Source organism: Zea mays, chromosome 2 (genome assembly GCF_902167145.1).
Source record: "Zea mays cultivar B73 chromosome 2, Zm-B73-REFERENCE-NAM-5.0, whole genome shotgun sequence".
Lineage (NCBI taxonomy): Eukaryota > Viridiplantae > Streptophyta > Magnoliopsida > Poales > Poaceae > Zea > Zea mays.
In genome coordinates, this window is record NC_050097.1 from 217989511 (window position 1) to 218131015 (window position 141505).

Genomic DNA, 141505 nt, shown 5'->3' on the forward strand with positions numbered 1-141505 from the left:
GCTTTGAAGACAGTAAGTATCCTAACCATGTCTATAAGCTCTCTAAGGCGCTTTATGGGCTCAAGCAAGCCCCAAGAGCATGGTATGAATGCCTTAGAGATTTCCTTATTGCTAATGGCTTCAAAGTTGGAAAGGCCGATCCTACACTCTTTACTAAAACTCTTGAAAATGACTTGTTTGTATGCCAAATTTATGTTGATGATATTATATTTGGGTCTACTAACGAGTCTACATGTGAAGAGTTTAGTAGGATCATGTCACAGAAATTCGAGATGTCTATGATGGGGGAGTTGAAGTATTTCTTAGGATTCCAAGTGAAGCAACTCCAAGAGGGCACCTTCATCAGCCAAACAAAGTACACTCAAGACATTCTAACAAAGTTTGGGATGAAGGATGCCAAACCCATCAAGACACCCATGGGAACCAATGGGCATCTCGACCTCGACACGGGAGGTAAGTCCGTGGATCAAAAGGTATACCGGTCGATGATAGGTTCTTTACTCTATTTATGTGCATCTCGACCAGATATTATGCTTTCTGTATGCATGTGTGCAAGATTCCAAGCCGACCCTAAGGAAGCTCACCTTACGGCCGTAAAACGAATCTTGAGATATTTAGCTTATACTCCTAAGTTTGGGCTTTGGTATCCTAAGGGATCCACTTTTGATTTAATTGGTTATTCCGATGCCGATTGGGCGGGGTGCAAAATCAATAGAAAGAGCACATCGGGGACTTGCCAGTTCTTGGGAAGATCCTTGGTGTCTTGGGCTTCAAAGAAGCAAAATTCGGTTGCTCTTTCCACCGCCGAAGCCGAGTACATTGCCGCAGGTCATTGTTGCGCGCAATTGCTTTGGATGAGGCAAACCCTGCGGGACTACGGTTACAAATTAACCAAAGTCCCTTTGCTATGTGATAATGAGAGTGCAATCAAAATGGCCGACAATCCCGTCGAGCATAGCCGCACTAAACACATAGCCATTCGGTATCATTTTCTTAGGGATCACCAACAAAAGGGAGATATCGAGATTTCTTACATTAACACTAAAGATCAATTAGCCGATATCTTTACCAAGCCTCTTGATGAACAATCTTTTAACAAACTTAGGCATGAGCTCAATATTCTTGATTCGCGCAATTTCTTTTGTTAGATTGCACACATAGCTCATTTATATATCTTTGATCGTATCCCCTTCCTATGCTATGACTAATGTGTTTTCAAGTCTATTTCAAACCAAGTCATAGGTATATTGAAAGGGAATTGGAGTCTTCGGCGAAGACAAAAAGGCTTCCACTCCGTAACTCAACCTTCGCCGTCGCTACATACCACTCTCCATCCTTGGGGGAGAAAGCAAAAGGACTTCGTCTTTGGTATAATCTTAACTCATTTGTTTATGACCAAAGGGGAAGAAACTACTTCTAGGGCTCTAATGGTTCCGTTTTTGGCGATTCATGCCAAAAAGGGGGAGAAATGAGCCCAAAGCAAAAGGACCGCACCACCACAATATTTTCAATTGGTATCCTATTATGTTAAAAAGGGGGAGAAAGTAGTATTTCAAAATGATATATCAAAACCCTCTTGAACACTAAGAGGAGGATCTCATTTAGGGGGAGTTTTTGTTTAGTCAAAGGAAAAGCATTTGAAACAGGGGGAGAAAATTTCAAATCTTGAAAATGCTTTGCAAAAATCTTATTCATTTACCTTTGACTATTTGCAAAAGAACTTTGAAAATGATTTACAAAAGAGTTTGCAAAAACAAAACATGTGGTGCAAACGTGGTCCAAAATGTTATATAAGAAAGAAACAATCCATGCATATCTTGTAAGTATTCATATTGGCTCAAATTCTAAGCAACCTTTACACTTACATTATGCAAACTAGTTCAATTATGCACTTCCATATTTGCTTTGGTTTGTGTTGGCATCAATCACCAAAAAGGGGGAGATTGAAAGGGAATTAGGCTTACACCAAGTACCTAATTAATTTTGGTGGTTGAATTGCCCAACACAAACAATTGGACTAACTAGTTTGCCCAAGTGTATAGATTATACAGGTGTAAAAGGTTCACACTCAGCCAATAAAAAGACCAAGTTTTTGGATTCAACAAAGGAGCAAAGTGGCAACCGAAGGCTCTCTGGTCTGGGAGCACCGGACTGTCCGGTGTACACCGGACAGTGTCCGGTGCACCAGATGACTCCAGCTCAAACTCGCCACCTTCGGGAATTTCCAGAGGCACTCGCGCTATAAATCACCGGATTGTCCGGTGTACACCGGACAGTGTCCGGTGCGCCAAGGAGGAGCGGGCTCAGGAACTCGCCAGCTTCGGGAAACTCCAACGGCTAGTCCGCTATAATTCACCGGACTGTCCGGTGTGCACCGGACTGTCCGGTGCGTCTCCAGAGCAACGGCTAGTCGGCGCCAACGGCTACCTGTGGCGCATTAAATGCGCGCGCAGCGCGCGCAGAAGTCAGGCGCGCCCATACTGGCACACCGGACAGCAAACAGTACATGTCCGGTGTGCACCGGACACCCAGGCGGGCCCACAAGTCAGAAGCTCCAACGGTCAGAATCCAACGACAGTGATGACGTGGCAGGGGGCACCGGACTGTCCGGTGTGCACCGGACTGTCCGGTGCGCCATCGAACAGACAGGCTCCCAACGACCACATTTGGTGGTTGGGGCTATAAATACCCCAACCACCCCACCATTCATTGCATCCAAGTCTTCCACTTCTTAACCACTTACAAGAGCTAGGCATTCAATTCTAGACACACCAAAGAGATCAAATCCTCTCCAATTCCACACAAGGCTTTAGTGATTAGCGAGAGAGATTTGCCGTGTTCTTTTGAGCTCTTGCGCTTGGATTGCCTCTTTTCTTTCTTACTTGTTCTTGAGATCATAACTCCATTGTAATCAAGGCAAGAGGCACCAATTGTGTGGTGGCCCTTGCGGGGAAGTTTTGGTTCCCAGCTTTGATTTGAGAAGAGAAGCTCACTCGATCCGTGGATCGTTTGAGAGAGGGAAGGGTTGAAAGAGACCCGGCCTTTGTGGCCTCCTCAACGGGGAGTAGGTTTGCAAGAACCGAACCTCGGTAAAACAAATCTCCGTGTCTCACTTGCTTATTCGCTTGGGATTTGTTTTCCGCCCTCTCTCGCGGACTCGTTTCTTTATTACTAACGCTAACCCCGGGTTGTAGTTGTGTTTATATTTGTAAATTTCAGTTTCGCCCTATTCACCCCCCCTCTAGGCGACTTTCAGATACGATTTGCTCAAGCGATACCGCTACCAGCTATGAGTTTAGTTAGACCAAAAGTACTCCCCTTTCTGCACTATGGGAAGGATCACGAGCCATTTTGTTCGTAGGGGAAGAACGAGTCCTACTTGTGTGCTAACAAGGTCGACCTCGAGAGCCTAGACATCCAACTGGACAACAGGCGCTGATCCTGCTCGCTCACCCTCGGCCCGCTGCCGACCGCCCCCAAGGTGCCACTGGTGTCTCCGCCAAACGCGCCTTCCCAGGCCCCGCGTAGCGCCCCGTCGCTGCCTAGGCTACCAACGACAAGCAGACCTTCACCGCCGCACCGCTGGCCGCCAAGTAAGACCCCGCTTTGATATTCGCCGCAGGCACGCCTTACAGTTTCTGTCCAGAGTTGGACTTGTACGTCACTGTGGGCTGAGCTGACTAATGCGGTGATGTTGATTTGTGCAGAGCACAGGTGGTGGGATGGCCACCCGTGCAGAACTACCGAAAGAACACCCTCGCCGCGAGCTCCTCCAGGAGAAAGGCACCGGCGGAGGACGCCGCGTCCACAGCTCAGACCATGTACGTGAAGGTCAGCATGGACGACGTGCCCTACCTCAAGATGGTGGACATCAAGATGTACTCTAGCTACGAGGACCTCTCCATGGCGCTTGAGAAGATGTTCAGCTGCTTCATCACTGGTGAGTACTGTTCGGTTCTATGCTTCTGTCTAATGCATTTCCCTCTTGTAAGTACTGCGTCGTCCAATGCCATTTCTGCAAGGGTATTGATGGGATCCGTTGCTATAAGTCCTTTGTGACGTACTGGATTTACTCCAAAAAGCGTAAGAGCAGGTTCAGTCCAATGAAAGTTGTTTTCTTGAACCAAAAATTCACAAGATTTGCATGAAGATAGCATTCATACAGCGATGTGTTGTGCATATATGATCTTAGACAAGCACCAAGCACAATACAGGCATAGTCATTTTGTGCACAGGAGAAAGTTTTGCTTTATCACGCCACAATCTAAGTCCAATGGTCCTTGGCTCCACCGCTCAATTTTCATCAAAGTTTTTTAGCTTTATGAACGGACGGATAATTGGGAGCTTGGGACACATGTGCCAAGTGCCCTAGACGAGGCACATAGTGCAAAGGGGCTTCCTATAAGACCTATATATATTTACCAAGTGGTTGTTTAGCTAGAATAGTAAACTTCAGTAATCTTTTTTTATTTGCTAGAACACTAGATATAATAAATTTATGTTTTATCCACATCTTTTATTTGGAAACCTTACCAATATTTTTTTTGCAAAATATATGCAGAATGTAAAGTTAAAAATATTTCCTATGCTTACTGCAAATCATGTCAGTAATCCAGACTTGGTGTTTAAAAGATTTTTATGAATAAAGATTGTTATCCCTTGGTGACTACTATTTCTTAGTAAAATCTATCTACCAAAGTATGTCTACTACTGTATCTTCACAGATCGCTTTAGTTTAGTACTACAACATTCACTGTACCCAAATACCTTCTGTGATTTGGCCCAAGAAAGTCTGTTCTCCTTTGCGTCCAAAATATGTAAGTTTGCTAATTTCATAAACTCCTTTTATCCTTGATGCAGATTTGTTCTTAACACTTGGTGGGAATAAAAAGGAACAGAGAGATAGTGGTGAGAGAACAACAACTCTACAATTCTTGAGATCATACAATGAACATTTTATTGTCTTATGAAGCTATGGTATAATTCGTTTTTGTTTGTTGTTGCACAGATGGATGGGTAGGAGAGGCGAGGGCCACCTCACCGTAGATGGAGCCCACGGGGCACACAAGGAGTGGCGCGCCTTCTCTGGCTCCTTGCTCCGCTCCAATGGCGTCGATGTCCATGTGCCACGTCATGGAACGGATGCGACACAATTGGCTAGGTACCATTTTCTTTCCAAGCGTAGTATCTCTTTTGTTATTGTCAAATCATTTTAGTTCACTTGGTTCTTTTTGTTTAGAATATCTTGGAACAAAGTGCAACACTTATGTTTATCTGCTAAACTTGAACTTAAAACAGGCGAAACATATCAGAAAACTGATATAGATTTCTTGGAATCGGAAGCAAGCGCTTTCAGGGATGATGGTTCAACAGCTTCAACTGCAATTTTGGTGGGTGACCGTCTGTATGTTGCAAATGTTGGTGATTCTTGTGCTGTTATTCCAAAAGCTGGCAAAGGTATTGCATACTGGAAGTAGGTATCTTAAGTAGCGTATTTGTGTTTCATTTTCATGTCACATTTGTTAGTTGATGTATGGTCCATGGTCTGTTGAATCTAAATCACAAAGCAAAACTCTTAGCATCGCTCTATTTCTCATACCAATATATAATCCATAAACCTTTGTTGTAGTTAATACAGGACCATCCATGACAGTTTGGTTTGTAGGGTTTCTCATTGATTATGTGTAATTTTGATTCTGTGCCACCCTGTGACAAATGTCTGACAGTTCATCTGTTTGTTTTTTTATAGCTATGGCACTTTCAGAAGATCACAAACCTAACAGGATTGATGAGCAGAAGAGAATTGAAAATGCTTGTGGTATTGTCATTTGGGCTGGTAAGCATGTGCTCTTCGTTCTTTTATACATTGGGCTAATTTGCTTGCATTAGCTGAAGTTGACAAGGCAGATTGCAAAAAGCTTCTGCTATTCATCTGTAGCCATGTGTTCCTGGGAGCTTGAACATGTTAGGTTTCCATACACCCATTCGAGTATGAAAAACTTGGTATTGCAGTGGAGCAGCCTTGTTTTTTTCAAGTCATCATTTTTTTCTTTGAATGATAAGCATAAAAGTCGAAGTGTAGGCAATCTAAAGGTATAACTACCTCATTAAAGAAGCCAAAAAATTCACATTATATACTTACAATGAATCAAAAATATCTCCATGCCTCATCAACGAAAAAGAAAATTTAAAGAGTTCTTTGGTTGGATATAATTGTTTCTTATTGAGTTGCATGCAATGCCAATTAACTAAAAGTTTATGGTACAGACAAAATATGCACAATGCACTCATACTTCAACGCCCCCTCACTTGTAGGTTCCCTTAAGCTTGATGTCAGATAGAACTGTGCTATAACTTTTATTAAATTATTGCATCCAGGATATAGTATAAACTATTAAATAGTATATTTTGGCGCTGCTGCAAGTAACATAAGTTTAGAGTGGTTCAGGACAAATTATCGTGTTGGACGTGGACAAGAGGCGGCTTGCAAAATTTTGTTTTCGGAGGCTATATCTATCATAGCAAACAGAAGTATTGACAACAAAAGATGTAGATAGAGCAGTAGAGGGAGAGAGCGTCCATGATTCCGATCACCCATATCTGATATATCTCCAAACCAATATAACTAAACGAGCATCATCGATCATCAGCATCATCTGTTCCAAACTAGGAGAGATAAAGCGATAGCCCGAGTGGCAATAGAAAACCCTTATATTAAAGAGATAATCGATGATGCTGCGGACAGACCTATTGAACTCATATGTGCTCAGTAGTAGCCCTTGCTCTATCATCTGGCGGCATAGCTTATATGTCTCATCTGTCATCCCCTCATCTTCACAACCTTTGTTCATCAACCCATATGCCACATTGGACAGTGTCACTGGCAACCACATCAAACAATTCTAATGTTTTCCCAACTTCTCCACTCAAATAGTACACGTGCATCAACATTCTCGCGAGAGCCACATCCATCTTCCCTGTAGCCAGCATCATCTGATCCTTCAGCTGCAATACCTCATCCATCCTTCCCACCTTCACAAGTACACCCACCATAGAATTGTATGTTAACTCCCACAGCTCGACCCATGCCTCCCTCATCTTTCCCAGTACCTGAAGTGCCCGATCTGCATCATGTAGCCTACCCAAACCTGTGATTGTGGTGGCATAAACGTATTCGTCGGGCTTGACCCAGGCACCGGCCATTTCATCGAACACCCTGACAACGTCTCTTTATAGTACGACGTAAAACTGTAGTTGTTATTGTAATTGGGGTACAAAATGGATGAGGTATATAGCATAAATGTCATGTAAACTTAGTGGGGGAGAGTGATAATGGTAAAGAAATTCTGTAAATATCAGTGAGTGTTCGTCCGATGGATTGGTTGGGGATGGCACTCCGCTCTTGTCAGTTCTGCGGCTTACCTCAGAACATAGCACGTCAGTGCAAGAGGTAATTGAATTGATTCAAGATTAACTGAGTCCTTCAGTGTCTGTTCTTTTTTATTAGCTGATCTGGCTTCCTGATAGAATGCAATTACAGATCAATAAGTAACATTTTTTATTAGTTAATTACAGATCTTTTATTGTGAAGAACTTTCCTATCTAAGATTCATAATTTAATTACCAGCAATTAGTTAATTTATGAGAAAAAAATTGCGATACTAATCATATTTGTTTCTACAGTACACAAGATTCAGTTTTCATTTTATGTTCTAATTTTGTAAGCTGCAGATTCCTCTAGGTCGGATGGAAGGGCGTATCACACATAATCTGGCCACCTGATAGAATGCGTGGAGTCGACAGGATGGTGCTAGAAGGAAGGATCCTTTCTCAGCTCATCAAACAGCATTAACGACAAGTATCGCTCCCCAAGGATTGAAGAACAGTCTGCAGCAATGGACCACCGATCAGTACTCTGAAACTGCCTTCATGTGAAAGGAATGTTCAACGTAGTAGTAGTATTAGAGTATAGCTCACTAGGGAATAATGCATCTTATGAACAAGTAGTGTTGGAGGAACAAGTATCTGGCCACACGACAAAGTGAGCTATTGTCACACGATGATACATTTGATCCATCTTTGGCCACATACCATTGCTGTCCTTTTTCTAACGAGACAATTTAATGTTGTACGCTATTGATGTTCATCATTTGATTGTTGCTCTGAATTCGACATTTTGATGTTTCGGGGTCTGGTAGTTTAATAGAATTTTTAATGAATTTGGAGGCTACTGTGTATTGCTAATATATTTGTTCAATATCCTTTTTCTCATAACAATATAACACACATTTTATATATAAGTTATCGTGATATTATATATTCCCGTTGCAACGCACGGGCACTTACCTAGTGATTTAATATGTGCATAAAAGGCAACTCGTGAAAGCGCGCACATGTGCAAGCAGGCCGCACCCGTGCCGTCGGAAGCGAGCGAGCGGTCGGCGGACGCAATGGCCCTGTTTGGCACAGCTGGTGCTTGTTGAAAAAGCAGCTTATCTGAGAAGCTGGTGAAAAGCAGTTTCTGCTTATTGACTGCTTTTAGTGTATTCTGAGAAGCAGCTGAACTGATAAGCTGCTGCAGAAGCTGACTGTTTGGCAAAACCTCTGCTTAAATTTGTGAAGAAGCTGAAAATAAGCTGTGCCAAACAGAGCCAATGTCCAAAAAGAAAACCGTTTTTTTTTCCTCCCCACTTCCACTCCACCCCCACACCACACGAAGCACGTGCGCATGTTTCTCTCGAAGCATTTATGGCGGGCCCCACCCACACCCCCGACCATTAAATTAATTTTTTTATCCTCCCATCATCCTCCGCCTCCGCCAGCGAAAACGAGGATAAATAAACAATTTCGAGCGATCGGTTTTTTTAGTCGCGGGATTTGGGTGGAAGTGGAAACCGCGCCGCGGGGGTCTTTTAAGCGCGTGGGGGCGCGGCGTGCTCACACGAGGCCCGCGCTCACGAGCCAGAGAAGAAGGGAGAGGAGAGGCTAACCACCGCGGCAGCTGCGACCTGCGACCGCGAGGAGTGGCGCACGACGACCAGCGCGGAGGAGGTGGAGCCGGCGGCGGGGAGATTTGCTCGCCCGGCTGGGGTTGCGGTGGGAGGAGGGTAGGAGGCAGAGACAACCAGCGATGGCGGCGTCCGCGAGGCCCGGGGAGAGGGCGACCAGCTTCGCCGTCGCGTGCAGCCTCCTCAGCCGCTTCGTCCGCCAGAACGGCGCCGCGCCCGCCCAGCTAGGCCTCGGGATCAAAGGTGAGCAGCGGAATCAGGCGGCGGCGCCGGCCAGGCCTGCCCTGTTGTCTGTTGAGATCGGGATCCTTCTGGGTGCGCGGGGGTGGGGGTCGGTCCAGTTTCAATTCCTGTGGGGGACGTGTTCGCCTGGTGCGAGATCTGGGCGGGCCCTTTGTTATATCCGGTTTGGAAACGACGTTTTTGGCCTCCGAATTCGCACTCCCTTATCCGTCTCTCTCCCTCTTTTTTTTCCTTCTCAGGCGAGGTCGAGCAGCAAAGGACGCCGGCGACAATTAACTTGCTCCCCGGAGCGGACGGCGAGGAGACCGAGAGGAGGAAGGAGACCATGGAGCTTTTCCCGCAGAGCGCCGGGTTCGGTGTCAAGGATGCCGCTGCTGCCCCTAGGTGCGTACTGCTGATTCACATCATGTAAATCTCATTTCGGTTTTGGTTCGTGCAACACTTGTTCAGTAGTACTGTAGTAGCGCAGCTCGAACCTAGCTGTCTTAGGTCTCATGGACAGAAGGCCAAGCGATTTGAGTTTGGAAACATAGTGATGTGAGTTTAATGAGTGTTCATAGGTGGACCGTGTTATAGGGTGGTCTAAAATCTACTTGAGCCGGATGGTAAACAACAGAGTATGTGTAAAGCATACTTGTAGTTCAGTCTGTTGATATTCGGTCAAAGCTGTATCTTTGTAGTTCAGTCTGTGCTGATATTCCCTGGTCAAAGCTATATCTTTGTAGTCTTGAGAAGTTATTGCCTTCATCGAAACACTGTCTTATGCAAGGAGCAACAAAACGTTTCCTTTTATCAGGCAAAGCAAGTAACGTGCTCGAAGTTTTTAGATTGCACCTAGGGCTCGTTTGAGAGTCATAAAACCGGATGGGCTAGATTCTCCTTATTTAATAAGAAGTAAGAAGGGGAATCTAGCCCCTCAAACCCCTCCGGTTTTCTTGCTCCCAAACTAGTTCCTAATGTTTACCATTAACTACCTTGCTGGTAACAACATGAAAATGGGTTAACCTAAGATATATGTCAGAGATGAGGTCTTCTAACCAGAAAAAGAAAACAGAGTAGACAGTTGATTTGTTGAGCTTAAGTAGTGTTCTACATGCACTGTTCTGTTCTTAGTGTTCTTCTCTGTAATATTTGTCAGAGAGCAAGAAAATAAAGAGAAGCCTAAACAGCTCACAATCTTCTATGGCGGGAAGGTGCTGGTGTTTGACGATTTCCCTGCCGACAAGGCAAAGGACCTGATGCAGCTGGCCAGCAAGGGCGGCCCTGTGGTACAGAACGTTGTTTTGCCTCAACCCTCTGCACCTGCTGCTGCTGTCACCGACAAGGCCGTGCCGGTCCCCGTCATCAGCTTGCCTGCTGCTCAGGCTGATGCTAAGAAGCCTACTCGCACAAATGCCTCTGGTAAATACTCCTCTCTCTGTGTTTCTATCCTTGGTTGAAGTTTTAAAATGTGATTGGTGAACTTTGCCACACCGATTATTAATCAAGACATGTCTTCTCTTTTGTAGATATGCCAATTATGAGGAAGGCTTCTCTTCACCGCTTCCTTGAGAAGAGAAAGGACCGGTAAGTTGTGGTTGTTATTTTCAGTGTGGCGATTTGTTTTTTTTCTCTCTCTCTCTCTCAGTGTTCTGTTTGGAACTAATTTGTGCCCTTTTGATGTTCTTCAGTCTCAATGCAAATGCACCATACCAAACTTCTCCTTCAGACGCTGCACCAGTCAAGAAGGAGCCCGAGAGCCAGGCATGGCTCGGATTAGGACCGAATGCCGTCAAGTCCAACCTGAACCTGAGCTAGCACACAACGACACAGCCAAATAAGACGGCACAGCAAACCTCACCAAAGCCTTTGCAGGACGATCTGAAAATATGCTTTGCCACTAGAGTACCGAAACCATAAATATCCTCTCGTTATCGTGTTTTAGTGTTCTGTTTAGGCCGTGGTCCTACGCCCTCTTGTCACATAGTTCTGGATGTAAAGATAAGTAGCCAGCCATGACCGAGAGAAGGTTTTTTTTGGGGGGTGTTAACACACGGCCACTCTGAATTGGCCATGCTAAGGAAAATGATAGTAGTGCAAAGAGAAGTATATGTCTTTTTCTTTTTCTGAAAGCCCAGATCGTTTGGCTCTAGCCTTGATGTATGCAGAACAAGTGATTGTAATGGATTCTGAGTATCCTCATCGTCTTATTGTTGCTTCACCAACCCAAGTTTGTTTGGGTTCTTGCCATTCCTGCTGCAGCAAATATCTCTGATAGTTTATGGTAGCAACTCGAGCAATATAAGAGAGAGAGAGAGAGAGAGAGAGAGAGAGAGAGAGAGAGAGAGAGAGAGAGAGAGAGAGAGAGAGAGCATTACCCGCACAATGGATATTTGAGTCTGTAAAAAAAGTTAACTTGAAATGGCTTACGAGGTAGTTTTAGCCTAATAATCATGCAGATAGATACAGCCATAGCAGGAAGCAGCACACGAATCAGAGAGGCGGTAGGTTGAGTGGCGTTGTCCGGTTGAAGTGAAGGTAGCTGAGGAGGAAGATGCACACACGGACACGGGCATGACACTTGTCGCTCATGCTCGGATTCTTTTCTTTGATAAAAAAAGGGCAGGAGCACATGTGAGAAATAGGGAGGATGGAGTCTTTCTTCTTCCTGACACCTAACGCAACGCGTCAAATATATAATACTACTCCAATAGACCAATACTCTACTCTATGGATTCTTTTTTTTTCTCTCCAGCCTTTGATTGTTTCTCGTGGAAAGTTTCTGCGCCTTTGATCATTGGTTCCTTGACTGAATTTCGTCCAAAAAAAAGGGTTCCGCGAGTGCGCCGAGGTCTACATAGAAATGAATCTAAAACCACTGCATATAAATAACAAGTGCAGTAGCCATATGATTTGCTTCTGCTGGTGTACTAAACAACTGCTGCTGCTGCTGCTCACAATCCAACCCCCACAACACAATGCATGCACGCAAAACCATAATATTAATACAAGTGCAGTAGACATATTATTTCTTTGCGTGAGGCGCATGAACAACCAAAACTAAACCATGCATGCAATGCAATGTCGTCCAAAAAAGGGGATAGCCATGTGCGGATTTGCTGCCCTTAGAGCAAAACCTGTCTATTTCTCTGTGGAAAAGAGAAGGAAAACTGCGTACCGCCCGCTGGTCGTCACTCCAGGCAACAGTGGTAGTATATCATGTCATGTCCTTCAATTGTAGTGTCTGGTGTCCGAATTTTTTGTTTTTTAGCTCATTTTGTGACACAAATTTACGTTTGGACCCCCAGAAATTTTATTTGCACGTTTGGACCCGATGCTCAGCGCCATAGGCTGTGGCGCCGAGGTAACACAGCTCGGCGCCGAGCTGTGACGTGGCAGCAACGGCTACTTGCGCCTAGGGCTGACCTGGCACCGACGTGGGGCGACGCGGCCTCGTAGCTCGGCGCCACAGATCTTGGCGCCGAGCTACGAATGCCTATAAAAACGCCCGCGCGGCTGGCCGAGAGCAGCGCATTTCCTCTCATTTCCAAACTTCGTCAAAATTTGCTGGATTCAAAGATTTGAGTTGGTTCACTTCGTAGACCAAGATATGATGCCCAACTTGATTCGTTTTGTATATTGGGTTGTTAGTTTCATAGTTGCTCATAGTTTCATATTTTAATAGTTTGTATAAACCTATTATATTATCATTTCGATTATTAGTTTGTGTAAACTTATTATAAAGCATATTAGGTACAAGTGATAATTATAATCGTTTATTAGATGAAAGACATGTACCGAGAGACGTTGTGGCAGAAGAGAGGTCGTCCTCGGGAGTTATATCCGGACGTATCTAGTAAGGATGCTCCTGTTCCTCCTGAACTCCCCGTGCCTAACTGTGACTGTGGCAGACTGGCTTGGGTACATCAATCACAACATCCAGACACGGTTGTTCGCTGTTACTACCTTTGTGGCGGTTTAGACGTACGTAGCTTATGACTTGTCACTTAATTTTGTTCACATTCATTATTTTGTAGATGTGTAATAGTGCTTCTTTCCATTATTTTAGGGACATCAGAGGTGTTTCTTTTTCCAATGGATCGACGGTCCTGATAAATTTGACCCTCGATATCTTCTTTTCGTTAATTGGTTGAGTGGAAGGACTAGTCATGAGCGTTTTAAGCGTTGGGTACCTCCTCCCCCGAATCCTCCACCAATGACGGATGCGGAGAAGGAGGTAGCAACAGAAAGACGGATGGACTCACCGCCTCGATGCGATTGTAGAGACCGTGCTGTCATCGACGAAGACTATGAGAAGCAGTTCTGTTGTCCGAACATTGATTATGTGAGCCCATTGATACGCAAAATGTATGAACTAGTTATTATTTACAATAAATTAATAATTTTTTCTCCTGCAGCCATACGGGTGGCGTAAGTGTCGTTTCAGAGAGTGGTTGTATGGTCCTTTGTCCCATTGGCCAGAGCCAGAGGTAAAGGAAAAGAGATACAATCAGTGGGCGGAAGAAGATGTGAAATTTGATCCAGTACTCTGCAAATGTGGTATTGAAGCTAAGTATGGATTAGTTCCTTCCGAGCTTAGTGTTGGATATTTTTGTGGGCATATGGTCGATTACGATGAGGTTGGTATTTTTTTTGCACCGGCTGTAATGTTATAGCGGTACTTACTATTTTTTGTAGGAGACGAGGAAATGCAGTTGGGAGAGTTACGACGACAAAGGAGAGGTGATGCACACAATAGAGTCCAAGAGAATAATGGGACAGAAGATGCGTTGTGGATCTCGGCTCGTCGATTCGTACATTAACGATCGCATACGCGACATGCGTAGGGAAGCAAAATCTGCCTTTTATGATAGCCCGAAGCGTGCAGAGTATAGGAGGTTGAAGGCGGCAGATGAGAAGAGAGCACATGATGCAAGGGAATGGGAAGCGGCTCAAGCCGAGAAACAGATGTTGGATAATCTTGCTGATCGCCTCAAGGAAAGTAAGTGAAATAAATGATATTATAATTATGTTAGTACAATTATTTATCTTGACTTTGCTAACTTATTTTTCTTATTATATTTGCAGAGATTGGAAGCGGCGTAAACTATTTGGCCGATGAGGCGCATGCGAGATATGTTCAGGATAAAATGGCAACGGTTGAGCTGATGGAGGAGGAGGAGGACGACACATCTAGATTGATTGAGCTTATCGCTCTCGCAGAGGCAGGATTACATGAAGAAGAGGAGGACGACACATCAAGGTTGAGTGAGCTCATCGCACTAGCTGAGCCAGGATTACGTGCTTAAGAGGAAGAGGATGAGTTTATGTCTCAGGCCACCGAAGAGGTAGAGGCGGCTTATTACAAGAAGAAGTCTGATGAGGCTGAGGCTGAGGATGAGCTATTCTCCCAAGCTGCAGATGAAGCAGAAGCCAATTATTACAAGAGAACTGGTGATAAGTGTGATGCAGGACAATGCAGCAAGTGGAATGAGGTTATCGTTGAGGATTGCACGACGGATGACTCCGAAGATGAGTTACTCATAGATTGTGATTCAGATTGAAGAATTGTAGCCTGTTATGTAGTATTTTCGTATCAAAAATAATTTAGAACTCTAAAGATGTGTTACTTATTGCTTGTTATGTTTTTTACAATTCACAAAAAAAATTTGCAAGAGTTCCCCTTGTTTTATTAACAATCACAGTTCAAATAATCACATATTATAAGACATGTAAGCATTTCAACATATAATACATCACAAAATAACATCGAATATAAAAACATCCACAGAACATAGTTCTTCATACAATGTCCACAAACAAAGTCCAAAATACAATGTCCACAACACATAGTCCAAAACACATAACATAGTTCATATTACAACGTCTCCAGCATGAGTCCAAATCACACAATTTTCAGCATAAGACCAACATCACAAAAGTATTCATTTCCTCCTAGTCTTACCCTTGCCCTTGGCCCCAAGAGCGTCGGTGCCTGGAGTGTACGGGTCTCGTGGACGCCTTCTACGTGGTGTCAGCTGTGGTGGCTGAGTTGTAGGAGCATCCTGCAACTGAGATGGTCCAATCTCCTCCTGACCTGCGGCGCCAGCGCTAGTGTCGTCGTCGTCGTCGTCCTCGTCGTCGTGGGCCACGTCCTCAAACGTCTCCCGCGTCGATCGCGAGGAGCTCAGTCCTGCTGTAGATGGTCCAACTGCACAAATGGGAGGCTGAACGTCCTGCTGCATACGAGGCACAAGCAGTTGCACGTCAACGCCCGCTAGAGACCGGCATCCACACCGAGCCGCTGCACGACGAAGACGACATGATACCCTCTGTAATCGAAATATTAGTTACAGACATATGTTACAACATACAAATAAACAATTTTTCTTTTAAACATTGATACTCACTGATAGTAACGATAGCGTAGTACTATCTGAAGTTCTCTGTTAGATACGCTCAAGTTCAACAACAGATACGAGCATAGAGTTTCCCTATCACAAGTTAAAACATTAGGATGCTCAAAACTAGACATAAAGCATTGAATTGAAATCTCTAATTTTAGTAAAGAAATAGTTACCACTCTATCAAGGATTGGAGCAGCCTCAATTTGAGACCCGTGCCGAGCAGCTATGTCGAAAGTTGTGTCTTCGTCGTCTAACGATTCTTGCTCGGCGTAGTTTGCAGCTGTCCACTGTCCCTTCAGCTTGCACCTAGTCACACCAGCATACCAAATCAAATACCTCCGGAAGTTGTAGTTTGTGTGCGCCTGGTCGTTCTCATAGTTAAGATCCCCCTGTTGTTCCCATTCATCAATGTAATCACGGTGGTGGGTCTCGAAGTCCATGACCTTCTTCTGTCTCTGTCTGTCGAACCTGTAAAAGTTAGAAACATATATTAGCGACTAACTGATATTTCAATTATTAGTTAGAATAACAAGTGCATGTAGTCACTCACTTATGAAGTTCTATTGAAGTCGAGAATGGCTCCACCGGAAACTCCTGTCGCAATCCGAACTGTCGAGCAACTCTGTGGGGCAAGTGGTACTCAACAGCATAAAAACAGATGAGGGGACACCTCATTAGGTAGAGGTTCTCGTCTATTGAGCACATGCTGCTCAACTGTATGCTGGCGAAATATGGATCAAGATACGGTTGCCAGGTCACATGCAAAAGTTTTAGAAAGCACATGTAAGCACGCCGGTGTCGTGCGATAAAAGTAGAAAGCACAAGTAAAAAGATAAAAGTAGACAACTCACCATCGAAGGAGTAAGTGCGTCGAACTCGTTTGAGTACTCCACGTAAGCACGCTGGTGTCGTGCGAATGGCTCCTCGACCTGGTCCCAACGGTAAGCAGCCGTGGGCTTAAGCCGATGTCCGGCTACCACGAACCACTCACGAGGAGGAAACTCTCTGGGTCGCCCGACGGGTATGTGTGCCCACATCCATAGCTGTAGTAGGTAAACACATCCACCTAAGCTAGCGGTCCTCGACGAACGACGACAAGCCTCGCAAAGTTGCCTGTACAGGAAGGCCAACACTACAGAAGCCCAGCTGTAACCTCCTGTCGTATCCTAGTCAGTCAGGCAGGGCAGAAACATCCATGACGCGCTGTCGCCTGTCGCGTCTGGAAAAAGAACTGAACCAAAGAGATGGAGAATCCAAGCTCGACAATGGAATCCAACCGTCTGCTCGTTTGCACCAGGTGGACACTGCCCAAAGGTCTGCCTAAGCCAGGTCAGTGGGACTCCGGTGTTGTGGCTACCTCGTAGGTCATCCGGAAGCAGTCTCCCAAGAAAGGCCTCCACCCTCTGCCTCCAACCGCCTGGTGATGCCTGACCGGTCACTGGACGACCAATAATGATGAGACCAAGAATCTTCTGGCAATCTTCAAGCGTCACGGTCATCTCACCGCAGGGAAGGTGGAAAGTGTGAGTCTCTGGCCGCCACCTATTGGAAGACAAACGAATACAAAATCATTAGTATGCAAAGTAGATTTGATAATTGTAAATATTAAACAACTAGAGAAGTCTTTACATGTCGACCAGAGCCATCAACGCCGCTGGGTTGAAAGTGGGCAGCCCACGGCGAACCTGGTACGATACGACGTCCAAGCCAGCCCTCTGTAGGAGAGGAGTGTACCTCTCATCGTACCTCATCTCCTCCAGAAACCGGTCGTGGGTCCGGACCCGCAGAACGGGCAACACCTAGCAATCAAAAGAATTTCATTAGTCAAATATACGTCGCATATATTAATTCGAAAATTTAATATATGTGCAAAATATTACCTCTCCCTCTGCGGTGAGACGGCCCCTGTGGTGCTCGTCGTAGTGAGGGTCCAGCAAGTGGAACTGCGCCATCCTGCAAATTAAGATATCAACATATTAGAATATAAGTCGTGTACAAAGTGTAACAAAAACATCGACATATTAGAATAAAATTTGTGTACAATAAAATATATCACACCTGACTAAGTGTCCAAATGCATGTACGTGAGTTGTGGCCAAGTCTACCGCATTTTCCGCATTCATTCTGCTCTGGGTCCACGAGAAAGGGGGACGCTCGACCTCTCCTACTGCGACCGGAAACATGATCCATAACTGAAAGGGAAATGTGCCCTTGGGCCATTTCTAAGTATTTTGGTGATTGAGTGCCAACACAAAGTGCTTTTATGCTAATCTATGCAAAGTGGTGGATAAAGTGCAAATCTTGTCAAAAGGTATGTTTCTAGACTTAGTACATTGTTTTTATGGACTAATGTATTGGTTCTAAGTGTTGGAAACAGGAAAGATTGAATTGGAAATGAGATGGCTTTGTTCAGCCGAAGTCAGCTCGGTCTGGATGCACCGGACAGTGTCCGGTGCGCCAGGCTGGCTCTGGCGAACAGGCTACTCTCGGGACTTCGACGGCGGTGTACGACTATAATTCACCGGACTGTCCGGTGGTGCACCGGACTGTCCGGTGAGCCGTTCACAGGCGAACTCGTCGCTCTCGGGAAACCATCAACGGCGTACGGCTAGAATTCACCGGTCTGTCCGGTGGTGCACCGGACTAACCGGTGAGCCAACAGTCAGCCGGGGCAACGGTCGGCCGAGGATTCCGCGCATGACGCGTGGCTGAGCCAACGGTCACATTGGTGCACGGGACTGTCCGGTGTGCACCGGACTGTCCAGTGTGCACCGGACAATGTCCGGTGCGCCAACGGCTCTCAATCAGCAACGGTCGGCTTCGCCAAATAAGGAAGGAGATCTGCACCGGACAGTGTCCGGTGGTGCACCAGACTGTCCGCTGCGCCAGTCGACAGAAGGCAAGATCTGCCTTCCAGGAATGTTCTCAACGGCTCCTAGCTGCCTTGGGGCTATAAAAAGGACCCCTAGGCGCATGGAGGAACATACCAAGCATTCCTACAACATTCCTAAGCACCAAGACCTCGATTTCGCGCATTCGTTTCTTTGTGATAGCATATAGAGCTCTAGTGGAGTTGTGAACTCATTGGTTTGTGTTGCGAGCTCTTGTTGCGACTTGTGTGCGTGTTGACACTCTGATTCTTGTGTCTTGTGTGCGTTGCTAATCCCTCCCTTGCTCCGTGCTTCTTTGTGAACTTCAAGTGTAAGGGCGAGAGGCTCCAAGTTGTGGAGATTCCTCGCAAACGGGATTAAGAAAAGCAAGCAAAACACCGTGGTATTCAAGTGGGTCTTTGGACCGCTTGAGAGGGGTTGATTGCAACCCTCATCCGTTGGGACGCCACAACGTGGAGTAGGCAAGCGTTGGTCTTGGCCGAACCACGGGATAACCATCGTGCCATCTCTGTGATTGATCTCTTGTGGTTATTGTGTTTTGACTCCTCTCTAGCCACTTGGTGATTATTGTGCTAACACTTAACCAAGTTTTTGTGGCTTAAGTTTCAAGTTTCCCAGGATCACTTATTCACCCCCCCCTCTAGGTGCTCTCAATTGGTATCAGAGCCATTCTCTTCGCAAAGGGACTAATCGCCCGAAGAGATGGATCCTAAGGGGAAGGGAATCGTGATCAACGACAAATAGAGCTGGGCGTTCGGGTTTACCCGATATTTCGGGTCGGGCTTTTTGGGTTTTTTATATTTCGGGTATCTAACATCTATACCCGAACCCATACCCGTAATTTCGGGTACCCATAATTTCGGGTACCCGTAATTTCGGGTATGGGTTCGGGTAGTATCAAACTACCCAAAACAGTGAGTAACGTTAGAGTTTCAGGTTCTTGATGTTCTGCACGCCAGCATCAGTAATCAGCCCACCGCAGACCTCCAGGGACTGAATATTCTTGAAAACTAAAAAAACATAGTGATATTCCTTATTTACAAACACTGATATAAACAACTGCAATGCTCCTGCAAGATGATCACAAACAGTTGAGACACATTCCATCAAGGTAGTATGCACCAAGAGAAGTTGATGCATTTTTTAGTGCTAATATAAAATTAGCACAAAACGATGCCTAATAACACCGGAAAACCCTGTTACGATACAATTTACACATGAAACAAACCACCACCACCCGAAGTGAAAATATGCTAATCAGAGAAATGAGACCATCTTAGTTCATGACAACGGACTACAACAGCAGCACAGCTGCACAGGGAAGCAAGCCAGTCGTGCCTTGCTGGATGCTGGTGCTGGACTGCTGGCTGTCTCCTACGATCCTGCCTGGCTTGGTCATTGCTCTGTGCCTTGCTGCTTGCTGGTGCCGGGGTGCCTGGACTTTCGTGCTGTGCCGCCGGCTGCCTCCTGCCTGGCTAGAGCGAGGAAGAGAGCCGCACGCCCGCACAGCAGCCGTCGCTCCGCTGGACAAGAACAACCGGACTCTCGGACAGGGAGACTGGGACTAGGGTCTGGGAGAGAGCCGCAGGCCGCAGTCGCCGCTCAGCCGCTGTAGCTGGGCAGGGAGTCAGGGACAGGCCACCGAGTCGCCGACAGGGAGAGAGGGTTGCTACGTCGTCCTGGGCTTCAGGCATTCCGTTGGCCGAAGACGATGTTGGGTGTGGATAAGGTTTCGTAGGACGATGCTATAGGTAATTCGGGTAGATTGGGTACTTCGGGTACCGCGGGTTAATACCCGATTAGGCCCAAACTTAATTCGGGTATTTAATTTCGTTACCCGTTGAATCTGTTTGGGTAACGGGCTTCGGGCTAAACGGGTACGAGTTCGGGTATTTTGGGTTTAGGGCTTTGGGCTCGGGTTTTATGCCTAGATCTAACGACAAAGAGAAGGAGTCCTTCGTCAACGAGCCTAAGGATGATAAGCCTACCGACTCGGGCTCGGGCCATAGACGCAAAGATGGAAGGAAGAAGAAGTCGAGACGCATCAAGGAGATCGTCTACTGCAACAACAGTGATGAGTCCACTTCTTCTCATAAGGACAACGACGACAATGACTACGACAAACGAAAGACGGTTAACTCAAACTTTTCTTTTGATTATTCGCGTATTCCTCAAAGTTCAAATTCACATTTGCTCTCCATTCCTCTCGGCAAGCTTCCACACTTTGATGGGGAGGACTACAGATTTTGGAGCCACAAAATGCGTAGTCACCTATTCTCTCTCCATCCAAGCATATGGGAGATTGTTGAGAATGGAATGAAGTTTGATAGCTCGGATAGTCCTATATTTATTAATGAACATATTCATAGAAATGCACAAGCCACTACTGTGTTGTTAGCATCCTTGTGTAGAGACGAGTACCATAAAGTGAGCGGCTTGGACAATGCCAAGCAGATCTGGGACACCCTCAAGATTTCTCATGAGGGGAACGACGTCACCTTGCTCACCAAGATGGAGTTGGTGGAGGGAGAGCTTGGACGATTCACGATGATAAGGGGCGAGGAGCCAACCCAAACATACAACCGGCTCAAGACCCTTATCAACAAAATAAGGAGCTACGGAAGCACGCGATGGACGGACCACGACGTCGTCTGATTGATGCTAAGGTCCTTTACCATTCTTGATCCTCATTTGGTGAATAATATTCGTGAGAATCCCAGGTACACCAAAATGTCGCCCGAAGAAGTCCTTGGAAAATTCGTAAGCGGGCGAATGATGATCAAGGAGGCGAGGTACGTGGACGACGCACTGAATGGTCCAATCAATGAGCCTCAACCCGTTGCTCTCAAGGCAACGAGAAGCAAGGAGGCGTTACCTAGCAAGGTGGTGCAAGTTTAGGCAGCAGGGCTCAATGATGAAGAGATGGCCCTCATCATCAAGCGTTTCAAGACGGTGCTTAAGGGTCGCAAGGGACAGCCAAGCAAGACCAAAGCCAAGGGGAAGCGCTCATGCTTCAAATGCGGTAAGATTGGTCATTTTATTGCTAACTGTCCCGATAATGAAAGTGACCAGGAACACGGGAGCAAGAGGGAAAAGAAGAAAAATTACAAGAAGGCCAAGGGCGAGGCACATCTAGGAAAGGAGTGGGATTCAGATTGCTCCTCCTCCGACTCCGACAATGAAGGACTCGCCGCCATCGTCTTCAACAAGTCATCCCTCTTCCCCAACGAACATCACACATGCCTCATGGCAAAGGAGAAGAAGGTTTATGCATCTGGGGGTTCAAGCTGGATTATCGACAGCAGATGCACAAACCACATGACGGGGGAAAAGAGGATGTTCTCTTCCTACGTCAAGAACAAGGATCCCCAAGATTCAATAATATTCGGTGATGGGAACCAAGGCAAGGTAAAAGGTTTAGGTAAAATTGTTATTTCATCTGAGCACTCTATTTCTGATGTGTTTTTAGTTGAGTCGCTTGGATATAATTTGCTATCTGTTAGTCAATTATGCAAAATGGGATATAATTGTCTTTTCACAAGTGTAGATGTGTCTGTCTTTAGAAGATGTAATAGTTCACTAGCTTTTAAGGGTGTACTAGACGGCAAACTTTATTTGGTTGATTTTGCAAAAGAAGAGGCTGGTCTAGATGCATGCTTAATTGCTAAGACTTGCATGGGCTGGCTGTGGCATCGCCGCTTAGCACATGTGGGGATGAAGAACCTACACAAGCTTCTAAAGGGAGAACACGTGATAGGTCTAACTAATGTACATTTCGAAAAAGATAGACCTTGTGCAGCTTGTCAAGCAGGGAAACAGGTGGGAGGCTCTCATCACACCAAAAATGTGATGACCACATCAAGACCCTTGGAGATGCTTCATATGGACCTCTTCGGACCCATCGCCTATCTAAGTATAGGAGGAAGTAAGTATGGTCTTGTTATAGTTGATGATTTTTCCTGCTTCACTTGGGTATTCTTTTTGCAGGATAAATCTGAAACCCAAGGTACCCTCAAGCGCTTCCTCAGGAGAGCTCAAAATGAGTTTGAGCTCAAGGTGAAGAAGATAAGGAGCGACAACGGGTCCGAATTCAAGAATCTTCAAGTGGAGGAGTTCCTTGAGGAGGAGGGGATCAAGCACGAGTTCTCCGCTCCCTACACACCTCAGCAAAATGGTGTGGTAGAGAGGAAGAACAGGATGCTCATCGATATGGTGAGGATTATGCTTGGAGAGTTCAAGACCCCCGAGCGCTTTTGGTCGGAAGCCGTGAACACGGCTTGCCACGCCATCAACCGGGTCTACCTTCACCGCCTCCTCAAGAAGACTTCATATGAGCTGCTAACTGGTAACAAACCCAATGTGTCTTATTTTTGTGTGTTTGGGAGCAAGTGTTATATTCTTGTGAAGAAAGGTAGAACTTCTAAATTTGCTCCCAAAGCTGTAGAAGGGTTGTTATTAGGTTATGACTCAAATACAAAGGCGTATAGGGTCTTCAACAAATCATCGGGTTTGGTTGAAGTCTCTAGCGACGTTGTATTTGATGAGACTAATGGCTCTCCAAGAGAGCAAGTTGTTGATCTTGATGATGTAGATGAAGAAGACGTTCCAACGGCCGCAATGCGCGCCATGGCAATTGGAGATGTGAGGCCACTGGAACAAAAGGAGCAAGATCAACCATCTTCCTCAACTATGGTGTATCCCCCAATCCAAGATGACGAACAGGTACCTCAAGTGGAGGCGCATAATCAAGGGGGAGCACAGGATGTTCAAGTTGAGGAGGAAGAAGCACCTCAGGCACCTCCAACCCAAGTTCGAGCGACGATTCAAAGGGATCATCCCGCCGACCAAATATTCGGTGATATTAGCAAGGGAGTAACTACTCGTTCAAGATTAGTTACTTTTTGTGAGCATTACTCCTTTGTCTCTTCTATTGAGCCTTTTAGGGTAGAAGAGGCCTTGCTAGATCCGGACTGGGTGTTGGCCATGCAGGAGGAACTCAACAAGTTCAAGCGCAATGAAGTTTGGACACTGGTGCCTCGTCCCAAGCAAAATGTTGTGGGAACCAAGTGGGTGTTCCGTAACAAACAGGACGAGCACGGGGTGGTGACGAGGAACAAGGCTCGACTTGTGGCAAAAGGTTATGCCCAAGTCGCAGGTTTGGACTTTGAGGAGACGTTCGCTCCTGTGGCTAGGCTAGAATCAATTCGTATTTTGCTAGCATATGCCGCTCACCATTCTTTCAGGTTGTACCAAATGGATGTGAAGAGCGCTTTCCTCAACGGGCCGATCAAAGAGGAGGTGTACGTGGAGCAACCCCTGGCTTCGAGGATGAACGGTACCCCGACCACGTGTGTAAGCTCTCTAAGGCGCTCTATGGACTTAAGCAAGCCCCAAGAGCATGGTATGAATGCCTTAGAGATTTTTTAATTGCTAATGCTTTCAAGGTTGGGAAAGCCGATCGAACTCTTTTCACTAAGACTTGCGATGGTGATCTTTTTGTGTGCCAAATTTATGTCGATGACATAATATTTGGTTCTACTAACCAAAAGTCTTGTGAAGAGTTTAGCAGGGTTATGACGCAGAAATTCGAGATGTCGATGATGGGCGAGTTGAACTACTTCCTTGGGTTCCAAGTGAAGCAACTCAAGGACGGCACTTTCATCTCCCAAACGAAGTACACGCAAGACTTGCTAAAGCGGTTTGGGATGAAGGACGCCAAGCCCGCAAAGACGCCGATGGGAACTGACGGACACACCGACCTCAACAAAGGAGGTAAGTCCGTTGATCAAAAAGCATACCGGTCCATGATAGGTTCTTTGCTTTATTTATGTGCTAGTAGACCGGATATTATGCTTAGCGTATGCATGTGTGCTAGATTTCAATCCGATCCTAAGGAGTGTCACTTAGTGGCTGTGAAGCGAATTCTTCGATATTTAGTCGCTACGCCTTGCTTCGGGATCTGGTATCCAAAGGGGTCTAACTTTGACTTGATTTGATACTCAGATTCCGACTATGCTGGATGTAAGGTCGATAGGAAGAGTACATCGGGGACGTGCCAATTCTTAGGAAGGTCCCTGGTGTCGTGGAACTCTAAGAAACAAACTTCCGTTGCCCTATCCACCGCTGAGGCCGAGTACGTTGCCGCAGGACAGTGTTGTGCGCAACTACTTTGGATGAGGCAAACCCTCCGGGACTTTGGCTACAATCTGAGCAAAGTCCCACTCCTATGTGACAATGAGACTGCTATCCGAATAGCGGAAAATCCTGTTGAGCACAGCCGCACAAAGCACATTGACATCTGGCATCACTTTTTGAGAGACCACCAACAAAAGGGAGATATCGAAGTGTTTCATGTGAGCACCGAGAACCAGCTAGCCGATATCTTCACTAAGCCTTTAGATGAAAAGACCTTTTGCAGGCTGCGTAGTGAGCTAAATGTCCTGGATTTGCGGAACTTGGATTGATTTATAGCATACATGTGTTTACGCCTTTGATCATGTTCCTTCTGCATTTGTTGCTTATGTATGGTGCTCAAGTTGTACAAACACTCCCTGGACCTCACAAGTCCTTTTTGCAAGTGATGCACATATTTAGGGGGAGCTGTGCTACAACTTGACCCTTTGAGACTAACCGTGTGCTTGAGTTTGCTTGTTTTAGTCTTAAAGGAGATTTGAAAGGGAAAAGGTGGACTTGGACCATGAAAGACTTCCACTGCACTCCGATGAGAGGGTAATTTATTCCAAGTTCATCTACTCTTATTGCCTTTGTATTCTTATTTGAAGATTTTGGTGAGGCAATGGGGTTTAAGGGCCAAGATTGATCCCGTTTTGGTGCTTGATGCCAAAGGGGGAGAAATAAAGGCCAAAGCAATAGATGGATCAGCTACCACTTGAGAAATTTTTGAAAATAGTAGATTAGAGCTTTTGGGTTGTCAAAACTCTTTTATTGTCTCTTTTGTCAAAAGTTGGCCTCTTGTGGGAAGAAGTGTTGATTATGGGAAAAAGGGGGAGTTTCTGAGATTCTTGATCAATTTCTTTGCATTACCTCTCTTTATGTCTCTACAAGTGGATTTGACTTAGAGATAGGAATTTGAGGTTGATTTGCAAAAACAAACCAAGTGGTGGCAAAAAGTGATCCATATATGTCAAAATTGAATCAAAACAATTTTGAGTGTTCATTTGCATTGTTATTGCACTTGTTCTAGTTGCTTTATGTTGTGTTGGCATAAATCACCAAAAAGGGGGAGATTGAAAGGGAAATGTGCCCTTGGGCCATTTCTAAGTATTTTGGTGATTGAGTGCCAACACAAAGTGCTTTTATGCTAATCTATGCAAAGTGGTGGACAAAGTGCAAATCTTGTCAAAAGGTATGTTTCTAGACTTAGTACATTGTTTTTATGGACTAATGTATTGGTTCTAAGTGTTGGAAACAGGAAAGATTGAATTGGAAATGAGATGGCTTTGTTCAGCCGAAGTCAGCTCGGTTTGGGTGCACCGGACTGTCCGGTGGAGCACCGGACAGTGTCCGGTGCGCCAGGCTGGCTCTGGCGAACAGGCTACTCTCGGGACTTCGACGGCGGTGTACGGCTATAATTCACCGGACTGTCCGGTGGTGCACCGGACTGTCCGGTGAGCCGTTCACAGGCGAACTCATCGCTCTCGGGAAACCATCAACGGCGTACGACTAAAATTCACCGGTCTGTCCGGTGGTGCACCGGACTGACCGGTGAGCCAACAGTCAGCCGGGGCAACGGTCGGTCGAGGATTCCGCGCATGACGCGTGGCCGAGCCAACGGTCACATTGGTGCACCGGACTGTCCGGTGCGCCAACGGCTCTCAATCAGCAACGGTCGGCTTCGCCAAATAAGGAAGGAGATCTGCACCGGACAGTGTCCGGTGGTGCACCGGACTGTCCGGTGCGCCAGTCGACAGAAGGCAAGATCTGCCTTCCAGGAATGTTCTCAACGGCTCCTAGTTGCCTTGGGGCTATAAAAGGGACCCCTAGGCGCATGGAGGAACATACCAAGCATTGCTACAACATTCCTAAGCACCAAGACCTCGATTTCGCGCATTCGTTTCTTTGTGATAGCATATAGAGCTCTAGTGGAGTTGTGAACTCATTGGTTTGTGTTGCGAGCTCTTGTTGCGACTTGTGTGCGTGTTGACACTCTGATTCTTGTGTCTTGTGTGCGTTGCTAATCCCTCCCTTGCTCTGTGCTTCTTTGTGAACTTCAAGTGTAAGGACGAGAGGCTCCAAGTTGTGGAGATTCCTCGCAAACGGGATTAAGAAAAGCAAGCAAAACACCGTGGTATTCAAGTGGGTCTTTGGACCGCTTGAGAGGGGTTGATTGCAACCCTCGTCCGTTGGGACGCCACAACGTGGAGTAGGCAAGCGTTGGTCTTGGCCGAACCACGGGATAACCACCGTGCCATCTCTGTGATTGATCTCTTGTGGTTATTGTGTTTTGACTCCTCTCTAGCCACTTGGCGATTATTGTGCTAACACTTCACCAAGTTTTTGTGGCTTAAGTTTCAAGTTTCCTAGGATCACCTATTCCCCCCCCCTCTAGGTGCTCTCAATAACCATGTTGCACCGGCTCCTTTTCCTACTACCACGTTTGTCTCATCGATGCGCTGGATCAGCAACGTATACCGGACCGGTGTACGTTGGCCATTGTGACTCATCAAGAAATGGCTCAAAACGAGGGCTCCAGGTACGTACTAAGCTCTCTAGTCTCTACACTGAACCCAGAAGGTATTCTGCTCTCAAATGCAAAGTTACGATGACGTGCGGCCGCAACATAATGAGAACATGGAAAATGGTATTGTCTAGGTTTACCACAACCGCACGAGAATGCATCAAGTAACACGACATGTGTCCTCGAAGGTCGCACCTCACCGTCGGAAGTTATGCCGCCTAGTGTTGTTACCTCGTATTTACCCAACTCCTCATCAAAGCATTGTACCTCATGTCTATGGGCACGTTCCTTTGCATTATTAAGGTGTGATGTTGGTTTAGGTGCCCATCTCTGCCCTCGCGTCTGCATTGACTTGGCCTGCGCGTGTCTATCATTAAACCAAGCCACAAGCCTATAAAAAGTGAATGTTACTATAGCATTGACTGGCATACCACGTATACCCTTGAGCACATTGTTAAATGACTCGGCCATGTTGCTAGTCTGAAACTCGAACCGCCAGCCACCTTCGTCGTAGGCCCTTGTCCATTTCTGCGGTTCCCTCAGCAATCCAGCAATCCAGTTCTTACCTTCAGCATTTGTTGCATCTTTTAGTTCCTTCAACTTATCCTCGAAAAACGAAACCTCCAACTGTCGACATACCTCCTCAAAAAGGGGGAAGTTAGCCTTGCTATGATCCTTTCGAAGAAGATTTTCTGCTAGATGTCGAGTGCACCATCTGTGGTGCATGGGTGCGTAGCCAGGAATCTGCTCTTGCACTGCATTAAGAATACCTTGGTGTCTGTCAGTCTGTCAGATATGACACCAACCTCGTGTCCAGGGCCTACGACATGGATGCGTACAAGCCGCAAGAACCAAGACCAACTATCTCTGTTCCCCCTCTCCACCAAAGCAAATGCCAAAGGAACCAGTGCGTTGTCTGCGTCACATGATATGGCAACCAACAATGTGCTTTTCGCAATATCCTTTTCGCAATCAGGGTAGATGTCAACTGACGATGCTTAGAGCTCAGCTCTGTCTGGGCACAAGTGTGTGGACCTACAATTTTGGTGATCTTAAACTTTCCGGTGTCCTTCTGCCTTCGGGCACATACCCACCAATTACATTCCGACACCTCGCATACAACAGCGTAACGACGCTGTTCATATGAATGTCTCACCTTGAACGGCCTCTTGCGGTTCACAGTATATTCCTGTAGCCATCGTCTCCGTGTAGGCAGGTCCTTGAAAAGTAAGCCTACCTTAATCTCAATGCTGTCGGCGTTATCCGGAGCCTCTAGCAGTTCATCATCACGTCCTTCAGCATATGCACGGGTGGAATGACTTAGACTGCTAAATTCATGTACTGCAGGGTCACGCTCCGGACACAAACGTCGTATGAGTTCAATTTCTTGCTCGGTCATTTCTTGAACCGGACGGTCATCATCAGAATCTAAGGCCCGTGCAGCCTCATAAGGCTTCTCCTCATCCTCAATCTGAACATCAACACTATTGGATGCCCTGCATATGTTGTCCATATTATATGACACAGACACATCAAGATAAGCACCATTATCGATATGTGGAGATCCTGCATCGGGTCGAAGCAAGAAAAACCACATTAAAAAGTCTAATCAAACGAAATAACGATGGATACGAACAACGTGTCAAAGACACTTACTAGGATGATCGTGAACTGGATCTTGGGTCAATGGGATCTCTTGGGGGGGTACCACCGGATTAGAAGCCCCACAAACGGCAGGAAGAGGACGAGAAATCCCATACTCGTGCGGCCCCGATTGAGCATCGGGCACAACAACCACTTCTTCATGAAGCTCTACCAAAGAAGCTTCAATACGAGATGCATTTGGCATTTGTGGAGACAACCCGACTGGACCATCGCAATGACTAACAGGTAACTTTTGAACAACCACATCCAAACATGGTGGAACCATCGTCTTCACAATTCTTAAATATATCACCCAATCATCTTCTGAGGTAATGGAGATCAACCGTCGGACAACTGTTCCATATGTAATATGGGACAACAAACCCTGAATTGATATTCTAGGGTCGTTTATGTCGCAACTAATCTCCTCACAAGCTCGAGCGAAAATCTTGTCAAAAGATGGTCTCTCATCGAACAACATGGTCACGATCTTCATACCATCAAAAGTAACATTCCCATAAGCATCTATCTCCACCCTTCCTCCATGGTATAGTGTTACTAGGCTATCCATCTATTGCAAAAATGGATTACTAACTCAATAATGGCTATATACTTAAGCCTAAAAACTTACTAAGTAATAAATATATATTAACTATTAACTATATAATAAATATTAAATGAACACATCAAACGAAATTATACAAGTCGGAAACAATGTATACCTGAGATCGCGTACGAGTCCAGCTAACGGTAGAGAAGATCAAGTCGGAAGAACACCTACGTACAAAAAAACTATTGTCAATAAAAAATTTGGCAGCACCTCCCCTATAAAGTGATGTTTCTATAACCTGCAAATAAATGACAACACGATGGTTGCCAACACAGAAAACTTCACGATATCTACAAGTATGCTAAACAATATGCTACAAATATATCTATATACTCACTAACTTTCCTTCATCCAATATACTAACAATTTACTAACTATATAATCACTCACTAACAATTTCCTTCATCCAATATACTAACAATTTATTAACTATATAATCACTCACAAAATGCTAAGTTAAACAATATATTTTACAATGTGCTAATTAACTAAAAAAATTAAAATTTTACCTATGGAGCTCGGTGCCGCCGCTGCGGCGAGGGACGACGGTGGAGGGAGCGTGCGGCGAGGAAGTGTGCGGCGAGGGACGGCGCTGCGGCGTCCGGCGTGCGGCCGGGGACGGGCCGCCGGTGCAGGGGGGCGGGGCGCCGCCCGGGGCGCGCGCGGTGGCAAGAGCGCGGTGGCAAGCGGCGGCGGAGGAGAGCACGCGGTGGCAAGAGCGCGCGGTTGAGAAGAAGAGACCGGGGCGCGCGCTGAAGGAGACGGCGCGTAATTTTTACTCCGGAGCTCGGCGCCAAGATATGTGGCGCCGAGCTCCGGTCCACGTCGGCGCCGCGTCAGCTGCCACGTCATCCCTGGGCGCAGGTATCCGATCATGCCACGTCACAGCTCGGCGCCATAGGCTGTGGCGCCGAGCTGTGTTACCTCGGCGCCACAGCCTATGGCGCCGAGCATCGGGTCCAAACGTGCAAATAAAATTTCTGGGGGTCCAAACGTAAATTTGTGTCACAAAAGGGGCTAAAAAACAAAAAATTCGGGTCTGATGTAGTTCTCGGCCCATCTTACAACATGGAATGGGCCTGCTACAATTCGGATAGTTGACGAGTCCAAAACAAACATGTCATCCTAACAGATCCAAAGTTTTTTTGGGTTTGGGCATGTGATTGTGGCTGGGCTCTAATAAGAGCTGACCACCAATCAGGAACAAAAGATGGTTGGGTGGGCTTGTGGTCCACGCCTGATGCCTATTCGTGCTTCCCCAGGCAGGGTGATGCCTTGTGGCCCATATATGCCTGATTCTCTCTGATGATGAGAGACAGAGAGAGAGAGGAGGAGACACTGACAAGTGCGTCAGCAGCTCCGCAACACAAGCAGAGCAGGGAGGGAGGACCAGACCAACCAAAAGATCACAGGCACCTTTATTATTAATCAAATCAATCGTACGACACGCACCCATCTCTGACGCGAATCACTTGGCATCAACTCTACTAGAAGGCGCCGTTGCAAACGTCCCGGTTGTTGCTCGGTCCTCGTCGCGGGCGATTGTTGAAAACAAACGCCGGGTGTCGTCACTGGGCGGGGCCGGGACGATCATACGTATGCCTCCACCACTGTCATCTCTGACAGAGAATAAGCATGACTGAGTGACAGTTAATCAATCAATTCCTAGCTCAATTTTTTTGTAAAAAAATAAAAAGAAAGAAAGAAAAACATGGCTATTATATATTTATATATATATATATATATATGACTAGGTGAGTGCCCGTGCGTTGCAACGGAACCGTATAATAACACGAAAACTTATGTACATATGTGTTATAGGTAAACGCCCGTGCGTTGCTACGGAGTGAACATATTATGATAATATATTAAAATTCAAAAATACTAATTACCATTTTGTGTTCTTGTTAGCATCTTTTAAAAGTTAAGAATTTTTATAAACATTAAAAGCCTTACACATCGAACAAATCTATCATGTGGAGTAAAATGCAATGCACCTTGGTGAAGGATTATAAATTTCAAAGCCACTCATCTGCCAGTTTCACAGTTAGACAGTGTAGATTGTTCGAGAAAGATTATGCTGCTAACTTGCCAAACTCAGCAATCTAAACAATTAAGGTGATGAACACATGGGTGGGCGTCATTGGGGTGGCGACGAGCACAAGCCACATGCAAATCGTGGTCGGACGCCAATCGACCCTCGCCGTCACGCTCCTCCACAATCATGATTGTTTGTACCTTTACAGAGCACGAGCGACCCCTTACGTTCTTAGTAATGTCTATATAATATAAAATATTCGACAAAATATTAGTGAACAATGATTACATAAAAACGAACGCCACATATATTATCAACCTCAATATTTCACAAATTCTTTGACAACAACCAATATAAAACTAAATCAGGTATTTGGCTTAATCGAACAGCTGTATGAACAGAGTCCTAACTAACTGCGCTAACAAATGCGCCACGGAATTCTGCTCGCGGTTCACCTGACGTTTCTCCATTTCTTTGATGGCATCAGCTACTTAACTTCCTTGACATGCATGAAAGGTAATCTCAGATCTATCCTCTTCTGAAGTCGTCAGATCATTCACCACCCATGAGCAACCTGATCCAAGGACCACCAGCAAATGCACCCATTGTGACACAAGGCAAAGTCTTATCCATGATCAGTTTCAGCTTCTGCAGGACTTGACCGTGACAGTGGTGTATCCTTGACCGTTTGGAGGCCTCTGGTGCCTGGGTGGTGCCTGGGCCAGGTTTGGCTTTAAAATATGGAAGTATCATTCAGTTCTTAGTAACACTTACCGTGACAGTGGTGTATCTTAGAGACAGATTGAACGTAAGCTGTGCAAGGAACCAAAAGGGGCTGATTAGCATGCTCACTTGGGCCACACGAGCACGTGTCCAGCGCCCTTTTGCATCCAATCCTTTGCTGCAACCTACAACAGTTAGCTCTGCCTGGGCAGGGAAGCTTGTATATGGAACTGAAGTGTATCCAGACAACCTTGTTTGTGATTGATCCGAGGCAACATTGATCTCATGGCCCCCCACTTTGGAGAAGATTCACACTCTCCATGTCAGAAGTCTGCTGCAGGCTTTCAGCATCCTTGAATTTCAGCTTTGTCCACAATTCATGCAATTCTTCGTGGCTTTGTGCACAAATATATAGTAATCCTGATTTTTTTGTGTTATTTAGATTTCTGCTTATGTCATAATGGTAGATCCAGTTGCCGACGTGGCTTCAGGCTTTGACTTTAGTGTAATATAAACAAAGAAAATCGTTAACAGAAATGCCAAACAAATGTCGCGGGGGAATAGTAACAAGAAGCTCATGGTCGAAGAGCAGCCCGTGTCGCAAAGAACCCGCCGATCACTGTCTGCCACTCTTACGAGACGCGAGGCCACTGAAACGAGACCAGGCATCAGATACCACATGACATTTCATTTCACATCAAACAAGAAGTAAAAAAGCAATTCATAAAACACCTGTAGAAAAAAACAAATACGAGCAAGACAGCAATCTCTCAGCCGAAAGATGGTGATTTTTGTTGTGCGATAATCACCGGTAACCTTAGCACAATTATACGACTTCAACATCGATTGCTCCAGCAAACAAAGCAAAGCAAGCCAAGAAAGATCCACCAGATCCAGATCCATCCAAAAACATAACGGAGAAAACATAGATTGAGATTGGGGAGATCAGATGGTAGTGCATGTAATTTGGCAATCATCATCTGGTGATGCAGAGAATGGTGTATGGATTGAGATTCCTCACTTCGCCCCCAAACAGGAAGGAATTCAAGAAATGAGTACAAAGAAACCAAACAAGATAATAAACAGATTCACTTCACCAGTGCCAGTGATCGAGACAAGAACGGTGCTTACGGGGTACAACTGCGTGGCAGACAATCGAAGGACGACTACTTTATATAGACGGCAGTGGCCGCCGCCTAGGATTACGCTGCTGACTGCCATGGGTGGATGTTTTCTAGCTAGCAGAGGGGGAGGAGGGTGGGGCTGCTTGTCATGGAGGAGGTCTGGATCTTGAAGCGCGGCGAGGAACCGCCCGCTCCAGCTCCCTCGCCAGCCCCGACGCTGGTGATAGCAGCGCCCCCCGTGGCGCAAGCCGCGGCGGTTGACCAGCGCGCCATCTGCTCCACTGGTAGAGAGAGGGTAGAGAGAGCGTTGATGGCGGAGGCGGGCGCGTTGATCTGCAAGCCACATCTGGCCATGTGCTCAACAAGCTTGAAATGAAGAAGCCAAGGGGAGGACCCCTCAACAAACATAAGCAGGATCTCAGGAACAAGATAAAACATTTGCTTTTAGATAATGGGTGAAAATTGACGTAAGGCAGAGGAAAAACAAAGATTATGAAGACTCAGTCTATGTTTCTCCTAACGAGATTGGCTATTGGTGCAGTTTTCCAAGAATAGTTTCAAAATATGGGTCACTCATCTAAACTTAATAATACTAAACCAGGTGCTTCATTAGCTCTATATTGAAGGATGATCTAGCATTGCTAAAAAAAGAATTATAGTGAAGAAGACTAATAAGAAAATTTGTGGCTCTATTCCCAGCCAGTTATTGTTTTTATCCTAATCCAACCTACAAGTGCAAACACGTCCAACAGCCAATACACTGAATGGGCAAGGATGTGTGGTAAAGATAATAATGTGTTGCTCGTACCTTCCTCTGGGTGGGGTTCTGCTGCGGTGGGTTTCACAGCTTCTCCATGCCAATGTTGATCTCCATCTCCACTGCATCTCCACTGGCTTGGACATGTCCCAGCAGTATCTGCCTCCTCCTGGACTCTCCCCGGTGCTCGTTCGTCCTCCAAAATGGCTGCAATTACAGAAAATGGTCTTAGAACATTCTTGATTCAGATATCGCATCCATTCAACTACATAAAATGGTCTAAGAACAACTGCAATTACAGAACTGCTTAGGAATTCAGAATTACCTGAGATCGAAATAAATAGAGCATTCTTGATTCAGTTATTGCTTCCATGCAACTACAGAAAATGATCTTAGAACAAATGCAATTACAGAACTGCTTAGTCTCTACTGCTGCTCACAATTACCTGAGACCGATATAAATAGAACATCCTTGATTTAGTTATCGCTTCCATTCAACTACAAAAATGGTCTTAGAACAGCTGCAATTACAAAATTGCTTAGGAATTCAGAATTCTATACCATTATGAAAATATTGTGTGATCGACTGCTCCGCACATTCAAGTTGGTCTCTCCAAAATGCATGTTCGCTGAAAAAAAACAAATTAAACAAGTAAAACGTAGGGACAGAAATGTGCCTTCTACAAGCTCGCGAAGCTCAAACAGGACACATACACCGCCACGGACGCGTGCGGTGTGGCGGTGCTACGGGAGGACAGTCGAAGCCTAAGCTCCTCATCATTGCTTGGGATCCACTTTAGTAGTGTGTCTATCAAGTCTGATGGAAGTTCATTTCCTACAAATTAGCAAGGGCAGTGGATGAAATAAAATACAGAGATGGGGAACAGTATACCTCTGAGAAACTAAAATGCTTGCATACTAAAAGATAGATGTTCGATATTTGGAAATGTGTTAACACCTTAGTTCAGAAAAAAAACAGATTAGTCTCTAATCTTTATATGTAGGTTATGATGTCAAAATAATAGTCATGTAGCAGCGTCATTATATCCAATGTTACAAGAGAAGCTGTAAACAGTGAATGTAACAAATTAGATACAAATAAGGTAAGAATCGTGCTTCATCAAATCAGCAAATGATATGTTTTGAGAATTTGATCAATTCATACTTGCCAGTGGCCATAAGCAATCTTTTTCAGTGTTAAAGTTGCTATTGCAAGATAGGCGAAAAATCAAGTAACAAAAATACTACATGAAAATTAAGGAGCTCAAAAGTTCTAGCACAATTTATACTTTACCAGAACTCTTTGAATGAAGTTGAATACCAGTTCAGTACAAGAAGAGACCGTGTACAGTGAGTTCTCTGCTTGTTCTGTAACTAATAGATTGATTGATTTTTATCAGAATCAAATTGGTAGGTACGACCATTAAGAGATATGGATATCTGACAGCATATAGAGAACATATGTGTAACTAACGATTGCGACAGCAACGGTGCAACACTACATTTCAAAAGTGCATCTTCTGCCTAGCGTTGCTAAGTGCTATCATGTTTCACAAAAGATCCAGATGCAATATCAGTTGGACCTCTCCCATGGTAGGAAAACATACTTTATGCTTTCAAACATCAGAGCAAAGTTGTGCGACAGCAGGACTAACTGTACTTCAGTAAAACACAATATGTTGCTTCCTGGCAGATTACTCATTTTCCAATTACGTCAGTGCAATAATCTAAGACACAAGCACTGAGCAGAACCATCAGATATGTCAAGGTTTACATCAAGGTGCAAGAAGATTAGCTCAAAGAGAATATAGGATGAAGGGTTCACTGGATCAACAATACTATCATGCTTTAATTTACTTACTGAACTGCAGTCAATACTCAATGCTACATTTTAGCGAGAACTCATGCTCGCCTATCAGGTGAATCTCTGTCATTCTGACATATTATATCCAAAATAAGTCCTAAACTTCATATAAATTATCTATCATTGCAATAAAAAGCTAAAGTATGTGCATGAATTGTCCTCCTCTGTTTGTACTTAAAACACTAAATAACCCCTTAATCCACCCACAACATTTAAATATTAAACAGTCCAAATTAACCTCTAAATTTACATAGGTTAGAAAAGTATACAAAATAATTGATGGATAAAGTTTATCGTAACTAAACAAAGGTAAGAAAGTATCTGTAGATTTATACATCGGGTATAAACTTAGAATATGGAAAAAAACAAAGATAGAGGGCTAAATACATATTTTACTTGTGGAGGTACAGGTAAATAAATTTCTGGACAAATTGGGACAGCTATCTCTCAGACTTGCCCAATTGATGTATGAGAAATACATCTAGTTTACCTTCTGGATACTTGAGGAGTGATGTCCCATTACAAAACTGATAAATGCACTATTTCATTGTCAAGATGATTCACTTTATAAAAAGAAAATACCATAGACAAATGCATCAAGTATGTGCAAATGTGTTATTAGGTATAAACTTAGAATATGGAAAAAAACAAAGACAGAGGGCTAAATAAATATTTTACTTGTGGAGGTACAGTTTCCCGGCGGTCCGTATCTGCTTCACGGCACCGCGCCTGCGGCCCCGTTGAGCCGGTTGGTGAAGGTGACGCGGTACACGCGGCCGGACAGCTGCAAAATTCACCACAATGCAGGTCTTAGATCAGTTTTCTTGCTGTCGTTACATAAAAGCAAGTTGGCATAACTTGGACAACTACTTTGAAACGTACAATTTTTCTTCTCAGTACTTGAATTTGTGAATGTGTTTACTTTACCTTACTAACTTTTATCCAAACGTAAAGTTGAGCACATCACAGAAATGGAAATGGATCACAGTAAAAAGGAATATTGCCAGGATACAGCAAAAACAGCAGGTAAAGTAGGTGTCACTGGGAGAGTGAAGTCCTAAACAGTAAGGCTTAACTTCAAGTCTCCAAATCCATTATTCTCTTGATAGTCCTGGAGTGCTGGATTATCCAACACCCTCCTTAGTACAGTAGAAGCTGATGTTAGTCTTTGTACCTAAATGTAATAGCACAATTAGAAAAAAGAAAATAACATGGTTAATCCTTAAGAATATATTATCAGAGCATAATACCATTTCCTCTGGTGATGAGTAGTCTCTGGGTCCAGTGAGGTCAAGACAACTTCTTAATTCTCTGTATGGCCTACACTTTTCAGATTTTGGTATAGATCCAGCAATTCCGATGCACAAACAAACAGTAGAAAAAGAGGGACGGCGGCTCGGCAAAAGAATTTGAATGGGCTCATCAGATCTAGATCATCATACCATAAAACAAATGGAGCAAATAAAACTTGCCATAAATTGGCAAGGGATTATGTAAAGAATGCGAGAACATTCAGATTATTCGGACTCCACAAATTCGCCATCTACACAGAGGAGAGAGGACACAGGAAGGGGATACCTTGACCAACCGAGAAGGAAGTAGAGACGCTTCCCCCCATAATTAATCGATCAGCAATTTCCAAAGCTAAAACCGGCGCTGCGCTGGGAGTAGAGGGGGAGGACGGAGGGGTCAACGTTGGGGCGATGCGGAGGCCACAAATGGAAAGGCATAGGTGGTAGAGGGGGGCCATGCTCGTTGCCGTCGCTGTCGTGGCCGAGGGAATGGCTTGGGGAGGGGCATCGGATTTGAGGTGCTCAGGATGGGGAGGCCGCACGGTTGCTGTTCCCTCGCATCACGCTGTAGGGATCTGAGGCGGAGGCGAATGCGGAGCTGGGAGCGAGGTGTATTGTGTTTATAACACCAACTGGCTGCTTCATTGTCTCTTCACCAGCATGGCAGCATAGGTTCAATGAAATGAGCAATGAACTGACTCACAAGTTCACATGCTAACATCCAAAGAAATTAGCATGTCCCATGTAACACCGCAAGCATTATGTGATTGTAAGTAAACAACTTGAATGAACATGCCACATATAACGAGAAATTCAAGCAACGAACGGAGGTTATAAGGACCCATAATTAACCAGAGATTTTCTACTGCACATGCTGGTCCTAGTTAAGTGAACTCAGCTGAACTGAGACCATGAGATAGCAGTATCGATAACCAAGCGCATTGAGAAACGAACGACAACTACAAATCCTAAAGCGGGTAAATCAGCGCGATACAGATTTTCAGAATGGCTTACCTGGGGCTCAAGCTCCTGATCCATCCTCTTGCTCTCACCAGTCTGTTCCGCCCACGAGCTCGCCGCCTGCGCCGCCCTCGATCCCTCATCTGAACCAGACAGTACAATGTACAAGCCAGCAACACCAATAAAAAAACATAAACAATCACCACCATTCAACTTCAAGAATGAGCGAAGGACAATACGAAACGGCAGATTGAACCAAAAAAAAATGGTTGGGCACCTTCTTGCTGGAACACAGCGGAGAGCGCGTTCCTCGACGGTGGCCTGATCCTCCTGCCCGTACCATCCTGACGAACGGACACACACACACAAGCCGACATCGTTAACCAACCGCGGCTCACATTCCGCGCCAGTGACACACAAATCCAGGACCTCATCCACGGAGACGAAGGCGCGGTAGCTTCCGCGATCACGGCGCAAGCAGACCAACCTGTTGGATCTGAGGTCGCCGATGACAGGGACTATGGAGGCGGGGGGCATGGGCGTGGCCTGCGGGGATGGCGAGCGGCGCGCCGACGCCGAGATTGGCAGGGGGATGGGGGGCGAGGGCTCGCTGGCGCCGATACCCGGGTAGCCGACCCACACGACACACGGCGTGCGGCTCGCTGGCGCCGACGAGAGGAGGGAGGGGGAAGCGAGCGGTCGGTGCTTGTCGCAACGGCGGGGATGTTGGCGGCGGCGCTACTAAACTCTAGACCCTAGAGATGAAATAAACGCGTACCCGAGAGATAGGGAGAGTGATGCCTGGTTCCCGTCGATGCCATGGCAAGCGCCGCCCTTGCTTGCGTCATAGCGGGGTGGAGGCCGACGCGGAGGCAACAAAGAGGAGGGAGGCGAGCGCGACGGCGGGGACGTGCGGAGCGCGCGGGCGAGGATGGAAGGAGGGGTGGGGAGGAGGATGAAAGGCGAGCGCGACGGCGGGGACGTGTGGAGCGCGCGGGCGAGGATGGAAGGAGGGGTGGGAAGGAGGATGGAAGGGGCAGGCAAGGCAATAGGCGGGGATTGCGGGAGGATGGCGGCCTCGGCAATGGGCGGTGCAGATATCGCGTAATGGTTCGATCCGATGGCGAGCGTTGATGGCGGAGATCCTCGGCAGAACCGTGCACCAAAAGCTTCTGTGAACGTCTACATTAGCTTCTTATGTAGTAGTAGAGATATCTATTAATCCATCGACCGATCACTCAAATCTAAAAAGAACTCCAGGAAGGGAAAGGAAATGGAGACCAGACAAATGGGCCCTCACGCTTTGCATTGCAGTGCAGGAGGAGTACAAAGCAAGGCACTGATCACCACCAACTTCCCTATTTATTAAAAAAAACCGTGTAAAATAAAATTCTAAAATTGTGCACACTCTGGCCACCCTCCATCTTGTCCGAGTGTCGGCTGGTTAGTCTGTCAGCTTAGGACATGGTGGGAATTACAGTTGCAAAAGAGGATGCGATGCAAATCACACGTCTGAAACTGCAAACACACGAGGTTTAAGGCGCCTAGATGTAAACATGCGTGCATTTTTCTAGGGCACAGGAAGTCAAATACCAGATGCACAAGGGCTTGTATGTATCTGATAATGTGACAGTGACAGGAGTGGGGATTGAAGAACTTGAGAAGCTGCCACCCAGAAAGGCCACACGGGCTTGGCAGGGGAAGCAGACCGCCTAGCTGCTGCACCCCCTTAATTTTTGTATTATTAGCGGTGATGCGTGTTTTCAAAGTTCATACTTACTGTATTAGGAGTATGTTGCTTGTCCTGTTGACCTTTTACTGTGGGCTGCTGGGCTGTGATGTTCTCAATTCCCAACAGGTACTGCGTATCTATGGGCCTGTTTGGTTCAGCTTTTTTCTAACCAGCTTTTCTGAAAATCTGGCTGTAGGGAGAATCTGGCTGTGGAGAGAATCTAAGTATCATTACGATTACATATGGAGGAAGATAAAGTTGTTCATAGGGCTCAGGATCTAGAAAGTGACAGATTCCTACTATTACAACGACTGAACCGATTATGTGTTTATGTTGATTTTGGATGGTTTTTTGCCCCAACGAATTTTATATAAGCTGGCTGAAAAGTTGAACGTTTGGCAGTTCGCAGCAGCTTTTGGTGGCCAGAAGCTGCCAGAAGCCGAAACAAACAGACCCTATATTTGTTTGTTGTTTTTTTTTCTAATTGATTTGGCTGCTTGGAATCATCTGACAGAAAGATGTGCCACTGCCACCCCCATTTTAAAATGGGTGAGAGATGTTCTAGACAAACCCAACCTCGCGGAGAACACCAAAATCACTCCTATTTTAATCATGGAACAAATAAGGTTAAAATATGTGTCTTCCAATAGGTTATCTAATTTCGGACTTTGGCCTGTGTGCAGGAGGACACATGTTCAGTCTGTGCCACTTTGTTTGAAGGGGCTTTTGTTATCACGGATGGATTTTAGGAGCAAAACCTGATTCGTTTTAGGAACAAATAAATGCACATTATTATAGCCGTGTTTAGCAAGCTCGGGTACACTAGATAGCGATATCAGCTGATACATAATCATATAAAACTTTGGAGAAAATTAAAGCTATAATTTATATTAGATTTAATATAGGCATGGATCATGTTTATAGTTCGCTACTTCGAGCAACGCGTAATGTCGACTCGTGTAAATAGAGCCACAAGTGTCTTGAACATGAGTCTTCTCGGTATAATTCTCTATTAAAATTTGTTAAATTCAATATAAATTTGGTTATGTATAGTTCTCTATCTAAATTTGTCAGAATCAGTATAGTTTTGGTTATGGTCAGTATTGTTTACGCGAATATACTAGCTACTGCTATGAGTAGAGATGGCAATGGATACCCGCGACCCGATACCCGATGGGTATTTACTCCATTAGTGTATGTATGTGGGCTAAATATTCTACCCGTGGGTACGTTATTGGGCAAAAATCTTCACCCAATGGGTAAACGGGTATTAGAACGTTCCGCCTTCACCCATACCCGTTAACCCATGGGTACAAAATACCCAATATAAACTTAGCCCAGGCATGAACTTTGACTTAGTCATCCATCTTTTTTACTATTTAACAATCTTTTAGGCTATAATGTCATACAAGGCTTAACGACAATTTAATGACCATATAATGGAACATGTAATGTGCTATGTAGTACTATCCTAGTGTTACTACTTTATCCAATTATCTTTGGTGTGTTGAATGGATGGTTAAATGATGCTAGGAATTTTGTAGTGGTATTTAGATGGATATACTTGACATATGTATCATATAATATTTTGATAGATGTTTAGCTTTTGTGGGTACGGGTGACCCGATGGGTGACCCATACCCACATGGGTATGGGTATGGGGGTAAATTCATACCCGCCAGTGTATATGGGTGACCCGATGAGGTTATTTTTGTGTTGTGGGTATGGGTATGGGGTAGTCATACCCGGTGGGTATTTACCCATTGCCATCTCTAGCTATGAGTGTTGCTATTACAAATATACACATATATGTCATCACAAATTTGCTATGTTAATTATATGTTAAATTAAATATGAAAATATATACATTTATAACATTTAAAAACAGGATGTTAGGTATTTTTCTGTTAGTGGTTTTGTGGGGGAGGGGCTTAGGTCATAGTTGCGCTGATTAGGGTAACCATATCGAGATTATATTGGTCGGGCTAACCCTGTTGGGTAACCAATTCGAGGCTACTTTGGGCATGTTTATTTCATCTATTTTGTTGATTCTGGCTAATAGAAGCTTATGTGGACTATCAAACGTCCAGCTTTTTAGCTCGCTTATATGAGAATCACTTTTGTGAAAATCATCTAAAATTAACGTGAACGCACAATCGGTCGAGTTGTCGTAATAGGAGGGATTCGTCAATTTCTAGATGCTAAACCTTATGGACTCCTTCACCTTACTCCGCATATAATTCTTATGATACTTAGATTTTCCCCATAACCAGATTCTCAGAAAAAATTGTCAGAAAAAAGCCGAAACAAATAAGACTTTGGTTGGGGGTTACATTAGACGATGGTGCTCTTATATTAGAGTGGTCCTTATGTATTGTCTCGAGGCATCCCTGGTATAAGCACACGTCACCCTGACAACAATGATCGGGAGATGACAACAATATCAAATAGCCACTCAACTATCCTATAAACTTCGAACCATCTAGGTGACAATAGAGTATAACGCTCCACTAATACTATAAGATGCAAGAACTATATGGATTTATGTCTAATGGTCAATCTCTATGAATTTGAGCTTGCTGAATAACCTCATTCGTGGTGAGGTGAGAGTCTTATAGTTTGATGACTCAATAACCGAGCTAGTGCAAGACACCTAGTTCTAGTACTCGCGGCAGGCCATCTAGGGTTGAAAACGGACGGAAAAAATCCCGTCCCGACCCGTACCGTTTTCTACATTTGACTCGACCGTTTCTGTATTTACAGAAAAATATGGAAATGGGACGGAAACGGGAGAGAGCTTATTCCGTCCGTTTTTGCGGGATCCCGTTTTTTTCCGGATTGAACCCATATTTATTCCGTATTTGACAAATATGAGACGAGCCTAATATGCATTAGTATATAAACTAAATCCTTGTGTATTTAGGTGACAAATTATAGCATAGTTGACCATTGTAACCACCGGCTCTTTTCAAATGACAAGTGATCTAAAGTCTTAAACAACATCGGATGTAGCTAAATATACACATTTAGCAACCAAACAACAATAGAATGTTGCCTCTCTATATCTATTTATTTTATGTTATTGTTCTGCCAATCACTAGTCAAACATCAATAACATTTCTATTTGTATTAAATTATGAGTTTCCGTTAGTATTTTTGTTTCCGTTCGTTTTCGCAATTCTGTTTATCCTGCTCCCGTTTCCGTTACTGACTATTCCGGACTCGATCCCGTTTTCGATGATAAAATGTGGATACGGAAACGGGAGAGAGGGTTTTTCCGTCCGTTTTCATCCCTAAGGCCATCGACCCAAACCCTGGTGATCACCTAATATGCGGCAGGAAGAAAACAAAAGAATATGAAAAAGGCGGTGAAACGTTGCAATCTCATGAGCACCTAGATCAAGCACTGGAATTAGTGGGCAGTACTGGCGCCTTTACGCATCACATCGATCGGCACAACGCTGTAGAAATGTCGGTTTCCTGTCCCAATCTTTCAGCACGTAACGCCACTTGTCTTGCACTCATGTTCCCACATCAGCAACGAATTGAGTTTAAGAAGCTAAATTTGCATATAAATCGCAACACAAGCCACTTTAATGCGAACACATCTGTCAGGATTCGATGGATTGGAGAACGATGTGACATGTAATTACATCGGACGAGATCAATTGAACGGACCAACACATGGCCGGCCGCCGCTACGATTGGAGAATGATGGATCTGATCTGATGATGTGTCAGCTACACAGTTTTTTTTTTCTTTAACGAACTGGCAATTTCCTACTGTTTGCTGGTTCTAGACTTCTAGTTCAGTAGTTCTGACCTCTTTGGGGCTATTGTTTCGTTGTATTTTCTTCGCTTGGGTCTTTTCTTATTCTCAGTACGATCGGCGTGCGTGTCTCTTCCGTCTAATTTCGTTCTTCAAAATTTTCATTAAACAAGACTAAAGTAATGGATGGATCAGAGTTTGTTAGGAACCTTGAGGCAGAATCTAGTGTCCCAGACTGCGTCGGATGATACGTGTGTGTGAGATTAACGGGCCAACTACCCCGTCTTCAGCTTTTCCGGCCGGCTCACACGATTCCAACACGCCCGCATGCCGGTGGAGGTAATTAAGACAACTAATAATTACCCTGACATGAACACGTCGCCATTGCCCATTGGTCGACGACACTGCTTGGATTGGATTTCGCACAGTTGTTTGAGTTGTTTTCACCGACAAGGGAGATCAAATGGGGAATTAGCAACGTAACTCACTGTGATTTTTTTTTGATATATATTCACTGGGGTTCCTCGTACTGTTTCTTAGCTTCCGTACGACTTGTACATGCACTTTTATACATACTGTATATATTTTCCCCTCTCCTTGGCAACAGCAAAGCTTAGATTTTTGGGATTTTGTTTATTAAAAAAAACTAGGAAACGACTATGGCAGAAGATGCTATAAAAAGAAGTTTGGAAAAGAAGTTATTCTTCAGCTATTAGTACTATCACTAGGTGGGTGCCCGTGCGTTGCGACGGAACCATATCTCTACTACTCTATAAGACTCTAATAGGTGTGTGCCCGTACGTTGCTACGGTTTATTTATATCACGAGAGGTGCATGTTAAATCTAGGACACATAATCGAGAGGTGCAAGTTAATTAGATTCCAATACCTTCTCAAGTAGTTTAACTCTATGAAATCAATATAGAATTAAAAGTTACTACAAATTTAGATTGATGGCAACATAAAAGGATGCATGCACCTACAAACCCATAGAAAATATCATAAATATGGGGAGGGGTTGGTGAGCTTAGCAGATCACAAGTTCGGACGTGACGTGGACTGACTTACAATCGTCTCCAACTAACATGCCAAACATAATGGTAAGCGTCTAAGTGCACCTCCATGTCTCATCAACTTAAACCAGAGTTCAAAGCTAATATTTGGAGTCCCAAATAAGGAAACATCAGGCAATTTAATAACCACCATCGAAATCAGGTGATCCACATACACCAAGGTAATATTTCGAATCCTTAGACTTCTTATTGTACATCACACATAGCAAGTAGTTCACGAGGTGCTGGGAAAACATCAGTGCCTTCTCCTGGGTGGGGTCCTTGAACGAGCTCTTGGTGGTGACCTGACAAAACACAAAAAGTACCGGATAATATTTCATTTAGTTAGTGGCTAAGAAACAACCAAGCATAAAAAAAGAACTGAGGGGAAATAGTAACAACCCAAGCATCTATTAGCCCTGACAATTTATAAAACCTCCTTCCATCACCAAATCAGGATCAGATCAAACCTTTCTTTAGATATTTTAAACTCTAATGTTGAGCATCATTGTGAAATATGTACCACCCAAATATTTGGGTCCAACAAACTAACACAGCTAGCCAAAAAGGGGAAGGGAAAACTAAGCGCTGCACCTTGCCTTGTTTTTCCCCTACCGAAATTGTAGAAAAAGGGAGAAGGGAATACCATTTCCGAGTATGTTTGCGTTTAGCAGGGCCACTGCTAAATGCCCAATCAACACTCATTATTTGTTTATAAAGGTCAGCTCCATCCAGATCTTTTATTGCAACCTGAACTTCTTCAAACTTCTCGTATTCAATCAAAGCGTAGCCTTGTACAGAGGAAGGGGAAAAAACAAAAAACCAACGCTTGAGAAAATGTGGGGGAAAAGACCCTGGTATTTAAACAACAGATGCCAGATATGAAAGTACTCATTTAGTCATTTTCAAGATGACGCATATATAAAGCTTCTTCCGCCCTAAATTGTTGACTAATTACTATCAAGGAGTGCTTTCAGGAATTATATGTTACAAGAGTTGTCAAATTCTAAAATGAGGAATGTGTTCAGGAGTATTTATGAAAAATAAAACAGACCTTGACAAATCCGGTACGCTGGTCCAAATTCAGTATGGTGCAAACTTACAACTTCTTACATCAAACCAACAGCCTCATCAATCTGTCCCTGCTCCTCTTTGATTTTGGCAAGTCTTTTTATCAATCTTGCTCTCTCTATACCAACATAAATATATAGATGAACAACTGTAAAATTATGAACTGGTATCCCACGAACCATAAATGTAAAATTACCTTCTCATAGAAGTTATAGAAAGTCCATGAAACGGTTGTGCATGTCCTGCATAAACATGCAAGTCACATCATGGGAGAGAGTACATAAAGAAGAGCTTATGTGAACTATGTCCCAGTTTCTGTTAAAATGACAGTTGAGGATCATCATATGAGTTGCAGACTATTAAATTCATACTTTGGAGGTTTGAATGACTCTCCTACTTGATGCCACAGCTTGCATGATGTCACCTGCTCAGTGTTGATGCAACTAATTAGCGAACGAGCATATGAGGCAAAATATCTCTCTCCCTCCCCCTCCCCCACACAGCCAAGTTATTCAGCCAAATCTGCTTTACAAGAAACTGGTGGGAAATAGACACGACCACAAATCAACAGATATATGTTTAGAGTCACACAAAGAAATAAAATAAAATAAATGTTAGATTGACGTAGTTTAAAAATATCTCACCAATTTGGTTGAGAATAGAAACACAGAGAGATGTTTGGTATGAACATTCAGAAGTGGAACGAACGAAAGAAACAACATGTACTGTCTCAAGCTGCCTGATGTGAAGTACTCTATGATGATATTTACAATGTCCTTGTCCTCATCGATCCAAGAGGCAAACAGCTTGACAATGTTCTTGTGCCTGAAGGTCCTCAGCAGTTGGATCTCTGTGCTTAGCTGCTCCATATTCTATGAGCAAACCATGACAGAGTCGTTGATCCTTGACTGACTCCATGCAACCTCAACACCCTCCAGCTTGTCAAAGGCTTTATAGTTGTATATCCATATCAAATCAGAGTTGAGGAACACATAGGAGCACTTGGATCTCTATGGATTGATTGGTTGATTAGCTAGCCTCCTCCTGTCCAGTGTTTTTTTTCACAAAAGTAACAATTTTGTTTGTTATACATTTTTAGTTGTGGTCTAGACTTTGTATTTATAAACAAAGAAACTACATTTAATCCAGTAAACAAGAAACAAAAAGATCAATAGATAATATTGGCTGAAGGATACACAGTCTTAGTGGAGTCTAGATCCTCGGAAGATGAATCCAACCATGATTGACCAAGAAAACACATATCAATTTGGATTGATCGGAGTCTACGACCCTCGGAAGATGAATCCACAATTCCTTGTATGGAGCATAGAACAAAAGAAGTCTGTGTAACCTCCAACCATGATTGGTAGAACCATCTCTATATCACTCTGCATTACCAAATCAGAGCATTGGTCATGATTATCCTTTATTATTACCCTCAGAAGAGACAGGGCATGTGGGTAGTAATGAACAATATGAAATGAATATCCCATGGTATTAATAATAACTATTTCATTATTTAGATTGACAAAAAACTGATTAATGTAGATTGTTTATTTGGCTGTTGTGGTATGTGAACCATCAAAACTAAGTAAAATAAGAATACCCCATGGTATTAATCATACGCAGAAGATCGAGAGGCAACTGCGCCCAGCAGCCCTCCCGCGGCGCCTCGTCCAGCTCGGCTGCCGGCGCTCGCCCGGCCCCGGCGTGGCCCCCTGGCCGGAACCGTAGCACGCCGCGCGACACGATGGCGCCGATCTCGCCCTTCATCTCCTGGATCATGCTGCTGAAAGGCATCGCCTTTCGCGGTCCTCCCACGCCGAAACCACCACACATATTTCACACCTCATCAGCCCAGCTGCCATATATAGATATAGAGGGATTGCTTCTTTGTTTGTTCTTTGCAAATGTCCTTTCTTGGCCGACGAGACACAATAGCCGAGGGACCATACCATGTAGTCGGTGCTGATGAAGCGGTCGTTCACGACGACGAGCTCGACATCGTCACTCTGTAGGGCCACCCTGGCCACCAGCCTTCCGATCCTACCGAACCCTGCACCAACAAAAAAACGATAAAAACCCACACGACTGGCATAACTCAAATACATCACAACTCAGATTGGAGGATGCGAACTCACCATTGATCCCAATCTTGATCTTGGCTGCATATACCAGAGCACAAACATAAGCAACCAAGCCATAAAAAACAATCAGTAAAAATAACAGTACCAACTTGCACATCAGAAGCCCCGCGAGCACAGAAGTGTATAGAACATATGAATCTGCTAGCAAGTATTCCTTAAGAAGTATTTCTGCTTTATACTTATAGGCCTTAGCTGCCATGATTGGGTCAACAGGAAAATCCATAATCTGATCCATCAAGTCAACAGTCAGATTGTTGAACAGAGTGGTTCCATTCCCCACAATCCATAAGCAATGCCTACAACAAATTGTTAAAAATTAAATAGTTTTATTATCATGCACCAGATAAAAGATTATGAAGTAATTGAAGTGAAATTTAAATGCTTGGCGCAGAACTTACTTGGCCCTTGTTAACAATATATAGTATAGATATGTGCTCGTGCGTTGCGATGGAAGTAAAAAATTTGTATGAAACATTGATACGGAACGACAAAAATCACTATAATATGCAAAATATACGTGGAAAACATTATCAATATCACACAAATTAATTCTAAAAAGTTAATTTAGAATTTTTAATTACAGACAAATATGTCGACAACTAATCAGCTAATCCTTTTTAGCGATATCGATGAGTCTCTGTTGTATGTTTGCAGGGATGGCATATCGGCACGAATTATCCTCATAACTTAACAGATCAATCACAAAGTTCCTTCGAAGAGTCTTTGCATCCTACAGACAAAGACATAAGAGAACAAAACATATTATCTTGTAGAACGAGTTAGCTAGAATGTAAGTTTTGAACATAAAACGAACGTGCTACACTCACCCCAACAAATTTCAGTCGTCTGTCATTCCCCCACATGGCCATAGCTTGTAGAACGAGGTAGCTGGTATTAAACCTATAGAACAATATTTGGGCAACTATGTTTTACACAATGAATATCATAGAAAAAATTTAAACTGCTGAAAAGGTGGTACGAAGAAAATACCCTCTTAAGTCAATTGGAACACCAGTCTGAATTGTATGTTCCCACTTAAAGATATCCTCCGCCCATGCAGAACGTTTCTTGCTGTAAGCAATCTTATATTTTTTTGAGGCCATGATAATCGCTTCCGCGAACCTCTTGTATGGCATGTGTTTACACCAATCTTGAGTCGGTGTAAAATCAATAAAAGTCACATGCTTTTTAACATGATCTATTACGAAAAGGGCGTAACATCCATTGAATTTCCATGGCATGAGAACCTTGCAAAATATCAGTCATTAGGATCCTACAACAGAAGTGTCCTTTATAAATACATTCGAAATGAACACATACTTACATATCTACAACCCGTGATATAATAATTCATTGATGGCCAACAATCGAGTGTTTTGGCTAACTCTTCTGTTGTAGGATCCTGATGATACTTTGGAAGTTTACCAAAACCAACCATTCTCTGGACAGTATATATACATGTACACATGATGATTAGATGTAGATACTATATATTAATACATTAATGATTGGAAACAAACTTACCCAAAAACGCATGTCCATATAATGCTTTCTATTATTTATGATTTCTTCTTTCGGTCTACGTGACTCTTTATTGGCAAGCAGCCGAACAGCCATATCAAAACATCTTAGAATCATATCTTGAGTTGTCGTTAATATGTTTTGCAGGTCTTTGACAGATATTTCTATCTTAAAAGGATTGAAACTTTGCACCCATGTTCTCCTGTAATGTAGCATGACGAAACTCTATATCAAGAATCTAAGTAGTCGATATACATAAAATAAATAAATCAATGAGCACTTACTCTAGTGTCGTATCGTCTTCTATTGCCATGATATAATCACATAAAACATCTATTGAATCGGCTTTGGTCACTGGCATGTCCTTTGTGGAAAGACCAACCATTAAAAAGTCATTGGTGCAACCATCGTTAGAGACTTTTACATGAGCTCTTTTATCCCAATCATCAACAAACCACCTTTGCAAGTCTGCTTGAGTAATAGGGCCTTCCTCATCTTCAAACACTACTTCGCTATCATCCAGCACGTGGAGTAGTTTCCTCTTATTAGAATCTGTTGGGTTTTCTAATATCTCAACATCAGATGGGCTTCCAGAGTCAACTTCTTTTTCATTTTTGTATAACAGACACCCCCTTCTCTTATTCAGGTCTGAAGATAGTAATATAGCAGCCATTTTTTTCCTAAAGTGTGACATGTCATCCTACAAATAAGAAACAATTATTTTAGCATTATATATGTAACACTGACTGTAGATGTCCATATATGTCGTAGTAGTAATAATATACCTGGGTAAAACTGTCAGACAGTTCATCTCCTGTCCAGTATTCGATATAGTTCAAAAGAAAGAGGCCACATGAAGAGCTACAATATACATTAATATCAACATAAAGTTTAGTATGAATGAAGAAATTGGTAAAGAAGATTTTAGGACGTACCTATCTGTCTGCTTTGCATATCCCATGTTTATTTCTCTGAGCGGCCAAGAAGCAACTTGGAGGTCTGGCCACCTGTGGTCTTTTAACTCCTTACGTTGAGATATCATATCTATTTGTCTTTGTAGTCCTTTAATCTATATATATTGTAAAACAAAATTAGAGATTGGGATAAGTTAATATTAAATTCATAATTGTTTAGTTTGTGCATACTCACAGAGTCAGTGAGGTCTTTGCGATCTTGTGAAGTACCAAGTGAATCGAGCACTTGTATCTCCATATTTCTTGCATGGATCACGGCAAGATACCAGTGCGTCTCTCGGATGTTTATCGGAATAAACACCTACAAAACAGTTATAAATACTTGCATAAGAATAAAATACATATATACACTAATTGTTCAGATTGCAAACTCATATGTACCATGTCATGGTCTAAGTAAAGTAACACCCTTCGTTCAGCGCTACATATTTGTGTCATGTCTTTATTTGGATATAGCTCTTCTGTTTTAATTTCAACATCACCATCTCGCTTCAGGAAATTGAACTGGAAAGCATTTTCTATGTGAACGCGACCTCCAGATCGGCACTTTAGATGCTTCTGAGCTTTTATCAAATTTATGTAACAGTCTATAACCTGCAAGTGTGTAAGTTGTGGTTAAAAATACCAGGATGAGTAAAAAACTTATACATAACAACGTCGCCAAATATAAAAACTAAGCGTGGATTACCTCGTCACCTAAATATGCGTTCGGCTGAAATAAACACTCCATCCATTTCCTTTCAACAAAGGCATCATCAATAAGCACGACTTCTACCCTTGGTTCACAAGGGATTTCCTTAATAAAATCGATGAGAGCAAGATCACCTTGCGTGCAAATATAGTCTAGGAGCAACGAGTCATGAGATAACACTAAAATTAGTTATAGTATAGGAGCAATCAGTCATTAAAAAGAAATTGATCCATACAGACTATGAAAATTATAATACCTTCTCGAACTATTGCGGTTGCCACCGAATTTTTTGGCTTGTTATGAGACAAGCCTACAATTAGAGATTCCATTCTCGCGGGACAAAAACCTACATTCATAAGGTATAATAATATAAGTCAGTGCCCGTGCTTTGCCATGCATTACAAATTGTTAGATGCATAAAAATTAATATTGCTAATTTCGCAAATGATCCAAAACTCAACAATACTTTAAGATAGTTACAATCTGTTATTTCATAGTGTAGAACTGAGACGAGTGCAGAATCACTTGGTTTTTTGTCATACAGACCATTTTCATGCGTGTGAGCACAGCAAACTGCACATAGAGGAGATCACATGGTCAAATGGAATAGCAGTGATGCAGTGTGATGTCAGGGATGGGTTTAGGGTAGATGGAGCACGGACAATTTTTGCATCAAACGTTTGTTTGCAGACATATACCTAATTCTCCAAGTATGTGTATATTATAATCACAGAACTTTCTAGTAATTCATGTTGTAAATAGATCTAGAGTTTTAGATAGGATGCCTTATGGTGGTCTTGGACATGTCCTGGGTGGTTCATAGACCTGTAAATTGTCCAAATCACGCAAGATAAAGCTTTTGGTCATTCCCTTAACCTGTAAACTTGTAATATCCAATTGCTGCTGGCATCATATAGCAGGAAGCCTGGAAGTGTAGATTGACATGCCATTATAATTTCTGTCGCTCCTTTATTCTCAGCTACTACTGTTCAATGATTTCACAAGTTGTTTATGCAGTTCTGGAAAATTATGAGAGCCCATATGCAAATGCTGATAATGATGACGCTGTTGAGGATATACGAATTCAGTGGGTGGATGAAGTGCTCAAAGCCAGAAGCAATTCATGGTGAATTAAGTTATTAGAGCTGTTCATGGTGAATTAAGTTTGACAATGTAAATAAACTGCAAGCATATGGAATATTGCAGCTGTGAACTTGTTTTTGCTACCTTACTAAAATATAATGCTTGCATGGTGTTTAAAGATGACTTCTCTCTTTTCTCTCTCATTAATCTTTACCTTCACACGTCACATTTATGACTAACTATTCACACAACCAGTCATTCTGAATACCTGTACTCTTACCAGAAGCAGTTTTACCAGCTAGTTTACGAGCTAGTTTATCAGAAGCAGTTTTACCGTACTGCATACTAACTATTCACACAACCAGTCATTCTGAATACCTGTACTCTCTCATTAACTGCATGCTTTTACGAGCTAGTTTATCAGAAGCAGTTTTACCGTACCAAGTTCTGTATCTGTCCTGGTGGTTCACAAGTTAACAGTGTCCATATATCTGACTCAATACACTATGGTTGTGTTCCTGGTTAGTATTTCTACTTACAAACTTTGGCAATGCATCTCATTGTTCTTTCTATTTCCTTTTTATGGGAATAGAGTAATTTAGTTCCTTCCTGATTACATTGTTCTGATACATATTCTTCTATATCCTTTTAGTTATTCTGTCAGACTACTATGATCTGCCTTTCAATGATGCCCTTGACTGGAGAAAGTTTGCGGTTATACTTAGGGAGAGAGATGTGTATCAACTGAAGAATATCTTGAAATCTATATCACAGGAGGAGTTTATTTCATTGCATAAATCTCTAGTTCAGGTTTGTTTATTCTGAATACCTGTACTCTACTAACAAACTATAGATGCCCTTTGGTGGAGGTTAATTCGTCAAGTAGTTTAGCAGATGCAAGCTCTAAATCAACATCTTGACAAAACTGTAAGTTGGAGTCACAAAAATGTTTCATTGCTTGTGCAGGAAATGCACACTAAATTTTACAAGAAAACTATCAGTTTCTGACTAAATGAATTCATTTGTGCTGACAGCACACATCAGTGAGAGACGATTGGGCAAATATTTTCTATCACACTGTTGGCACCCGAAAAAACAATGCAAGTTTTCATGAGACATTAATTTATTATATTCCGATGAGGCCAAATAGACTGATTATCCAGTTCAGGTTTCTGGTGACACTAAGACTGACACTAAGCCTGCAACACTGATGATGGAACGACAGAAATTATTACAGCAACAAAAATTCAGGATATGTTTGAAGCACTCAAGCCAGGACCTTCTATTGTCTCTCTCAAGCTAGAAAACTATTATAGCCACGGATCCATCTTGGCTGCATCCATTCCATTTCCATCTTACACTGCACCTGCACGGTTTATCCCGGCTGCACAACAGCACAACCAAAAAGAGCAGCAGAACAGGCAGCCTGGCTTGGGTACTGTCTCCCAATCTCAGACGTAGATCCAGAATTCCACATGGAGTTGTTAATTCGCTCCTTCAACCTTTGCTCTGGACCATACCAGCATATTGCTTTGAGAGTTGGGTTTGATCTACATCTACTGAATGTACAGTACATGCATCTGTACAGTTGCTTCAATAATGAATGAGTTCAGAGAAGCCATGTTATAATTATCAGTTTGACTTCACTCCTAAGCGGTTTGTTTTTTTTGGGAACTGTACAGATGCTTCACTCCTAAGCGGTTTGTAGTTTCATGAGTTTCCTTCCGCGTTTTGATTTTGGTCGACAGTTGATTGAACCACTCTACAAAAAGGGGATTTTGAGTGATAATACTCGATTATTTTGCTAACCGTTGATTGCACGGGCACAATAAAAGGGACTTCCAAGGTCTGCTCATAACAAAAGAATGGGACATCGGTACAACATTCTGAAAGTTTCACCACTTCTCCTCGAAGAACTGCTGGTGGCTTTCCACCAGCACCTACAATGAAGCTGCACCCAGAAAAGAGGGGCTTCGACAGCGAATCAGTAACAAGGTGGAAGGTTGCTGCAAGGTAATATTTCAAATTAAATAAGTTGGTCGAATTACACTACAAATATGATGGGTATTGGTTAGCCTTGGGTTTTGTGGTATTATATGTTCCCGTTGTAACGCACGAGCACTTACCTAGTATCTATTGGTTACCTTATTATTATTGTTATATTATATTTAATAAGAGTTATGGGTTCTAAATAGTTCTGCAGAAAAACACGATCAGCCATTTCTATTTACAGAATCTCAATTTGCAGCAAACCAATGGTAAACAGCATGAGCCACATATATATACAAATACAAAACGATCATGAAATCAGTTATCATAAAACATAGGATATATACAAAACGATTCTGAAATCAGTTATACACCAAAGGGCATCGTGCATTTACATGTATTTAGCATGCAACAGATTGAGTTCCGTTTCAGTCGTATATGGGTCTAGTTTGTTAGGACCTCCTTGTAGACGATGTTCTTGGTATATGTCCCACAATCTACGGTGGGGTTTTTCTTTACACCCTTCCTTGACTTTTTCCTCCCATCGACGGCTGGGATGACAAGAATCTTGATGTTCGATCGGGCTGTCGCTCTAGATAGAGCAACATATAGTTGACCATGAGAGAACACTGGTTCAGGCAAGTATACACCAACATTGGGAATAGTCTGACCCTGTGCTTTGTTAACCGTCATTGCAAAGCTAAGCCGTACAGGAAACTGCTTTCTTTTGAACTGGAAAGGGAACATCTCTTCATCGGAGGGACACAACGGTATACGCGGTAGGAAAATCCGTTTTCCAACGTGTTGACCCAGTACAATCTCTGCGTCAATGCTATTTCTTTGGAAGCCACGAACGACCAGCCTGGTGCCATTGCAAAGTCCATTTGCAGGGTCTATATTCCGGAGCAATATAACAGGACATCCAATCTTGAGCTTCAAAACATGAGGGGGCAGCCCATTAGGCGTCAATGTGTTTAGGAACTCAGGTGGGTAGTAGTTATGGGGATCATCCATGGCGCTATCGAAACTATGGTACACCATATGCTCTCCTTGAAAACGATCAATCATCTTAGCATTTATCATATCCACCCAGTCATTACGTGTTGACAGTATCGCCCTTGAAGTGATGTAGGTGGAATCAGACATATTTTCATTGAGATTTGGGAAAGCGAAGTCTATTAGGTTGTCAAGATCGCTGTCACTCCCACTGTAAGGCACACACACATCGTCAGGAAGACGAATGTCGCCGTCACTATTTGTGTCCTCAGTTCCACCGCCTACGCGCAGCAAAAACTCCGCAAACCAAGGGTCGTTTTTTGCTCTCATGTTGCTAACAAGCTTTAAGTGGGACATGGACTCCCATAGGTAAGACATCCGTAATGAAGACGCGACCACTTGAGCCCTTGACCCTTTACGAACAACTGGCAAGACCTGTCTGAAATCTCCACCGAAGACAATGGTTTTACCACCAAATGGTAGTGCGGGTCGACCCATTATATCGCGCATGCTATTGTCCAGTGCCTCCACGGCTTGTCTCTTAGTCATAGAAGCCTCGTCCCAGATAATGAGAGATGCTTTCTGAAAGTCGCCTAGAGGGGGGGGGTGAATAGGGCGAAACTGAAATTTTCAAATATAAACACAACTACAAGCCGGGTTAGCGTTAGTAATAAAGAAATGAGTCCGCGAGAGAGGGTGGAAAACAAATCGCAACTAAATGGAGAGTGTGACACGCGGATTTGTTTTACCGAGGTTCGGTTCTTGCAAACCTACTCCCCGTTGAGGAGGCCACAAAGGCCGGGTCTCTTTCAACCCTTCCCTCTCTCAAACGATCCACGGATCGAGTGAGCTTTCTTTTCTCAATCACTTGGAACACAAAGTTCCTACAAGGATCACCACAAGATTGGTGTCTCTTGTCTCAATTACAAGTGAGCTTTGATCGCAATGAAAGAATCAAGAAAGCACGATTAAAAAGCCAAGCAACAAGAGCGACAAATGACACACGGATCACTTTCTCTCAAGCCACTAATCACTAATGATCTCTTATCTCAATAGTGAAACTTGGAGAGATGGAGGCTTTGAATGTGTCTTGGAATGGATTGCTAGCTCTTGTATTGAATGTTGAAGGTTGGAATGCTTGGGTGATATGAATGGAGGTGGTTGGGGTTGTATTTATAGCCACCAACCACTTCCTAGCCGTTGGGCCATTCTGCCGAGCGCGGACGGTCCGCCCTCCTGGTGCGGACGGTCCGCCCCTGTAGATCAACGGCTGAAAATGCAACGGTCAGCAGTAACGGCTATATCAACGGCTATATTGCATTTAATGCGTCGTCAGATGTCAGACAGAGCCAGTCGCGGACGGTCCGCCCGCCTGGTCCGGACGGTCCGCGAGGCCGCTATAATTCATTTCTCCGAACCCGTTACCTTCGGGTTTTTTGGTTTCTCACCTACCGGACGGTCCGCGCCAGAGGCCGGACGGTCCGCGCAAGGGCTCGGACGGTCTTTGCTTTTCCTCCGGACAGTCCATAGCACAGACTTGGATTTTTGCATTGGTTCTGGCCGAGTGACATCCTCGTGTCGCGGACGGTCCGCCGCAAGGGCCCGGACGGTCCGCGCTTGGCCTGTTTTTCCAAAAAGCTTCTCCTGTCCGGAATAATCTACGGTATTCCGGACAGTCGATTTAGTATAGATATAGATGAACCTTTGGCACCTGTAGAACATATAATCTAGAGCAAACTAGTTAGTCCAATTGTTTGTGTTGGGCGATTCAACCACCAAAATTAATTAGGGACTAGGTGTAAGCCTAATTCCCTTTCAATCTCCCCCTTTTTGGTGATTGATGCCAACACAAACCAAAGCAAATATAGAAGTGCATAATTGAACTAGTTTGCATAATATAAGTGCAAAGGTTGCTTGGAATTGAGCCAATATAAATACTTACAAGATATGCATGGATTGCTTTCATTCTTATATAACATTTTGGACCACGATTGCACCACATGTTTTGTTTTTGCAAATTCTTTTGTAAATCCATTTCAAAGTTCTTTTGCAAATAGTCAAAGGCAAAATGAAAAAGATTTTTCAAAGCATTTTCAAGATTTGAAATTTTCTCCCCCTGTTTCAAATGCTTTTCCTTTGACTAAACAAAACTCCCCCTAAATGAAATTCTCCTCTTAGTGTTCAAGAGGGTTTTGATATGTTATTTTGAATTACTATTTTCTCCCTCTTTTGAGCACAATAGGATACCAATTGAAAATATTCAATACTTAAGTTTTCGAAATTGGTGATGGTGCGGTCCTTTTGCTTTGGGCTCATTTCTCCCCCTTTTTGGCATGAATCGCCAAAAACGGAATCATTAGAGCCCTCGAAGTGCTATCTTCCTCTTTGGTCATAAAGAGATGAGTTAAGATTATACCAAAGACGAAGTCCTTTTGCTTGGTGCTCATGTTTTCTCCCCTTAGAACGGAGAGTTGCTTGGAGCGACGGCGAAAGATGAGTTACGTAGTGGAAGCCTTTGTCTTCGCCGAACACTCCAATTCCCTTTCAATACACCTGTGACTTGGTTTGAAATAGACTTGAAAACACATTAGTCATAGCATATGAAAGATATATGATCAAAGGTATACAAATGAGCTATGAGTGCAAGTTAACAAAAGAAATTCCTAGAATCAAGAATATTTAGCTCATGCCTAATTTTGGTAAAAGATTGTTCATCAAGCGGCTTGGTAAAGATATCGGCTAATTGATCTTTAGTATTAATGTAAGAAATCTCGATATCTCCCTTTTGTTGGTGATCCCTAAGAAAATGATACCGAATGGCTATGTGTTTAGTGCGGCTATGCTCGACGGGATTGTCGGCCATTTTGATTGCACTCTCATTATCACATAGCAAAGGAACTTTGGTTAATTTGTAACCGTAGTCCCGCAGGGTTTGCCTCATCCAAAGCAATTGCGCGCAACAATGGCCTGCGGCAATATACTCGGCTTCGGCGGTGGAAAGAGCAACTGAATTTTGCTTCTTTGAAGCCCAAGACACCAAGGATCTTCCCAAGAACTGGCAAGTCCCCGATGTGCTCTTCCTATTAATCTTACACCCTGCCCAATCGGCATCGGAATAACCAATTAAATCAAATGTGGATCCCCTAGGATACCAAAGCCCAAACTTAGGTGTATAAGCCAAATATCTCAAGATTCGTTTTACGGCCGTAAGGTGTGATTCCTTAGGGTCGGATTGGAATCTTGCACACATGCAAACGGAAAGCATAATGTCCGGTCGAGATGCACATAAATAAAGCAATGGACCAATCATCGACCGGTATACCTTTTGATCCACGGACTTACCTCCCGTGTCGAGGTCGAGATGCCCATTTGTTCCCATGGGTGTCTTGATGGGCTTGGCATCCTTCATCCCAAACTTAGCAAGAATGTCTTGAGTGTACTTCGTTTGGCTAATGAAGGTGCCCTCTTGGAGTTGCTTGACTTGGAATCCTAGAAAATACTTCAACTCCCCCATCATCGACATCTCGAATTTCTGTGTCATGATCCTACTAAACTCTTCACATGTAGACTCGTTAGTAGACCCAAATATGATATCATCAACATAAATTTGGCATACAAACAAGTCATTTTCAAGAGTTTTAGTAAAGAGTGTAGGATCGGCCTTGCCAACTTTGAAGCCATTAGCAATAAGGAAATCTCTTAGGCATTCATACCATGCTCTTGGGGCTTGCTTGAGCCCATAAAGCGCCTTAGAGAGCCTATAGACATGGTTAGGATACTTACTGTCTTCAAAGCCGGGAGGTTGCTCAACATAGACCTCTTCCTTGATTGGTCCATTGAGGAAGGCACTTTTCACGTCCATTTGATAGAGCTTAAAGTCATGGTAAGTAGCATAGGCCAATAATATGCGAATTGACTCAAGCCTAGCTACGGGTGCATAGGTTTCACCGAAATCCAAACCTTCGACTTGTGAATACCCTTTGGCCACGAGTCGAGCTTTGTTCCTTGTCACCACACCATGCTCATCTTGCTTGTTGCGGAAGACCCATTTGGTTCCTACAACATTTTGGTTAGGACGTGGAACTAAATGCCATACCTCGTTCCTGGTGAAATTGTTGAGCTCTTCTTGCATCGCCACCACCCAATCCGAATCTTGGAGAGCTTCCTCTACCCTGTGTGGCTCAATAGAGGAAACAAAAGAGTAATGTTCACAAAAATGAGCAACCCGAGATCGAGTAGTTACCCCCTTATGAATGTCGCCGAGGATGGTGTCGACGGGGTGATCTCGTTGGATTGCTTGGTGGACTCTTGGGTGTGGCGGTCTTAGTTCTTCCTCATTCTCCTTTTCTTGATCATTTGTATCTCCCCCTTGATCATTGCTATCACCTTGAGGTGGTTCGTCTTCTTGATTTTGCTCTTCATCATTTTGAGCCTCATCCTCATTTTGAGTTGGTGGAGATGCTTGCATGGAGGAAGATGGTTGATCTTGTGTACTTGGAGGCTCTTCGGATTCCTTAGGACACACATCCCCGATGGACATGTTCCTTAGCGCGATACATGGAGCCTGTTCTTCACCTATCTCATCAAGATCAACTTGCTCTACTTGAGAGCCGTTAGTTTCATCAAACACAACGTCACACGAGACTTCAACTAGTCCAGTGGACTTGTTAAAGACCCTATATGCCCTTGTGTTTGAGTCATAACCAAGTAAAAAGCCTTCTACAGTTTTAGGAGCAAATTTTGATTTTCTACCTCTTTTAATAAGAATGAAGCATTTGCTACCAAAAACTCTAAAATATGAAATATTGGGCTTTTTACCGGTTAGGAGTTCATATGATGTCTTCTTGAGGATTCGGTGAAGATATAACCGGTTGATGGCGTAGCAGGCGGTGTTGACCGCTTCGGCCCAAAACCGGTCCGGTGTCTTGTACTCATCAAGCATGGTTCTTGCCATGTCCAATAGAGTTCGATTCTTCCTCTCCACTACACCGTTTTGTTGTGGCGTGTAGGGAGAAGAGAACTCATGCTTGATGCCCTCCTCCTCAAGGAAGCTTTCAATTTGAGAGTTCTTGAACTCCGTCCCATTGTCGCTTCTTATTTTCTTGATCCTTAAGCCGAACTCATTTTGAGCTCGTCTCAAGAATCCCTTTAAGGTCTCTTGGGTTTGAGATTTTTCCTGTAAAAAGAATACCCAAGTGAAGCGAGAATAATCATCCACAATTACGAGACAATACTTACTACCGCCGATGCTTATGTAAGCGATCGGGCCGAACAAATCCATGTGTAGGAGCTCCAGTGGCCTGTCGGTAGTCATTATGTTCTTGTGTGGATGATGAGTGCCAACTTGCTTCCCTGCTTGACATGCGCTACAAATCCTGTCTTTCTCAAAATGAACATTTGTTAGTCCTAAAATATGTTCTCCCTTTAAAAGCTTGTGAAGATTCTTCATTCCAACATGGGCTAGTCGGCGGTGCCAAAGCCAACCCAAGTTAGTCTTAGCAACTAAGCAAGTGTCGAGTTCAGCTCTTTCAAAATCTACCAAGTATAGCTGACCCTCTAACACTCCCTTAAAAGCTATTGAATCGTCACTTCTTCTAAAGACAGTAACACCAGTATCAGTAAAAAGACAGTTGTAGCCCATTTTACATAATTGGGATACGGAAAGCAAATTGTAATCTAAAGAATCTACAAGAAAAACATTGGAAATAGTATGGTCAGGTGATATAGCAATTTTACCCAAACCTTTGACCAAACCTTGATTTCCATCCCCGAATGTGATAGCTCGTTGGGGATCTTGGTTTTTCTCATATGAGGAGAACATCTTTTTCTCCCCTGTCATATGGTTTGTGCACCCACTGTCGAGTATCCAACTTGAGCCCCCGGATGCATAAACCTACAAAACAAGTTTAGTTCTTTGTTTTAGGTACCCAAACGGTTTTGGGTCCTTTGGCATTAGATACAAGAACTTTGGGTACCCAAACACAAGTCTTGGAACCCTTGTGCTTGCCCCCAACAAATTTGGCAACTACCTTGCCGGATTTGCTAGTAAGCACATAAGATGCATCAAAAGTTTTAAATGAAATGGCATGATCATTTGATGCATTAGGAGTTTTCTTTCTAGGCAACTTGGCACGGGTTGGTTGCCTAGAGCTAGATGTCTCACCCTTATACATAAAAGCATGGTTAGGGCCAGAGTGAGACTTCCTAGAGTGAATTCTCCTAATTTTGCTTTTGGGATAACCGGCAGGGTACAAAATGTAACCCTCGTTATCCTGAGGCATGGGAGCCTTGCCCTTAACAAAGTTAGACAAATTTTTAGGTGGGGCATTAATTTTGACATTGTCTCCCCTTTGAAAGCCAATGCCGTCCTTAATGCCCGGGCGTCTCCCATTATAGAGCATGCTTCTAGCCAATTTAAATTTTTCATTTTCTAAGTCATGCTCTCTAATTTTAGCATTAAGTTGTGCTATGTGATCATTTTGTTTTTTAATTAAGGCAAGGTGATCATGGATAGCATCAATATTAATATCTCTACATCTAGTGCAAATGGACACATGCTCAATAGTAGATGTAGAGGGTTTGCAAGACTTTAATTCAATAACCTTAGCATGCAACAAATCATTCTTAGTTCTAAGGTCAGAAATAGTAGTATTGCAAACATCAAAATCCTTAGCCTTAGCAATTAATTTCTCATTCTCATTTCTAAGGCTAGCGATGGAAGCATTCAATTCATCAATCCTAGCAAGCAAGTCAACATCATCATTTCTAGGATCAATGCAAACATGAGAATCAACCTTAGCCAACAAATTAGCATTTTCATTTCTAAGGTTGTCTAAAATCTTATGGCAAGTGCTTAGCTCACTAGATAATTTTTCACATTTTTCTCTTTCTAGAGCATAAGCACTTTTAACCTTAACATGTTTCTTGTTTTCCTTGATTAGGAAGTCCTCTTGGGAGTCCAAGAGATCATCCTTTTCATGGATAGCACTAATTAGCTCATTTAATTTTTCTTTTTGTTCCATGTTAAGGTTGGCAAAAAGAATACGCAAGTTATCCTCCTCATTTTTATCATCCTCATCACTAGATGTTTCATATTTAGTGGAGGATTTTGATTTTACCTTCTTTTTGCCGTCCTTGGCCATGAGGCATTTGTGGCCGACGTTGGGGAAGAGGAGGCCTTTGGTGACGGCGATGTTGGCGGCGTCCTCGTCGTCGGAGGAGTCGCTTGAGCTTTCGTCGGAGTCCCACTCCCGACAAACATGGGCATCGCCTCCCTTCTTCTTGTAGTACTTCTTCTTCTCCTTCCTCTTGCCCTTCTTGTCGTTGTCCCTGTCACTATCACTTGATAATGGACATTTAGCAATAAAGTGACCGGGCTTACCACACTTGTAGCAAACCTTCTTGGAACGGGATTTGTAGTCCTTCCCCTTCCGTTGCTTGAGGATTTGCCGGAAGCTTTTGATGATTAGGGCCATCTCCTCGTTGTTGAGCTTGGAGGCGTCAATTGGTTGTCTACTTGGTGTAGACTCCTCCTTCTTCTCCTCCGTTGCCTTGAAGGCCACGGGTTGCGCCTCGGATGTGGAAGGCTCATCAAGCTCGTTGATCTTCTTGGAGCCCTTAATCATGCATTCAAAACTAACAAAATTTCCGATGACTTCCTCGGGGGTCATTTGAGTATATCTAGGATTGCCACGAATTAATTGTACTTGAGTAGGGTTAAGGAAAATAAGTGCTCTCAGAATAACCTTAACCACTTCGTGGTCATCCCATTTTATGCTCCCGAGGTTGCGCACTTGGTTCACCAAGGTCTTGAGCCGGTTGTACATGTCTTGTGGCTCCTCCCCTTGGCGAAGACGGAAGCGACCGAGCTCCCCCTCGATCGTTTCCCGCTTGGTGATCTTGGTGAGTTCATCACCCTCATGCGCGGTCTTGAGTAGGTCCCAAATCTCCTTGGCGTTCTTCAACCCTTGTACTTTGTTGTATTCCTCCTTGCTTAAAGAGGCAAGGAGAATGGTTGTGGCTTGAGAGTTGAAGTGCTCGATTTGGGCCACTTCGTCCGTGTCGTAGTCCTCATCCCCTACGGATGGTACCTGTACACCATACTCAACAACATCCCATAATCTTTTGTGGAGAGAGGTTAGATGAAATCGCATCAAATTACTCCACATAGCATAATCTTCACCATTAAAAGTTGGTGGTTTGCCTAATGGGACGGAAAGTAAAGGTGTATGTTTAGGAACGCGAGGGTAGCGTAGGGGGATCTTACTATACTTCTTACGCTCTTGGCGTTTAGAAGTGACGGACGCCGCGTCGGAGCCGGAGGTGGAGGTCGATGAAGTGTCGGTCTCGTAGAAGACCACCTTCCTCATCCTTTTGTGCTTGTCCCCACTCCGATGCGGCTTGTGAGAAGATTTTTCCTTCTTCTCCTTATGGTGAGAAGAGGAAGATCTTTTCTCCTTCCGCTTGGAGGATTTCTTCTTCTTCTCTCTTCTCTTGGTGCGGGACTCTTCCGATGAAGATGAAGTGCTCCCTTGGCTTGTAGTGGGCTTGTCGTCGCCGGTCTCCATCTCCTTCTTGGCGTGATCTCCCGACATCACTTCGAGCGGTTAGGCTCTAATGAAGCACCGGGCTCTGATACCAATTGAAAGTCGCCTAGAGGGGGGGGTGAATAGGGCGAAACTGAAATTTTCAAATATAAACACAACTACAAGCCGGGTTAGCGTTAGTAATAAAGAAATGAGTCCGCGAGAGAGGGTGGAAAACAAATCGCAACTAAATGGAGAGTGTGACACGCGGATTTGTTTTACCGAGGTTCGGTTCTTGCAAACCTACTCCCCGTTGAGGAGGCCACAAAGGCCGGGTCTCTTTCAACCCTTCCCTCTCTCAAACGATCCACGGATCGAGTGAGCTTTCTTTTCTCAATCACTTGGAACACAAAGTTCCTACAAGGATCACCACAAGATTGGTGTCTCTTGTCTCAATTACAAGTGAGCTTTGATCGCAATGAAAGAATCAAGAAAGCACGATTAAAAAGCCAAGCAACAAGAGCGACAAATGACACACGGATCACTTTCTCTCAAGCCACTAATCACTAATGATCTCTTATCTCAATAGTGAAACTTGGAGAGATGGAGGCTTTGAATGTGTCTTGGAATGGATTGCTAGCTCTTGTATTGAATGTTGAAGGTTGGAATGCTTGGGTGATATGAATGGAGGTGGTTGGGGTTGTATTTATAGCCACCAACCACTTCCTAGCCGTTGGGCCATTCTGCCGAGCGCGGACGGTCCGCCCTCCTGGTGCGGACGGTCCGCCCCTGTAGATCAACGGCTGAAAATGCAACGGTCAGCAGTAACGGCTATATCAACGGCTATATTGCATTTAATGCGTCGTCAGATGTCAGACAGAGCCAGTCGCGGACGGTCCGCCCGCCTGGTCCGGACGGTCCGCGAGGCCGCTATAATTCATTTCTCCGAACCCGTTACCTTCGGGTTTTTTGGTTTCTCACCTACCGGACGGTCCGCGCCAGAGGCCGGACGGTCCGCGCAAGGGCTCGGACGGTCTTTGCTTTTCCTCCGGACAGTCCATAGCACAGACTTGGATTTTTGCATTGGTTCTGGCCGAGTGACATCCTCGTGTCGCGGACGGTCCGCCGCAAGGGCCCGGACGGTCCGCGCTTGGCCTGTTTTTCCAAAAAGCTTCTCCTGTCCGGAATAATCTACGGTATTCCGGACAGTCGATTTAGTATAGATATAGATGAACCTTTGGCACCTGTAGAACATATAATCTAGAGCAAACTAGTTAGTCCAATTGTTTGTGTTGGGCGATTCAACCACCAAAATTAATTAGGGACTAGGTGTAAGCCTAATTCCCTTTCACTTTCCATAGCAACTCTGCTGTTCCACTCTGCTTCGTGAAGCTACATACAGCGCCATCGTCAATAGTGAGTGGTATCTTGAAGCGTGAATGGGCGGTTCTTCCTCCAGGCATTATGGAAGCCGCAACGCCAGATGTAGCTGTTGCCACTGCAATCTTGCCCTGGTTGCGTAGCGTCGCGAGCAACACTCTGTATAGATAAGTCTTACCGGTGCCACCAGGTCCATCCACAAAGAACAACCCGCCCTGATCGGTGTCAACGGCAGACATAATCTTATCATAGGCGGCCCTCTGTTCCTCGTTAAGAGAGTCTTTAAGAGCCACATCTCCCGCTGTCGGTTGGATACTTTCCTCCTCGTAAACCTCCCTAGCAGTACCAATAGCATCGTCATACGCGTCGATGATAGGAGGTAGAGGGAATGTATTTATGTCCTTTCCCATTGACTGCAGCATGTTCCTAATGTCAATCAATACCATCTGCTCAACATGAGTTTTGTTCTGACTCCTGTGTTGGTAGTCCTCGGACATAGAATCTTTGTGTTTCTGCCAGAGTACAGCCACATCGCTTGGCTCACAGTACACCAGTATTGTGGCAAAAAGCCGTCGCAGCGCCGATGGCATCTGGAAAAGAGCACGTTCAGTGAGACACTCATCTAGTGTGTTGTCCGACTCAAGCAGTCCCCTTCTCTCTGCCGCCTCACGAAAAGTGGGTAGGGTGACACCATCAACTGTCCTTAGATCCACATAGGAGGCGGCACCAGTCACATGGTTTAGGAGAACACGAAGATAGTAGCGCTCCCCCTCAGCCGGATGAGCAGAGACTATCCTACCAACTTGTCCGCCTGTATCTCGTTTCCTCCGCTGCCATACTTTACCCTTACCACTCTGCCAAGTGTACCACTCAGGGAAGTCACGATATAGGATGCCACGAGCCTCCTCGTGAAGACTATTCGCCTCAAAATATGCTGTGAGCATTGACCTATCAACACCTGGACGGTTGACGACTCGCTCGACCATTTGCCGCTCGTGAAACGCCACCATGTGCATGTTTGGAAGATGGAGTTGCAGCTGCATCACAGGTGGAGATATCTGGCTAAGCTCAAAACCGTATATCCTCCACAAGGCTTCTGGAGGAGTCACCCACCTTGCATCTCTATACTGCTTGATCTCATCAACATCATCGTATTCCTTGCTCGCATCTCTCATAACAACAGACGCACGATCATGGCCTTTGTATATGTACTTGAACAGGTATTTAACAGCCTTGATGCTCCCACATGCCTCGACATTGATGTGACAGTTGAAGAGACGAAGGAGGTATGGGTTATAAGGGACAACCCATCTATTGTCCAGTTCGCACCCTCGGACCTTTTCTTTACGATCATCGTCACGACGTCTGTAAATAGGGTACGAATCCTTCCCTTGCAACGTTGTGTCACTAAAAGGCCGAGGGTAATGATTCTTGCACGATTTACGACCCTTAGTGCATGGGCAGTTAGGGTTTAGCGACCCACACGGGCCATGCATCATATGCTTGATAACCATCTTTCGTAGTTCTGGGTACTTGTTGCTTGGGATCTCGGCTGAGATCAAAAGGTCGTACTGCTCAGGACATGTGAGCTTGTACTTCCTCTGCATTATGAGTAGAAAATGGGCATGCGGCAAACCCCGCTTCTGAAACTCCACGACATAGACGTAGGCTCGGACCTTACCAAGAATATCTTGTTTAGTCAGCCTATGCTTTAACTCTTGTAGCTTCGCATGAAAGACACGCACTACAAGATCCGAACGATCTTGCGGTGTCTGCCCAGGGAGAAGCTCCCTCCTTATCTCATCCCAGTTAGGGTTACATGTCATGGTAAGAAATATGTCTGGTTTTCCAAACTTCCGCACCAGAGCCATAGCATCCATATACCGACGTCTCATGTCACGAGGACCGCCAATAAACGACGTCGACAACACAGTTCGCTTGCCAACATTCTCTGCTCTAATATCTCCATCTAGCATGATATCCACCAAGCCCTGGTACAGGTCTGCCCTTAACCGACCCTGATTATTGCGTATGTAATCTAAACGTGAGCTCTCAATCTTTATGTACGTGTCGACCGCGAACTGCTGGAAAAGCCGCTTTCCATGAAGTATTGGATTGAATACCCCGGGGCGAATCTGAAATTTGTAGCAGTAGTAGTCACGTACAGACACACATAAATGGCTAGGAGATTCTGCAAACGCAAGGATTATAAAGTGAGTGATGCTGAAAAGATAGTTAATAATGCGCAAAGATATCAAATTTTAAACAAACAACTAACCCGCATCTTCATCATTTGCATTACTTGCCCTATGTGTCGCACGATATGCATCCACTTCGTCCATGGATACTCCAACCTTTGGGATATTTGCGTGCCAGCCAAGTTCGCCTCTAGGGAAGAACAATGGATATGATAGTGCATCGTAGCATCCATGGTATGAGCGGATGCAGTGGCTTGAACTGTCCTTCCCATGGAGCATAACACTTTTGCTGAACTGGCCTCGCCCTTCGCTCCCATCGATCCAGACAGCAGCCACCTCCGAAGTGAGAGGTGTGTTATATGTCTTCTGGTTCAACGTCTGGTCTAGATTCAACGCGATACGATAGTCATCAAGGTTCTCAACGTGGCCCATGGTCCTAAGGTGCTCGGAGTACGGGTTTCCACGTAGTATGTCGACTATCTGTCGAATAACCTCTTTGTCTTTCTGTTGATGCTCTTCGCGACACTTACGGTACCGATGCTCGAGTGTGGGATCATCATCATAAAAGTATAGCTCAAGGTGTTTATGCTCTGCCCCACCTTCCTTACCAAATGACTTTATATTGTGGTACATCATGCCCTGTGCTCGGAACGTGTATATACCAGAATCCCTTACATTTGTTGTCATACTATCGAGGCAACAGTATAGGGAAGTGAAAGAGAAATGGCCATTAAAAAACCTAATGTTATCACGAAAGTGCCTAGCATCAGAGTCTGCACTATCCCACAACCTCTTGAGTTGGGGAGGGGTCTCCAGTGGGGCTAGCTCAACCTTCCCACCACGACAACAAAAACCAGGTGTCTCATACTCAAACTTCTTCGCGGTGCAATAACCGCAGTTGGGAACAGTCTTGAGCATATGTGTTTCTTCAGGGATGTTGCTGTACACCTTATCATACGGATCAGGAACATCAGTGGCAGTCGATTCATCTTGACTACCATCGATCTCTATATCTTCATCGGTATCCTCATCTGATATTTTTTGGAAACAATGAGTAAGACATATGTATCTATATAAGCATTGGTATCATACCATAAAAAGATGGAAATTAGTACATTGCCCAGCGAATAGGTATCCCTCGTTCTCATCAGCATCGTCTTCAAATACGACACCGTCATCGTCATCAACTGGAACGTGAAAATACAAGCCCGATAAAATACAAGGGCATTCAGGATAATAGGGTTGGGAAAAATATGTAACCTGAATAAAGATTCTTAACAATTACCATTGGAAATGACCCTTGGCTTCGACTGGGTATGATCCACCCCACTTCCTTGTTCGGTCATACTTGCACTCTCATTTGTTGCCACGATATCACCATGACATTGATTCCTACATTGTACTGATGGAAACACACGTTTAGTCGAACTACACGCTATCGTCGTCATGCTGCATCCATTTAAGATAGGATAATAATCATTGTTTTCAAGTCATCCGATCAATCGAGACTGGTCACGATTAATCGTCCAAGTCGGTCAGCCAAAATGACCAACAACTCATCCGACTTGAAAACAATGATAGTAATTACCATTGTTGTTGTTCTCTGTAGTCATATGGGGTTGTGTACAATCAGCCCCTTCACCAGCGTCACTGATAGTATCCTCAGTCGTAGTAGCCATGTTCCTTGAAATGGGTGCTTCAAATTGCCGGTTTCGACGGGCTAAGATAGCTTGTCTTTCACCACGTGGCACATGTTTACGTCTTAGTGGTCCAGTAGACATATGCGGTGAATCGGCATCCTCAGTCTGTGTTGGAGCTGGCAGGAACGGGTTACCGGCGATTTCAGGGATAACCCAGTCGCAGGGGGTAACTACGAATCCATCAGGTTCAATTGCATCTGTTGTAGGGTGTACAACCTCAGGGGTATATGTTGGGGACTCCATGGCGATTGACTCCTGACTCAATGTGTCAGCCAACAGTGCTCTACGTTTTCTTATATACTCTATCTTTGACCCTTTCCGCTTTGGTGTATTATCATACAACCTAAGGCGTTCACGCCTAAACTCCATCTCGGCGGGAGTTAAGTTTTTGTACCGCTCTCTAAAGTAGGCGGCCCTTTCCAAATTATGGTTGGGTGTGTTACCAACAGTTTCATGCACACCGCCTGGAATAAAGCATGTATACGTTAAACCGCCAGAAATCAGCTGTTTTGCTAATTTAGTTGAGTGAACAGTCATGTACCTGGTGCCAGAAGGTCTCTGGTTGTGAAAACGTCGTCTGCCTTGAATGTATCATTCCTATGCAACCAATCGCTATCATCATCTTGATTCACATTTACTTTTTGGTCTACATCTAAAAAACAATGAACACATTACTTTCTAAGTGTAGGTTTATGCACATAAACATTAATTTAAATTTGACGTGTTTCATCACCTCCTGACACAGTGGACATCATTTCTTGTCCCTTGTTTTGTTGTCGCGCCTCACGACGCTTCCTATTCAACTCGTTCCTTTGGTCTACTGACATTTTTGCACGTCTTTCTCTATGCCTTTGCCTTTCTCGTTCGATAATATTATCGGTCGGTGAAGTGTTATTATTTGGAACTGCCAAATCAACAACGGCAAAATGATTTTCATGGCTACAAATATGTATTATAAAACGATGGGTGAAAAAAACTGTGATTGGTATACCCTATTACCTTGTGTTGCAAAGTTTGTGAAATCAATTGTGCTACAGCCACTTGTTTCAAAGTTAACTGTCTCAAATGTCTTCATATTAATGTCTTCTTTGTATATCACCCATATACAAAATAATACATGTCAACTTTGTATAAGGTACATGTATGTAGGTATAATAACAATGTGAAATTTAACTTCTTTCATCACCTCTAGATGCCTCTGTCTGTATAGCAAGTCCTTTATTTCGTTGGCTTACTTCACGACGCTTTCTATTTTTCTCGTTTCTTTGTTCAACGGTCATCGCGGCATATCTTTCCCTTTCCCTTTGCCTCTTACGTTCCTTAGCATCGACATTTGGACCAAGCGATTTCGATCCATTTTCATCAGCTACAATATAACTTTGTGTATTAGTGTTCCCCTACATACTACGTTTGAAACGTTAATCGACACGCGTGTAATAACCTTTACCTATAGTGTTTGAGATGTTTGATAATGGTGTGCGACCATCATTATGTTCAATCTGATCTGTTTCTTTTGGTTCTCCGTTCTCCATAAGGAAACCCTATTATGGACAGTGGAATGGCTTAGAGAAAAACTGTCAGCAGGCCAGACATGAAAAGTATGTGACTTCTTGTGCCATCTGTCAGCAGCCAGCAGGCCAAGCCAGATCAAGATGTTAATCGTTCCAGACCAATTAGCTATGGGTCACTATGTAAAAACTGTAGAGGAACTATTGGAACCCAGGAAAAAGAATGGTTCCAAGTGGTGCTGCTGTGTTTCTGAATTTTCAGATTCTAAAAATTAGTTACTTTTAAATCGTCATTAAAGGGTGGTGGACATGATCATATACAAAAGTTGGAGTAACAACTACTCAAAGTGGACTGTCAGGTTGGCCTTAACTGAAGTTGGTTCAGTTAGCTGAAACTGAAATTCAGCAGGTTGTCCAGTTTGGAGCCCTCTAGAATTTGATCCAAGTATAATTGGTCAGGGACAATTATAAAAAACTTGGATAGATGCCCGTGTGTAAATGTATAGCGAATAAACTGCATATTCTCTAACCACACACAGTCTTTTAAACCTAATTTCGATAACTTTCCTCATCACCATTCTGAAATATTTCCAGTATTCAGATTTGTACTTCCTATCCAGTGTTGAATCTCACCTATATATCCAAGTTAATGTCAATTTTTTTTTGCTTGTGTCAATGTTTGGCCAATATCAAGTATTCTTTCTATGTTGATATGACAGTGAGCTTTGTCCTAGTATAAGTGTACGCTTCTTCTCTAGAAACTCACTATTGTGTTACTATCTTTGTTCACATAATTGTCGTGCGGGCCATTTCAGACTATTATGTCTATATATAAGATGCTGTTGACTAAGTAACTTATTTACTTATATTTATGTTTTCTTCATATGTTCTTGTTTTACTTATTCTGATTCTGACTCTAAAGCATTATACTTTGTACTTGTATTTGTGTTGCAAGAACTATCCTCTACTGATGGCTACATGGAAGGTAGCCCCTGCATTGGCTGCTGGTTGTACAGCTGTACTGAAGCCATCTGAACTGGCTTCTGTGTAAGTATTAGCATGTTATATCATGTTCCTACGTTTTGAATTTTATGTGCCTACGTTTTGAATTACCAGGACTTGCTTAGAGCTTGCTGATATCTGTAAAGAAGTCGGTCTCCCTTCTGGTGTCTTGAACATTGTGACAAGATTAGGTCCTGATGCTGGCGCTCCTTTGTCAGCACACCCAGATGTTTACAAGGTAAACTATTCTGCATATAATGACATAATCATGCATGAGCACTCCTCATAGCATGGGTTTTCTGTTTATTTAGGTCGCTTTTACTGGGAGTTTTGAAACTGGCAAGAAAATTATGGCATCGGCAGCTCCTATGGTCAAGGTTCGTCTGTGAATTATGTTTTATTTATAGTAATGTGCTGTGCCGTGTTGTTTTGCTCTCTTCTAGTTGATAAATTATCAGAAAGTATGATTTGAGTGCCCTATTTTAAGAGGAAATTCTGTTGCATTCCTTAACATTGCATTTTTCTTGACAGCCTGTTACACTGGAACTTGGTGGAAAAAGTCCTATAGTAGTATTTGATGATGTTGACATTGACAAAGGTACGTTTATATTCTAAGGATTACAAAATTCCTGAAGTTCATTGGTATTTGTGGATTGTTGCAATTTGCAGAGAATTTAATTGATGAGAATGCTAAATGCCTAAACCCTTCAAAGCCCTTCATCGGTTTCTGGGATTTTCATAGAAATACTCAGCTGAGCCTGATCAGGCTACTACAATAATAATTATTTTCGTTTGAAAATTGATTGTTAGGATTTGTAAAATACAGTCCATAAAGTTGTGGGGAAAACCCACATGCTTGCTATAGTTTGGACTTTTGACCACAACACCAGACTTTTTATGCATTATGAATAAAAAGATGAAACAGAAAGTATTTGATGCATTATGTATATGTTACATGATTTGATTTCATCATAGACCTTGAGAAATATAGGGCTGAACTTCTTTGTAGAACATAAGTTTAAGTTCCAAGGAAGGGAACTTTTACAAATTCACTGACCAACTTACTTTAGTTATGCTGATACTTTGCTCATTGTGGAATTATGGATTATGATATACTTCCATCATTGATCATTCCTTCTAAATATAAAACAGCTGTCGAGTGGACTCTGTTTGGGTGCTTTTGGACCAATGGTCAGATTTGCAGCGCGACATCTCGTCTTCTTATCCATGTAAACTATCTCTTATTAAACCCATGTCATAGGTATTACAATTCAGCCTCATGTTGCTTTTGGTTGATCAATAACAGTACGACATGTATTGTTACATTGTAGAATCTATCTAGGCCTAAATATAGATCCAATTATTGCTCTTTTCGAAATTCTAGAATCTATCTACGCCTTTGCTCTTCAAGAAATGTAACAGCAAACTGACGGTTGCTCCGCGCCACCAAAGCTTTTTGAATTGCTGCAATGAATGGCACAATTAATCATATCTACACGAAGTTCATGATTTAATGAGAACAATCACGATTTAAAAGTAACTAATTTTTAAGAATATACTTACGTCCAAAATAGTGGGTGTTGTGATGGAACGGATTGAAGTGTATTGCGGTATGATCCGAAGACTCGAGGAACTCTAGAATTACACATTTAAATCTCTGTTACGAATCATTATAAAGTAAAACTTAGTGACAGATGTGTTTGCAAGGCGTAAAGACATGTTGTACCTTGTCTTCTGAACCGCCTAAACATAGTCCCAATTATTATGCCATAATCCTCCTTAGCCAACGCCCAACGGAGTGCATTTTTGTTTAGTAGGTCACCCCAAACTTTAATGATATGTAAAGACCCCCTATGACATTCATTTTGGTAAGAATTGGTTAGTAATATATATTGATTTGACATATACAATTAATGGAATATACCTAGCATCCATTATAACAATCTTCCTGAAAGGGCCCCACATTGTGCGATGAATTGTATCCATGTGGACTACAATAGCCATAATGTCTACAAAAATAACAATTTATAAATGGATTAATACTAAATTTCGTGTAAACGGTATTTAAAAAATTGGGCCAAGATCGATATATTCTTACCGACTAAAGTCCTGTTTGGCAACTCAGCAATATCGTCAAGGTTGAAGAATATATGTTTTGGGAATGGCGGCATTTGAATTGGAACAGTGTATGGCTCCACGATAGTTTGTTGGTTGAAATACAATTCCATGGGACCATTTAGATGTCGAAAATTAAATGGACCCGGATGAAGACCAAACTTTACGTTATGCATATTGTAAACATGCTTTTCATGGAGTAAATTGTTGAAATGTTTCACTGTCACGGACACATATGTTATGGCCTCGATCTTGGCTCCCTAATAGTATTTCAGTAGGATTTCAGTAGGAGAAGAGGCGATTGTATGAAGATAGTGTAACTTTGTAAATGAAACTTAAATAATTGTTGGCTTACATGGATGTCAGATAAAATGAAATGTTGTCTATCACGATAACGTGGCTCAATCGGGAATTTAACTTCTACCCGAGCGACAATACTGTATTTCCGAGGTAGCCCATAAAAATCTTCGTCACGGTAGTCGTCGAACAACCTGTAGCTATATTAAACATACGACTAAATAACGGTCATTTCTTTGATAGACAAATTCTGTGTAAATAGATTTATGTAATAACTTACATAGGCTTCCGTTTTATGCGGTCCGCTGCGTCTCTTTCTCGGTTCAATACGACCGGTTCCATCAAAACCTTGTAGCCTTTAACAAAATTTAAAATTTAAATTTAAATGAAACACATGTCATACTGTCGCGGTTCAAAAATGTGGTGTTGGCATATGCAACTTGATCAATTATCATGTCGTTTACTTTATAAAGCCATTTAATCTAATCAGTCATCATGATGTCATCGAGGTTCTGATTTCAAGCGAGCTTATGCATTCAGTCTCCCTAGGTTGTTATATATATGTGTTCGTCAATGGGTAAGAATAACTTGTTTCATGTTTGTTGACGCGAGAGGTACTATGGGACGTCTACAGAGAACTGCAAATGCTTGTTAAGAAATTCAAAGTGAGTGGTTGTCTCACAGAGCAACCGATGTAATTGGAGAAGAACATTAAGACAAGCAATTAAGGGTGTTTGTCTTTGTGTTGAATGGTATATTCGGAAAAGAACATGAAGAGAAGCAGACGACAAAGAGAATTGTGAACGGATGCAAGTGCACCGAACTCAAAGTATACTATCATCCAAGCCTCCCACTATCTTTTTTTCTACGAATTAGCATCAACCGATATATACCGGAAGAATGCATATAAACTTTATACCCCAATACAAAAAACCCCAATACACACAAGCTTAACATATGTCATATAAAAGTTATATGCATGAACATAAGAACAAGACATAAGAACAAGACTTCAGAACATGAACATAAGAACAAGACATAAGAACATTGTATTTCTTTAACAGGAAAATGCAGTTTTTCAACTGAAATCAGATTTCAGTTTTCATTGTGTTTTGGCAAAAAACAGATCACCTTCAAGCAAAAATACAGGAAGAAGGATGAGAACTGCTGTTCGCTTATGTCTGTCGAGGATACTTGCTCTTTTACACGACGGGTAACAGCAGTTCTCATCCTCTATTATGGGCAGAAAAGCATGGCAACTGTTTTTCAGTGGTGCATAAAATCTGATTTGAGTTGTTTATTGTGTAATCCGCAAAAAAAAGATAACCTTAAAGAAAACAATAAACATGAGGCGTTCACTCACCTTTTTGCTGTCGAAGTTACTTTTGCAGATTCAATTAGCAAAGTTCTACTGCTAGAAGAACTGTAATAGAGAAGAAAAAATATTTAGGTACATAGGAGACTTTACCACAGGCCAATATTCAATTTGCAGATTCAATTTGCAGATTACATAATATTCTTCCTAGTTTAATACCACAGTAAGGTAGTATACTCTTTCAATGTACATATAAAAATAAAAAACAATAGGTAGAAAAAATATTTAGGTACATAGGAGACTTTACCACAGGCCAATATTCAATTTGCAGATTCAATTTGCAGATTACATAACATTCTTCCTAGTTTAATACCACAGTAAGGTAGTATACTCTTTCCATGTACATATAAAAATAAAAAACAATAGGTAGAAAAAATATTTAGGTACATAGGAGACTTTACCACAAGCCAATATTCAATTTGCAGATTCAATTTGCAGATTACATAATATTCTTCCTAGTTTAATACCACAGTAAGGTAGTATACTCTTTCCATGTACATATAAAAAACAATAGGTATCATAATATTTAGTGATGTGCAAATCAAATTAACATGGGGAAATCAAAGAATTAGCAAAGCCTCAGTTAGGGAAACATGCAGACAACACATGAGTTGATCAAATCATGTCACCCAATATGCAGACAACACATGAGTATCATACTATTTAGTTGGACCCTCAGAATGTTGATGCTCTAATTAATATAATTTTATAGACCTATAGCAACTAAAAACATGTCACCCAATAATATACCCACAAAGAAAGCAAATTACTTGATGCAAAATGTATAGGTCCAACATGGGAGAAATGTACCTGGGAGAATTGACAATGACTGGAATAATGTGAGCTACACAACAGCAGGAGGTATGATATCCCTTATTGCAACAATCTGCACCGAAAAATGAACTCACTTCAGAAACATCATTCTCACATATTATAGCCTTCAACTGAAATAATTGTGTTTTGGCAAAAAATCAGTGCCTAACCATATCAGTGCCTGAACAATTCATACCATTAAATCAATACGTTATGAAAGCAAATTACTTGATGCAAAATGTATAGGTCCAACATGGGAGAAATGTACCTGAGAGAATTGACAATGACTGGAATAATGTGAGCTACACAACAGCAGGAGGTATGATATCCCTTATTGCAACAATCTGCACCGAAAAATGAACTCACTTCAGAAACATCATTCTCACATATTATAGCCTTCAACTGAAATAATTGTGTTTTGGCAAAAAATCAGTGCCTAACCATATCAGTGCCTGAACAATTCATACCATTAAATCAATACGCTATGAAATCCACATAAAAATCAGTGCCTAACCATATCAGTGCCTAACCATATTGTAACTAACCAGTTTTCTGTACATATCAGTGCCTAACCATATGTTGTGGCACAGGACATAAAGATCCAATGAGTTCTCTATTTAAACTGAAACTCATGATCTCACCAGTTTGCCGAAAACATGACAAACTACTACCAAACTGAAACTCATGATTTCACAACCTACTACCAAACTACTTGTACTCAGCTAGCAATTGCACACTTAAGCCGAAGCACAAGAACAGCTGCTGGTACTGCAAAGCCTTCAACTGAAATCATTGTGTTTTGGCAAAAAACCAGTGCCTAACCATATCAGTGCCTGAACAATTCATACCATTAAATCAAAACGCTATGAAATCCACATAAAAATCAGTGCCTAACCATATCAGTGCCTAACAATATTGTAACTAACAAGTTTTCTGTACATATCAGTCACTAACCAAATTACTGCCTGCAAAATGAAACTACGAGACAACATGGGAGGAAATTACTGCCTGCAAAATGCTGTTGAAGTATACCTTGGAACGCCGGCGGTGAGCAGAAAATTGCGGGCGGCACACCGGAGGTTGGGAGCGGGGCTCCTTCTTCGTCGCCGGCAGCGGCACAGTGGCGCGACACTTGGAGAGAGCACCGATGACAGTTGTGGACGCGGACTGCGGCTAATTTGGAGAAAGGAAGGGGCAGGTGTGGTGTACGTAAGTAGGGAGAGAGGAGGGGGAGCAATTGGGGGAAGGCAGCCGCGAATCTTTGACTGTAGGGGCGCGGCTGCCATGGATGGAAGGCCCGATTTGCGCAGCTCGATTTGCGCAGCTCGATTTGCGCAAAACTAAGAGGCTCGAGGAGATGGCGGACGATTGCGGCTGGTGGGCGCGGACCTGGCGGGCGCCGGCTGCAGCAGAGAGAGGAGAGCCAAGAGCGGAGAGCGGGGGCGGGGAATGGCGGCAACGGACCACACGCGGACCTTTCCTTGTAGCAGACCACGCGGGGAATGCGATGGCGGCGCGTCGGGGGCGCAGAGAACGGGGCGGGTCCTCCACACGACGCTAATTCCTTTCTTGGAGCAGCCGACAGCCGGGGCGCTTCCATAAGGATCGCGGGGATGGCGACCTTCCATGCGCGACAGCCGGGACGTCGGGGGCGCTGCGGGCGGGGATGGCGCTGCTGGCGGGGTTGGAGAGAGCGGGGGCGTCGGGGGCGCAGAGAGCGGGGTCGGAGACAGCCGGGCGCAGAGAGCGGGGGCGCGAGAGAGAGAGCGGGCGTCTGTAGGCAGACCCGTGCACCAAAGTAGGTGTGTACGTCTACACTATTGTCTTATAGAGTAGTAGAGATTAAGCACGACTAGGTTAGTCTAAGCTATATTTGGAATGGACAGGGGAAGGGTGTATCCCAAATATCCAATAATCATTCGCATGATGAATCTCGTGTTAGATGCCTTGTTTATAAACATGCATTCCAAAAAAGAAAAAAAAAACAAAGACAATAAAGAGGTGCGGATGTCTTACATGAGCAGCTCCTCTTGATCTTGATGCCGTTGCCTTGTTGTATTGTAACCTCAGAGAGAACCAAAAGTAGGAGTAGCTGCTCTTCAGCAACAGCCACTTTCTTTTGTCCGTATTCCAAGTGTCGAGCTTATCTGATAATCACACACGTACTTTAACCAAACCTGCAAAGTGAAGCCAGTAATCCCTCTCATATACCACCAAAAATTTCCCATTGTTTTAGCTTTCTCCATTTCTCTGCAGCAGCCTACCAGAGTAGTGAGGACTGAGGAGCGAGCAGAGTCCACCACCACTACCAAACACGCAGCGCAGTGGTGCTCTCTAGTCCTCTCTTCTTCCACTCCGCTCTTCCCCCGTCGCACGCACGCGTGGTCATCGGATTCGGCCGCGTGCCGGCGAGATCCGGGCCGTCGCAGCACGGTCCGGCAGACGCCGCAATCCGCGATCCTGTCGCCGCGGGAGCTGCATTGGCGCCCCACGCGGCCGTTCCGGCGTTTCTTGGGAGGTTGCGGCGGGGGGAGGAGCTCGTGTCCGGGATCCGCCAGATCCGAGAACGTCGGCGGTAGTAGCAGTGGCGGGGGTCGCCATGGAGGCCCACGCGCCGCTCGACTTCGCGCTCTTCCAGCTCTCCCCTCGGCGTCAGCGGTGAGAAAGCGAGAGGCTAGCAAGCAAAACTCCACCCATTTGATGCGTTCGTGTGGTTCTTGCGCGCTAAATGCGGCCCCTTCGGGGTCTCTGCGCAGGTGCGAGCTGGTGGTGTGCGGCAATGGGCGGACGGAGAAGATCGCGTCAGGGTCGGTGAAGCCGTTCGTGGCGCACCTGCGGGCTGTGGAGGAACAGGCGTCGGCTCAGCCACCGCCGCCGGCCATCCGGCTGCAGCTGGACCGGCCCGCCCCGTGGTTTAGTAAGGGCACCCTTGAGAGGTCTGCTGATTGTGGCTTATCCGTCGGTTCATGGGTTGGCGGTGCCGGAAAGATTGGATTCTGATGGATGTTTTGTTGGCCTGTGCCTCCAGGTTCGTGCGCTTCGTGAGCACGCCAGAGGTGCTGGAGTTGACGAGCACCTATGATTTAGAGATGTCGCAGCTGGAAGGGGCTAGGAAGATATATGCGCAGGGAGTAAGTGCCAAGCAATTGTTTCAGATGCTGGGTGTTTTTCGTCTTCTGTTTCTTCGTGTAGCTATTGCCTAAATTTCTGTACCTTATTCAGGGTACTGGAGACGCTACCTCAGGTGGAACTGGTATGTAGGATGATTATGTTCAGTGTTTGGATTGGCATTCCATCATCAATTGGGGTTTCGATATTGCTAGCTTATTCCATCTATGTTCATACCTGATAACGTTTCTCTGCGCCTTTTTATTTTGGAAATTTTAGTCCATGTTAACTCGAGTGACATTGAAATATCAAATATCTAATTGATGGTAAAAGTCAGAAGCAAAGAAGGAAAATATAGATGGGAACACAACTGGGATAATTGATCCCCATGGAATTTTAGGAGCTCTTGACTATGAAACGATGCATTGGATAGCACCAAATTTGCATTGGAAGCAATCTATGTCTAATTCAGGAAAGACATAAATACTGTAATTAATTGCTAACTGTTTGTGGGGTTAACGAATATTGTTATAATGTTGCATTGCTAGTGTGGTCTTTCATATCTGCTGTGTCTGAATCTAATTTATGTAATATCTGGCCATGCTTATTGGCAGCTGAAAATGTTACAGGCTCAGCAGCGGCGGTGGCAGCAGATATTACAAAGTAAGCCTCTCTGTCATGTCTGTTCTTATTCATTTGTTTCTTCTTTTCCGTATAACTCGATTTATCTGAGTCCAGCATGATCTATCAAATCAGTTTGTTGTTACTCCCTCCGTTTTTTTATTTGTTGCGTTCTAGTTCAAAAATGAACTAGCCGGCGGCAAATATTCCAGAACGGAGGTAGTACATCGTAAGACATGTTGTGTGCCGTTCTTGTTAGGTCTGCTGCCCTTTTATGGCTGTTGCATTCTTTTGTTTTGTAATTTAATAGTTGCCAATTTACTAGTTCAATTCTTGTGCAGGAAAGAACTTCTTAGGGCAATCGATGTGCGTCTAAGCACCCTTAAACAAGATCTGGCTGCAGCTTGTTCTCGAGCATCCTCTGCTGGGTTCAATCCGAACAGTGTATCTGAGCTTCTTCTTTTCGCTAACCATTTTGGTGCCAGTCGGCTGAGGTAATGCTTAAAACCTGCCAATCTCATAATTCTGGTATATGGTTATAGCTTAATACTTTTGCTGATAAGAATTTTTGTACCCGAATGAAATCAATAATCATATACAAAGCCAATCCTGTAATGCAACACAGCACCACATTTTGGTTCCTCTAAGAGTTGATGGAATAGAAGGACAGTCCTAGTGCAATGGCAAGAAGCCTTTCCACTGAGCCAAAAGATCCTGGATTTGGCGCAGCCTCTCTGCAAAATGCAGGGGTAAGGCTTGCCTCAGTTATTCCTTCCCTAGGCCTCATGTGGGAGCTGTCAGCACTAGGTCTGTTCTTTTTTTAAGAGTTGATGGAATGTTAAGAATCTGCAAGTTTCGCATAATTTATATCCTGTAACATAAACAGTAATATTGTGTACAAGTTACTCATTTTCTACGTTATGTGAACTTGTGAACAGGGAAGTCTCATTTAGGATATGTACAACCTCTAGTTGCATAGCAAAGGATAGTTTAGTCCTTGTATTTAGAAATTTGAAAGGCATTACATTGCGTCGTAAATTTTAAATGATTAATTTATAAACAGTATGATATAATTAAGAAAGTAAAAGTCTAGATTTGGGGAGATATAAAGCGTGAACTTAGTATAATTGAATTTTGGGAAGTGGGGAAGTTTGCATGCAGAGGAGGTTCTTTTTTTTATCGAACGCGTTAGAGAACTGCACATCTTTATTTCCATGGCATCGGAGGTGGGAGATGGCAGGGATACGCTTTTCTGGCAGGATAGATGGCTTATGGGGCAGCGGCTTGAGGACTTGGCCCCTCTTGTGGTTGCCATGGTTCCTAAACGTGTTGCTAACAAAAGGGCGGTGGCCGAGGCTTTAGATAATTCCAGTTGGGTTAGAGATTTCTGAGGTGAGGTCTCCTGGGAGTTCATCCTTGAGTTCCTTTCCTTATGTGAAGCCATTTCAAGCTTTGGTACCCAGCCCGAGGTTCCTGATAGACACTTTTGGAGGTTATCCAGTTCTGGGCAGTACTCTTCAAAATCGGCTTATGAGCTGTTCTTTGTGGGGTCCACTTCCTTTGCCCCTTATGAGCGCATTTGGAAATCTTGGGCACCAGCTAAGTGCAAGTTCTTTCTTTGGCTAGTGATGCACAACAGATGTTGGTCTGCTGATCGATTGGCTAGAAGGGGTTTTCCTCACCCAGCCTCTTGCCCCTTTGTGACCAAGAGGAGGAAACCATCCATCACTTGCTGGTGTCGTGTGTCTTCGCAAGGCAATTCTGGTTTTATTTTCTGCAAAGGGTGGGCCTGGCAGTCTTGTCACCGGGTTTTGATGAGGTTAATTTTGACAGTTGGTGGAGCAGATCAGCTGAACGTATCCATGAAGATGCCCGGAAGGGGTTTAACTCTTTGGTGATTTTAGGAGCTTGGAGTGTTTGGCGCCACCGGAATGAGTGTGTGTTTAATGGGTCGCAACCTAGTATCGCTAAGAGCTTGACCTTAGCCGGGGCTGAGTATAGTCTGTTGTGTATTGCTGGGGCTAAAGGGCCTTCTATGATGTCAGGTTTTGTTCATGACCCAGGTTGAGGTACTGTGGTGCTTCCTTTGGTGCCTAGTGTGGGTGGTGGGGTTGGTTCTGGCAGTGAGTGTGTTGTGGGCGTGTGTTGTTTCTTGTATCTTTGTTTTTCCTTTCTCTTTAATGGAATGATGCACAGTTCTCTTGCGTGTTTGAGAAAAAACCTTATATATTAGAGAGAAAGAAAAGCCTTACAAAAGAGCTGAGCAAGTTCCCCAAGGGCCCAACACAAACACGAAGGAATTACATACTGGTACCGTAACTTGATCCGACCTCGCCAAGAGCTGCAACTATGCCTAGGTTCTCCAGCTCTTTAGCTCCTACCATTGCCCAGATAACACACTCATCTAGGAAACATCTAAAAATTCTAGTTAAGGAGGGGGACTAGAGGAGGTTCTTTTAATTGGGATTGCCAATCTGCTGTCAAATCTGTTGAATCTCTGTAGACCCTCAATCCATTGTTACACTGCTGGTTGCGATGGCAACTCTGAAGTTATTCATTGCCCACTTTGCTTTATTTTTTCCATTTACTGTCTTTCCTGTTGACTAATATTTGAACATGTATAACAACTTAAACTTGTGATGTTCAGCGAAGCATGCACGAAATTCATGTCACTTTGCCAGCGGCGTCATGACATCAGTCCTCAAACCGCACAGCCAGCAGTTTCATCACACTGGAAGGTCTTTGATGATGGGAATGTTCGTGGTTCTTCCAGTTCAGACATGTCTATAGATGAGCCACAAGTTGATCTCGGTGAATCCAACAACAAATCTACAGTCGGTGGAAGTGGCTCTCAGGTCCACAGACTAAGCAACAGCCAAGGCTTAGAAGTCGCTGCAGAACAGCAACCCAAGCCAACCATCCCACAGGCCATAGATAAACAAGAAGCAGAAACAGACGCGTCTCCCGCACCTGCTGCAGGAGGGCTTTCAAGGCGTCTGAGTGTGAAGGACAGGATAAACATGTTTGAGAGCCAGAAAAAGGAGCAGACTCCAAGTTCTGGTAACAGCAACTCAGCAGGTACTGGTAGGGTGGTTCCAGGGAGAGGTGAGCACCGCAGGGTTCCTTCTGGGGCCTCCATGGAGAAGTTAGTTAGAAGGTGGAGCAGTGTTAGCGACATGAGTATTGATCTCAGCAACAATGAGAGCGTTAACATAAATGACAAAAAGGACAATGGAACTCCTGTTGTGACTCCAACATCTACTGATTTGGAGGCCAACTCTAAAGCAAAAGCTGATGTGGACTCTAATGGACAGAAGGATTTAGTCACATCACACTCCTGGCCTTATCAAAAGGATAATGTACCAATGGATCCGACTACCACAGATTTGTGCCCACCCTCAACTTTAAGTAATACACTTGCTCCTCATAGTGATGGTGCAGGAAACGACATGGTTATAAACTCTAGCATTGAGAGTGAGTCATCCTTTGGGAAAGAAGCGGGGGTTATTCAAGGACTCACAAGGATGTCAAATCATGCTACTTCAAATGTTTCCACTCGAAACCATCTAAAATCTTCTGCAAAGCCAGTTGAGGAAGGCTTGCTGAAAAATAAGGATATTTTAACCAGCACATCGTTAGAGGAGCATGTTCGCATGATAGATAAGGAAATAACAGCTGTTCCTCATGAAGTATTAGTTGCAAGTGAACAGATTCCCCAGAATGATATTAGAGGTCTCCATACAAAAGATATTCACACTGAATCTGAAGTGACTGGAAGGAAGGATCAGCCTTCACGATCATTTGGAAAGGTATCTGGTGGTGTTAATCCTAAACCAAAAACATCATCCAATTCCCGAGCTAATGTTAAAGGCTCATCTGGTAGGGCTAATGTCAAAGGCTCATCTGGTAGGGATGAGATTACCTTTACAGAAACTGAGTTCCGTGATGTTAGTTTGCAGCGGAATCGTCTACCACGGAAGGCAGAGGATGTAGGGAGAAAGGTTACAGGTGGTTCTGATTCAGATTCTTCTGGTCGCCAGGGAACAAATTTGAGCAGGCAATCATCCATTACCATCCAGGAACTAAACTTCCAGGCTAGAGTGATGGGACCAGGAAAAGGGAACCAAGATCGGCATGGCGAATTGCAAATGAAGGCTAATGAGTTGGAGAAATTATTTGCTGAACACAAGTTAATATCATCCCGACGAGGCAAACCTACAGATGTGCAGGTTGATAGCACACGTACGGTGAGTGAGGTAAAGCCGATAACAGTTCTTCATGAGACAATTCATACAAAACAAGTTGTAAAGGAGAGTATAACAACCAATGATTTTGATGCCAGTGAGCTTCTGAAGATGGTGAGTAATCAAGGATTTAACATTAGCACACCACAAAAACTTGGCATTCTAAGCTTAGAAGAGTCGAGAGGGAAGTTTTATGAGCATTATATGCAGAAGAGGGATGCAAAACTGAAGGAAGACTGGAAACTGCAGAGGGGGGAGAAGGAAGCAATGTTAAAGGCTATGCATGAGAGCCTAGAACGGAGCAAGGCTGAGATGCGAGCTAAATTCTCTCAGTCTGGAGATGTTTCTGACTCAACTTATGTTTATCATTGTTCTCAGAAGATTCCTCCTTCGCGATCAGCAAGAAGAAATAATGATCAGGTATTGGATATTTAACTTAATACACTTAAAAAGGGACTAAATATTTTTTGGTAACTGAAAATGCTTAACGTGCACCTTATGTACATAACTATGAGATATTCATTTTACTTCAGATGTTGCTTTCTTTGATCTCTAAAAGTAATGCCTTATGAAGTATTTGTGTAAATGATTCACTCTTTAAATGCAATTTGCAAATCTTAGAATCTTATAGTTGCACACAATGTTGTGGAGTAATGGAATAATGCAGAATATGGAGTTTACTTTCTTGCATTTAATTTTCTTTGCCATTTGCAGGGGGTTGACTCATTCTTGGTTGAAGAGGAATTGAATAGTGACTACCTATCTGGTGACGGTTCTTCCAGGAGTGCTGATTCTAGGAAGCATTTTCCAAATAAAGTTGCTTCCACCCAAAAGGCATCTGTTGGTCCTATCCATAAGCGTTCTTCAAGGACTGCAAGCTCCGGTTATGGCAATCGCAGGAATCTACCAGAAAATCCTATCGCACAGCCTGTCCCCAGTTTCTCTGACTTAAGAAAAGAAAATACAAAGCCTTCACCTGGACTCAGTAGAGCGGCTGCAAGAGTTCAGCAAAAGTCTTTTGCCCGTAGCAAGAGCATTATTGAAGAGTCAAAGAGTATATTGAAAGAAGATCAATCGAGGAGGTCACAATCTATGAGGAAGAGCCAAATTCCGGATGAGTTGAAGGACATTTCATCAGGGAATGAGGATATTTACAATTGGGCTCCATCAAGAATTTCCAAGAATCAATCAGAGGGAGCTTTTGCTTACAGTGCCCGTAGAACGGGTCCACCAAAGCCATTTCTTAGGAAAGGCAATGGGACTCACCCCGTTATAGGTATAGCTGGATTTCAGGCTGCAGCGGCTATGATGGCGAATGCCCTCCAGAATGGTGACAGTGGTGATTTTGAAGATCACCAAGATGATTCTCCTGATGATGCCAAAGAAGAAGAAGAATATGAAAGTATTGAAGAAAATTTTAGAGAAAGTGACTTTCCTGCTGATTCTGACAGTGAGAACCCAAGAGTTAGTCATGAATTTGGAAATTCAGATGACCCAGGGTCAGAAAATGGCGATGCTAACTTTTCAAGTGAAGCACCCGCAATTGGTGGTACTAAGTTCACTGCTTTTACAGGAAACGTTCATGATCCAGCTAGTGATGTTCCAGCACCCTGGAGTTCTCGTCTTCCACAGCTGTCCCCTTACATGAATGATAATACAGATGGTGACACATTCGCTGATTCACCGTGTGGAAGTCCACCATGGAATTCTCATTCACTTGATGAAATAACAGATGCTGATGTATCTCGGATGCGGAAAAAGTGGGGCAGTGCACAGATGCCTTTTGCTGGTGTCAGTGCATCTCAACAGCCACGCAAAGATGTTTCCAAAGGATTGAAGAAACTGTGGAAATTTGGTAGGAAGACTAGAGGGGGTGATGGTTTAGTAAATGATTGGGTATCTGCTTCCACTGCCTCAGAATACGATGAAGACATGGAAGATGGGCGGGATCTGGTAGTAGGATCTTCTGATGATTTCAAAAAGTCTCGAATGGGTTATCTTGCTTCATATGATGATTTTGTTGAGGATGAGGTTTTTGCTGAACAAGGTATTTGACTTTCTAATTTTCTGTAAAAGGTATTTTCATTGTCATTAAATTAGTTAGTATGCTTCTCACAATACTATTCCCACAATGTATTTGCACTAGATAAAGTTTAAAGAATTGAGGCCTTTCCAATATGATCGACTGATCATAATAGTCCTAAAATTTCGAAAAAGTACCGGAAGGTTCCAACCATGTCTGCAAGTTGGCAAACAATTTAGCTTATATTTATCTGATAACTTTAGATTTCCGTTCTCCATGTATCTGAACAAATTTGTAACTATTGAAAAAGACTATTCTGAGCATTACTCGTATTCTTGCTGAGGTGTACCTAGGATAACCTACTATTCTTGGCTCATGTTATGCATACTAACCCTGGGTGTATTGGTTCTGCCTTATGGTTTTAGTAGTTCAGTATATTGTCCATACTTGAATTTGTTGAGAGTGAGTGACCTGGTAGACGTTCTTTAATGCACTTGTCTGCATTAATCATGCACATGTTATCTCGCTCCTTAGACCATGTTAGTGGATCCACACATTTCAAATGTGTGGATTTTAAAAAAAGAAAGGGAAAGAGGTGCTAGAGCTGTAATGTTTCCTGTGCAATTCCTGCACAATGCTAGCCGAAAGAATCCAATAACCTCTTTTTGTGAGTCATGGCTTGAGGATCTGCCCTGCAATGGCTTGTGAAGGAGTAGATAGAACCTTTGAAAACTATTGACCCTAGTAACCAGGCCCAACTGTCAAATTTGTAATCCCCCAGAAGCAGTATCTCACGTGGATCATGATTATATTTAGGCCCAATGGTGACTATATATAAAAGGAGACACAAGAAGGAAACCCTAGACTAAGAGATTACATTAATACCCCTGGCTATTATACCTTAACAGCACTCATAGAAGTTTATTAGTTCATAGACTTCTGAATCTTAAGGCGCCTGTATATCCTTTGGTTACTTTAGCTCGTGCTACACATTTTGCTTATTCAAGCACAAAAGTTTGATGAAGATTCTCAATTTGCAGAACAATCACTACGCAGCTCAATTCCAAACCCACCTGCAAATTTCAGACCGAGAGAAGATCAACTGACTGGAAGAGGTATAGAACTTCTAAACATGTATATGCTTATGTTAAGTTGCTCATTAAATGCATATACTTTGAAGATCTTGGGTTTCCATACTTATTCTGGTGTATTCACCACAAACTATTATATTACCTATTATTCTCAAAGTCGCAATTTTCTCAAAGATGTGTTATCCCCAAAATACAGCGCCACGTTCTTTCTTCTCCCTGTCAACATTCCGAAGCAAGGGAGGTGATGCCAGGCTCAGGTGATCCTCAGAAAGTCAGAAGACACCAGAGGTGGAGTGTATAAAATATCTTCCGAGGTTAGGTATGAGTATCAAATTTTCAGGGCGGTACGCGGCTAGCTTGTGATTATAAATATATATCTATATGTTGTGTATCTATGGCAATTCATATAAGCTACCAGTTGAGCCCCCCATTGTTACTGTTTGATTATTCTTTTTCCGTAATATTCTTTGACCTCCTGTGTAGAGTTGGACTTAGAGATCTTTTTGCAGTCTGTTCTTCCAACTGGCCCAAAACTACTGTATTTTTCGTTGTTTTTGTGATATATATGTATCTCCCTCTTGTTTCTTCATTCACATATATCACAAATTCAAGATATATGGTAATTTTGGCAATTGTAGCATGGAAACTGGGCTTATTCAAGGCACCCGCAAAGTCACTTGTTTTAGTGTGATGAGTGTATCTGTCTTTGATCTATGTATATATATTTTTTAGAAAACTTCATCGAGTTTTTTTTGAAACTTTGCCTTATTTACTAGTGACTGCACCACACATATCTTTGTTGTAAGTTTCAGCCATTTTTTGGAGTATTTATGGCCGTACAGCTGGAGCTCATGTACTTGGTTTTGGCTGATGACCGCATACCAGTGATGGTCCTCTGCCTCGCTTTCTTTACCATCATTTGAAATGACTGTGCTTCTACATGATCTCTTATCTCGTAGCCATTGCATACCAATGAACTCTCTTCTCGTACGAATCTCATCTGTGATTCTGATGCAAGCATGCAATGGATGTTCAGTTTTCCCCGAGCTTATAAGGACTAGTTTGGGAACACTAATTTCCCATAGGATTTTCATTTTCCCAAGGAAAAATGAACTAATTTCCCTTGGGAAAATGAAAATCCCATGAGAAATTAGTGTTCCCAAACTAGCCCTAAATGTGGACAGAATGCCTTCGAAGTTCTGAAAAGGCTTGCCAGCCAAACTGCGCTGCTGTTGATTGTTTTGCTTACCCAGGCATTGAGAATCATATTTCATCCAAATCTTCATTGGGCCCTGGCGATGTAGCATCTGAAATTCGTGGGAGGTCATTGCATTGCAATTGCATTCATCCAGGGCAACCGTCCCAGCACTGAACAGAAGGTTGTGTTGGTGCTAAATGCTGCAGCCTGCAGCTGGATGCAGTAGCTACTGCTGCCGTGAACAATAGCCTGCCTGCCTGGCTGCCATCCGTCGTCTGATCCATTCAGGTAGCCGTCCTAGGTTGAGCCCCAGCCGGCCAGCCCAGTGGAGGCTAGGCCCCCCTATCGTAGGCTCTGTAGAATGTAGATTGATCATGCTGCACTTTGCCACCGTCCATGGGAACCAATCACATTGCTCTGTCCCTCTCTCTCCCAGTTTGGCCTTTGCATTGGAGCCAAGGGAGCTAGCGCCGTACAGGATCGCGTAGCACTGGATTGGCATGTTTCAAATCAATGCTTTTCGTCACTAGTTGACCTAGCACCGTACACCTGTTGATGTTGGAGCATCTGTTAATGGTCAAATTTAAATTTATCGGAGCAAGTTCAATGAGGGTTTAGAAAACGTATAGTTGTATGCTCGAATGGTTGACCGAATGGAAAAAGTTGATTTTTTTACATCAAAGAAAATTAAATATATTTTTAGTCTTTGAACTAGAAGTGGTTATGCCTTATATATTTGGATAGAGGGAGTAGCTAATAACATAATTTAATCTAAAAAATAATTTGTGATTTTTATAATTATTTTGATATGTTAGGGATTAGATACGGTAATAACTTAAATGGTACAAAACTATATATAAAATAACGATAAAAAAATTAAAATAAGTTATGATGTTCTCATTCATCTCAGAAAATATGAACTTAAAATTAAACTTATACGTGGAGAAAAAAAAGTTAAACTTATGCATATCCTCATTCCACATGTACGTTCACCAATAGGTACGTTCTCCACTTTCTTGGTCATCTTTTTGACGTGGAAGTCTCAACGTCAAGCTTCACTGCTAACTGCATTATTCCTGGCATGTTTGTTCTCAGTCATATCAATATCGGAGTTGGACGAAGACATCAGAACAACAATTTATTCAAATAAAACGACTGGAAGAGAAGAATGAGAATGTGGTATCTGGTATATAAATTTGAAGTGAGGGTGGTGCGAATGAGCTTAAAAGGTTCTCCTCTATTTATAGATCAGGCTCAAGTTTTTTTAAAAGAAAAGAATTCAAATTCAAAATTAAACGAACCAATCAAAAAGCGACACATGTCTAAAAACACATCATAATTTTTATAATTATTTTTATAAGTTAGGATCAGATAAGGTAATAACTATAATGGTACAAATTAACAAACGCACTGTCTCGAATTCGCTCTAGCTCCACCGTTGCTTGCAATGCCGGTATCGCCCTAGCGGCCGGCTAGCCTAGGCTACAAGCCTACAACTACAACTGCAAGGGATGGAAGGGAGTGCCGCTGCGGCATGGCACTTGGTGTCGTCATCTACTTATCACTCTCCCATACGAAACGAAGTGGAACAAGATCGAACGTCAAGGACTGCATGCCTGCCTAGCTATCCACTTGTATGCGATGAACCTCCATTCTTAAAATATTTATCACCGGCTAATTTATTTTTAAACTAAAACGTGATAAATAAAAAAAAGAAAGGATGAAGTACACTTGAACACACACGAATGTTACGAACGAACGACTTTTGTTTTCTTCTGTGTAGTCACAATTAATACACTGTCTTGCAAAATACATGTTCCATCAACTATCTTTTAACGTTAAAACACATCAAGCAACACCAGTCTTTTGGCTAGGGCATACGTTTGGATGATTGATATTTCAAGGTAATATCAAATGTTACTCTCATGAGTACCGAAAAGATGAGTCGGACGTCAGACGACGTTGTGTGCAGCCAGCCAACGACATCACAATTTGTCAATGTCTAAGAAACTAGCTACCATCTGCACAAATGTCTGCCCATGTGGCAACGCATAATGCCCAAAGGATAACACATGCAAGACATTTACTCAACTTACAAAGTACACACTTCCTAGGTCCACCCCTAGGATTTATGGGCTAGGGTCAATTGAGAAATTCAATTAAATCCTAGAAAAATCTCAAAAGCCCATATATGTGTATGGCTAGGGAGTGGTAGAACCAATAGCACCATATTGCTAGTCTTAGTGGAGTGAAACTAGTTTAAATATGGAAGTCACACTCACTTAGCAAATCATAGATGAGAGGAGAGAGTGTGAAGAGTCACACGCATGCTCGCCTGGCCGGATCGGGGTGAAGGGCGCGGGCGCACGACATGCGCGTGAATGGTCCATCGAAATCCGGCACTCCTCTTGCGGGGGCGCGGCTTCCTTTTACCGTTTGAATTTTTTGGTTGCTTGGCTGTTAAGCTTAGAATCCTAACCGATCGCTATAAAATCTAAACTGAACGCGAGATTTTCGCAGGCGGATAAGATCGAAGATAGCTATCTGTTCGTGGACTCGGCCCTATAAAAGGCGCCTAGCAGCCAGCATCCAAATTATCTCAGTCTTCGCTTCCGCCTCTCTTCACAACTGAGCCGCCTTCAATTCCCTTCATCCCGAGCGCCGACGTGCATCTGCGATCGGGAGAGCAGGTCTCCGGAACCCTTCGTCCTCGAGATCCTGCACCGGGAGAGGGCGAATAAGGTTTTTGAGAAGCGTCCTCACGCGACTGCTCGCTGATTCCGCTGATCATCAATCCCGCTGCTTCGACATCGTCGACCCTGCTGATTCCGACCCGCGTCATCTATCAGTATGTCTGATCAGTACGCATCATCTGATTTGACTTTTAATTTCAATTATTCTGATTTGATCATGATTTATATTCGGAATTTAATCTGAAAATTGTCTAATTATTCAACAACTATTTTCGTCCGAAGAAGAATATGGTCCTAACTACACTCTTTGTTATTGAGGTATATATAATTTGACCAGGTATATAGATTAAAACTGGTTTTGTTGATGTATGTGTTAAGAGATATTGCATAGGGTGATGAGATATATTCGTGTAGATGTTTCAGATCTGAGACAGTCTAGAATCTCTAGTTTAAATTTGTATTATATTCATCTAGGATTTTCAGAATCGGCTTCTATACATGCCACCGTGTAAGACCGTTCCTCATTCAACATATCAACATGCAACACAGGTAGACCTAAGTCTAAGTTATCATACAAACTGAATTTTGTTGTTGATGTGCATGTTAAAAGATACTATATACAATAAGGAGTTGTAATTTAATAAATGTTTCTGTAATGAGATAGACTATAATCTGGATTAAATATATATTGTATTTGTATAATACTCTCATAATTGGCTCTTATATATGTACGCCACCACATGAGGCTATTTCTAATCTAATAGATCAACACTCGATGTAGACAAACTCGAGTTTAAGCTATCGACGATTTTTCAAGCGTCTTTGTATGGTATCAAAGGTATAACGAGTTCATCACCATCCAACTCTATAGATCCTCTCCTTAGCCTACTAGTCTTCGAGAGGCTAACAAAGTCCAACCACACATTATGACATGCATAGTTTAGGGCGGTCATCCATGGCACAAAGTTGCTCGGTTTTTTGATCGGTGACACCAAAGCGCTATCAACCAAAATCTCCTAGAAAGGCAATGATGAAAAAGATATCAAGATGGACAATCTGTAGTGTGGCGGAACCGCCCGAATTATTCCAACTTAAGTGCCTAAGTCCCGCCTTAGAGGCTAGACCACACTTAAATGGGAATAACCCGTCAATCCCTTGGATCTAGTCCGACGAGGCCACTGACAGGATCAAGTACCACAGTCTCACTCGATGGTGAGTCACAGAGCAAATACAATAAAGCATAAAACCATACATTAAAGAGTATTAAATTATTACATCATCACCAGAGTTTTTGCAAAAGTAGCCATTACTGTTCGAAGTGCAGCGGAATGAAACTAACGATAAATAAACAGAGAGATGGGGAAGCCTGTCCCATCACTCCTCATGCTCCTCCTCTGCCGAGGTGGGGTCCCACTCGACAGTCCAACCCGGTGGCAAGATGGACGACCAAGTCACTCCAGCAACCATGTCCTCCAAAGAACCTGTAAAATTATGCCATAAGCAAGACTGAGTATATTAATACTCAGCTAGACTTACCCGGTGTGAGGGGTCTACCCCTCTACCTCTAGACATGCAGCTGTTTGGCTGTGGGGTTTGGTTGCCAAAAGCACTAGCTGAGTTTATAAATCAAGTTTTTGCTTTGTCAAGTTTTAGTGTGACTCTTAAGACTAGAGGTGTACTATCTACTCATTCATGGTAGCAAGCAAATTTAACAATCAACATTTTTGTCACATCATCACACTTCCGCTTGTTACTCAATGCAGTACAATGGATCAAGCAGTCTCATTAGCTGCGAGAAGACGATTCGAATCGAGTTTTTATCCTTGCAAGGTAAACCTAAACACACGACGTGGCGAGGCACTCCGTCCCCACACACCTCAACCGTCCCCATCGATTACCTGGCAACAGAAAGGGGCTCACCGCCTTGGCGTACAATGCCTCACTGACCCCGACTGCCGTCGTGCAGTGACCGCACTTGTACCCACCATAACCGGAATGGGAGACCACGTCTCAGGTCGCGTGAGGAGGGCAATCTGCGGGCAGGTTCACTCAGGTACTAGGCTTACCGATTTACCATATTTCTCGGCATGTGCTTAGTACGTTTAAACGCTTGACACAGGTATCCGCACGTTAATCCTTATTCCAATTTCATCTCGTAGATCACGCATCCCCATGGATCCGTGTCCACAGACCAATCATCAGTATGATATGAAAGTGGGTACAACTAATTCCTGACCTCGCGCGAGTGCTAGAAAAATCACTCGACTTCTATCAAGATCCCTATTTAGCAAGCAGCTACTCGACCTAGCATACTAGTATCCATCTCAAAAAGGATTCCTGAGTTCATGCAACTAGGGTTTCAATCAACTCCTACACTTAAGTGCACAATACAAGCCTACAAACATTAAGTGTAGTAAAATAATATATAGAACAGGTTATGCATAAACCGGGGCTTGCCTTCCAAAGCTGGGGCAGGCAGATCCTCTAGGGCAGGCTCTGGTGCTGGATCCGGGGTCACCTCCTGAGCAACACCTTGCTCCGGCACGAGGACGTACTCTCCGTCAGCGAGGTTGCAGTCTATCGAATGCAATGAATAAGAATATGCATGTTATGATTATGCATGATTTAACAACATCATGCTAAAGGAAGAAGAACTAAGTTAGTTAGCAACTTAGGGTTTCTTGGTCATACGTGACTTTTAGTGGTTTATGCTTATCACTCTAGGTTTAGGTGTTGTGGAGAATAAGCATAGTGGATTTGTATTTTTCCCTTACATATTTCAGTGGGCAAATTAAAAAGGGTTTTGCTAGTTGGGTTAGGGTGACACAAGTTTCCATTATCAATTTCCCCTTTTTCATTTCTAATTATGAATTCTAGTGTGGTTTTGGACTACAATAGTGGTTTAACTTCTTCAAAAAATCTATAAAAAATTACAGTGGATTACTAGTTGTCACTGTAATTTGTCCTATAAATTTGAGGTGGTTCTTCATTCAGATACTACTTGTGCAAAATTAACAAGGATAAGTTTTATAAGGGCACTTTATACTATAGCTATGATTTAATTGTGGTTTCTGTACTAAGTTTTATTTTTGTCCAGACTCATAGGTGATATTAGGCTTTTGTGTTAAAAATCATAGAAAAAGTCATACTGGATATTTAGTTGTGAATTTCTAAAGTTTTATGCCAAAAAGGTGCTTATAACTAACTTGTTATTTGAAAAATATCAAACAACAGATTCCATATTTTTCCTATGTTCATAATAACAAATCATTAGTTATCCCAAGGTTTGGGGTGTTTTCTTCTTAGGGTTATTTTTCTAGGGTTTTTTCTAAGTTTTCCTTGTTTTCTTAAAATAAAAGGTATCCCAACTATTTTGTACTAAACCAGAGTATAAGAAATTTTTCTAGTGAACTATACTGAGTAGGTAGACTAACAAAAATATGGGTGCTCCTTGGTGCCTTATTTAAACCTTCATTAATATTTTCTTTAACTTTAGGCTAAAAAAGGTTTAAAGGGTGAACTCTATCTTAACTTGGTGTACAGAGGGGTTTATTATTTTTAAACAGGTTAGGAAGTAATTAGGTACTTCTCCAAATTTTCTTAGCCTCAGTCTAATAGTGCAACTATTTTTCCTCCTATTATTTAGCTTTTGGCCAAATCAATATTTAAATCAGAACCTTAAAGTTTTCTGTAACACTTAGGGTTTTTTTTTATTTTTCTTAAGTAGTTTACATTATTGAAGATATGGCAAAATTGGTTTGACTTGATTTGGGTGAATAAAACAGAAGATATGAATTATTCAAGTTCTGTTTGACTTTAAATCAGGTTAAATAAAAGGTTTCTTGGAAAAACCACTTTGCACCGAAGTCCTCGGGTTCTTTCCAAACTAATCCTCTCAGTTATATCCCTGTGCTACTATTCCCCTGAGTCACTGACAATGCGCAAAACCCCCTAGCCTTTTATTCTTCTTCCCCGCGGTCCCTCCCTAGGTTTAAACAGTACCCGCGAAAAAGAAAAGGGCGGCGCGGCTTACCAGCGGCGAGAGAGGTCCGGCGAGGGGCGGGGTTGGCTCCGGGAGGTCCTGGCGGTCACAACGATGTACGGTTCGACGACGGAGGTGGCCGGAATCGTCCGGTCCACTTGCGCAGGCGGGGGATCTCGTCGGCGGCGGGTGTTCCGGCTAAACCACGGCGATCTATGTGCAATCAAATGGCACGATGAGCTTCACGGGGTGACGTAGAGGCTATGTGCACAAGGAATCGAAGAATAGAACAGAGGATTACCCGGTCTACGTTCACCGGCGGTCGGGCGACCAACTTTTTTGCAATTTGGCCCTTTTCAGGTTTTTTTCCCACAATTATGCCCCTGGCAGTTTCATTTCAAAAAATGGACCCTATGCTCGGCGCCATCATCATTGGCGTCGAGCATGTGTGTGCCGGCGCCAATACTATTGGCGCTTATACGTCAGACGCCGGTGTGATCTGGATCTACGTGGCACGTACCTCGGCGCCATAGATCTTGGCGCCGAGGTAGGCGCCCGGTCAACGACGCCTACCTCGGCGCCAAGATCTATGGCGCCGAGGTACGTTCCTATAAATAGCACCCTACGTCTGGCTTGTTGCTGTGCTCATTTCAATTCTTCTAAACTAGAGATGTCTAGGCGTGGTAAATATGCTAAACAAAGGTAAGTTTTGGATCTGCCTCTTATTTTGTGAGTCTATTATATTTCTGATTGTTATAGAGTTTATGGAAATTTAGGAAGGGTCCTTTGACCGGAACTGCCTTCGACCCGCTGCCTTTGCCAAGTGGTGTTCCAGTGCCTATGTGTTTTTGTGGTGATCCTTGTAAGGTCGATAAGTCTGAAGATCATGACACCTATCGACAGAGGTATTGGATGTGTGCTAACTTTGCATTTGAGCCAACTATTGTTCAACGTCGGATGAATTTAATGGTGAGAATAGTCTTGTAATATGTTTACATTTGTGAATGTTTTTGTAAATGTTTTTTTGCGTAGTAATAATTGCACATTTTGTAGACTCCTCCACCGCTATGTGATTTTGAGCAGTGGATTGACACAGAAATATCAGAGAAAGATAAGAAGTGGCTGGAGAATCTTCAAAAGTGGGATGCAGAGGACAAAGAGAGGATGAAAAAAAGACGAGAGGAGCTTGCTGCCGAGCAACAACGTGAAGACGAAGAGAAAATGAGGCGTGTTGCTGAATGCAGGGAAGATAAGGAGAAGAAGCTTGAGCGTGCACGTCGTGCAAAGGAAGCAATGGAGGAGAACCCTGATGCATTTCGCAAAGGCAAATGGCCCCGTTGTACTCAGTAGTAATGGTGTTTTATTTGAAGTTATGTAATAATGAACTTATTATTCGGTAATATGTATTTTCGAACAATGATATTTCGTAATGAATTACCTTCAAATTGATGAAAAATTACATAAATACATAATTGATGAAAAGTAGATTTAAAGCAATTCTTGAAGGCGACTTGAAGCAATTGAAATAGATAATCAACACGCTGAAAGCAATTGATACATAAGAGTTTTCTAGTAGTGCTCCCACATTCCAAATTGAGTTGACCCTTCCCCATAGTATCCTCCCATTGTTGGTGTCTGCTGTGGGTGCGGTGGAGACGACGGAGGACCAACATTCTTGTTGTGACAAGGGCAGCAACAATATGGATCTGGGCATACTTGCACCTGTGAAGCACCACCATTGTTTGTGTCTCTTTCTTCCTCATCATTTTTGTTGCTTACTTCTCTCTCTAGATCAAATATCCTATTCTGTAGGTAGGATATGTATTCCGCATGAGGAAAAATTGGACGAGGATCTACCCAACGAGTGAACCACAATTCTCCTTGACCAATGAATGCTGCATAAATGTTTATAGTTAGTTTCACTGAACAACAAAAGTATTTAGAAAAAAGGACTAGAAATTAATTTGTACATATGCATAAGGACATCTGAAGAAACGCCGGCCTCCATCAATTCCACCCTCAACGAACATCTGCACCAAGCAATCCTCGCCATGCATGCACTTCGGCCAATCTTCTCTCCTATTATCGTAGGACCTAAGTCTAACCTCTTTGTTGAAATCTTTTTTACTTTGAACTGGAAAGTTAAAAACCGCCTCTTCAAAAAAATCTGGACCAAGAGGGCCATCAAAACACATTGGAGTTAACTTCCCTCCATCCTTTCGTCTCTCATTTACCGCACCCTTGCCCCTAGAAGACCCTGAAGCCATTCTATTGCACAATGAAGCAAATGTACAAAGGATCGTGTATATATAGGCTAAAGGATAGATAATGTAATAGATTATAAACATCAGATATGTACAAAAACTCTGAAAAGGCTATGTTCTTGTTCTGAAAAGGCTACATGTCCTACGCTATGTTCTTTTTCTGAAAAGGCTATATATACAATCCTGAAAAGGCTATTTTTACACTCTGAAAAGGCTATATAAGCACTCCTGAAAAGGCTACGAAATGGATCTGAAAAGTATAGATGCTAGTCCAAAAATTAATGCTTCTGAAAAGGCTATGTAATAGTTATGTAAAGGCTACATGACATAACCAACAATTTCACAAAATTTCGGCAGAGTTTTCTCTGTTTTTTGTCAATCCAAGATATACTCATAGATAAGCATAACATACAAGTGCATACAATTGTAAACAATTCCAAGCAAGCTCATAAAAGTCTAAACAAGTTCATTACAAGTCCATAGAATTCATACAAGTCCATTAAAATGTCATACAAGCCCGTAGAGGCCAAATGAGTCCATTACAAGTCTATATAATTCATACGTTACATAACAAGTCCATAGAGTCCAAACCAATTCAACGTCTCCTAGTCTTACCCTTGCCTAAAGCGTCGGTGCCTGGAGTGTAACGTTGTGGAGAGCGGTGTCGCCTACGATCTTGTGGTTGTAATGGCTGTGTCGAAGGAGCCCCCTCAAGCTGTGAAGGTCCTATCTCGTCGTGATCGTAGTCGAAGCCAGCACCAAGACCTGTGGAGGGCGTTGCTGTGTCGGTACACGATGGTACATGGACGTCATGTGCAACAATAGTCCTGCAGCCACAGCGAGCAGCAGCTCCACGTAGGCGCCTAGATAAACGCTGCATGCCAAAGACATATTAGTTTACAACATATTCATAACACGCTAAAGGCTATAAACGATGCATGTGGGCTTACCTGCAAGAAGCTGCGCATGCTGCTGTCGCCCGTAGTCAAAAGTTGGCGATCAATGTCCTCTACCGACCGTCGCAATGTGTTACCCTGTACAACACAATTTGCATCACACATACAATTTATACATGTCGAGTATTAAAATCGAGTAAAACTTACCACTCGATCTAATATGGGTGCTACCTCCACTTGGGTTCCCAGTCTAGTGGACAGGTCATACTCCGTTTCTTCATCGTCAGAAGAATCAATGTCGGCGTAGTCTTCCGCTGTCCACTGCTGGCGAAGCTTACAACGAGTCGCACCCTGGTACCAAGCTTGGTACCGCCTGTAATCACTGTTGTTGTGCAACTCATCGTTGGAATATACATTCTCAGCACCCGATTCCCAATCATTTACTAATATCAGATGATGTTGACGAAAGTCCGTTATCTTCTTTTGCTTCCGCCGGTCAAATCTACACACAAATCATATCATATAAAGAACACAAAGTTAAGAATGATTGATGTTATAAATTGCAAACTGGATTTATAGATTGCGAACTTACTTGTGTAGCTCCTTTGAAGTAGGAACATCTTCAACCGGCCATAGCTGGTTCCTACCAAACTGTCTCTGAACCCTGTGAGGTAGGTGCCACTCAACACACCAGAAACAGACCAAAGGACATTGCATCATATAGAGTTCATCTTCACTGCTGCATACTACACTAAAGATCATCCCAGCATACTCAGGTGCGTTGTATGGCTGCCATGTGACCTAAAACAAAAATGAAGCAATCTATGTTAAGTATAATAAAACAAATTTCATAACGATAAGATATACATGTTGAGTACTTACGCTAGAGGCAGAAAGGGTGTCAAACTCGTTAACATACTCCATGTATGCCCTCTTAGCTCTCGCAAAAGGAGCTGCCACTTGGTCCCAAATATAAGCATACGTCGGTCGAAGACGTTCATTTCCATGAATCATCCATGGCCAGGGTCTAGGCTGGAAAACACGTGGTCGACCAACTGGTATGCGAAACCTGCAAAATGAAATTTATGTTAGTAAGTAATATAGCCTTATTAAATAAAATTGTGAAGACGTCGGTCCAAGACGTACCACATCCATATCTGCAGGAGGTAGACGCAACCGCCTATAGACGAAGAGGAGGACGTACGACGGCAAGCTTCACAAAGCTGCCGGTACAAAAAAGAAAGCACAGCGGAGCCCCAACTGTACTGTCCAGCTGTATCCCAGTCGGTTAGACATGGGATGTACATCCAGGACGCGCAGTCTCCTGTGGCGTCTGGGAAGAGGACACAACCAAACATGTGCAAGATCCAAGCTCGACAATAGAACTGGACTGTAGCCTCATCAGCATCAGCAGGGCACACACCAAAAGACTGACGGAGCCATGTGATGCCTACTCCAGCAGTCCTTTCAACGCCCTCAGCAGGAAGCTCCCTACCAAGAAAGGCCTCAACTCTAGCCCTCCAACCGTCAGAGTCACATTGGCCTGTCACTGCTCTGCCACCAACATTGAGTCCAAGTATCTTCTGTGCATCCTCTAATGTGACTGTCATCTCACCAAAAGGAAGATGAAAACTATGTGTCTGAGGCCGCCACCTACATAATTAAAAAAAATAGTGTAAACGAGCTCAATGATTCAAGAATATTTTTATAAAATCATAACAATACCTGTCCACAAGTGCAGTAATGGCCGCCGAATCAATAGTAGGCAACCCGCGTCGTAACTGGTAAGATATTACATCTAGACCTGCTCGTCTGAGGTAATTAGTGTACCTGTCGTCGAACACCATGTCTAGGAACCCATTGTGTGTCCTAGAACGAAGCGTTGCTAGGTCCTACACGGAAAAATATTATATAAGCAACACCATTTGTACAACAACAAATCTACAAAAGATATTTACAATTAAATACCTGGCCTTCCGACAGAAGGCGCCCCCGGTGGCTCTCGTCGTAGAACGGGTCGAGGAGGTGGAACTGTGCCATCCTACAAAATGAAATTAATGTTAGTAAGTAATATAGCCTTATTAAATAAAATTAAGGTAGTATCATTAAACTAAAAATACAAACCTCGCTAATCTGCCAACGACAAGTGCGTGAATTATGACCAAGTCTACCGCACTTGCCACACTCATACTGCTCGGGGTCGGTAAGAAATGGTGTTCTCCTTCCCCTTCTACTCCTACCACCAACCTGATCCATAACCATCTTGTGCCTCGTCCTCTTCCTGGATCCACGCTTGGTCCAACGACTACTTGGATCAGCGACATACTTTGGGCCATCGTACGGAGGCCACTCACCCGCGTCACGATAAGGAATAAATCTTGGACTCCAAGTCAACACTAGTTTATCAATAGTAAACTCTTGAGGTATCCTCCTCTCTAAGTCAAAGTTACGAGCTCGAGCAGCTGCGATTAGATGAGAACATGGAAAATGGTATTGCCCGGGTGCGCCACAAGTACATGACAAGTCATTAAGGACAACCACATGCTTCCTCGACTCTTGTGACTCGCCGTCAGAAGTAGTACCAGCTTGAAGGAATACCTCATATGTCCCTGACTGTAAGTCAAAACAATCAACAGTGTGTGTGTTTGCCCTTTCCTTTGCCTTCTCTAGAAAGGTCTTAGGCTTTGGAGCCCATCTCTCTCCCTCATTCTGCAATCCAACTGCGTGGGTGTGTCTATCATTAAACCATGCCACAAGCTTGTAAAAGGTAAATGTCACTATAGCAGTGACCGGCATACCACGTATGCCCAACAATAATTTGTTGAATGACTCGGCCATGTTACTACACTGGAACTCATATCTCCATCCACCTAAGTCGTGAGCTCTTGTCCACTTCTCCAAATCCGGCATCAATCCATTCAACCAATCTCTACCTTCGGCATTTGTTGCGACTTTGAGCTTTTCTAACTTTTCTCTAAAGAACTTGTCTTCCAGCTGTCGACATGTCTCCTGGAAAAGCTCAAAGTTATCCTTGACACCATCCTTACGCAGAAGATTCTCAGCAAGGTGTCGAGTACACCACCTGTGATGCAAAGGAGGGTACCCATCGATCTGCTCACGGACCGCGTTGAGTATTCCTTGGTGCCGATCTGATATTACACCAACTTCTCGTCCTGGGCCAACCACATGTATCCGGACCAGTCGCAGGAACCAGCCCCAACTGTCTTTGTTCTCTTTCTCAACCAGAGCAAATGCTAGGGGAACTAGCTTGTTGTTTGCATCAACGGATATGGCAATTAGAAGAGTGCCCTGGTACTTGCCGAGAAGAAACGTGCCGTCAATTGAAAAGACAGGACGACAATGCCGGAAGGCATCCACACACTGGGGAAAGCACCAGAACGCACGGAAGAATATTTGTCTCCCATCAATCCATGCATTTGGTTTAGGGATGTACTCATAATGCATGCCTGGATTGACCGCCTTCATTGCATTTAAAAGAACAGGTAGCTGCTCGTACCCAGACTCCCAGTCCCCATATATCATCTTCCACGCACACTGCTTAGCCCTCCAAGCTTTACCATATGTTATCTTGTACCCATCAAACACATTCTCCACAATCCTCATGATTGTCCTAACCTTCATATTTGGTTCCGACTGCAGTATTCCCATAAGTCGCTTCCCAATGAGGGTTGATGTCAATTGGCGATGTTTCATCGTTAACTCATGTTCAGCACATGTGTGTGGCCCCACTACTTTTGTTATGTTCCACTTTGCGGTGATCTTTTGTATCCTAGCACAAACCCTCCATGAACAGTTATCCTTGTCGCATACAACCGTGTAACGACGTTTCTCGTAAGAATGAAGTACTCTATACGGCCTCTTACGTAAGACTGCGTAATGCTGCAACCACCTCTTCAAGGCAGTTAGGTCCTTGAAGACCCTACCCTTTTCAATCATCATGCTAGGACCGGCCTCAGGAGCGTCAAGCAGCTCATCATCCCTTCCCTCTGCATTTGCCTGATGAGAAAGACTAAGATCGCTGAACTCATGCACTCTCGGATCCCGACCGTCTGGAAAAACACGTTGCAACATCTCAATGTCACTCTCTGTGAGTTCACCAACCGGGCGATCATCATCTGAATCGGCAGCCATAGCAAAGGCATATGGCTCCTCTTCATTCCTAAACTCAGGACTGTTGGAGGCAATAAAACCATCACCGAAGCAGCCACGTGCCTCGGTATGAGGATCAACCCCAAGAGTAGGAGTCTCTCCTGCAACATGTACAAGATGATCAGTCCCACGTCAAATGGAATGAGCAAAGTGCTCATGGTCCAAAATGAAGATGTAATGCCAATAAGACTTACTGCAATTGGTTTGTGCCAAAGGGATACACGCAGCTAAATCTTTCTGCAGACCATCTCCTGGCTGACTTAATGGGATCAAATTAGGGCCAGATTGAGCATCAGGAACAGTTGGCACGTCATCGATAGCACGATCAAAGTCTTCATGGGGACGGTCTACGACAACCGGACGCACCACAACCTCCATGAGTTGCAAATGGGTCTTCATAGCCGAAGTAACATAATTATCCCAATCCAGTTGACAATCAATTGGAATGACTCGTCTTATGACATTTGGTGGATGACCAATATTAAGCACTCCGTCAACCGCAATGTCATCATCTTCATGGCACCCGAGCTTTTGTTTAGCCTTTGTAAACAAATCACTCAAGGAGGGTCTACCATCGAATAGTACCGGCACGTGTCGCATGTCAATGAACTTGGCATTTCCATACGGATCTTGTTCCACATTGCCTCCATGATATAAGCTCAAAAAATTGTCCATCTATTTGAAACACCAATTAAACATTCAATATAAAATGTGGATGGTTATTACCTAACCACAACACACTAATTACTAGCTACATAACTATAAATATAGCCACAACCCACTAATATACTAACCACCTTATAAATTACTCCTATATAATAATTAAAAATTTTGACAGCACCTCCCCTACACGGGGAGGATAAAAAACATGCACATTTGACTCACTTTCATAATATTCAATAAAATTAGCATTTATCACAATAACTAACATTCATCACATTCAAAAAAGAACAATTTATAGCAAAACAATCTAACATATTTAACACAAAATGCTTAAACAATAAAAAAAATATATAATTTACCTAGACGGTCGGGGTCGGCGATGGACGACGACGACGCGAGCGAGGAGCGGGGCGGCTTGTCGATGGCCGGTGGCGAGCCGCTGCCGCCGGGAGGGGACGGGGTTAGGCGGGGTGGGCCGAACGGGGCGCGGCCGTGGGACGGGCGATGCCGGGAGTGGGCGGCGACGCTTGTGAGGACGGCCGGGGCGCGGGCTCCGGCGGCTTGGTGTGGGCGGGGCAGGGCGGGCTCCGTCGGCGCGGTGTGAGGCCGGCCGTGGGCGGGGCGGCGCGGGCTCCGGCCGCGCGGAGTGAGGACGGCCGGGGTGCGGCGGTTCCGGCCGGGGGCGGGGCGGCGAGGCCGGCCGTGGGCGGGGCGGCGCGGGCTCCGGCCGCGCGGAGTGAGGCTGGCCGGGGTGCGGCGATGCCGGCCGGGGGCGGGGCGGCGCGGGCTCCGGCCGCGCGTAGTAGAGGGCGGCGCGGGGGAGGGCGGCCGGGCGCGGTAGAGGGCGGCGCGGGGGAGGCCGGCGTGGGCTCCGGTGGCGTCGTAGAGGGCGGCGCGGGGGAGGCCGGCGGGGGAGTCCGGCGTGGGCTCCGGTGGCGCCGTAGAGGGCGGCGCGGGGGAGGCCGGCGTGGGCTTCGGCTCCGGCGGCGCGGACGGGCGGCGCAGGCAAAGTGCGGTTTTGGCAAACAGAGAGCGTGGGCGCGTGCTCGGGTCAAAATCAGGGGGTCGGCGCCAAGATCCATGGCGCCGACCCTCTGACATGTGGACTGCCGCGGCCAGGGGGGTCGACGCCAAGATCTATGGCGCCGACCCCCTGACACGTCACGGCCAGCCGGCCATCCACGTCAGGCAGACAGGCGCCAAAACTTTTGGCGCCAGCACACCTTAGCTAGGCGCCAATGATGATGGCGCCGAGCATAGGGTCCATTTTTTGAAATGAAACTGCCAGGGGCATACTTGTGCAAAAAAAAACAAGAAAAAGGCTAATTTTCAAAAAAGACAGGTCGGGCGAAGTCCGGCGACCGTGGACTGGCTTCTCCGGCGAAGCAAACTCCGATTCCTTGCTCGGGGAGCTTCACCGAGGCGTGCACAGTCTATTCCAAGGGTTGGACGGGGTTGGGAAGGGCTCTGTTGGCCGGTCTACGGTGGCAGGGGCTCGGGTGGCCGCGGGCACGCCGTGCACGGGGCAAACGCCGGTGGTTTTGGGCTCCAGTGAGGTCGAGCGTGCGCGGAGGAGTACGGTCGACGCCTGAGGGTGATTTATAGGCGCGGGCATGAGGAGGGGACGCGGGCGCGGCCTGGCGTGGCGCGGGGCGCGCGGGGTCGGGCGTGGGCGTGCTCTGGTGCGCGCAGAGCGCGTCGAACACGTGGAGGTGTTCTTCTGCCCATGTTCAAAAGCTTGCTGAGATCGCATACGTGCGAATCTTGGCAAAAATCCGGCGCAGACCTCTTCCTGGCACCTATGGCTATCTCTTGTATGTGAGTTCCAAGGGAAGATAAGCCCTAGGTCAGAAGATATGCGGGCGCCAAATCTGGCTTGTCTCCCTGTCCGCTGCGCGACAAAAGTGATGCCAAGACATGTCAAATGTCAAGGGCTCGGTCTCAACTTTTTCCAGGGGGTGCCTTAGGTGGTATGCCACATTTTTGGTATAGAACTTAGGTGGTTTTGGTGCCATCTTCAAGGTGAACACGGTGGATCTTTAGATTAGGTGTAGATTTTGACTTATAGAGAATTAGAGAGCTCTAGCTCTTTCTCTACTTAAAGAATGGATTTGGGGTTTCTTAAGGGGTCTTTTTGCAATGTTTCCTCTCTATATTTGTTGATTAATATGTCACTTAACTTTTGCCAAAGGTTAGGTCATGATTTGCACATTTGCTTAATCTCTCCCCCCTTCAACCATGGTTTTAGGAGATAGGGTTCAAGAGAGGTCCAGAGTTTACTCCCTTCTTGCCCAAGGTGGTAAGTGCACAAAAGCTTGAGTAATGCTTTTAGGTCACTAACATTCTTGGTTAATACATGGTCTCCAAGATTCTTATGCTCTTCTCCTTAAGTTTCTTCCACATGTGATGACAGTCAGTAGTGCATAGAGGTGCCATAGCCATGGTAACACTTGGGGTGTTACAGCCCTCCCCCCTTAAAGGAATCTCGTCCCGAGATTTTAGGTAGAGTCCTCAGGAGGGTGCCATGAAGGTGTGCTGGTGTGTGGTTTCTGCTTTTCTTTAAGTTTCTCTAGTTAACTGTTCTTCGAATGTTATCCTCTTTGCAACTTCAGAAGGAAGTCCTTTTGAGTCATTTTTAGAGCTTATACTACCTTAAACATCTAAGTTTTTCTTATAATTAGATTCAAAGGGCAGGTGGGGGTGGGGTTTTGGATTACGTACCGACTCTTTTGGGCAGAAAGTCGGGAAAGCGAGAACGTAGAAAATCCTCAGTCTCCCACGTAGCTTCTTCTACTGAATGGTGACTCCACTGAACCTTATACATTATGATCGACTTGGTCCGCGTTGATCTCTCCTTTTGATCCAGCACTTTGACGAGGTACTCTTGATAGGACAAATCTGGTTCTATCTCAATGTCTGGTTCAGGTAGCACTTCAGTGGGTAGGCGGACACATTTCCGCAGCTGAGATACATGGAACACATTGTGAACTGCTGACATGTGGGGTGGCAATTCCAATTGATAGGCTACGGGTCCACAACTTGCTTTGATCTCATAGGGTCCAATGTAGCGAGGAGCTAACTTACCCTTGATTCCAAATCTCTGAACACCTTTAGTGGGTGACACCTTAAGATAAACATGGTCTCCCACTTCAAACTGTAGAGGCTTCCTTCTCTTGTCATGATAGCTCTTTTGCCTAGCCTGAGCAGCTTCTAGGTTCTTCTTTATAACTCTGACCCTTTCCTCTGCTTCAAGTACCAAATCTGGTCCAAAAATTTCTCTCTCTCCGGCTTGTGACCAATTTAGCGGTGTCCTACACCTTCTCCCATATAAGGCCTCAAAAGGTGCCATCTTCAAACTGGACTGATAGCTGTTATTATAGGAGAATTCCGCCAAGGAAAGACACTTGTCCCAATTTTTACCATAGTGTAGCACACAGGCTCGCAACATGTCTTCGAGGATTTGATTTACTCTTTCTGTCTGGCCATCTGTTTGAGGATGGTATGCTGAGCTTCGTATTACCTGGGTCCCAAGTGATTCTTGTAGCTGCTCCCAAAAGCGTGCCACAAACAATGCTCCTCTGTCAGATACAATGTCTTCGGAATGCCATGCAAACGCACTATTTGATCAACATAGATCTCTGCATATTTCTCGGTCTTGTGGGTGGTATGCACTGGTAAGAAATGAGCGGTCTTGGTCAATCTGTCCACAATAACCCAAATGGAATCATGGTGCCGGGAGGTATTGGGCAATCCCACGATAAAATCCATGCAAATGTCCTCCCATTTCCAAGATGGTATGGGAAGGGGTTGCAAAGGGCCTGCTACCTTCAAATGACTGGCCTTGATTCTCTGGCAGGTGTCACATTCAGAGATATATTTAGCAATTTCCCTCTTCATTCTGGTCCACCAGTATAAGGATCTGAGATCATGATACATCTTATTGCTGCCCGGGTGCATAGAGAATTTTGAAAGGTGAGCTTCATCCAATATCTTCCTTCTGAGCTCAGGGTTCTTGGGCACAACCAATCGATCTCCAAACCATAGGATTCCTTTGCTGTCCTGCCGGAAGCATTTGTATTTTTCTGCTTTCTGCTTGATCATTTCCTTAATAACCTGAACACCCTTGTCTTCAATCTGTGCCCTGACTATTTGCTCTTGTAATGTGGGCTCCACCGAGATGTAATTTAAAGCACCTGAAGAAACAACTTCCAGGTTCAGTTTGCACAACTCATCACACAGGGTGGTGACTCTTGCATCCATGCTCATACAATTGCACTGGACCTTTCTGCTCAAGGCATCCGCCACAACGTTGGCTTTGCCAGGATGGTAATGCACCTCCAAATCGTAGTCCTTGATTAGCTCTAACCATCTTCTCTGCCTCATATTTAGATCTGCCTGAGTGAAAATGTATTTGAGACTCTTATGATCAGTGTAAATGTTACAATGAGCTCCCATCAGGTAATGTCTCCATATCTTAAGAGCATGAACCACAGCTGCTAACTCCAGATCATGGGTGGGGTAGTTCTGCTCATGGGGTCTGAGTGCTCGGGAGGCATAAGCAATTACTCTGTTATCTTGCATTAAGACACATCCCAATCCAGTACCGGAAGCATCGCAATAAACTTCAAAGGGCTTGGTGTTATCAGGTTGAGCTAGCACTGGGGCTGTGGTCAAATGCTGCCTTAGTGTATGAAAGGCATCTTCACACTTCTGGCTCCAATTATACTTGACTCCCTTCTTCAACTGTTCGGTCATTGGCTTGGCAATTCTAGAGAAATCCGGAATGAATCGTCGATAATACCCTGCTAATCCCAGAAAACTCCGAATCTGTCTCACTGTGGTAGGAGGTTTCCAATCCATTACTTCTTGTACCTTCTCAGGATCAACTGATATCCCATCCTGAGAAATTGTGTGACCCAAGAATTTAATTTCCCCTAGCCAGAATTCACACTTAGACAACTTAGCATAGAGACGATGATCGCGCAGTCGCTGAAGCACGATGTGCAGATGCTTAGCATGCTCGTCTTCATTCTTGGAATAGACCAGGATATCATCAATGAAAACCACTACAAATTTGTCCAGCTCTGGCATGAATACTGAGTTCATCAGGTACATGAAATAAGTCGGGGCATTGGTCAGCCCAAAAGACATCACCAAAAATTCATAGAGCCCATATCTGGTCAAGAAAACCGTCTTCGGAATATCACTGGCACGGATCTTGATCTGATGGTAGCCCGAGCGAAGGTCTATCTTGGAGAATACCTGGGCTCCCACCAACTGATCAAACAAAACATCGATGCGGGGCAGTGGGTATTTGTTCTTGATGGTCACCGCATTGAGAGGGCGGTAATCAACACACATTCTCAAACTCTCATCCTTTTTCTTCACAAATAGGGCCGGACATCCCCATGGTGAAGTACTTGGGCGAATGAACCCCTTGTCCAACAACTCTTGTAGTTGCTTTTTCAACTCTGCCAATTCCGCTGGAGGCATCCTATAAGGTCTCTTGGATATAGGAGCAGTCCCAGGCTGTAATTCAATCGCGAACTCGATGTCTCTGTCAGGTGGTATTCCTGGCAATTCGTTAGGAAAGACATCTGGGTAGTCACAGACTACTGGGATCCTCTCAACTGGGGACTCTATCAGAGTGAATGCACAAGAATGGGTGCAACCCTGGTCAGGCAAATATAAAGTAGTCTCGCCATAAGCAGGGGAGTGAATCTCAATGGCCCTTGCTGCAATATCCAACACTGCCTGATGCCTGGATAACCAATCCGTTCCCAATATGATGTCCACGCTATCCAATCCTAAGATGAGAAGGGTGGTCCTAATCACCAGACTACCTAATTTTATAGGCACTTGCCGGTTGATTTGGTTGGTGGCAACCCTGCCTCCCGGTGTTGAAATTGTGATACCCCCGTTGGTGTGGTGAAAAGGTAACTGACACTTGGCACTAAATTTGGCACTGATAAAACTGTGTGATGCACCCGAATCAAAAAAAATAATAGCAGGATAATTCAAAACTAAAAAGATACCAGTCATGACTCTTGCCTTGGTAGTGAAGTTCAGCCTGCCTTGCTTCACTTGCACCTTCTGCCTCTTGCCTTGGTTCTGATTGGCATTCTGCCCCTGCCTCTACTGGTTTCTGGGGCAATTCTTGGCATAATGCCCAGTGTTACCACAAGTGAAACACCTGTTGTCATTGGCCTGGTGAAAGGGAATTAGGCTTACACCTATTTCCTAAACTAATTTTGGTGGTTGAATTGCCCAACACAAATAATTGGACTAACTAGTTTGCCCAAGTCTATAAGATCTACAGGTACCAAAGGTTCACAAATAAGCCAATAAAAAGATCAAGAGAAAGGGTTCAAACAAAGGAGCAAAGGGATAACCGAAGGCACCCTGGTCTGGCGCACCGGACTGTCCGGTGTGCCACCGAACAGTGTCCGGTGCACCACCGAACAGTGACCGGTGTACCAGGGGACTCCAAGCTGAACTTCGCACCTTCAGGAATTCTCAGAGTCGTCGCACTATAATTCACCGGACTATCCGGTGTACACCGGACAGTGTCCGGTGCTCCAAGGATGAAGAGACTCTGAACTCGTCGGCTTCGGGAATTCACAACGGCTAGTCCGCTATAATTCACCGGACATGTCCGGTGTACACCGGACTGTCCGGTGTGACAACGAAGCAACGACTACTTCAGGCACCAACGGCTACCTACAGCGCATTAAATGCGCGCCAGCGCGCGCAGAAGTCAGACACGCCCATGCTGGCGCACCGGACACTCTACAGTGCATGTCCGGTGCGCCACCGGACATCAAGGCGGGCCCCAGAAGTCAGAGCTCCAACGGTCGGGACCCTATCGGCCTGGTGACATGGCTGTCGCATCGGACATGTCCGGTGTGCACCGGACTGTCCGGTGCACCATACGACAGACAGCCTCCACCAAACAGCTAGTTTGGTGGTTGGGGCTATAAATACCCCCAACCACCCCACATTCAAGTCATCCAAGTTTTCCACTTCTGAACCACTTACAAGAGCTAGGCATTCAATTCTAGACACACTCAAGTGATCAAATCCTCTCCAATTCCACACAAGGCTTTAGTGATTAGCGAGAGAGATTTGCCGTGTTCTTTTGAGCTCTTGTGCTTGGATTGCTTCTTTTCTTTCTCACTTGTTCTTGTGATCAAAACTCCATTGTAACCGAGGCAAGAGACACCAATTGTGTGGTGGTCCTTGCGAGGGAAGTTTTGTTCCCGATTTGATTTGAGAAGAGAAGCTCACTCGGTCCGAGGGACCGTTTGAGAGAGGGTAAGGGTTGAAAGAGACCCGGCCTTTGTGGCCTCCTCAACGGGGAGTAGGTTTGCGAGAACCGAACCTCGGTAAAACAAATCCACGTGTCACACTCTTCATTCGCTTGTGATTTGTTTTGCGCCCTCTCTCTAGGACTCGTTATTATTTCTAACGCTAACCCGGCTTGTAGTTGTGATTAATTTTGTAAATTTCAGTTTCGCCCTATTCACCCCCCTCTAGGCGACTTTCAATTGGTATCAGAGCCCGGTGCTTCATTAGAGCCTAACCGCTCGAAGTGATGTCGGGAGATCACACCAAGAGGGAGATGGAGACCGGCGACAAGCCCACTACGAGCCACGGGAGCACTTCATTGGAAGAGTCCCGTACCAAGAGGAAGGAGAAAAAGGACTCTTCCAACAAAGGGAAGGGGAAGGAGAAGAAATCTTCTTCCCACAAGTCGCATCGGAGAGGCGACAAGCACAAGAGGATGAGGAAAGTGGTCTACTACGAGACCGACTCTTCATCACCATCGACCTCCGACTCCGATGCGCCGTCCATAACTTCTAAGCGCCAAGAGCGCAAGAAGTATAGTAAGATCCCCCTACGCTACCCCCACATTTCAAAGCGTACTCCTTTACTCTCCGTTCCATTAGGCAAACCACCAGTTTTTGACGGTGAAGATTATAATATGTGGAGTGACAAAATGAGGCACCATCTAACCTCACTCCACACAAGCATATGGAATGTTGTTGAGTTTGGTGTACAGGTACCATCCGTAGGGGATGAAGACTATGACTCGGACGAGGTGGCCCAAATCCACCACTTTAACTCCCAAGCAACCACTATACTCCTTGCCTCTCTAAGTCTAGAGGAGTATAACAAGGTGCAAGGGTTAAAAAGTGCGAAGGAAATTTGGGACGTACTAAAGACCGCACACGAAGGAGATGAGGTGACAAAAATCACCAAGCGGGAGACGATCGAGGGGGAGCTCGGTCGCTTCATGCTTCACCATGGGGAGGATCCACAAGCAATGTACAACCGCTTGAAGACCTTGGTGAACCAAGTGCGCAACCTCGGGAGCGAAAAATGGGATGACCATGAGATGGTCAAGGTTATTCTTAGATCCCTCGTATTTCTTAACCCTACACAAGTTCAATTAATTCGAGGTGATCCTAGATATAAGCTAATTGTCACACCCGGCTTTAAGGAACAAAGCCAGGTGCATCTCATACATGCGCCAAGAGTACAACATATATAATAACAGAGTGTATAGAGATAAATGTCATAAAACGTCAGAGTATTTATTACATAGAGGAAGACTTATTACAAAATAAAGTAATAAAGATAAATCAAACTAAGGATCGTCGGCGCCAATGTCAACTGCGAAACGCCACCTAGATCAGATCATACTCCTCGCCTTGTGGCTCCTCCTGAACCACCTGCTCTTCTCCTGTGGGGGGGTGTGAGACAGTAAGGGTGAGCTCACACATGATCATAGCTCAACTAGTTGTGGGGAACCAGTGGACATAAACTCACAAAGGTGTGAGTTCATGTGATGTGTAAGGCTAATCAATGATAGGGGTTAAAGCTGAGCATTGCTTTTAAGTAGTTGGTCAAAATTTTATTAGCAGTTACTAAGTGTAAGTAAATACCAAACCATAAATAAAGTAATAGAACAAATTAATAATAATCCCATGCAATGCAAATGACAAAATTGAATTTAAGTTCCATAATTTAAACATCAGAGAGTCCTGAGCTGCTCATGACCGCGAGCACGGCTAGTATACTAGTTTTACACTCTGCAGAGGTTGTACCCTTTACCCACAAGTCATGCTACCCATCTGCCAAGGGGTCGCGAATCCCATACACCTCTACCTAGGAAGCGCGGCAGGGCAACACTACGAGGCCTTTACAAAGTTCCACTAGCTTCCGAAAACCCGCTACAGTTTATAGGAAGTTCTAATGCAGGGTTCTTGTCTGACCGCCATCGCAGCAAAATCAAACAAGGACCTCCCTACACTGACCACTCCCCTACTGCCCTTGCCCCTTTCGGGTAAGGTAGTCTTCCACTAGCTTTCCTAATTAGTCAGCCAGGGGCATCCCATTAAACCCTTGTGGTGGCACGTGTTACTCAAGTTAAGCTCTATGTTCCAATTAACATTAATGATCTCAACATGAACATAAATAGAATAACAAAAAGAATTGGAACATAGAGGTAATAAATGATCATCCCAAAACCAGGTAAAGCAATAGCAAACTACCCAAGTGAGTCAGGGGTAAACAAGGTAATGAGATAAACAATCTAGGGTGACCTATTGGGTCCCATCAAAATTAACCTATGCATGGATAAGTGATATTAAAGAACATTATTAGGTAAAAAGTGGTCAAGGGCACAACTTGCCTTCAATGAGCTCCTGCTCAGCTACTTCAACCTGCTGCTCACCAGGATCCTCGGTCACGGGCTCTTCTACTCGCCACAATACAAACAAGCATAGTGCATATAGAGAAATTAACATTACACCAAACATATAAACAAAATACACAGTAATAATCTACATGTTAAAATAAAATCCTAGGAACAGGAATCACAATTTTTGGAGTTATAGATTTTAAGTTATGAATTTTCAAAGGTTTTATGTGCTTTAAATATGATTAAGTGGGAAATTAAATTTCTTATTGTTTTCATGTCAAAACAGAGACTCTAAGTGATATAGAATAAAATTACAAAAATTTAGAAAGTGGAATCGATTAATTTGGAGTTCATATGAGTTTTCTATGAATTTCACAAGTTATAGGGTTTATTTTCATATTAAAAATCAAATTTCCAATTCATTTAATCAAATTAAAACAGCTCTGGACTGGGCGCACTATAACAGAGAAACCTAGGGTGCTCGGGATAAGATTTTCTAAGAGACAATCCGCCCTGCGCAGGGACTGCGGGTTGATTTTCTGTTTACCAGGGGGCTCTTTAACAAATTGCGCAACCGAAGGGGTATCGGAAAGATCTGGCTGCAGGATATCACGCGGACGGCCCAGATTAAAACAACCTCACCCGAAACCGGTACACAATAACTGCCCTTGGATCCGAGATCCACGGCGCAGATTTAAAATAACCGAATCATTTTCTATGCGCCCGATCTAGATCGAATGGCGCGGATGAATCCTATGAATAGGTATGCAACAATCTACTCTCAGCCGACCCCCGGCCATCCAACGGCACACATTTGATTTCCCTGAGATCTAATCGTGACCGTTGAATAAGATCCAACGGCCCGAGCGGCTTCACCTCCCTCCATCAGACGCGCGGCGGCGCCCACCAACGCGACCGCGAAGTTCGCCGGCGTTGCGCAAACCGGCGATTGACTACACGATTCTTGACATTGATAAATCCTACTCGAGGCAGATGGATTGGTGAACTTGGGAGCGCAGTCCATACCAGATATGGTGGCGGTAGTGAAGCTCCCCACAGCATGCGATGGCGTAGTAACACCGACGCGCGATTCAATGAGCACCGAGGACTTCACCCACCAGCGAAGGCCCCAAACTCAGTCCTGGAAGCGCGGTGGAGTTGCTGGAGTCATTAGCGAGTCCCCGACAATGCCACACGCCTGAAACCTGACGGCGGCCCAATCCCCTTCTTTGGCGGCGGAGAGCGTGGTTGAGGAACCCCACGGTACGCGGTTGATTATGCCCCCAACTGCACAGGCGGCAGCGAATTTGATGGCAGGCTGGCAGAGAGGCCGCGGACACGAGGAGAGACCAGAGAGGGGTCGGCACGAAGGCGAGCACTAAGGCGAGAGATGACAAGGCTAGCAGCGGCGGCTTTGAGCTCCCTCCACGCGATATCCTTAGCTGGCCCGATAACGCACCAGGGGTGCGCAGGTGGTCTATAGGCACGGAACCAGGGGAGGCTGGTGCAATACTCGCCTTGAGTCGTTGCAACGGCCCCAGCGAAAACCCCGGGTCAACATCCATGGCGGTAGATGCGGATTTGGTTACGGCCCCGAGCGGATCGACGAGGGGCGCAGGAGTTCGTTCCAACGGAGGTGAAGCTGACATCGGGGCCCACCTGGCCAGCGAGACACGCAAGGACAAAGCGGCGTCCATGGGATGTGAGGCTTGGAGATTCCGACCAGCACGCGGATGGCGGAATTCTGTTGGGGAAGAAGAAGTCCCTGACCAGGGGGACCCACAGAGCAGTCACCAGGCACACGCGCATGACATAGCTGAGATGCTGGCCCCATTGTGTCGGCGCGCGCGTGACAAAAGTGGGCCGTGCAGAGGGTTTTCTCTGGTGGGCCGAATTCGTAGCCGAAGCCCAGGTATGGGATCTTTCCCTTTTTGTTTTTATTTTCTGTTTTTCTTATTCATAATTATTTTGAATAAATTTTGAATTTGAATATGAATTTCACCTTTGAGTCAACTATACAAATTCAAACTCTAATTTGTATAAGAATAATATATATACTTATTTTTATTCACCTAACATTTTTCTTCTTCTCTTTTTTTTTTCTAAATTCTTGAATTTTCCTTTAGATATTAAATTCCACTTTGGACTTTGCTATATTTCTTTCTCACATTATTGTATGTTGTCACAAAATGCACACAGAATAAAATCGAGCATGATGCATAATTTGGTAGTATATATTTTTATTAATTGTTTTTGGGCATGATGTTCACATAAGATGATGCATAAAGATCACACTCACATGAAGAGAAATTGTTTCCCTATTGGTATTATTTCTAGCAAATTACAAAGTGGGTGTTACAAATCCTACCCCCCTTAAAAATAATCTCGTCCTCGAGATTTAAGAAGAACGAGGGAAAAGGTGGGAAAAATCTATGCGAAGCTCTTCTTCTCTTTCCCACGTTACTTCATCTTCGCCATGGTGACTCCATTGGACTTTGCACATCTTTATCACCTTATTTCTTGTAACTCGAGTCAAAGTATCCAAAATCTTGATCGGGTACTCCGTGTAAGTCAAATCACCTTGAACACTGAGCTCATCCATGGGTAACTGTTCCTCGGGAACACGAAGACACTTCTTTAGTTGAGATACGTGGAACACGTTATGCACATCCGATAGACTATCCGGTAACTCAAGTTGGTATGCCATCTCCCCAACTCGCATAACGATCAAGAATGGTCCAATATAGCGAGGGGACAATTTTCCCTTGACTTTGAATCTCCTCATTCCACGAAGTGGTGACACCTTGAGATACACATAATCTCCTTCTTCAAATTCCAGTGGTCTCCTTCTATTATCAGCATAGCTCTTTTGCCTGGTTTGAGCCACCCTCAAATTCTCTCGAATTATACGGACTTGTTCTTCTGCTTCTTGAATCAATTCAGGCCCAAAGAATTGTCTTTCTCCAGTCTGATCCCAATACAAAGGAGTCCTGCACTTCCTCCCATATAAAGCTTCAAAAGGTGACATCTTCAGACTGGCCTGATAGCTATTGTTATATGAGAACTCAGCATAAGGTAGACTTTTATCCCAACTTCCTCCATGCTGAAGGGCACATGCTCTCAACATATCTTCTAATACTTGATTAGTCCTTTCAGTCTGTCCATCAGTCTGAGGGTGATAAGCCGTACTGAAATTCAACTTCGTGCTCATGTTCTCATGAAAGCTTCTCCAAAATCTTGAGGTAAATTGTGAACCTCGATCAGACACGATCTTCTTTGGTACTCCATGTAAACACACAATCCGAGCCATATATAACTCTGCTAGTTGAGAACCTTTATAAGTAGTCTTTACAGGAATAAAGTGAGCCACTTTAGTCAATCTATCCACAATCACCCATATAGCATCATATCCTTTCTGGGTGCGAGGCAATCCAGTAATGAAATCCATGCCAATCTCTTCCCACTTCCACTCGGGTATCTTCAGTGGATGCAGTAGTCCAGCTGGCCTCTGGTGTTCAACCTTAACTCTTTGACACACCTCGCACATAGCCACATGTGTAGCCACATCTCTCTTCAATCCATATCACAAGTATTTCTGCTTCAAATCCTGATACATCTTGGTACTACCAGGATGAGTAGAATAATCCGAATCATGTGCCTCCTTTAAAATAGTCTCTCGAAGGCTTTTAATATCAGGGACACACATCCTATCCTTGAACCATACGGTGCCTTGCTCATCTTCCGTGAACTCCGGAACTCGACCTTCAGTAATCAGATCCTTGATCTCTTTTATTTTAGCATCACCAATTTGTCCTTTGCGGATCTCTTGCTCCAAAGTAGGTTCCACATCAATAGTAACTCCTTCAGTATGAGCAACTATCCCCAGGTTAAGTCTCCTGAAATCCTCAACAATCTCGTCGGGTAGCTGGGCAACAATAGCTGAATGAACATGCTCCTTGCGACTCAAGGCATCTGCAACCAAATTCGCCTTGCCCGGGTGATAGCGAATTTCCAAATCATAATCCTTAATAAGCTCCAACCAACGGTGTTGCCTAAGGTTGAGATCCTTCTGAGTGAATATATACTTCAAACTCTTATGATCCGTATATACTTGGCACTTGGTCCCCATGATATAATGTCTCCAAATCTTAAGCGCATGCACAACGGCTGCCAATTCCAAGTCATGCGTGGGGTAGTTCAGTTCATGTTTGCGTAACTGACGAGAAGCATAGGCAATCACATGTCCTTCCTGCATGAGCACACATCCTTAGCCTTGGCCACATGCATCACAATAGATATCAAATCCTTTCTGTAGGTCTGGCATAACCAACACTGGTGGCGACATCAATCTTTTCTTCAATTAACAAAGCTGTCTTGGCACTTTTCATCCCACTTAAATTCTCTTCCTTTCTCCAAAAGTGAAGTCATAGGTTTAGCAATCTTAGAAAATCCTTCAATAAATCTCCGATAATAGCCTGCTAATCCCAAGAAACTCCGAATCTCAGTAACTGTAGTGGGTACTCTCCACTCCATTATTTCCTTAACCTTAGCAGGATCCACTGAAATTCCTCCATTAGAAATAATATGACCAAGAAATGGCACCTCGCCAATCCAAAACTCGCACTTGCTGAATTTGGCATATAGCTGGTTATCTCGTAGCTTATGTAGCACCAATCTCAGATGTTCCTCGTGATCACTATCACTCTTAGAATAGTTAAGAATATCGTCGATGAACACCACGACGAATCTGTCCAAGTACTCCATAAACACCTTGTTCATTAAGTTCATAAAATAAGCTGGTGCATTGGTTAATCCAAACGACATAACAGTAAACTCATATAATCCATATCGAGTCGAGAAAGTCGTCTTGGGAATATCCGATGGTCTAATCCTCATCTGATGGTAACCGGATCGGAGATCAATCTTCGAGAATACTCTAGCACCTCTCATCTGATCAAATAAATCCTCAATACGGGGCAACGAATACTTGTTCTTCACCGTAACATCATTAAGAGATCTATAATCCACACACATTCTTTGTGATCCATCCTTTTTCTATACAAACAGAACCGGTGCTCCCCACGGTGAGGAACTCGGACGAATGTACCCAGCGTCTTGTAACTCAGTTAACTGCTTCTTAAGTTCCTTCAACTCCTCTACGGACATCCTATATGGCCGTTTAGAAATAGGGGCGGTTCCAGGTAAGAGATCAATAACAAACTCAACTTCTCTATCAGGTGACATCCCTAGTAACTCCTCTGGAAAGACATCCGGAAAATTCCTAACTGCACGGATGTTGTCACCCACCAACTTCTCATCTACTAAGAATGCCACTGGTCCGATGGTGGTAGTTACTGCAACTTCAACTTCAAATCTTTCTTCTTTGGAACTGGTGAGCTCTACGGTTCCTTTAGCATAGTGTATAAACTACCTTTGCCTTTCTTAACCATGACACTCCAAGGATCATGTCTATAGCGCTCTCTTCTAACACTATAGGGGTAGCCCATCTGGGTTAGAAACACAGGGTACGAAAGAAAGGATTGTAGACAAGGCGAGTAATTACGAGGAATGTTACTGTGGGGGATTTATTAGCTAGGTAGATTAGTGTGTTATCCACTAAAGCTAATACATTACCTTATGGTGGTACATGCTAAGATGCCCAACTATAATGTTTCAATCAATCAAAGAAGCAAATCAAGCATTATTCATCAGCACAATCAACCAATCAATAAAGAAAGTAGTTTTAAATTTTGTCTTAGGATCCCTATCTCTTAAAAAGGTCATAGTGGTAGGATTCCAAGGTGTGAAATCCATCTTGTCTTAGAGTAGAAAAGATAAGATTAATCAGAGTAGAATAGCAAAAGGTGAGACAGGATCAAGACAAGATGAGTATAGAAAGAATCAGAGTAAGATAAGTAGGTAAGGGATTTGTCCATTTCTATCTAGGTTTCGTCCTACAGTCAACATTTCCTCTGATACCACTTCTGTCACACCCGGCTTTAAGGAACAAAGCCAGGTGCATCTCATACATGCGCCAAGAGGACAACATATATAATAACAGAGTGTATAGAGATAAATGTCATAAAACGTTAGAGTATTTATTACATAGCGGAAGACTTATTACAAAATAAAGTAATAAAGATAAATCAAACTAAGGATCGTCGGCGCCAATGTCAACTGAGAAACGCCACCTAGATCAGATCATACTCCTCGCCTTGTGGCTCCTCCTGAACCACCTGCTCTTCTCCTGTGGGGGGGGGGGTGTGAGACAACAAGGGTGAGCTCACACATGATCATAGCTCAACAAGTTGTGGGGAACCAGTGGACATAAACTCACAAAGGTGTGAGTTCATGTGATGTGTAAGGCTAATCAATGATAGGGGTTAAAGCTGAGCATTGCTTTTAAGTAGTTGGTCAAAATTTTATTAGCAGTTACTAAGTGTAAGTAAATACCAAACCATAAATAAAGTAATAGAACAAATTAATAATAATCCCATGCAATGCAAATGACAAAATTGAATTTAAGTTCCATAATTTAAACATCAGAGAGTCCTGAGCTGCTCATGACCGCGAGCACGGCTAGTATACCAGTTTTACACTCTGCAGAGGTTGTACCCTTTACCCACAAGTCATGCTACCCATCTGCCAAGGGGTCGCGAATCCCATACACCTCTACCTAGGAAGCGCGGCAGGGCAACACTACGAGGCCTTTACAAAGTTCCACTAGCTTCCGAAAACCCGCTACAGTTTATAGGAAGTTCCAATGCAGGGTTTTTGTCTGACCGCCATCGCAGCAAAATCAAACAAAAACCTCCCTACACTGACCACTCCCCTACTGCCCTTGCCCCTTTCGGGTAAGGTAGTCTTCCACTAGCTTTCCTAATTAGTCAGCCAAGGGCGTCCCATTAAACCCTTGTGGTGGCACGTGTTACTCAAGTTAAGCTCTATGTTCCAATTAACATTAATGATCTCAACATGAACATAAATAGAATAACAAAAAGAATTGGAACATAGAGGTAATAAATGATTATCCCAAAACCAGGTAAAGCAATAGCAAACTACCCAAGTTAGTCAGGGGTAAACAAGGTAATGAGATAAACAATCTAGGGTGACCTATTGGGTCCCATCAAAATTAACCTATGCATTGATAAGTGATATTAAAGAACATTATTAGATAAAAAGTGGTCAAGGGCACAACTTGCCTTCAATGAGCTCCTGCTCAGCTACTTCAACCTGCTGCTCACCAGGATCCTCGGTCACGGGCTCTTCTACTCGCCACAATACAAACAAGCACAGTGCATATAGAGAAATTAACATTACACCAAACATATAAACTAAATACACAGTAATAATCTACATGTTAAAATAAAATCCTAGGAACAGGAATCACAATTTTTGGAGTTATAGATTTTAAGTTATGAATTTTGAAAGGTTTTATGTGCTTTAAATAGGATTAAGTGGGAAATTAAATTTCTTATTGTTTTCATGTCAAAACAGAGACTCTAAGTGATATAGAATAAAATTACAAAAATTTAGAAAGTGGAATGGATTAATTTGGAGTTCATATGAGTTTTTTATGAATTTCACAAGTTATAGGGTTTATTTTCATATTAAAAATCAAATTTCCAATTCATTTAATCAAATTAAAACAGCTCTGGACTGGGCGCACTATAACAGAGAAACCTAGGGTGCTCGGGATAAGATTTTCTAAGAGACAATCCGCCCTGCGCAGGGACTGCGGGTTGATTTTCTGTTTACCAGGGGGCTCTTTAACAAATTGCGCAACCAAAGGGGTATCAGAAAGATCTGGCTGCAGGATATCGCGCGGACGGCCCAGATTAAAACAACCTCACCTGAAACCGGTACACAATAACTGCCCTTGGATCCGAGATCCACGGCGCAGATTTAAAATAACCGAATCATTTTCTATGCGCCCGATCTAGATCGAACGGCGCGGATGAATCCTATGAATAGGTATGCAACAATCTACTCTCAGCCAACCCCCGGCCATCCAACGTCACACATCTGATTTCCCTGAGATCTAATCGTGACCGTTGAATAAGATCCAACGGCCCGAGCGGCTTCACCTCCCTCCATCAGACGCGCGGCGGCGCCCACCAACGCGACCACGAAGTTCGCCGGCGTTGCGCAAACCGGCGATTGACTACACGATTCTTGACATTGATAAATCCTACTCGAGGCAGATGGATTGGTGAACTTGGGAGCGCAGTCCATACCAGATATGGTGGCGGTAGTGAAGCTCCCCACAACATGCGATGGCGTAGTAACACCAACACGCGATTCAACGAGCACCGAGGACTTCACCCACCAGCGAAGGCCCCGAACTGAGTCCTGGAAGCGCGGTGGAGTTGCTGGAGTCATTAGTGAGTCCCCGACAATGCCACACGCCTGAAACCTGACGGCGGCCCAATCCCCTTCTTTGGCTAAAGATTTTGATGTTTGCAATGTTACTATTTCTAACCTTAGAAATGAGAATGACATACTACATGCTAAGGTTGTAGAATTAAAATCTTGCAAACCCTCTACATCTACCGTTGAGCATGTTTCCATTTGCACTAGATGTAGAGATGTGGATATTAATGCTATTCATGATCACATGGTCTTAATTAAACAACAAAATGATCATATAGCAAAATTAAATGCTAAAATTGCCGAGCATAACTTAGAAAATGAAAAGTTTAAATTTGCTAGAAGTATGCTCTATAATGGGAGACGCCCTGGCATCAAGGATGGCATTGGCTTCCAAAGGGGAGACAATGTCAAACTTAGTGCCCCTCCTAAAAGATTGTCCAATTTTGTTAAGGGCAAGGCTCCCATGCCTCAGGATAACGAGGGTTACATTTTGTACCCTGCCGGTTATCCCGAGAGCAAAATTAGGAGAATTCATTCTAGGAAGTCTCACTCTGGCCCTAATTATGCTTTTATGTATAAGGGTGAGGCATCTAGTTCTAGGCAACCAACCCGTGCTAAGTTGCCTAAGAAGAAAACTCCTAGTGCATCAAATGATCATGACATTTCATTCAAAACTTTTGATGCATCATATGTGCTTACTAACAAATCCGGCAAGGTAGTTGTCAAGTTTGTTGGGGGCAAACACAAGGGCTCCAAGACTTGTGTTTGGGTACCCAAAATTCTTGTTTCTAATGCCAAAGGACCCAAAACCGTTTGGGTACCTAAAGTCAAGAACTAAACTTGTTTTGTAGGTTTATGCATCCGGGGGCTCAAGTTGGATCATTGATAGCGGGTGCACAAACCACATGACGGGGGAGAAGAAGATGTTCTCCTCCTACGAGAAAAACCAAGATCCCTAACGAGCTATCACATTCGGGGATGGAAACCAAGGTTTGGTCAAAGGTTTGGGTAAAATAGCTATATCTTCTGACCATTCCATTTCCAATGTTTTTCTTGTTGATTCATTAGATTACAATTTGCTTTCCGTATCCCAATTATGTCAAATGGGCTACAACTGTCTATTTACTGATGTAGGTGTCACTGTCTTTAAAAGAAGTGATGATTCAATAGCATTTAAGGGAGTGTTAGAGGGTCAGCTATACTTGGTAGATTTTGATAGAGCTGAACTCGACACTTGCTTAATTGCTAAGACTAACATGGGTTGGCTCTAGCACCGCCGACTAGCCCATGTTGGAATGAAGAATCTTCATAAGCTTCTAAAGGGAGAGCACATTTTAGGACTAACAAATGTTCATTTTGAGAAAGACAGGATTTGTAGTGCATGCCAAGCCGGGAAGCAAGTTGGCACTCATCATCCACACAAAAACATCATGACAAGTGACAAGCCACTGGAGCTCCTACACATGGACCTATTCGGCCCGATTGCTTACATAAGCATCGGCAGGAGTAAGTACTGTCTAGTTATTGTGGATGATTATTCTCGCTTCACTTGGGTATTCTTTTTGCAGGAAAAATCTCATACCCAAGAGACCTTAAAGGGATTCTTGAGACGGGCTCAAAATGAGTTCGGCTTAAGGATCAAGAAAATTAGAAGCGACAACGGGACGGAGTTCAAGAACTCACAAATAGAAGGCTTCCTTGAGGAGGAGGGCATCAAGCATGAGTTCTCTTCTCCCTACACCCCACAACAAAATGGTGTAGTGGAGAGGAAGAATCGTACTCTATTGGACATGGCAAGAACCATGCTTGATGAGTACAAGACACCGGATCGGTTTTGGGCCGAGGCGGTCAACACCGCCTGCTACGCCATCAACCGGTTATATCTACACCGAATCCTCAAGAAGACATCCTATGAACTCCTAACCGGTAAAAAGCCCAATATTTCATATTTTAGAGTTTTTGGTAGCAAATGCTTTATTCTTGTTAAGAGAGGTAGAAAATCCAAATTTGCTCCTAAAACTGTAGAAGGCTTTTTACTAGGATATGACTCAAACACAAGGGCATATAGAGTCTTTAACAAGTCCTCAGGACTTGTTGAAGTTTCTTGTGACGTTGTGTTTGATGAAACTAACGGCTCTCAAGTAGAGCAAGTTGATCTTGATGAGATAGGTGAAGAACAGGCTCCGTGCATTGCGCTAAGGAACATGTCCATTGGGGATGTGTGCCCTAAGGAATCCGAAGAGCCTCCACATGCACAAGATCAACCATCCTCCTCCACACAAGCATCTCCACCAACCCAAAATGAGGACGAGGCTCAAGTTGATGAAGGAGAAGATCAAAGAGATGAGCCACCTCAAGATAACGGCAATGATCAAGGGGGAGATGCAAACGATCAAGACAAGGAGGATGAAGAACCAAGGCCGCCACACCCAAGAGTCCACCAAGCAATCCAACGAGATCACCCCGTCGACACCATCCTCGGCGACATTCATAAGGGGGTAACCACTCGATCTCGCGTTGCACATTTTTGTGAGCATTACTCTTTTGTTTCCTCTATTGAGCCACACAGGGTAGAGGAAGCACTTCAAGATTCGGATTGGGTGATGGCGATGCAAGAGGAGCTCAACAACTTCACTAGGAATGAGGTATGGCATTTAGTTCCACGTCCTAATCAAAATGTTGTAGGAACCAAGTGGGTCTTCCGCAACAAGCAAGACGAGCATGGTGTGGTGACAAGGAACAAAGCTCGACTTGTGGCCAAGGGATACTCCCAAGTCGAAGGTTTGGATTTCGGTGAAACCTATGCACCCGTAGCTAGGCTTGAGTCAATTCGTATATTATTAGCCTATGCTACTTACCATGGCTTCAAGCTTTATCAAATGGACGTGAAGAGTGCCTTCCTCAATGGACCAATCAAGGAAGAGGTCTATGTTGAGCAACCTCCCGGCTTTGAAGATAGTGAGTACCCTAACCATGTCTATAGGCTCTCTAAGGCGCTTTATGGGCTCAAGCAAGCCCCAAGAGCATGGTATGAATGCCTAAGAGATTTCCTTATTGCTAATGGCTTCAAAGTCGGAAAAGCCGATCCTACTTTATTCACTAAAACTCTTGACAATGATTTGTTTGTATGCCAAATTTATGTTGATGATATTATATTTGGGTCTACTAACGAATCTACATGTGAGGAATTTAGTAGGATCATGACACAGAAATTCGAGATGTCTATGATGGGGGAGTTGAAGTATTTTCTAGGATTCCAAGTCAAGCAACTCCAAGAAGGCACCTTCATTAGCCAAACAAAGTATACTCAAGACATTCTAACCAGGTTTGGAATGAAGGATGCCAAGCCCATCAAGACACCCATGGGAACCAATGGGCATCTCGACCTCAACACGGGAGGTAAATCTGTCGATCAAAAGGTATACCGGTCGATGATTGGTTCATTACTTTATTTATGTGCATCTCGACCGGATATTATGCTTTCCGTTTGCATGTGTGCAAGATTCCAAGCCGACCCTAAGGAATCTCACCTTACGGCCGTAAAACGAATCTTGAGATATTTGGCTTATACTCCTAAGTTTGGGCTTTGGTACCCTCGGGGATCCACATTTGATTTGATTGGTTATTCGGATGCCGATTGGGCGGGGTGTAAGATTAATAGAAAGAGCACATCGGGGACTTGCCAGTTCTTGGGAAGATCCTTGGTGTCTTGGGCTTCCAAGAAGCAAAATTCGGTCGCTCTTTCTACCGCCGAAGCCGAGTATATTGCCGCAGGCCATTGTTGCGCGCAATTGCTTTGGATGAGGCAAACCCTGTGGGACTATGGTTACAAATTAACCAAAGTTCCTCTTCTATGTGATAATGAGAGTGCAATCCGCATGGCGGATAATCCCGTTGAGCATAGCCGCACTAAACACATAGCCATTCGGTATCATTTTCTTAGGGATCACCAACAAAAGGGGGATATCGAGATTGCATATATTAACACTAAAGATCAATTAGCCGATATTTTTACCAAGCCACTAGATGAACAAACTTTTACCAAACTTAGGCATGAGCTCAATATTCTTGATTCTAGGAACTTCTTTTGCTAATTTGCACACATAGCTCATAAGTATACCTTTGATCATGTCTCTTTTATATATGCTATGACTAATGTGTTTTCAAGTGTATTTCAAACCAAGTCATAGGTATATTGAAAGGGAATTGGAGTCTTCGGCGAAGACAAAGGCTTCCACTCCACTCTACTACTCATCCTTCGCTGTCGCTCCGCATCACTCTCTGTCTTTGGTATAATCTTCACTCATATGTTTTATTTGCCAAAGGGGAGATAGTAGTTAGACAAAGGCTTATATCTCACTCAAAGTATCCGTTTTTGGCGATTCATGCCAAAGGGGGAGAAAGAATGAGCCCAAAGCAAAAGGACCGCACCACCACCCTAATTTTTAAAATGATTTTCAATTGATAAATTTTAAATTAGTATCTTTTTGAGTTCTAAAGAGGGAGAAAGTAGTACTTTCAAAATTGATATCTTAAAACCCTCTTGAACACTAAGAGGAGAATTTATTTGAGGGGGAGTTTTGTTTAGTCAAAGGAAAAACATTTGAAACAAGGGGAGAAAATTTCAAACTTGAAAATGCTTCGCAAAATCTTACTCATTTACCTTTGACTATTTTGCAAAAGGACTTTGAAAAGGATTTACAAAAAGAATTTGCAAAAACAAAACATGTGGTGCAAGCGTGGTCCAAAATGTTAAAAATAAAGAAACAATCCATGCATATCTAGTAAGTAATATTTATTGGCTCAAATTCTAAGTAACCTTTGTACTTACATTCTGCAAACTAGTTCAATTCTGCACTTCTATATTTGCTTTGGTTTGTGTTGGCATCAATCACCAAAAAGGGGGAGATTGAAAGGGAATTAGGCTTACACCTATTTCCTAAACTAATTTTGGTGGTTGAATTGCCCAACACAAATAATTGGACTAACTAGTTTGCCCAAGTCTATAAGATCTACAGGTACCAAAGGTTCACAAATAAGCCAATAAAAAGATCAAAAGAAAGGGTTCAAACAAAGGAGCAAAGGGACAACCGAAGGCACCCTGGTCGGGCGCACCGGACTGTCCGGTGTGCCACCGGACAGTGACTGGTGTACCAGGGGACTCCAAGCTGAACTTCGCACCTTCAGGAATTCTCAGAGTCGTCGCGCTATAATTCATCGGACTGTCCGGTGTACACCGGACAGTGTCTGGTGCTCCAAGGATGAAGTGACTCTGAACTCGTCGGCTTCGGGAATTCACAACGGCTAGTTCGCTATAATTCACCGGACATGTCCGGTGTACAACGGACTGTCCGGTGTGACAACGAAGCAACGGCTACTTCAGGCGCCAACGGCTACCTGCAGCGCATTAAATGCGCGCCAGCGCGCGCAGAAGTCAGACACGCCAATGCTGGCGCACCGGACACTCTACAGTGCATGTCCGGTGCGCCACCGGACATCAAGGCGGGCCCAGAAGTCAGAGCTCCAACGGTCGGGACCCTATCGGCCTGGTGACGTGGCTGTCGCACCGGACATGTCCGGTGTGCACCAGACTGTCCGGTGCACCATACGACAGACAGCCTCCACCAAACGACTAGTTTGGTGGTTGGGGCTATAAATACCCCCAACCACCCCACATTCAAGTCATCCAAGTTTTCCACTTCTCAACCACTTACAAGAGCTAGGCATTCAATTCTAGACACACTCAAGTGATCAAATCCTCTCCAATTCCACACAAGGCTTTAGTGATTAGCGAGAGAGATTTGCCGTGTTCTTTTGAGCTCTTGCGCTTGGATTGCTTCTTTTCTTTCTCACTTGTTCTTGTGATCAAAACTCCATTGTAACCGAGGCAAGAGACACCAATTGTGTGGTGGTCCTTGCGAGGGAAGTTTTGTTCCCGGTTTGATTTGAGAAGAGAAGCTCACTCGGTCCGAGGGACCATTTGAGAGAGGGTAAGGGTTGAAAGAGACCCGGCCTTTGTGGCCTCCTCAACGGGGAGTAGGTTTGCGAGAACCGAACCTCGGTAAAACAAATCCACGTGTCACACTCTTCATTCGCTTGCGATTTGTTTTGCGCCCTCTCTCTAGGACTCGTTATTATTTCTAACGCTAACCCGGCTTATAGTTGTGATTAATTTTGTAAATTTCAGTTTCGCCCTATTCACCCCCCCTCTAGGCGACTTTCACCTGGCGGTATTTCTGCTGCTGTTGATTGTTCCTTTGAGCTAGAAACTGGGTGCGGTTGGGTGCCTGCTGCTGCTGTGGTCGGATCACCCAACGCCCTTGCTGCTGCTGAGGTCCTCTGTTCTGTGTGTCAGACACAATCCTGAAGCGCTGTGGCTGAGCTGAAGGTCCTGCCACAGGGGTCTTCCTCTTCTTCTCTGCCTGACGAGCTGTGATACAGTCCTCCTGGGAAATGGCCATGTTGACTAACTCATTATAGCTGTTGGCCCTGACGGTGTTGAGACGGTCACGGATCTTAGTGCTGAGCCCCCTCCTGAACCTGTCCCTCTTCTTCTCGTCGGTGTCTGCGTGGTACCCGGCATACTGGCACAGGTCATTAAAGGCCTGAGCATACTGTAGCACTGTCCTGTTCCCTTGAGTGAGTGCCAGAAACTCGTTGAGCTTATGGTCCATAATGCCAGCTGGAATATGGTGTCCCCTGAAAGCTGCCTTGAACTCTCTCCAATCCACTTCATGGTCAACTGGTTGCATAGCAAGGTAGTGGTCCCACCATGTCCGCGCGTGTCCGCGAAGCTGCTGGGTGGCGAACCTGACCTTAGTCACTTCGGAACAAACTCCATTGAGTAGTGGGAATTTGGATTCCACTACCCTCAGCCATACATCAGCATCAAGTGGGTCCTCTACCCTAGTGAACAACGGTGGCTGAGTACTGAGGAACTCCTGGTAAGTAGCTACGGCCGGGTGATGCTGATGGTCACCACCACCATAGTGCTGAGGTGGCGGCTGACGCTGAGCTAGCTGCCTCAAGATCTCGTTCTGCTGAGCCATCAGCTCCTGCAGAGTAGGCGGTGGTGGCGGTGGTGGGGGAATGCGCTCATTCTGTCCAAGACGCGCTCTTCCTGCCATCTGAAAAATCATGTATATTCTTAATATCACATTTCTGAGGTTCAAGGTTCAATTGTGGCGAAAGAGTCAATTGAGCAAAACCAATATATATTGCATAATCATAAAAGATTTCACATCATCCATACTTTTCCCTTAAATTAAGACTGACAGCATTCACCAACCATGCTTCCAAAAGAGTTTATCACGATTACATCAATAGCCCAAAAGACTCAACTCTATCTAGCCTAGTACCCAAGGGGCGCAAAAGCTAAGCTAGCTTCGAGGAGTCCTACCATCATAGACTTCTAACTCTATCCCTACGACCTAGTGAGCGAATGAGGCAACACTCGACTCAGGGGAAGGTGGTCTCCCTGAGCCCGCAGTGTCCAAACTAGAGGCAGGCTCCTCTCCTCCCTCGATGTCGACATCCTCGTTGGCCCCCATGTCTTGGATCTCCTGGTGATGCATATCTAGGTGCTCGTTAGCCTCGACAAGCTGCTGTTGGGTGTTAATTAATTGATCCTCGAGAACCTCGATGGTGTTCTCCCTCGTCCCCACTAGCTCCTCAAGCTCGTGAATTTCATCTGACAACTGCTCCACTTGTAGATCTTTTTCTACCATCTCAGTGGACAAGTCAACCACAAGCTCCTCTCTGTTGTCCAAGGTGATCTTGGTTGCCTCCAATAATGCCATCAGATGGGACATTGCCTCACCACGCATCACTTGCAGATGATACAGGGCATTCATGCACCGCACCGTCAAGTGAGCAGTCTGGCCTGGGTAGATAGCCCAGATGTCCTTGGCATGCTCCACTCGGTCCTTCCACATTGGGTCGTCCTCCTTTTCAGCGAGGAACAAGCCAATGGGGTGAGTGGACAGCTCCAAGGGGTGGAATCCACAGAAAGTGGTCAATCCGTGAAGAGTAATCGCCTCGATCGTATCCTCAGCCCGTTATCCAAAGGACTCAGAGTTCAGCGAACGCTAGCCGGGCTGCAGGGGATGAGGCTCTAGGGTCATCCTCACCCTACAGCGGGGCACTCGGTGCTTCTCGAACTACTGCACCGCGTACTGAGGAGGCTGAAAGCATCTAGGCCCCTGGTTGGTTTTAGTGATTAATGATAACGTATTGTTATATGTGACTAACGTGTGTTTTGCAGAGACAAATGGTAAGTTAGGTCGCATTACAGGTAGAAGTACTACAACGGTGAAAACAATCCCGGAAATAAGAACTCGAAGCGACGGCTAAAACGACGAAACAAAAGGTGAAGGACTACGGAGTCCGAGTGTCAAGGAGATGTGGACACTCGTGATTTAGTTAGGTCTTTTATTCTCTTTTAGCCGTACTATAAAGAGGGGTTGTCGATGAGTAGTTTGACCAAGAGAGTTCTAGTTTAGTGTTGGTGCACAATCACACTCACATACAGTGCTAGGTGTCACTCTAGAACTCACTCACAAGTTAGAACGAAAACCGATTTGAAAATCAGCTGAAAAACAAGAGATGGGGTTTCTGGCCCTGGGGCACCGGACTGTCCGGTGTGCACCGGACTGTCTGGTGCACCCTGCCAGGTGGGGCCCAGGCTGGCCCGTGGAAGAGCCTTCTCCACGCAGAAACTCGAGAGCACCTGTTTCGAAAATGAATTTTAGTGGCGCACCGGACAGTGTACCGGACAGTGCACCGGACTGTCCGATGTGCACCGGACAGTGGCTGTTCACTGTCTGGTGTGCCATGAGTCCAACGGCTACCTGTCAGAACTAGCCGTTGGAAACGACCGTTGGCGCACCGGTGGCGCACCGGACTGTCCGGTGCGCCAATGCGCAGAAAGTTGCTGGTAACGGCTAGTTGGTGGGTGAGGGCTATTTATACCCCCTCCACCCACCATATTCAATGTCTTGCACTCCACATTCATTCCAGCACATTGCTAGAGCATTGCAAGCACCAAAAGCCTAGTGAGGAGATTAGAGAATCTTAATCCGCGTTTGTTCCTCATTAGTGCTAGCGAGAGCCACCTAGAGCACACACCACTTGCATTAGGCTTCTCTTGGTCAAGCGAAAGTCTACGAATTGTTACTCTTGGTGATCGGCATCACCTAGACGGCTTGGTGGTGTTCGGAGCTCGGTGATCACCGTGAAGATCTTGTTGGTGACCCGACTCAAGTTTGTAAGCGGTCTCGAGGGATCCACCGCGCCGGAGTGGCAAAGGATCATCTCGTAGTGAGCACTTGGTTCTTGCGAGGACCAAGGGGGAGCGATACCCTTGCGTGGGTGCTCCAACGAGGACTAGTGGAGAGTGCCGACTCTTTGATACCTCGGGAAAAATTGGAGGAGTCTTCTAAACCTTGCTTTACATTCCGCACTTAATTCAAGCACTTTACATTGTGTAGTTGTTTAGCAAGTATTTGGAGTATTGTCTTAGCATTGTTGTATTTCTAGTGTTATATTTTTAGTGCTAGTTGTTGGGGTGAAGTTGGGCTCTTGCTTAGCTCTTGCTTAGGTTTTAATTAGTGTTGTTTTTTTGAAAAGCCCAATTCATCCCCCTCTTGGACATCGTGATCCTTTCAATTGGTATCAAAGCCTTGTTGCTCTTAGATTAGCTTAACCACTAAGAGTTACGATGTTCGGTGGGGATGGACCTCCTCCCGTTTTTGATGGTGACGATTTTTCTTATTGGAAAATTCGTATGGAAGCATATTTAGAGGCTATAGACATTGGTGTCTATAAAGCCTCCACACAAGGATTCCCCGAACCTAGAGATCCCACAAATCTTGTAGGTGATGAGTTCAATTATGAGAAATGGAATGCTAAGGCCAAAAACACCCTTTTTAGAGGCCTTTGCAAAGATGTGTTCAATAGAGTAAGAAATCATAAAAATGCTCATGATTTGTGGATGGATATTTGTGCTCTACACGAAGGAACTAGAAGTGAGCGTGAGGAGAGATATCACATAGCCATGAGAAAGTTAAATTCTTTTGAAATGCTTGCAAATGAAAATGCAAATGCTATGTACTCACGTCTCAATATTCTTGTAGAGGAAGTTAATGGATTGGGGCTTACTCAAATCTCACAACCGGATGTTGTGAGGAAGATTCTCAGTGTCCTCCCAATAGACAAATATGGACACATTGTCACTGTGCTACATCAAATGGATCTTTCAGTTACCACACCTACACAGATTTTGGGAAAGATCAATGCCCATGAGATGTACATGCACATCAACGACAAAGAATAATCATCTTCCAAAAGAAAGGATTTGGCTCTCAAAGCAAATCATGAAAGAAAAGGAAAATCCAAAGTACAAATTGAGGAAGAATCCTCAAGTGATGATGACCTTGATGCTAACATTGCCTTGATGGTGAGGAAGACCACCAAGATGTTAAAGAAGCTCAACAGAGAAGGCATCAAATTTGATTCAATAAAGAAGAAATTCTTTTCCAGCAAAAGAAAGCCTATCTCTGAGATGGATTGCTATAACTATGGAGAGCTTGGTCATCTTGCTCATCAATGTACCAAGCCCAAGAAGAACAAGTTCAAGGGCAAGAAAGAAGATGACAGCGACGATGAAAAGAAGGAAAAGAATTTTTTCAAGAGAAAAGATGGGAAGCAAAAGAGATTCCACAAGAAGAAGAATGGAAAGGCATACATTGTTGGTGACTGGCTCACTGACATTGAGTCATCAAGTGGATCTTCTTCAAGTGAAGAAGAGAATGATGAAAAAGTTGCCGCCATCGCCGGGGACTTCTCTTCACCACCACCATCGCCATCATCGACTTCTCACCTATGCCTCATGGCTAGGGGTGAACGGAAGGTACAAAATGATATTAATATTACTGATGATAGTGATAGTGATAGTGATGAGGAATTTGCTTCACCTTCATATGATGAGCTAGCTGACTTGCTTAAAGAATATACTCTAATCATTAGAAAGTCAAAGGCTAAATGTGATAGGTTGAAAAATGAAAATGAATCTTTAAATGCCAAATATGACATAGTTATGAAAGCTAGTGATGAAATAAAAGAAGAAAATAAAACTATGTCATCAACTGTAAATGAGCTCACAATCTCCCTAAAAGATGCTAAGGATAAATGTGACAAATTAAATGAAACTAATAGGGAGTTGCAAAATAGACTAGTAAAAATCAAGGAAGACTATACTCAAATTAAATTTGATCATGACAATCTTCTTGTTGAAAATGAACTTTTATCTTGCAAAACACATGAGGATATTAACCCTGTTGTTAAGATTGATGTAGCAACCTCATGTGATGATTTGAGTCAAGAAGAGCAAACTAGTCTACATTCTGAATTGACTGAAAAAGTTGAAGTCCTGACTTTAGACAACCAAAAATTGAAGAAATACTTGACTGATGCAACTACTAGAGAAAAGGTTGCTATTGAGAACAATGATTTCAACAACGAGTTGGCAGTGGATAATCAAAGGCTTAAAAATGAGGTCAAGAAATTAAAAAGTGAAAATGAACATCTTGCAACAAGTGTGCAAAAGTTCAACAAGGGTCAATACCTCCAAAATGAGCTGCTTATGAACACTGTCATGAAAAACAACAAGAGTGGTATTGGATACAATGCTTTTGTGCAAAAGAAAGCTACCACTCAATACAAGCCAAAGCAGACTCACAAGCCTATCAAATGCTTTGAGTGTGGAAATGAAGGTCATTTTGCCCACAACTGCAAAGCCAAACCACCAACTCCCTTGCCTAAGCACTCAAGACCATTTGCTTTCAATGCTCATTATGTTCTAAGAAAGGTTGCAAATGGAAAGGTCAAAGTTACATTCCTAGGTCCACCAAACAAGAGTAGACCTAGACAAATCTGGGTTGCAAAGTCTTTGATTGAGAGAGTCACTGGTCCTATGCAGTATAGGGCCCTCAAAACTCAAGCTTGAATTGTCTGTGGATGTAGGTGAACTACAAGACCGGTGGGAGCCATTGGGTTATTGACAGTGGATGCACACAACATATGACAGGCAACCCACGGATGTTCACCTCACTTGATGAGAATGTTGATGGACAAGATAAAATCACATTTGGAGACAATTCAAAAGGAAAAGTGCAAGGACTTGGCAAGGTGGCAATTTCAAATGATTTATCAATATCAAATGTTCTCTTAGTTGCACCTTTAAGCTTCAATTTATTATCAGTGGGTCAACTCTGTGATCTTGGACTTCAATGCCTATTCACTCCAACAGAGGTTATTGTAACAAAGATGGATGATGAATCAATGGTGTTCAAGGGATTTAGATACAACAACCTCTACTTAGTGGATTTCACTTCAGAAGATGGAGACTTAAGAACTTGCCTCTTCACCAAAGCTTCACTTGGATGGCTTTGGCATAGGAGGCTTGCACATGTTGGGATGAGCACACTCAAGAAGGTATTAAAAAAGACATGGTTAGAGGATTAAAGGATGTGGTGTTTGAAAAAGACAAGCCATGTAGTGCATGTCAAGCTGGAAAGCAAGTTGCTAATACACATCCTACTAAAGCTTTCATGTCAACATCAAGGCCACTGGAACTACTTCATATGGATTTATTTGGACCTACAAATTATGTAAGTGCCGGTGGCAACCTCTACTGTCTAGTGATTGTTGATGACTTCTCAAGATACACTTGGGTGTTCTTTCTCCATGACAAATCTGAAGTTGCATCTATATTCAAGAAGTTTGCCAAGAAAGCACAAAATGAATTTGATTGCAAGATCAAGAAGATTAGAAGTGATAATGGCAAAGAATTTGACAACACCAACATTCATGAGTATTGTGATGAAATTGGGATCAAGCATGAAGTATCTGCAACATATATACCTCAACAAAATGGAGTTGTTGAAAGGAAAAATAGGACCTTGATCACTCTTGCAAGAACAATGATTGATGAGTATAACACACCGGAGAGGTTTTGGGCCGAAGCTGTCAACACTGCATGTTATGCATCAAACAGGCTATTTCCTCACCGGCTGCTTGCGAAGACTCCCTATGAACTGCTAAATGGGAAAAAGCTAGACGTCTCCTTCTTTCGGGTGTTTGGATGCAAATGCTACATCTTCAAGAAACGCCATCACCTAGGGAAGTTTCAAAGACGTTGTGTTATTGGTTTTCTTTTGGGTTATTCATTAAAGTCCAAAGCATATCGAGTATTCAATCATGCCACTGGCGTGGTAGAAGAAACATATGATGTGGAATTTGATGAGACTAATGGCTCCCAAGGAGCACTTGAGAATTTTGATGATGTAGGTGATGAGCCACTTAGGGAAGCAATGAAGAACATGCCAATTGGAGCTATCAAACCAAAAGAAGATGAAGGAGAGGTGCATAACATTGACAGGCCTTCTTCATCAAATGTACCACAAGATGATGAAAAAGATGAGAGGCATGCAAATGAAGATACATTTGTCTCTCATGAACAAGCAAGGGTACAAGCCGAAGATGTTGATGCTCCAGGATCTTCTTCCCAAGTGGTTAACAGGAGAAATTCATCACTACTTCAAGCTCATCCTCAAAACCAAATCATCGGGAGTCCTTCACAAGGGGTTATTACTCGATCCCATAGACATGCTTCTTTTATTGAACATCACTCCTTTGTTTCTTGTGTTGAGCCTACTTGTATAGATGAGGCGCTACAGGATCCGGACTGGGTGAATGCCATGCATGAAGAACTTAACAACTTCACCCGTAACGAAGTTTGGACCCTCGAGAAGCCCCCATAAGATGCAAGAATCATTGGAATAAAGTGGGTGTTCAGAAACAAACAAGATGATCAAGGTGTGATTGTAAGGAACAAGGCAAGACTTGTTGCAAAAGGATTCTCTCAAGTAGAAGGCTTAGATTTTGGAGAGACCTTTGCACCGGTTGCTCGACTGGAAGCCATCCGTATCCTACTTGCATATGCATCATGCTATGATATAAAACTTTATCAAATGGATGTAAAAAGTGCATTTTTAAATGGCTTCATAAATAAACTTGTATATGTTGAGCAACCACCTGGATTTGAAGACCCTAGATATCCTAACCATGCTTACAGGTTGTCCAAGGCGCTATATGGGCTAAAGCAAGCTCCAAGGGCTTGGTATGAGCGCCTTCACGACTTCCTCATCGAAAATGGCTTCAAGATCGGGACCGTCGACACAACTCTATTCACAAAGAAACATAATGGTGATATTTTCATTTGTCAAGTATATGTTGATGATATAATCTTTGGCTCGACAAATGACTATCATTGCAAGGAATTTGGTGAGTTGATGTCGAAGGAGTTCGAGATGTCAATGATTGGTGAGCTAACGTACTTCCTCGGCTTTCAAGTCAAGCAAATGAAAGATGGTAACTTTCTCTCACAAGAGAAGTATACCAAAGACTTGTTGAAAAGGTTCAACATGGAGAAGTGCAAACCAATCAAGACCCCCATGCCTACAAATGGACATCTCGACTTAGATGAGGGAGGTAACCCGGTTAATCAAACTCTCTACCGTTCTATGATTGGTAGTTTATTGTACCTTACCGCATCTAGGCCCGATATTATGTTTAGTGTCTGCATGTGTGCTAGATTTCAATCTAATCCTAAGAAAGCTCATCTTCGCGCTGTTAAGAGAATTCTTAGGTATCTCAGGCACACCACAAGCGTTGGTCTGTGGTATCCCAAAGGAGCTACTTTTGATTTAAATGGCTATTCCGATTCGGATTATGCCGGTTGCAAAATTGATAGGAAAAGTACTTCTGGGGGATGCCATCTGCTTGGTAGATCACTAGTTTCATGGACATCCAAAAAGCAAAATAGTGTTGCCTTGTCAACTGCCGAAGCGGAATACATTGCCGCGGGTGCTTGTTGCACATAGATTTTATATATGAAACAAACTCTTCTAGACTATGGCGTAGTTCTAGAAAAGGTACCTTTGTTGTGTGATAATGAGAGTGCTGTTAAAATTGCTAATAATCCTGTACAACACTCTCGCACCAAGCACATTGATATCCGTCATCACTTTCTTAGAGATCATGTTGCTAAAGGAGATATCATTTTAGAAGGAGTGAGGTCGGAAGATCAATTAGCGGATATTTTCACTAAGCCACTTGATAAGACCCGCTTTTGCATGTTGAGGAATGAACTAAATATTCTTGATCTCAGAAATTTTATGTAAAATGTCAAATGGTGTTGTCAAGCTTGCATTGCATGTTTAAATTTCTTGTATTGCATCTAGGGCTTGTCTAACCTAGTTGAGATAACCGCCAACAAAGCGAGTGAAAAAGCTTAACTCGGATCAAACTTGACAAGTCTTAGTTTTTAAGCTTTTAGCACTTAAATTCTTACTTTTTTATGCAATTGTTGGTTCTTGAAATATGCATGAGGTACTGCACTTAGGGGGAGTATTCAAAACTCAAATCACTCATGAAAACCCCTAGTGCAAGGCCAAAATGCAAATTTCACCATTTGCCTATTTTCTCTAAAATTATCTAGCCTATGGCAAAATATTTTGAAAATTATGAGAAAAGTATATGAGGGTGCCAATACCTGTCCCAACAAGTGTTATTTTGTGTGTTTATAAGTTGGGATTTGGTTTGGTTGGGAACTAGATAGAAAAATTCAAAAATCCAAATTTTCCCTCTGTCTGGGCTCACCGGATAGTCCGGTGTGCACCGGACACTGCGCTGTGCAATGTCCGGTGCATCGGCAGCCGCGCGCTAAAATTCCTTTCTCCTGTGCGCTGTCCGGTGGTTCACCGAACAGCTACTGTGCTGTCCGGTGTGCACCGGACAGGCACTGTAGACTGTCTGGTGCACCCATATCGCGTTTTAAAAAACGGCCTCCAGCCCGAGACCGAGCCAGAGGCTCTCTTCTCCCTCTGTGCTCTCTGTTCTCTGCGATTGCTCCTGGCGATCTCCACCCCTTGCTGGCGACCACCCCTCCTCTCCAGCGATCTGTTCTCCGGCGACCTCGACCCAGTGCTTCTCTCCTGCCCTCGCTCGGTGAGCAGCCCCTTCTTCCTCTGTCTTCTCTCTCTCTCTCTGTTTCTCTAGGCTGTGCACACCCCATTTCCACCCTTTGTGCCCAATTCAAATCCTGTGAATTCCAGTGAATCCATGTTGTGCAATGTGTTCCTTTGTGGCCATTGAGTGTCCTTGCAGGTTCCTAGCTCCTCCGGGAGGGTTTTCCCACCTCAAATGGCATTTTCCCCGAAACCCTAAAACTCCGCCCTCCACGTGTTCGGTAAAATGCCCAAATCAGCCAAATATGCTCCAATTGAACCCAAATTTTTCAGGCACCTTCACAACATCTCCAGTAACATATTCGCCAAATTTCACGCCCATCCGATATTCCAGGCTTTAATTTCACCCAATTCCCCGTTTCGAGCGATCGTTTCCGAGCCGAGTGCCTAAATCTCTTTTTCTTCGCCTAAATTCAAACCAAGCACACACTTCACTCATTTTCACCTATATAAACCTATTCGTGAAGTATCGGCTCAATTCCTCGTCATTTCATACCTCAATTCGAATTCCAAACCTCCTATGGCACATTTTATCGTTCAAACACCATTTGACCTCTCGATCGCCTTATCTCTCATTTTCTGTGCCATATTTCTCTGTGTATGTATTTATTCACATTTCATATACTTATGACTATGTGACTAATACGTGCTCACCTCTTCTGTCATTTCAGTGACCTTGATTGCCCGTGTGCCGTTTCCTGTCCTGCCTGGATCGTCACCTCTCGTGTGAGCTTTCCAGGTAGTCATCTCATTCTTTGCTATTCTATCGGATATTATCGATCTATGCTTAGTCACTCTCTCTCATTTGCAGTCATCAGATTCAGGATGCCGCGCACGAAGAATGTGTCGGCGCCAGGGGAGGCGATGATGAGGATCCTCGTCGCCCCTTCAGGCAGGTCAAGGGCAAGACAGTATATTTGGAGCAGCAGGAAGGCCGCAAGAAGCGGCGTACGGACAGAGCAGCCCGTGCAGCAGCAGCAGCAGCCGCTGCGCAGGCCGAGCTTGGAGATCAGCCACAGACTCCGTCAGATCAGATAGCGTACCGTGTTCGTCGCCTCGCCTCACGGTCTCGCTCCTCCACTCACACCACTGCTTCCACTCCACCACCCACTCTGCCTGCTCCCGTCACCCCTGTTGCGCCATCCACCACCACAGCCATACCCGCAACCTCCACTACACCAGCTTCCACTACTCCTCCTACCGCTCCCGCTTCAGCTCCTCCTATCCCTCCACCTCGATTCCGGGAGCGCGATGAGACTGAGGTACAACCACTTGCTGCGGATCCCAGACTTTTTGACCTTCAGCGTGCTACAGCGGCACATGTACGTAGGTTTAGATACGTACCCGTGGAGTCTTGGTTACCGGCTCAGAGGGACCCTGCTGCAGTTGATCTTTTCAGCACCCGTATTCAGGAGTCCTTTTTCAGAGCTCAGATGTCTGCACAGATTGCTCTGCGTGCGCACCGGCTTTTGGATCTTCCAGCTTTTCTACGTGCCGCCGGTGCTGACTCTGAGGTGCACCTCACATATCTGCCTGGCCTTCTGACTCTTTTGACTACCAGCGGCAGGTATGTTGAGGAATGAGTCCGAGTATTCTACGCGACTGTATGGATCGACCCTGACCATCACTGGATGAGGTTTCGTTTTGAGCGAGAGGATGTCACTATTACTGCCAGCCAGATTCGCCAGCTCTTTGGATTTCACGAGTCGTCGACTCGACTTCACAGCTTATGCTACGGCACCTCTGACCCTCCTCGTCGCCCTCACGGCGGTGTGGCTCCAGGTACAACTCACGTCGCGGCTCTATTCCGCCCGCCCTTCTCAGATGGGTCGCGACGCTCACCGACAGATTTCACTACAGCAGCAAAGTTCCTATTTGAGCTTATGAGACAGACACTTCTGCCGCGGATGGGATACAGGGAGGCTACCACACATATCCAGCTCTGGCTCCTTGGTGCCTCGGTCTCTCACTCCGAGTTTGACGTCGTGGATTTCCTTATTTGTGAGATCAAGGACACCGTTTTGGATGGTCTGCGTGCTCGACGCCAGCTGCCGTATGCTCACTATCTGTGCCACATTTTTGCGCAGCTGATTCAGCCTCCACAGTTTCAGGGCACACTTGAGGCCTCATGCCTCGGCTTTGGGTCCTACCGTCCGGCGCCTGAGGATCCTGTGCCAGCTTCTGCTCCAGTTTTTAGCACTCAGGCCGAGGATGCTGCTCACCATCAGTTCGCAGCTCAGGATGCGGCAGTTGATGATGATGATGACGACGATGATTTTGGGATTCCGCCTCCACCTCCTATGCCTCCACGCTCACATGATCATGAGGCTAGGAGTTCTAGTGCTACCCCTGCTGCCCCTCCGGCTATTGACCCTGCTATTGCTTCGATTCTCCAGTCTCTCACTCAGCAGCAGGCTCACTTGGCCGCCGAGCAGTCCCGGTTATCCGAGAGGATGCTCTCGATGTTTCAGACCATGCAGGACAGACATGATTCTCTTCAGCAGCAGCTTCTCCAGGATCGGGCTGAGAGCAGGGCATTCATGGCTCTTATGCTACAACATTCTGGTGTCTCGGTTCCCCCGGTTCAGTCTGCACCACCTCCTCCGCTTCAGGCTCCTGTTGTGCCAGCACTTCAGTCAGGACCCCCTCTTACTTCTGTTGGTCCTTCTTCCTCTCCGCTCCGGCCGGTCACCCTGGTTTTCACGTCACCGGTTCTCAGCTCTGTCTGCCCTCAGCCGCCAGTGCCACCAGCTTCTGCTGTTACCACTACTGCTGTGGCAGTATCTGTGACCACTTCAGTTCCGGCAGCTTCTGCAGCGCGGCCTCAGTCCGAGTCAGTACCAGCTCTAGCTTCTACAGCAGATCCTGGATCCGAGACTGACTCTGACCCCCTGCCGGCGTTCGCACTGCTGCCTCGACCGCGACCGGATGCGCCCCCGCCGCCTCCTCCCGCCTCAGATGTGTAGGTTCGGGTACCCTTTTGGTGTTTGACGCCAAAGGGGGAGAGATATGAGTTGTGAGAGCTAGGGGGAGTTAGAAAGTTAGTAGAGAGTCATTTTGATGTAATATATGTGCTTGCTACTCTCTGTACTAGCTTGGTGCTTTTGGCTCACAAACTCTATATATACTCTCGATGCTTATGATTGACTGTGTGTATTATGTTTTCACCTTATATGTTATCACCAGTCCTTTAAGTTCTTGTTCATCGATTTGATTTTACTTTTGTATGAACAAGAAACTTATGATGTGTATGCGCTCATTCTTATTATTTTGGTACACACTCTTTCTGTCAAAGATTACTGAGTATAACTAACTATCTTCTCTATTGACAAAAACTTCAAAACAAACTACTCTCACAAATCTTGTAGGGTTGTCATCAATCACCAAAAAGGGGGAGATTGAAAGCATATAGGCCCCTGGTTGGTTTTAGTGATTAATGACAACGTATTGTTATATGTGACTAACGTGTGTTTTGCAGAGACAAATGGTAAGTTAGGTCGCATTACAGGTAGAAGTACTACAACAGTGAAAACAATCCCGGAAATAAGAACTCGAAGCGACAGCTAAAACGACGAAACAAAAGGTGAAGGACTACTGAGTCCGAGTGTCAAGGAGATGTGGACACTCGTGATTTAGTTAGGTCTTTTATTCTCTTTTAGCCGTACTATAAAGAGGGGTTGTCGATGAGTAGTTTGACCAAGAGAGTTCTAGTGTAGTGTTGGTGCACAATCACACTCACATACAGTGCTAGGTGTCACTCTAGAACTCACTCACAAGTTAGAACGAAAACCGATTTGAAAATCAGCTGAAAACAAGAGATGGGGTTTCTAGCCCTGGGGCACCGGACTGTCTGGTGTGCACCGGACTGTCCGGTGCACCCTGCCAGGTGGGGCCCAGGCTGGCCCGTGGAAGAGCCTTCTCCACGCAGAAACCCGAGAGCGCCTGTTTCGAAAATGAATTTTAGTGGCGCACCGGACAGTGTACCGGACTGTCCGGTGTGCACCAGACAGTGGCTGTTCACTGTCCGGTGTGCCATGAGTCCAATGTCTACCTGTCAGAACTAGTCGTTGGAAACGACCGTTGGCGCACCGGTGGCACACCGCCAATGCTCAGAAAGTTGCTGGTAACGGCTAATTGGTGGGTGAGGGCTATTTATACCCCCTCCACCCACCATATTCAATGTCTTGCACTCCACATTCCAGCACATTGCT

General features: G+C 44.1%; 9 protein-coding genes, 2 non-coding genes and 1 pseudogene across 64 annotated transcripts; 5 read left to right on the forward strand and 7 right to left on the reverse strand.

Annotated features, from left to right (window-relative positions):
• The first annotated feature begins 3442 nt into the window (after positions 1-3442).
• Positions 3443-5960, forward strand: LOC103649302 (auxin-responsive protein IAA16-like; annotated as a pseudogene).
• A 2859-nt stretch (positions 5961-8819) lies between these two features.
• Positions 8820-11480, forward strand: LOC100282471 (pnFL-2). The gene is made up of 5 exons (NM_001155380.2): positions 8820-9251; positions 9491-9635; positions 10390-10652; positions 10760-10817; positions 10922-11480. Exons 1-5 carry the CDS (start codon positions 9131-9133, stop codon positions 11046-11048), a joined length of 714 nt encoding a protein of 237 aa, NP_001148852.2. The 5' UTR covers positions 8820-9130; the 3' UTR covers positions 11049-11480.
• A 4027-nt stretch (positions 11481-15507) lies between these two features.
• On the reverse strand, positions 15508-17812 carry LOC118476261 (protein MAINTENANCE OF MERISTEMS-like). Its single transcript, XM_035965095.1, has 8 exons — positions 17696-17812; positions 17518-17590; positions 17267-17436; positions 16915-17179; positions 16751-16803; positions 16188-16259; positions 15974-16105; positions 15508-15562 (listed from the first exon to the last, which is right to left on the reverse strand). Exons 1-8 carry the CDS (start codon positions 17758-17760, stop codon positions 15508-15510), a joined length of 885 nt encoding a protein of 294 aa, XP_035820988.1. The 5' UTR covers positions 17761-17812.
• A 13934-nt stretch (positions 17813-31746) lies between these two features.
• LOC103649304 (uncharacterized) lies at positions 31747-39306 on the reverse strand. Of its 50 annotated transcripts, none has more exons than XR_004856469.1 (12): positions 38726-39280; positions 38516-38582; positions 38293-38381; positions 37237-37306; positions 37063-37160; positions 36665-36770; positions 34837-34957; positions 34684-34751; positions 34569-34620; positions 34448-34499; positions 34174-34329; positions 31787-32891 (listed from the first exon to the last, which is right to left on the reverse strand). XR_004856469.1 is itself a non-coding variant. In XM_035965503.1 (10 exons), the coding sequence occupies exons 1-7, from the start codon at positions 38773-38775 to the stop codon at positions 34934-34936; spliced, it is 504 nt and encodes a 167-aa protein (XP_035821396.1). In that variant the 5' UTR covers positions 38776-39280; the 3' UTR covers positions 31787-32891; positions 34174-34329; positions 34684-34751; positions 34837-34933. The 50 variants fall into 50 exon arrangements, 5 of the variants coding, with proteins under 5 accessions (XP_035821396.1, XP_020404216.1, XP_035821395.1 ...); XR_004856470.1 differs by lacking the exon at positions 34569-34620 and adding an exon at positions 35081-35187 and having other exon boundaries at positions 34448-34568; positions 39017-39247; XR_004856464.1 differs by adding an exon at positions 35081-35187 and having other exon boundaries at positions 36665-37160; positions 39017-39247.
• LOC111591065 (small nucleolar RNA F1/F2/snoR5a) lies at positions 32787-32929 on the reverse strand. Its single transcript, XR_004856828.1, has one exon. It is a non-coding gene; the product is annotated as a small nucleolar RNA F1/F2/snoR5a (small nucleolar RNA).
• Positions 33181-33269, reverse strand: LOC111591003 (small nucleolar RNA Z195/SNORD33/SNORD32 family). The gene has a single exon (XR_004856771.1). It is a non-coding gene; the product is annotated as a small nucleolar RNA Z195/SNORD33/SNORD32 family (small nucleolar RNA).
• A 5604-nt stretch (positions 39307-44910) lies between the features above and the next one.
• LOC103649305 (uncharacterized) lies at positions 44911-77969 on the reverse strand. Of its 4 annotated transcripts, XM_035965508.1 has the most exons (27): positions 77207-77969; positions 76443-76518; positions 76172-76247; positions 75350-75409; positions 51450-51539; positions 51191-51345; positions 50884-51096; positions 50678-50803; positions 50464-50597; positions 50314-50389; positions 49813-50228; positions 49532-49730; positions 49332-49448; positions 48998-49254; positions 48835-48907; positions 48406-48737; positions 48097-48303; positions 48002-48025; positions 47816-47916; positions 47467-47721; positions 47057-47248; positions 46505-46809; positions 46232-46284; positions 46057-46102; positions 45844-45978; positions 45436-45580; positions 44911-45094 (listed from the first exon to the last, which is right to left on the reverse strand). In XM_035965508.1, exons 5-16 carry the CDS (start codon positions 51520-51522, stop codon positions 48615-48617), a joined length of 1962 nt encoding a protein of 653 aa, XP_035821401.1. In that variant the 5' UTR covers positions 51523-51539; positions 75350-75409; positions 76172-76247; positions 76443-76518; positions 77207-77969; the 3' UTR covers positions 44911-45094; positions 45436-45580; positions 45844-45978; positions 46057-46102; positions 46232-46284; positions 46505-46809; positions 47057-47248; positions 47467-47721; positions 47816-47916; positions 48002-48025; positions 48097-48303; positions 48406-48614. The 4 variants fall into 4 exon arrangements, with proteins under 4 accessions (XP_035821401.1, XP_035821400.1, XP_035821403.1 ...); XM_035965507.1 differs by having other exon boundaries at positions 48002-48737; XM_035965510.1 differs by having other exon boundaries at positions 46631-47248; positions 48002-48737.
• Positions 51556-55868, reverse strand: LOC118476424 (ATP-dependent DNA helicase PIF1-like). The gene has a single exon (XM_035965511.1). It carries the CDS (start codon positions 55808-55810, stop codon positions 54710-54712), a length of 1101 nt encoding a protein of 366 aa, XP_035821404.1. The 5' UTR covers positions 55811-55868; the 3' UTR covers positions 51556-54709.
• On the forward strand, positions 71539-73024 carry LOC118476425 (betaine aldehyde dehydrogenase 2-like). The gene is made up of 5 exons (XM_035965512.1): positions 71539-71619; positions 71689-71812; positions 71886-71951; positions 72106-72172; positions 72727-73024. The coding sequence occupies exons 1-5, from the start codon at positions 71543-71545 to the stop codon at positions 72903-72905; spliced, it is 513 nt and encodes a 170-aa protein (XP_035821405.1). The 5' UTR covers positions 71539-71542; the 3' UTR covers positions 72906-73024.
• Positions 77970-78226: 257 nt separating the features above from the next.
• LOC103647852 (uncharacterized) lies at positions 78227-88002 on the forward strand. Of its 2 annotated transcripts, none has more exons than XM_008672355.4 (10): positions 78227-78832; positions 78931-79110; positions 79203-79305; positions 79397-79427; positions 79897-79945; positions 80245-80397; positions 82551-84567; positions 84862-86194; positions 87211-87285; positions 87458-88002. In XM_008672355.4, exons 1-10 carry the CDS (start codon positions 78774-78776, stop codon positions 87520-87522), a joined length of 4065 nt encoding a protein of 1354 aa, XP_008670577.1. In that variant the 5' UTR covers positions 78227-78773; the 3' UTR covers positions 87523-88002. The 2 variants fall into 2 exon arrangements, with proteins under 2 accessions (XP_008670577.1, XP_008670578.1); XM_008672356.4 differs by having other exon boundaries at positions 78240-78832; positions 79912-79945.
• A 7760-nt stretch (positions 88003-95762) lies between these two features.
• LOC109944401 (uncharacterized) lies at positions 95763-96484 on the forward strand. Its single transcript, XM_020549154.2, has 3 exons — positions 95763-95836; positions 95911-96103; positions 96188-96484. Exons 1-3 carry the CDS (start codon positions 95805-95807, stop codon positions 96482-96484), a joined length of 522 nt encoding a protein of 173 aa, XP_020404743.1. The 5' UTR covers positions 95763-95804.
• A 1336-nt stretch (positions 96485-97820) lies between these two features.
• LOC109944083 (serine/threonine-protein phosphatase 7 long form homolog) lies at positions 97821-103225 on the reverse strand. Its single transcript, XM_020548630.3, has 7 exons — positions 103088-103225; positions 99441-99904; positions 99177-99363; positions 98887-99095; positions 98502-98796; positions 98349-98432; positions 97821-98272 (listed from the first exon to the last, which is right to left on the reverse strand). Exons 1-7 carry the CDS (start codon positions 103112-103114, stop codon positions 97994-97996), a joined length of 1545 nt encoding a protein of 514 aa, XP_020404219.1. The 5' UTR covers positions 103115-103225; the 3' UTR covers positions 97821-97993.
• Between the last annotated feature and the right edge of the window lie 38280 nt (positions 103226-141505).

What these genes read in the sequence shown, in the direction of transcription:
- LOC100282471 (NM_001155380.2), top strand. Translation starts at nt 9,131, where the DNA reads ATGGCGGCGTCCGCGAGGCCCGGGGAGAGGGCGACCAGCTTCGCCGTC. An exon ending in GATGCCGCTGCTGCCCCTAG is followed by an intron (nt 9,636 to 10,389) that starts GTGCGTACTGCT and finishes AATATTTGTCAG; the next exon opens with AGAGCAAGAAAATAAAGAGA. An exon ending in CTTGAGAAGAGAAAGGACCG is followed by an intron (nt 10,818 to 10,921) that starts GTAAGTTGTGGT and finishes GATGTTCTTCAG; the next exon opens with TCTCAATGCAAATGCACCAT.
- LOC118476261 (XM_035965095.1), bottom strand. Translation starts at nt 17,760, where the DNA reads ATGAATGCGGAAAATGCGGTAGACTTGGCCACAACTCACGTACATGCA. An exon ending in GTGTTGGCCTTCCTGTACAG is followed by an intron (nt 16,260 to 16,750) that starts GCAACTTTGCGA and finishes CTTGCCCCACAG; the next exon opens with AGTTGCTCGACAGTTCGGAT. An exon ending in ACAAACTACAACTTCCGGAG is followed by an intron (nt 15,563 to 15,973) that starts GTATTTGATTTG and finishes TTTCGATTACAG; the next exon opens with AGGGTATCATGTCGTCTTCG.
- LOC103649304 (XM_035965503.1), bottom strand. Translation starts at nt 38,775, where the DNA reads ATGCCCCCCGCCTCCATAGTCCCTGTCATCGGCGACCTCAGATCCAAC. An exon ending in ATCAGGAGCTTGAGCCCCAG is followed by an intron (nt 37,307 to 38,292) that starts GTAAGCCATTCT and finishes TGAAAAGTGTAG; the next exon opens with GCCATACAGAGAATTAAGAA. An exon ending in ACTCATCACCAGAGGAAATG is followed by an intron (nt 37,161 to 37,236) that starts GTATTATGCTCT and finishes TATTACATTTAG; the next exon opens with GTACAAAGACTAACATCAGC.
- LOC103649305 (XM_035965508.1), bottom strand. Translation starts at nt 51,522, where the DNA reads ATGGAATCTCTAATTGTAGGCTTGTCTCATAACAAGCCAAAAAATTCG. An exon ending in ATATGGACATGCGTTTTTGG is followed by an intron (nt 49,449 to 49,531) that starts GTAAGTTTGTTT and finishes TATACTGTCCAG; the next exon opens with AGAATGGTTGGTTTTGGTAA. An exon ending in GACGACTGAAATTTGTTGGG is followed by an intron (nt 48,738 to 48,834) that starts GTGAGTGTAGCA and finishes CTTTGTCTGTAG; the next exon opens with GATGCAAAGACTCTTCGAAG.
- LOC118476424 (XM_035965511.1), bottom strand. Translation starts at nt 55,810, where the DNA reads ATGACTAAGAGACAAGCCGTGGAGGCACTGGACAATAGCATGCGCGAT.
- LOC118476425 (XM_035965512.1), top strand. Translation starts at nt 71,543, where the DNA reads ATGGCTACATGGAAGGTAGCCCCTGCATTGGCTGCTGGTTGTACAGCT. An exon ending in CGGCAGCTCCTATGGTCAAG is followed by an intron (nt 71,952 to 72,105) that starts GTTCGTCTGTGA and finishes TTTTCTTGACAG; the next exon opens with CCTGTTACACTGGAACTTGG. An exon ending in TGATGTTGACATTGACAAAG is followed by an intron (nt 72,173 to 72,726) that starts GTACGTTTATAT and finishes AATATAAAACAG; the next exon opens with CTGTCGAGTGGACTCTGTTT.
- LOC103647852 (XM_008672355.4), top strand. Translation starts at nt 78,774, where the DNA reads ATGGAGGCCCACGCGCCGCTCGACTTCGCGCTCTTCCAGCTCTCCCCT. An exon ending in AGTAAGGGCACCCTTGAGAG is followed by an intron (nt 79,111 to 79,202) that starts GTCTGCTGATTG and finishes CTGTGCCTCCAG; the next exon opens with GTTCGTGCGCTTCGTGAGCA. An exon ending in GTGGCAGCAGATATTACAAA is followed by an intron (nt 79,946 to 80,244) that starts GTAAGCCTCTCT and finishes ATTCTTGTGCAG; the next exon opens with GAAAGAACTTCTTAGGGCAA.
- LOC109944401 (XM_020549154.2), top strand. Translation starts at nt 95,805, where the DNA reads ATGTCTAGGCGTGGTAAATATGCTAAACAAAG. An exon ending in GGTAAATATGCTAAACAAAG is followed by an intron (nt 95,837 to 95,910) that starts GTAAGTTTTGGA and finishes ATGGAAATTTAG; the next exon opens with GAAGGGTCCTTTGACCGGAA. An exon ending in AACGTCGGATGAATTTAATG is followed by an intron (nt 96,104 to 96,187) that starts GTGAGAATAGTC and finishes CACATTTTGTAG; the next exon opens with ACTCCTCCACCGCTATGTGA.
- LOC109944083 (XM_020548630.3), bottom strand. Translation starts at nt 103,114, where the DNA reads ATGGAGGCAATGTGGAACAAGATCCGT. An exon ending in CAATGTGGAACAAGATCCGT is followed by an intron (nt 99,905 to 103,087) that starts ATGGAAATGCCA and finishes CCTTTTGGTGAG; the next exon opens with ATGACAGTCACATTAGAGGA. An exon ending in GCATGCGCAGCTTCTTGCAG is followed by an intron (nt 98,273 to 98,348) that starts GTAAGCCCACAT and finishes TTTGGCATGCAG; the next exon opens with CGTTTATCTAGGCGCCTACG.